General features: G+C 42.5%; 1 protein-coding gene across 1 annotated transcript; it reads left to right on the plus strand.

Annotated features, from left to right (window-relative positions):
- The first annotated feature begins 26912 nt into the window (after nt 1-26912).
- On the plus strand, nt 26913-91380 carry LOC124622791 (myogenesis-regulating glycosidase-like). The gene is made up of 5 exons (XM_047148584.1): nt 26913-26925; nt 50615-50719; nt 74076-74188; nt 74279-75061; nt 91153-91380. The coding sequence occupies exons 1-5, from the start codon at nt 26913-26915 to the stop codon at nt 91378-91380; spliced, it is 1242 nt and encodes a 413-aa protein (XP_047004540.1).
- The last annotated feature ends 52799 nt before the right edge of the window (nt 91381-144179 follow it).

Raw genomic sequence — 144179 nt, forward strand, 5'->3', positions numbered from 1 at the left:
AAATACATGAACTTTTCCACTGAAATGCTCAACCACATGACTACAATAAACATTGAATCGTTTTCTAAACTTTGGGTAAAATATGGATGAAAAAAGTTTGTACGTTTCTGAATGGGAGTTTTTTATTTATTTATTTTGCTTCCTCTTTCCTCTGATATACTTAATGGCTGTATTTTTTTTTATAGAAGTTAGGTTATGTAAGATTTAAAGTAAGCACTATAAGCTATTCTGAGCAAAGGTACTTATAACCAAATACATACGATTCACAGTCATCGTATACTGTGAGCGACCATTGAGTTAAACACTGACGATTCGAAGAGTAATTACTCCTGGCGTCTGACTTGTGGTTGCCCAATCTCCACTGACAACTTGTAGGTGTGTAATTAGGATCAGTGTTCGGGACATGTACGACGGAAATCATGACAAGTCCACCCTGTAGTGCATTAAAACACACTTCGTTTTCCGGCGTCTTGATGAGGAACCCATCAGGAAGGGTAACCGGTATCCTTGGGGGGGGAGGGGATAGAAATCTGTCTTTGGTGTTCTATCATCTTTTATTCCTCCGGTCATAACACATTTACTCTCTTATTGCTTCTCCAGCTGGAGGACCGATTTTATCTTCACTCTTTCCATATTCATATGTTTGTATCGCTGAAACCCTTCTTCCACCCGTGTCACGTACAGCTAATTCCAAACTGTTTTTACAGATAGCGTTGAAAGAGCCAAGGTAACTCACACAGACAGAGCCCAGGAAACTATTTACAATATGGTTATATGCATATGTTAATAACGCAACTGACAGATGAGTAACAGAGTTTGATAACAGTACCCATTAAAGTAGAAGGTTATGTTACTAACTTATAAACGAAAATAAAGCATGGATCATTAACTGTTTCGCCGAGGCCACGGTAGATGGCAGTAACGTTATCAGGCTATCTTCGATAAGACGATCACGAACTGCTTTGCCAAGGCCACGGCAGATGGCATAAATGCTACCTCCGATAACGGCGGTAACTTGTTTTAACAATTGGGGAAAACGTATATCAGCTAAATGTAGTGTGAACTAGTGTGTAAAAGATTAAGGTAGACGTAAGAAAAATGTAACAATTGCTATCCACCAAGAATTTTAGTGCATGGTAAAAGATTTAAGAAGCAACTAAATGAGGGTTCTGTAAACGATAACTTAAAAATGTATCAAATAGAGATTAATAGCTAACGAAGCTATGCTCTTAGTGTTAGTTACGAATTTAAGTTTGAAAATTTGTAGTTAGTATTTTGTGTATATAATTGAAAGGAGAAATATCAAACGGTAGGAAACTTCTTTATTTCTCCGAATATCTGAATTCTTTTTTATTTTTTTCCTTGAATTAAACACAGAATGACTCTTCGAATAATAAAGAAGAAGAAAAAATTTAATCTTGTAGAAAAGGGTAGGTTCGTAAGGAATAGCTATTGTAGACAGTAAGGCCCATATGGAAAAGAACGCTCTGTCACGCATGAAGCAAAAGGGTATATACAGCTGGTGTAGAGAGAAAATCATAGAAAGCGAATAAAAGGAAGAAGACAGGAACATGGTGATTTTTTATTCGAGTAAAGACAGTAGGCTATGGAGAAACTTCCTCATGACACGTTATACAAGTAGAGGTATTGAGCTGTGCACATTCCAAAATTTTAAGATAAGGTGGATCTAATTTTATGCAAGCATTGTGGCCTAAAGATTACACGGGCCCATAAGAATGAATGGTCTAATTTGCTATCATCTGATACCGTAGAGGGAATGGGCTGTACCACATAGTGTGTCTAGTGGAGTGTAGAAGATAGACTGTAAGTATGCTGTTTAGCTTTTCATGTTGGTAACGTCACCTAGCGCTCTGTATGAAAATCACTGGCTGTGCTGTGTGGAGTCTGTGGCTCGTTGGCATTGTTGGTATATTCGCCATTGTAGTGTTGGGCAGTTGGATGTGAACAGCGAATAGTGTTGCGCAGTTGGAGGTGAGCCGCCAGCAGTGGTGGATGTGGGGAAAGAAATGGCAGAATTCTGAGAGCGGACGATCTGGACGTGTGTTAATCAGAAAGAGTAAATTTGTAATAATGGATATCATGAACTGATATATATGACTTTGAAACATTATTAAGGTAAATACATTGCTTGTTCTCTATCAAAATCTTTCATTTACTGACTATGCCTATCAGTAGTTAGTGCCTTCAGTAGTTAGAATCTTTTATTCAGCAGACAGTATTGGCGCACGCTGTATTGCAGCAGTTTGAGTAACGAAGATTTTTGTAAGTCATTCATGAAAGGTATAGGTTATTGTTAGTCAGAGACATTCTTTTGTAGGGGTTTTTGAAAGACAGATTGCGTTGCGCTAAAAATATTGTGTGTCAGTTTAGTGCTGATCAGAATAGGTAAAGAGCGAAATGTCTGAGTACGTTCAATTCTGCTCAGCTGTTTGAAAATCAAATAATGTAAGAGGTTTATCAGCACAGTCATTCATAAATTTTTCTAAGGGGATGTTTCAAGATGAACGCATGGAAACGGATGGTCTAATCCGTGGTCAGCAGAATCCATACAATTAACTATCTGTATTTTTCTCTTTTTGTTGGACGATAGGGAGAGGGACACTCACATCGCAGAAATGATAATATCTGTTAACAGTGTATGGGCAAAGAATAAGCTGTAAGCATAGTTCTCAAGAAGATAGCCACCTGTAATGTGACTGTTAGTCAAACTAATAAAGTATTCTCCTGAAATAGTCTCCTATAATTATTGAAAATGCGTAGCAGGTCTACGATTCTAAGAAAATACAATAAGGCTACCGAAGATTCAAGTGAGGTAAAAGCGGACCACTAGAAGCGTTTCGGAGACAGAATGTCATGAAGTGAAAATTCAGTTACGAGTCACCATCACAAACATTTTTCATTTCACTTCAATTAATGGGAGAACAATTAATAGCAGAGCTACTGCTTGTCAGTAATTTAAAGATGACTTCTTGTGACAAAGCATTGGTGACGAACTTGCAGAGCGCTTGATATGCAGATTAGAAAACTTTCAACAATAATGAAGATTTAAAGATAATGCGCAATATTCATTCAGGATTCATCTCTTCTTTTCTTTGGTAGATTTAGATGTAAGACCAGAAACTCTCTCATGATGCTTAAATGAAGGAATTCAAATAATTGCTTGGTTGTGTAATAACCATTAGAACAATTTGACATACTCTGCTGACAATAGACTCATCTAGTTTTCCAATACGGTACCATATCTGAAAATATACCGCAACACTGCTTGTGCATGCTTTTTTAAGTCATTTTATTCGGTATGCTGTTCGGTCTTTAGAAGTTACGTTAGAGTCACGAAAAGAGTGCATTTACTATTCATTGACTAGGTTCCATTTCATTCTCATAACAGTCATAATTGTGTCTTTCGTTATAGCTTTTTCCCACATCTATTTGTTTTGCTACCACAATTCTCCTAGTAATTCCCAGTATCCGTACTGAAAAAGCATTCGTGTTAAATATTCATACTATAAATCAAAGTTAGTAATATACATTCACTGTACAGACGAATCTTCATAACCTGTATGTCACTTTCTCTGTGTTTGTTATTTTAAGTTAAATGTAGACACGATGTTGCCAACTAATGTGAATACAAGAGCTCTGCATTCATTTTATGAATTACTTAATAAACTCTATTCAACTAATCGACAAACGTTTCTAATCCCCTAAGAAATCTCAACCACGAGCCCATACGAAACAACCAACATACAATATCTCTCCTATTGACATCAGGCGACCGTGTGATGTATCAGCAGTTATAACCGGTTTTCAGTCCCGCTTTCGGTAGTCGTTGTCGTTTATCTAGCCTAGAGGCTAACAGACAGTATCTTGTGCAAAATGAGTGGAGTTCAAATAATTTCCATAAACTTGTAACCCTCCTTTATGAATTAAGTCTAAAGACCTGTTTCAGCATGATGGCCATCATCAGGCGATCTGAAAGTAATGGTTTTATTATATACTATTTTCTAGGGCAGACGGTAGCCTACTTGTCGTATGTTAGATTGACAACCATACATTTATGGAATTATTAACTTACCTACAACTTCGCTGGTTCTTCACATAAGCGTTTTCTTACGTCTTTTAACGTTATTCTATGATGTAGCTTTCATAGGCTATATTTGTTGGAAGTTATAGCCAGAACTTTGTTTGTTGTGTGTGACAATTTTTTGTTTGACGTTTAACCAAGGATGTTATAAGCTTACATCAGAGCAGTTACTTATCGATTTCCCTTAGTTGCCATGTTGTTTATTTTTGTCTGTGAATGTGTGATTGGTTTGGCTTAGCTTATGTCTTTGATTGTTTATCCGTTTCCATGAGCGATGACTTGAATAAAGTTCTCTGTATGTGTTTATGTTTTAGATCTAATTGCTCGTTAAATATTTGTTGTGGATATTTGTGTGCATGTGTGTAGATTTCGACCTCTTTCAGAGTGTTGAGTAAGCAACCTTCAGGTGTTATATGTAACACTTGGATTGCTTTTTCTGCATTGTCTGTGGTACGTTGTTCTATTTGTAAGTGTTGAAAGAAGGTTGGTGGGTTGCGTTCAGTGTTTCTAGTGTGTTCTCTATATCTGATATCAGAGTTTCGGCATATCTGACCTACATAGAACATATAAAAATGTTTACAATGAATTTTGTATATACCTGGATTTGAGTGTATTGGTAATTTAACTTTTCCCATTCTAATTTTTAATTTTTTTAGTGTGTTATACGAGGTGTACATTTTTTTTAAACATTGTGTTTAGTGTGTTCGATATGTTGCCTATATATGTTGTCGGTATATATGTGCATTTCTGTTTGGTTTGTGTCCCTCGCTGAAGTGTTACTTCATTATGTATTTTTTGTTTTAATAATGTGGTATTTTTGTCATATATCTGTTGAACCAATTTTGGGTTATAACCATTCTGTAATGCAACATATTTTAAAATTGCTTCTTGTTCGAGTTGTTTAATGAAAGTGCTCACGTCAGACGATATAGTTATCAATGCTTAATGCTTAATGCTGTTTTTCACTTTCGTGGTAGGTAATTTATAGCAGCGAGTTGCCTTTGTACATAACCTATTACCTGCTGATCTGTCTTGACGCGTATTTGCGACCACGGCCAGCTCATTAGCCCCCCCCCCCCCCCCCCCCACACACACACACACTACTGGCGTGTCGCCAGCGAGCTCGCTAGCTGTCTGTCATACGTGCGCCATGTTCCAAACGATTTCAACCAACATTGCAAACGGCACTCTTTCTGGGAGCTCTGTCATCGAAAATTATCTGCGGTCCTGAGCCAGACTGTGCATGTCAAATTGTTCAAATGGCTTTGAGCACTATGGGACTTAACATCTGAGGTCATCAGTCCCCTAGAACTTAGAACTACTTAAACCTAACTAACCTAAGGAGATCATAGACATCCTGCCCGCGGTTTCGAACCTGCGACCGCAGCAGTCACGCGGTTCCAGACTGAAGCGCCTAGAACCGCTCAGCCACACTGGCCGGCACTATATATGTCAATTTATACCTATAAAAACAGGAGCTGTAATGTACTACAATCGTTTTGGAATGTTTTTCTGGCGAGTTGTAATCTACAGATTAGAAGTTTTTCAGACTTCAGTTAACTACTATCGACATTAAAGAAGTTATTGAAAGTGTTCACAGCTTTCGAACAATCTTCGATCGGTTCATTACAGGTCACAAAATATTTGCACTATGCTGATGATTCCTTTTACCCTGTCTAAATTCTCATTTTGTTCAAAATAGTTTTAAGGTTGTTATGGAAGGAATTAATCTTTCGTTGAAGAAACACGTTGAGATCTAGTCAGAAAAGAAGAGAACGTGGATGAAATTTATTTCAGCAACACGGAGGAAACTTTTGGTTCCTTAAATGAAGAGGATAATGGAGGGTTACATATTTATGAAACTTATTTCAACTTCGCTTATTTTGCAGAAGATACTGTCTCTAGGCTAGATAAACGGTAACGACTACCGAAAACGGGACTAGAGACCAGTTATAACTGCTGATGCATCACACGGCCGCCTAATGTCAATGAGAGACATATTGTATGTTGGTTGTTCCGTATGGGCTCCTGATTGAGATTTATTAATGGATTAAAAGTGTTCGTCGAGTAGCTGAATAGAGTTGATTAAGTAATTCTTACAGTGAATGAAGAGCTCTTGTATTTACATTAGTTTGCAAGAGCGTCTCTACATTTAACTTAAAATAGCTAACACAAAGAAAGAGACTTACAGTGCTTCTTGTAAACTACTATGGGAAACGGTTGTGAAGCTTCGCCTGTGCAAAGAATGTATATTACAAATTTTGAGTTATAATATGAAAAATTAGCTAGAACTGTTGTTCAGCACGGATACTGCGAATTACTAGAAGAATTGTTGTAGCAAAACAAATTAATGTGGGAAAAAGCTGTAACGAAAGACACAAATACGACTGCTATGAGAAGGAAATGAAACTTAGTGAATGGATAGTAAATGCACTCTTTACGCAACCCTAACATACTTCTAAATACCTAACGGGCAACCAAATAAAATGTCATTAGAAAGCATGCACAAGCAGTGTGGCTGTATGTAGTCTGATATGGTACTGCATGGGAAACCTAGATTTCCGATTAATTTATATGTCATTTTCTACTGTGCCTCGTCTATAGATGACACCTGTTGATCTAGGTTGTTTATCTCTTGAAACAATTCATTGAATAATACCATCTTTAATTTCTTCCCCATATATGCAAGTTTGTACGTTAAATCGTTAAAAAGGTCGATTTGTAGACTTTTACATAAATTATGAAACCAATGTGATAGATCGTTCTAAAAACCATCAAACATTGACTTCTGTTCATTTTTAAAATCAGGAAATTTATGAAGTTTTTCGGTTTTTTGTGTAGAAAAATTATTAAATAAATTCTTCCTTACTTTAGTGAGGCCTTTGTACATGTCCTGCAATGAATAAATTCATGTCGCACTGAGTTCTTGTGTACCTACCGTGTCTTGTTCAGTCACATTTAAAAGAACTTCTCGTGACATGGAGAAACTGAGATTTACTGATTGCACACTAGCGAGTCTTCCTCTGGCTTCATGAGAGAAATGCTTCCCGGTGAGATTTGGGTACTTGTCTATTGCGAGTATGATAGCGTCATGAGACATGACATTACCGTTATCAGCATCAGCTGAATTTGTGTGATATTGCCGGCTGTCGTCGATATGATCGACATTTCGGTCTCACTATCATAAGTCGTCACTCCCATTGCGGCAACGTTTTTTGTAGTTGTACACTATTTTCATTACTCTACACATCCTTTACAACTTGTTCCATTTTTTAAATCTTTTTTAACTTATAAATATGAAATAAAACTGAATTTTAATCTTAAAAATAATTGTTTGAATTTTCCCGATCATTACATGATGTATTCTACGACATGTAGCTTAATGCTACTGTTTAAAATCATTATGCCCACATTTCAAAAAATCATAATAATTTTAACCCCCATCTCTATTACTTTAAAAAAAATTGCTTCAAATTTGTGACTGTGTAGTGTAAGATAGTGATACTGCTTTCGATCGATGCGTTACCAAGTGCAGTCGTGGGAGCTGTAAATTTGAGTTTCTTCCTACCTTACAGACGATCTTCTTAAATATTGTTGGTACAATTTCTCTGGTTAACGATATATAATTTATGAGTACTATTTGTGCACTTGGTTTTCTTTTGGCAATATTCCAGTCACGAAACAAAACAAATTAAAAAGAAGAATTAATTCAATAGAATGTCACACAAGATCTTTTATGTCGGCCACTGTGGCCGAGCGGTTCTAGGCCCTTCAGCCTTTGGTTGGTTACGCTTAATTAGTACTTAGTTGTAGGGGACTGATGACCTCAGATGTTAAGTACCCATAGTGCTCGGAGCCATTTGAACCATTTTTGTACATGTTTTATATCACTGAATTACTGCACCTGCCTAATCTTTTGACACCGTCTATGGAACGGTTGCCAGTTCTACTGATTAATTAACAAATTTAAGAATAATAATTGCGATGGAAATTTACTGGTGCCTCATTAGAGGCGAAACAATAGAGAGTTCGGTCGGGAGCGTGTGTCCCATCTAATTTACACAGAGCGATGCACACTCCGGACTGTCAAGCTTATGAATTTTCATATGCGATAATTAGATGATAGTTCGTCGATTACTGAAGTTACTTACCGCCTCTTCTTCTGTGAAGATAATGCTACGGCGTCCAGTTGCTCTGCTTAAATTTGTTGCTTGTGCGAAGTGTTTCAGATACCGGTAACACAGAAAGATAGACCAGGTGAAATAAGCAGTTAGTAACGAAAAACGTATTTCACAGAAATCCACGTCCTCCCTCTATCATGCTCGGGAAAATAAACAAAGTGCAAGATCGGTGAAATATCCGACTGGAGCTATTACAAGCATAAGAATGCTGATGTTCTTCATCTTTTCTCACTAGCTCCACAGGCCTGTGATGATACCGCGTTTTAATCTTTGGTTTAGACCGCTAAAGCTAATGAATGGAAAAAAATTAACAGATAAAAACGTGTACCAATATAGGTAAACAATCATTTGTGGTTCAAGTTTTAGATATGAATTGTAGAAGGCTCTGATTGTTGTAACCCAAGTACCTGCGTACCTAGAAACCTGTGGCTTACCTGGAGCCAAAGGTCATACCATATTTATATTTCTTTATTGCTTGCTTCCAGAATTTGAAGCACATTTGCTTTTTAATTACTGCTGTGTTGTCCTATTCTAGTGCATGTTTTTTCTGTGTTAGCAATGCCGTAAGTAAAGAAATCTAGCAGCAAACAGAGGTTATGAGGCAAGTTCGAAGGAACATATAACACTACACATTAGTTGGTTCAACATTTACCTACAAGAATTGGGTGTATAGGCATACAATATAGATACAGGTATTCTTTGCTGTTATCGATACAGTTAAGTCTAAATAGATAGTACTAGTAGTAGTAGTAGTAGCAGTAGTAGTAGGCTTCTAAGCGACTCGAAGCTCCCCTGCCCATCTCACAGGATTCCTCCAGCTGCTCCTGTCTTGGGCTGCCTCTTGCCAATTATTTATTCCCAATGTTTTGCATATGCAATCAGTTTCATTGTGCCAAGTACTCCTCTTGGTCTTTTGCCATATAGCTTCTCCCTGAATATTTTTGAAACACCATGGTCTTTCTTTCATTCTCATCAGATATCCAGACCTTTACAGTCTTCTAACATTTATTATGTTGACTATCACTGGTTCTTGTGATAGCTCATGGATTTCTATGTTGTGTCTTCTCTTCCAGCATTGTGATTCATTGTCATAATAGGGACCAAAGATTTTTCTATAAACTTTATTCTCAGACACTTGTAAACCGTGGTGTTCTGTTTTCATTATGCTCCATGTTTCGGCCCAATAAATTAGAACCGGTCTGACGACTGTATTATATGACTTTATTTTGGCTTTGCTAGTCAGCATCTTGGACCCTAAGAGATTCTGTATTGCATAATAGGCTCGGTTAGCATTTTACAGTCTCCTTTCTATTTCTACCTGTCGCTGATTTTGTTCATCTGGTCTCAGCAATTTGAACTGTTCAACACGCTCGAATTTGTGTTCACCTACTATTAGATGTGACTGGTTATCACATTGATCTCTACATCTTTGAACTATCATGTATTTAGTTTTCTTGTCTAAGTCTAAACAGGTGGATATGACAAATACAAATCTTCCTTGGAGGTATCTCTATGGTCTCCAGCAGATTCCCAAAGATAGCGTCAATAGCCACGCAGGGAACGAATACTGGAACCTGTATTTGTCAGGCTGGTTGTGTTGATAGCATGTGTAATGAATACAGTAATAACTAGCAATATGGTGCAATTTCTATGGTTCATGTTCTAACGACAATTTGGAAACATGAATTTTTAACATTTAGGTACACTTTTCTTCTAAATGACTTAGGTTAAATTCACAAAAAGTGGCATATATAACACAGCTCTACAAAATAAATTTTTTTTTTCGTTGCCAGTGAAGTTTGAACGAAAATGGGATATTGTTATGATACTCATTCCGAGTATATTTGTACTTTTTCCAAATTGGCTCTGGTTTTTGAGATATAGGTTATTTGTGGAAATGAGAGTTTCATGTGGATAATATCGACTGCAGGGTCCATATATGGTGTAATGTATTTGCTACCTGTTCTTTAATTAGTGATATTGTACTATCCTTATTAAACAATTGTGCTCAGGGAGTGCATCTGTGTGGTTGAGGATTACATCATGCAAACATCACACTGTCAGCATGTGTTCAGTCCTGTTGTGCAGTGCGTGTGTTGAAGATATTGAGGGTTGTGCAGATTTGAATTCGGCGGTACTCGACATTCATTTGTTGGCCGAGGTAATCCCCGCAACAGCCGATAGGTAGCGTTCAGTGTAAACAAGAAAAATGGCGATGGTCGAAAGTCACACACATGTGCAGTGCAGCTTCAAGGAGATAGAACCTTTTCATCGTGACGTAGCAAATAAGAGGTGAGTATTCATTTCACACAAAACAATTAATGATGTTTGTTGGATGTGATTGACATGCAAATACAAGAAAGTTCTGCATAATATGTAGTATTTGTGCAATTTTGTTTTAGGAAAACATGAGTTCTTCACGCCGTCTTTGCGTGAACCATCCAGATGAGTTCTACTACATTTGTGGTGAATACGTTCTTCAAAAGAACAGAAAGAATATCACTCCTTTTGTGAAGGAAGCGTATCTGGCATATTTCGGAATTAAACTTGGAGATCAAGACAAGGCGTGGGCACCCCATAAAGTTTGTAAATGCTGTGTGGAGTGCTTACGGCAGTGGACAAAACGAAAAAGGAAAAGCTTAAACTTCGGAGTGCCCATGGCATGGCGAGAGCAGAAGAACCATACAGATGATTGCTATTTTTGCATTGTTAATGTGAAAGGTTTTAATAGGTTCAAAAAACGAAAGTGGGAATATCCCGATTTGGAGTCAGCAAGAAGACCGGTGGTCGACAGCAACGATGTTCCTGTACCAACCTTCACAACATTACCCACGCTAACATCATCAGATGACGATTTGCACAGCGAGGAATGTACAAGTAGTGGTTCGGAATACGAAGGACGTGAGACACAACCCCAGCAGTTCGACCAGAAGGAGCTCAGTGACTTGATACGAGAACTCAATATTTCAAAGCAAGCATCAGAACTCTTAGCATCCAGGCTTAAGGAAAAGAACTGTCTTCATCCAAGTGTTAAAATAACAACTTACCGGACGAGAGAAGAAAACCTTCTTCCATACTTCAACCAAGAAGAGGTTATAGTGTATTGCAGCAATATACCTGGACTTTTACTTGAATTGGGGCTGCCGGAATATAGACCAGAGGACTGGCATCTCTTCATAGACAGTTCCACTAGAAGTTTAAAATGTGTTCTCCTACACAATGGCAATCGTTACGCATCTATTCCAATTGCCCACTCAACAAAACTTTGTGAAGCATATGCTAACATCAAGAAGGTTCTGCAGAAAATTCAGTATATGCAGCACCAGTGGTTGATTTGTGTTGATTTGAAAATGGTGAACTTCTTGCTTGGACAACAAAGTGGATACACAAAGCACCCATGTTTTATCAGCATGTGGGATAGTAGGGCAAAGCACGAACATTGGAAGCAGAAAACATGGCCTCCAAGGGAACATATGGCTGTTGGTGAAGCAAACATCATTAATGAACCTCTGGTTAGTAGGGACAAGATTGTTCTTCCACCATTACATATTAAGTTAGGACTAATGAAGCAATTCACCAAAGCTTTAGACAGAAATGGTAATTGCTTCACATACATCTGCAATACGTTTCCTGGACTGAGTAGTGAAAAACTTAAGGCAGGAATATTTGATGGTCCTCAAATTCGCAGGCTCATCAACGATACCAATTTTACAAGTGTCATGACTGTCACTGAAGCATCGGCCTGGAACAGTTTTGTCGCTGTTGTAAAATGTTTTTTGGGCAATCATAAAGCTCCCAATTACGAGGAACTGGTCAAAAACATGCTCACTAACTTTCAAAACTTAGGAGCTAACATGAGCATAAAATTGCACTTCCTTCACAGCCACTTGGATCGATTTCGTCGTAATCTAGGTGATTTCAGTGAGGAACAAGGAGAGCGGTTCCATCAAGATGTGAAAGGAATAGAGGAAAGATATAAAGGAAGATGGGACAGGCATATGATGGCAGATTATTGCTGGAATCTGCAACGTGACTGTTCTGAAGAGACCTATAAAAGGAAAGCGTCCAGGAAGCGGTTCGTCATGGACGGAAAATGATATACTTATAGAGAAACTTTTCAATTATGTTTTATACGTGGACAAATGCCTATCAGGTTTTCATAGAAGCTATTTATAAAGATTATTTTCTTTTTTCAATGTAGTTTGTAGCGCTCGAGTTCAGTATTAGCAATTTTTTCTAATTTTTTGAATAAATCATGCATTATCTCAAAAACTAGAGCCAAACTGCATAAATGGTTGCTATATTCGTCCTCAGCACCACTAACCCATCCTAAAGCCACTCAAATATCCTTGGCAAGAAAATGAGTGTTGACCAGTGTAATTAGAATGACCTCCTGTACCTCCCTTATCTACTATTTTCAGAAAATTCTACAATTTCATGAAGATATGTGTGATTATTGGTGAAAATTTCTAAATGTATTTCTTGTAGTAAAATAAATTTTGTGTATTTCCCACAGATTACCTTTGGAAGAGGAAACTGGAGACATGGCATACTACAAAGAATGTTTTCTGTAGCCTGGATGTTTTTTTAAGCTGCGCAATCAGCGGTACCAAAGGTAGTGGTACCTCAGCTAAACAATGTTCTACTTCTTAGCGTTTTACAAATATTGTTGTAAATACCATAATATACGAGATATGTAACTGAGTTTCTCAGAAATGCTTTGGCTAACAACCCTAATTGTGTGTACAAATTTTATGTTACTTCTGCTGTATAGATCAGTCGTACTGCGCGGGGGAGAATGATGTTAGAAATGTAGCCTGTACAATGACAGGTCCCCTCAAGTACAGTAGATAATGTCCTCAACAAATGCAACGGAATCTGAAATTTGCAGGAGAGTATCACACAAAGAAATTCACCAGCGAGCTAGCCACCCAGTATCCAGATGCCAGTAGACTAAATAGAACGTATTGCAAATGATAGTTCACAGTCAGTCGGATAAAAGGTAAGAGATGAAATAATCACTGATCTGTTGCTCGGATCTAAACGCCTGTACAATGACTTGAAAAACATGAAACTACGTAGATTTCAGTCAAGCTGATTACTGCCCACATGAGTGGTCACTGAGAAAATCCCAAACATCAGCCGGGTAGAGGTGTGGTGCACCATCTTGCATGAAGTAAACATTTCATTCTTCGTCGTCCTCACTGATCTATGGTAACAAGCATTATTGTAACATATCCAGGTATACTATCTGGTTGATGACGGATGTGCTTGGACGATCTGATGATTTCACGTGTCTTACCGAGCACTCTGTCCACGGCTCGTGGTCTTGTGGTAGCGTTCTCGCTTCCCGCGTGCGGGGTTCCGGGTTCGATTCCCGGCGGGGGGGATTTTCTCTGCCTCGAGATTGCTGGGCGTTGTGTGTCTTTCATCATAATATCATCCTCATTCACTCCCAAGTCGCCGTAGTGGCGTTCAAGAACTTGTGGAGCGGCGGCCGAACCGCCCCGCGAGGGGTCTACCGGCCACCAATGCTATACGCTCATTATTATTATTATGGAGCACCCTGTTTCTACAAAACATTTATGCCTCTCATAAATTTTAGGCCTGCTACGATGATCTTGAGCGTGTTTGGTACGGAAATTACGCTGAGTTGTTGTCGTCAACTTCGATTCTTCAAACCAGAACAGACATCTAGCACACTTGGGTCCATCTTTAACACAACTGCCACTAGCGCTCCTTACGTTGCGATTCGGCACTAGCGAACTACAAGAGACAAAACTTGATTTATCTCCCTACAAATGGACACTACAATCACGTCTGTAGGTACCGTGAATTAATTTATATGAATTTTTGAAAAGTTGTAAAGTCCTTTTTGAAACACCCTGTTTATCAGCAGCTGTATTTTTTCCATTTTCCAGTTTTGTTAAATGAGAGTCTCCTGATGGTCATAGCAAGGATTTTTTTTCAAATTCTGTGAAATTTTACCTTTATGTAGACAATGTAAAGACCTTCTTAGAAATGATTACCGTTTATGGTTCCTATTTCCGTATTGTTGTGGGTTATGTCAGTTTTCCATCACCTCCATTTAATGTGTAATTCGAGTCTCCTATCTTACAGATATTCTGATCAATGGAATAACTTTCAGTAATATTCTTTAACAGAGCTTTTCCTATTAACAGCATACATTCTAGTGACAACAAAATTGTACTGAACATTTTCTTCATATACTCGAAATATTGTATTTAAATTCATGGTAAGTTTTACAATTCCTGGATACATTTAACCACCTCTTTGGTGTGTCAGTTAACTCACCCCTGGTAAAAGACATTCACAGTTTTTGACAAACCGAGCAAGATACCCTCCACCAGGTCTCTTGTTCACCTTGACACGTTTCTCTTCCAGCAGCAATTCCGAATTGTGAAGAGGCATATAGCCTGGTCAAGCTGTTTCTGTTTCATGCTGGTCAGTTTAGTATTAGTTGAAGTACAGGTTACCAATGTTTCCCAATCATGCAGGTTTTTTAACTTTTAGCTTGCTTGCACATTTCGACTTTTAGTTATTAAACTTCCAGTCTAAGATATTATTGTCATATGATTTCTTTCCACTGCTTGGAGCGCCCATTCTGTCACACATTGCACTCTACTGTGTTCCAGGATACTGAGTAATTGACAATATTTGCGCACTCAGAAACAATAATAAAACATGCATACACACATGGGGTTTTGATTGTAGTACCTTCCCCAGCTGTGTTCAGTTTTTAATAATATGAATCTAACAACATAGATGATAAAAAAATCAAAATGTAACTGAATGGGGCAAAAACATTCAAAAAACTAATAAGAGTGTAGCCAGTCCACGAAGGTCTTCTTTACTGATTAATCAATTGGTAATGATCATAGTGATTTATGTTATCTCGAAAGAACTCATGTATTCAATCACAAGGGACACATGCCACCCGGTTATTAAAAAAATCTGTGTATCTCATTAGTCTAAAGATTTGGAAAATGAGGTAGTACTGAATTGAAATATATGAAATGCATGGTATGTTTCTACATAATTTACATGTGTTCACATATTGTTGCAGTTTTCTAATGTTGTAATTTTTAGTATTATAAACCAAGGCCGCTTGATGTAAAACAGTTTATTTCATGACCAGTTACACAGAAGTGTAAGGAACATTCCAATGTTGCAGTTAGTCACTAGTACTTGGTTAAAAATGACATTTTGTTTAGAAGAAGGATATCGGCAGTACAAAATGACTTTTGTGTGTACCACAGAGGCTAATTAATAATATGATTCTTTATACTCCCCTCAGTTAAGCCTATTTTGCACCAAGAAATTGTTGTCACAATATTTGTGATCGTACTACTTCATTAACATGGAGAAGATAATCTGAAAAATATTCGGTTCATGCAAACTTTGTCAGAAGGTCAAGCTGCTGACGGTTGCTGTTCACGCTCCATTGTTTCCTATGATTTCTTCGAATTTAAAAGAACTTGTTGCAGTCGATTTATTCATTTCAGAACCAAGAACCATTAACGGTTTTTCAGATAACTTTGTTGTGGTAGAACTGATATCAGTGTATGGCACTGACATACTAGTATGTCTGTCATATGTGCATTTGTACTATGTTTTCTAAAAACAGTTTGCCATGTAGAAAATTTCATTTCAGACAATAGTCCACAGTTTCATTCACAACTCTAAAAATAGATATTTCCATGAAATAAAAACAAACCAATTTTCATTTTATTGCATTGTACTGTTTCACACCCATCATGTTGAATTATGAAAGAACTATGGAAATTGTGCCATCTCTCATTACCATTGTTCTTGTGATTCTTACATTCACCAATTTGAGGAGATTGTAGATGAACTTCCTACCGACTCTACTTTCTAACGCCAATATTTGTTCAGGTAGGTGATAATCCGCTAGCTTACTTTTGGGATGTGGCTCCACTGGTTGTTTCTTCAAAACTATGGGGCAGCAGTGTAGTTCGATTGGTTTCGTCCAACATCTGCAGGACTTCTTGGAAACCCAAGAGATTTGATAAGTTTAAGAAAGTAGTGAGGTGTTTCACTCTAATGTAAAAGGTTCTGGTGAAACTTCATAAGTTATAGAGAAAAAGAAATTAACTGAATCACACGTTATTCCTTCCTTATGTGGAACTATATGAGGTAAATTGAGCGCTGTTTCAAAATGCCATGAAATTGGAATCGCTCAGGTTCAAGAGGTTTCAAGGTTTGCACCACAAATGTGAAAGCTTTTCTTGGGTAATGCTTGTGAGTCATATCACAAGTTATTTTGTGATCAGATTTGTGCAAAACTGTATTCATGCATGACTAGTAAGTCTCACTAATTGTTTATGTAATTTCAGATACGTTACTTGATCATACTGATTGTGTTGTGAGTGTTTGAGGACTGCTGAGTGCAGGATAGAAGCCAAAGTATGTGAATATATATGGTAATACAAGGAACAATTACGTTAGTGAATCAACTCATAGATCACTTTGAGGCAAGCACAGCTCAAAGATTAAAGATAACATGTCAATAGGTTTTCATGTCAAGGTAAGAGCTTGAACTCTGCAGAGGTGTGAGAGAGAAGGAGTAGAAGAGATGTGTGTTCAGCTTAAGTGACTGCACTTAATTATTTGAAATATTCCTTTTTGTTTTAATTTTGTATACAGAATATGAGTATACGATATTTCATCAAATGTTTAATAATATTAATTTAATTGTCAAGGTATCATTGAGAAGTAGTGTCTATTTAAGTTGTGTAAACTGTACAGTATTACAATAATCAGGTGGCATATTGGGCATTGGCACCAGCTCTACAAATGGCTGTGAGACCAATAGTGGTTCATAGTGTGGTTAGCATTGACACAGCGAGTATACATAACACCAAAAGCTACAGCACCTGAAAAAGATAGTGGGGTTGTTCGTCGAAATATTACAATAAACTATGAAATGATTTTCCTGAATTTGAACAAAGTCCTTTTGACAAGGTAATGGAGAACATTGTGTCATATTTTAAACACATTTGGGGCAACATGTCCCACTTGGACGTATGATAAAAGAAATATCCAGTTTGTAATGTGATTCTTAGATTGAGACACCATGAAATGGGCTGTATTACAGAGCGATGTGTTTGGTAACTGGAGGGGGTTTGCAGAAGATCTAAGGAGAAATATGGGATTGAACAGGCACAGCATAAACTCTCCAGAGACACTAGCCTATACGAAAGGAAGTCTGGAGCATATAAACGCTTTTTTGAGTGGTGTGTAAATAAGTCAAAACCGTTAGATGAATCAGCTGACGATAGACTTCCCATTATTGTGTTAAGTGATCGCCTGCCCAACTGTACATCGAAAAATTTTGTGATAAGAAAATCGAACTAGGTTAGTCATATTGTTAATAACATAGGACTGTTGGTCAGTCTCAATAGTACAAGAGAAGATACATGGGCTGGAAGAAATAAAAATCATTTTCATAATACAGGAGAAACTGTTAATCAGAACTCTGGGCTAAGAGTCAACCCATGCTACGAAGTAGATAGGATGAAAGGTAATAATGTAATGATACTGGATTGAAGTACAGTAAAACTTCATCACTATACTACAGAGACAATGGTATGTCAAAATCCATGTAATTCACGAAATGAAAGGAAGTCTGGAGCATATAAACGCTTTTTTGAGTGGTATGTAAATAAGTCAAAACCGTTAGATGAATCAACTGATGAAAGACTTCCCATTATTGTGTTAAGTGATCGCCTGCCCAACTGTACATCGAAAAATTTTGTGATAAGAAAATCGAACTAGGTTAGTCATATTGTTAATAACATAGGACTGTTGGTCAGTCTCAATAGTACAAGAGAAGATACATGGGCTGGAAGAAATAAAAATCATTTTCATAATACAGGAGAAACTGTTAAACAGAACTCTGGGCTAAGAGTCAACCCATGCTACGAAGTAGATAGGATGAAAGGTAATAATGTAATGATACTGGATCGTAGTACAGTAAAACTTCATCACTATACTACAGAGACAAGGGTATGTCAAAATCCACGTAATTCACCAAAGAATCAATAATATTCATGTTGATTCTGACAGAGTCGTAGAACAAATTGCTCCAGAAGTTAAACTTCCAGTATGTGAAAATATAAATCTAAGGAAAATCGAATCTTTAGAAGTTGTAGATAAGATCGAATCCAGCAAAATAAATTAATATCATTTTAAATTTATGGAAGAGAGGGAAGAAATTCCATTTTGTGAAACCAATGTGCTACTAGAGCAGAGCAAAATTAATGACTTGGAATCAAATAACGTCAAATAACGATCGTTGTAATTAACCAGCCACCTAGATCAGGAAACTGTAAGTGATATATTAAAACATTTCTATGAGCAGCAGCAAACAATTATATCAGAGGTAGATAAACCACTGTCTAAGATTGAAAATTACCAAGAGGAGGAAATTAATTAACTGACAATAACGAAATAAAGTGTTTAGTTAAGAGACATATTTTAGTACAAGAAAATTACTTCTTTTAAGAAATGGAAAATTTATTCATTTTTATTGTTACTTTAGTCCAATCTAAATCACCGGTGCCTATTCCCTAAATTCAAGAAAAAAGTTATGGTGCTGCTTACCAATGTCGGCGATGAACAAAAATGGGGAATAATTTGGGTATACAACAAGAATAATAGTTTGGTATGGCTCACTGCCCTGGTGCTATTCTTTCACTTTTATTGCACTTCAGCGACTTGCGAGTCCCTAACGTATCGCAGATGTCCAACAGGACGAAAGAACCTGCTGTTTAAGGTGGAATCTGAACCATGGGTTCTCCCATTGTTTAGAACTTAAGGTTAGATTACTGTCAGAATGAAAATTTTCCCTGGCTGTTACAGACAGTCACAAGATGATGTTGGAATATATAAAACTCTTAAAACTCTTCTATATGAGCAACCTGTTGAGCTGAATTGAATTTTTATCTTTGTCTCAACAGTTTTCAATACCTACATAATACTGTAAAACAGTTTTTGTAACAGCCGTCCAGATGATACGTGCTTATAACTAATCAACCTACAAAAAATTAAGATAACTCATGGCTTAGACATATTTCTCTATCAGTGCAATGTGATAAAGATGCGTACGTTTTAAGTGCTCTTAAGTCATCAATGTCATTTTGAACGAGTTTTACTTTATCAAGCCTGATTATCTGGAAAACGTATCATAAGAGGGCTAATATCAGACAGATACTATCACCTTCTTTTAAAATGATCACCAGTTAAGCTGTAGGAATCTTTCGTAGTTGTAATTATTCGTGCCAACTTCAGTCGTTTAAGCCTGGCCCGAGAAATTCTTTTTATGACATATTACTTTTGCCACTGTACTGAGGGTGCTGAAGAGATTCGAAGCCATATGCATTTTCTTGGCACTGAGATTTGGCAATGTTTTTTTGACCTAAATTTGTCAACTCTACAACCGCTTGACGTATGCTTAACGAACGAGATTCGATATAATACAGCTCAAAGAGACACACAGGCTTGTGGTGATGAATGTGAGGTCTGGTTTTAATAGTGGGTTGGAAGCATTATCCACATGTTGCGTGTATCTTGCTGCACATCTTTGTTGAATATATTGTGTTTTAAATATTATTTTATGGTTGATTCCCACTTTTACATTTCTGAACAGCATTACTTACGTCGGTGCTCCTATAAATTCAGACTGAGAAGATGATCAGCTACATGCTATATCTAGCAGCCATGCAGCCATGCTGATATTTCAACTACTGAATTACCATACGTTTTCTGTAATTCATATCTGAATCATTTTCCACATTAGCTAGATACATTTTAGGAATTTAAATTAATACAGAAAAGCAATCATCACATATTTACGTAGTAACCCCATGTTTTTCTTGTTCCCTGTCGCTACCCGGCTGCTTGGAAGTGTCTTTGTCGTCTGCTGGAGTGTCTGTATGTCTTTGGACTTTTGGTAAATTTCTCTGAATATACGGACAGCTTTGCCAACTTTTGTGTGTCTGGGTCAGAGAGACACCGGCAAGCGATGATCCATCACTTTCGTCAAGTTGTCACAGGTATAATATGCATATAGTCTCTGCACAAGTTTCCAATCTGCTTTAGGGACTGTGGGTGAATAGCGAACAGCCCCACTGCAGTAGGAATCGCCGAACAGATAACGTCTGGTTTAATACATAGTGTTGGAATTTTGTGAATGTGTAAATTTCGGCTTAACTGAATCCTTAATTCACTTCTTGGGGATTTCAGCAACTATAGAATAACTTTGGATACCTTGCGTAGGTAGGAATCGAAAACAGCTTTCGGTTTTTTTGGAATTTATAGCAGTGTTATATAACTCTGGGATTGTGGGGCATAATGCCACGTGGATGTATGAGCATGACAAAATTCCTCAAGAAATCGTGTTACTGATCATGAGCATATGGATGATGTTTCGGTAGTCTTATGAATAAAAGGCCACTGTGTAGATTTGCATGAGTTTTCTTTGTGAATGGCTGGTAGCTCCTACTTTTCGAAAGAATTGTTCACAGGACGTGGTTCCTACTCATTGCTTTTAATCGAAATTTTTTATAAATTTGAGAATAATTTTCTGTTAAAGTATTCAACCATCGAGCTAGTCTCTCTCTAAGTTTAGATCTTGTATCCTTTATTAAATTATTGAACACCTTCATTCTCTGTGATAAACAGTCTAAATGTGTACGCCTTTAATGCCTCTTTCCCACGGAATTCCCAATGTGAAATGATCATGCTATTCATTTATGCATTTCAGTCCGTTTTACCAGCAATATTCAGTACCAACACTCCACGATAGAGTATGGTTTTTCTGTTAAATGTACGTTTGTTCCTGTGCTTCCCTATTTAAAGTTTTAATCCTGAAACAAATATACAGTTAAAGACATTCGTAATGTTAAACAAGTCACCAACTCTTTATCCAATTCCGTATCGAGGCTCTCCCACCCCAGCTTAACTCACATTTTTAGAATATTTAAGAGCACTTCCAAAACTGATTCTCATTTATCAAAGTACATCAAACTTTCTTCATCTCCTTTTAAATTGAGACTGATTCAGAAACCTGTTTTTCAAGCAGATGTTCAAGGTAATTAAGTGGTTGGTCAGTTCAGGTGGTGACCCAAGGTACCTTTTGTAATAAAATCCAGATTTCAATTCATGTTCCAATGTACCAGGCTATGTAACAGACTAATTTTCCATTAGCCGTCCTAACCACTTAATTAAGCAGGTACGTTACTCATTGTCTACTGAGATGATTCACAGTCATTTCTCTTTACTGTTTTTCGAAAAGAGTTAATCTGTTGCTAACACAAGTTTTCCCAGAACGTGTAAATTTGTTTCGACAACGTAAAAATGTCGTCATGTTTAACTGAATTCTAAACGGAATTAACCGCCATTCATGAAAGCATTGGAATGGAACTTGCGGCCTTTTTAAACTTCCTACAGTTATAATCACTTTCGGTTATAACTATATTTGACACGAATTAATTATTTTCTGTAGTCAAATCACATTTCCTAGTGGCAGGCAGAGGGTTACATAGTCAAAGTATCTGTTTTCGTCCGTCCTGTTTTCGAACAAATTTGCAGCAGTAAGAGAAAGCTTGCATTCTAGTAATCCACTTTTTTACGAAAGAATGCCCGGAATGTGCCCCATCACGTTTGGGCTTGATATAATTTAGTATTTATTTCAGAAGAATACACTGACGGTATGTTGAAACACTCATCCTGACACTTATCAGTCACAGTTTGTTTGGTAGATATGGCTAACTGCCAAAACGGTAGTGAAAGTAGTGCTTTCTCTTCTTGAAGTGCTATCGTTTGTGCATTTGTTATAGGTAAAACGACCAAATCCTATTTCCACGTTAAGCTTTGGAATTAAACAAACAATTGCTTTTAATAATAAATTCAGTATAGGCTTACACGTCGTAATAAATAGTAAATATTGCTACCGATTACCTGTTTTACCAGAGTAGTAACAGTTCTTAAGACCAGAAGGTTATTGTGAAAAGCGTAAATTCTGTAATATGTCCTCATCTGGACACAATATTTCGGCGGTCCACCTGGCCATCATCTTTAGGTTAGGCAGCAGCATATGCGATGCTTTTCAGCCGAAAGACAGATAACAACTAATAGAAGACATTTAAAAATAACGTAAAGGAGAAAACATGGTGTACATAGACATAAAAAAGGGGGAACATCATGGAAGACAATAGAAAAAAAGGGGTGACTGTAAAATGGAGATAAAAACCGTAAAAAAGTAGCGCACACAAGAAACCACAAACTGGGACAGTTAGAAGAACACAAGGTGCAGTGTGACCAGAGCATAAAAGTATCGATGGTTGGTGTAGCATATAAGGATCACTGACAGTAACATGAAGTACAATGCCAGCACACAGTTAAAATCACACCTATCAACGCACAGGAGAACAGCACTACACATAACACTGACATGGCACACTGACGATGATCAGAACGGAGGATCTGCCAGGTGCAAGGAGGTAAGGGAGAAGGGAAGAAGGGAGGGAGGGGAAGAGAGGGGGGAGATGGGAGGGGGGTGCGCCGAAGAGGGCCAGGTAGAGACGGGCATAGGAGGGAAGGAGGTGGGGATGGGGTGTAGGGTCTCAGGGGGAAGGAGGAAAATTCGCTCTGGAAGAAGGAGGGGAGAGAAAAAGGGGGCCCTGGGGAAGGGGGTAACAAGGCCAGATTATAGTTGGAAGGAAGGGTATATGTCACGGCGAAGTTCATCATCTGGGAGGGGGAGGGGCAGGAAATTGCCCTGATGAAGGTGATGGAGGGTGTGGAGGTGGGGAGAGGGAGGGATACAGTGATAGAGGTGTGGCAACAGGCAGGGGGTGGAAAGGAAGGAGGAAACCAGAGAGTGAAGGGGATCAAGCCTGCAGACAATGTAAAGGATGCAGAGATGTTGGAGGAACAGGAGGAGGTGGGGGAAGGGGATGAGTTCATGCAGGACCTGTGTGGGGGAAGGAAGGCAGTTGTGGAAGGCAAGGTGGAGAGCATGGCGTTCGAGGATTTGGATGGCCTTGTAAAAGCAGGCAGTGCTGGCATAACAGAGGATAGGACGGATGAGGGATTTGTAGGTGTGTTAGATGGTGGAAGGATGCAATCACCATGCCCACCCAGACAGGAGGTGGAGGCGGGAATGAGCTTTCTGCTGGATGGTCTGGAGGTGAGGGGTCCAGATGAGGTGAAGGTCAAGGGTGAGGCCAAGGTATCTCAGGGTGGGGGTGAGCTAGATGGGACAACCATAAAGGGTGAGGTAGATATTATGGAGATGGAAGGAGTGGGTGGTGTGGCCTATGATGATTGCTTGGGTTTTGGAGGGGTTGAGATGGAGGAACCACTGGTTACACCAAGTTTTGAACTGGTTAAGGTGGGTTTGTAGGGTATGTTGGGACCATTGAAGGGTAGGATAGAGAGCCAGGAAGGTGGTGTCATCAGCATACTGGAGAAGGTGGACTGGTGGGGGTGGCTTGGGCATATCAGCTGTATACAAGAGATAAAGGAGAGAGGAGAGGACAGAGCTCTCCTGGACGCCAGGAGTGGGATAAAAGATACGGGTTGGTGTTGTGGAGGGTGACACAGGAAAGATGGCGCGAGAGGAAGGAAGCAACCAGCTGGACAAAATTGACAGGCAGGGTGTAGGTTTGGAGTTTAAAGAGGAGACTGGGACGCCATACACGGTCATAGGCATTTTGGAGGTCGAAGGAAACGAAAATGGCGGAGCAATGGGAGTTAAGCTGAAGGGAGAGAAGGTGAACGAGGTTAAGGAGTTGGTCTTCAGTGGAGAAGGAGGGTCGGAAACCACACTGGGTAAGGGGGAGGAGGTGGTGTTGATTAAGGTGCTGATGGATACTGCAGGAGAGGATGGATTCGAAGACCTTACTGATGATGGAGGTGAGGCAGATGGAACAATAGGAAGAGAAAACGGAAGGGGGTTTGTTGGTTTTGGGGAATAAGAGGATGTGGGAAGTCTTCCACAGGTCAGGGTAGAAGCCAGTAGAGAGGATGACATTATAGAGATGGGCGAGGACAGCCAAGATGGAAAAGGGGCTTTCTCTTAGGTGGCAGTGGGTGACACAGTCGTGACCAGGGGCCATGCTGTGTTTGGACTGGAGGATGAGTTTAATGTCTTGTGCTGAGATGGAGTGGGCAACTGCCCCAATTACTGGAGACTAGGAGCAAGTGGAGCGACCGAGGCATCGGCACGTTCCTTGAAGGTGGGGAAAAGAGAATAATCAAAGTGGGGGTCACTTGGGATGGAGAAGACCTTGGAAAGGTGGGAAGCGAATTGGTTGGCCTTACTGAGGTTGTCAGGAAGGGGGTGGCCGTTATGGAGAAGGGGGGTAGTGGGGAACAGAATGGGAATTAACAAGGTGATGGGAGGTGCACCAGTACTTGGAGGAGTTCATAGGGAGGCTGGTGTTGAGTCATGTGCAGGTCTGGTGCCAGTCCCGTCGTTTCATTGCTGTAATAAGGTTCCATACGTATTGCTGTATTTGCGGGTGGCGTTGGAGTGTATCCCTGTGATGAGTGCACAGGAAGGACGGTAGAAGCAGTGGGATTCACAGAGGAGGAGGACAGCCCACAGAGGGAGAGTGGCACAGTGGGAGAGGATTGGTTTTAGTTGGAACATGGGCCTCCACGGCATTAGTAATTACCTTCTGAAGGAAGGACAAGGCGTGGATGATGTCATCAGGATGGCGATAGGTAAGAGGGTGGCTTTCGAGCTGGGTGGTGATGGATTCCCAGTAGGTATCCCAGTTGGCATGGTGGTAGTCATGGACGACCTTGGGAGGGGGTGCAGGGAGAGGAGTCGAATGGGGGCGGTGAGAAGATGTTATGGTGAGGAGGACAGGGAGGTGATTGCTATCTGTGGGGTCAAGGATGGCAGCGGCAGTACGCCCAAGGAAGTTGGTGGGGGCAATGACAACATTGGGGGTGGTGTCACTGGTAGATCAGGTGTGCTGGGGAAGGGGAACAAGATCACCTTCGATCTAGGAGAGGAACTGATGCCACCACCAGAGGGCAGTAGGAGAGCAGCTAAGGATGTTGAGGTGGGCAGCAATCACATAAGTGGAGAAGTTGTGGTCAATGTGTGAGATGAAGTCATATTGAAGAGGAACAGTGGGGTGGACATAGATGGTGGCACAGGTAATGGAGAGGGAGGGGAATAAGACACTGAGGTAAACGTGTTCTGTGTGGTCATTGAGGAGAGGTTGTGTCCAGATGGGAATATGCTTAAGGTGACTCCACCCTGCGCACGAGGACGTGGAGTGTCAGTGTGGTGGAGGATATTGGGAGAGGTGTGGATAGAATGGTGGGTCTGGAGAAAGTTTTTTTTCTAGAGAAAGGTGTCGACCAGCTGGAGGGAGAGGTTGTGCTTGAGTAGGTATTTGTTGGTGTTCAAAAATGGTTCAAATGCCTCTGAGCACTATGGGGCTTAACTTCTGAGGTCGTCAGTCCCCTAGAACTTAGAACTACTTAAACCTAACTAACCTAAGGACATCACACACGTCCATGCCCGAGGCAGGATTCGAACCTGTGACCATAGCGGTTGCGCGGTTCCAGACTGTAGCGCCAAGAACCGCTCGGCCACACAGGCCGGCATTTGTTGGTGTGGAAGGAGCGAATGTTCAGGAAGAGGATGTGGTACTCGTACTGCGCCATGATGTGAAGAGGGGGGAGGGGGGAAGAGAGGCTTAATCTAGGGAGTCAAGGTGGGTGAAGATGAAGTGCGCTTGGTTGTGGGAGTAAGTGGCAAAGGTGTTCAGGTGGAAAACGGTGGCGAGGGAGATTTGTTGGAAGGTGTGGGGGCACTGAAAACGGTGGAGTACAACAGTAAGGAACCAGATGATTACCTCAGCCATGGGGGGTGGACAGAGGGAAATGTTAGGGTGGACAGGGGGATCAGTGGGATGGACAGGGACTGTACGCTCAGGGGTGGCTGGAGTGGGTTTGGCTTTACACTTGTGGGAGTAGGTGGGATGGGGGCCATTGCAGGTGTTACAGGAAGGAGGAGCAGCAAGATTGGGGCAGTTTTTAAGAATGTGGGAGGCCTTTGAATGGGGACAGGTGGGGGGAGGGGGATTTGCAGTTGGGAGTCAGATGATCATTGTACATGAGGCATCGCTGTTAGTGGTAGGATTGGGGAGGGCATTTGGAGGATTCAACAGGGTGGTGATGGTGGTAAATCAGGGCACCCTGGGTGAGGAGATGGTCAGTGGAGGGGGTGACTCCAAGAAGACCCACATGAGGTAGGTGGGACCAGAGGCATTGTGGATACTGCAGGCAAAGAGGATTTCCAGGTCTGAGTGGGAGTTTAGTTCTGCCAACACCTCATGCTCTGTGATCACTGGGCTGAGCTTGTTGATCACAGCGGTGTAGGTAGGGTGGGGCGACCCGGATGCTGGAGCTGATGAGGAGAGGAAGAGGAGAGGAAGGGTGTCAAAAATGCATGGGGGTCAAATAAAACACCTGGGAGTTTTCGGAGGAGGTCCATGTGAAAGAAGGGGGATGGAGACTTGATAAGGACTGCTTCCCTGTGGGGAATGAGTAGCGAGATGGGAGAACCAGGTAAATACTTTTGTATCTCCATTGTGAGGGTACAGGCATCAAGGAACTTAGGATCGGAATTCGACAGGACAAAGGTGTGGAGGGCACGCACTGGGGTATGGGTGGCTGGAGGAGGGGTGGTTTCCATGGAGACTATGGGAGGACAGGGAGGTGGTGCTGACTTTTTGTGGGAAGTGGTGGGAGCAGAGTCGGTAATGACCCACTTTTGGGTTTTTTTGAGAGACTGTAGGCTAGGAGGAGGGGAGAGGGACGGGTAGGAGATGGAGGTGGCAGGTGGCAGATCCCTGTGGTGTAGTGGAGGTGCTGGGAGAAGCAGATGGTTCAGTGGTGGTGATGGTGACTCAGCACGACATGATGCCTGCAGAGGATGCAGATGACGAAGTGACAGGGTGGGTGAGAGAAGGGAACCTGACCACCTAAGGGGTGGCAGCAGAGGCGGCAACAGAGGCGTATGTGAGGGCGGGGGTAATGGTGGGAGCTGTTGAGGTGTAGAGGCTGGAGGAAGGGTGTAGATGTGGGGGTACACAGCATGGGAGGAGATAGGGGAATGGGTAAATGGGGGAATGGGAGGTGAGGTGTAAGGAGATAGGCCAGGGGCGGCACTCCAGGAAGTGACTGTGGAAGAGGAGGAGAGGGAGGTGTAGATGACAGTGGAGGTGGAGTGCTCATGGTGGACGAACGGCTACGGACGGACAGTAGGTGGTGGCGGCGGCGATGGATGATGGCGGACGGACGGCGACGAACGGACGAACAGACAGCAGGCAGTGGCGTCGACGATGGACGGCGAGCAGACAGGCAGGCAGGAAGACAGATGGACAGACTGCAACAGCAGCAGCAGCAGGCGACAGACAGACAGGCAGTCAGCAAACGTAACAGCAACAGCAACTACCGCTTCGAAGACGTAGATCATACCCTGAGGGTAGCCCAGGCTCTGGAATCTTGTGCTTTCGAAGGAGGGAATCCAACCCTCTAGATGAAATCAACCTCCGTGCGGCAGCTCCTTTATACACTGACCACAGGTCTACTGCGCGTGCGCGAGCGCAGCTGCCCCCTAGCACAAGGCACAACAGTGCACCGGGAAGAAAGCTCACGGAAACGATAAATCAGTATCAAACACTGTTGACTGATTTTGATAACCGGGTCAAAGACGTCTGTTTATTAATTTCAAACAAAACGGGGTTCCAACTCTTACTTAAAGGGTACCCCTAACCTCTGTATATAATATTGTCAGATAGCAGGATTTCAGTGGCTTCTGTCACTACACATTAGTGCGACGCAAAGGGTACCCCCTTGTGTCTCATTGTAAAATATTTAATGTCCTTCAGTATGACAACGTTCCGCCATTGTAAATTTTTCTGTCTGAAATGAAGGCGTGGGACCATAATACTCCACGCATCAATCCTGAACCCCTGCGAAGTAATATCTCTCACTTGCAAGAGCCGCGATCCGGTCCATCAGAGAAGACCAGGATGTAGTAATTCTACTTGCGGACAAGGACAATGCAACGGTTCTTGTTTCACGGGACGATTATGTGTGTAAAAAAGATCTTTTGCTTGCAGACTCGACATACGAAAAATTGAAGAACGATCTAACTGGACGTATAAAAGGCAAGACGCTTTCAATTTTGAAGGAAAGTTCATTATCTGACGACGTTGTTAAAAAACTTCGACCTGGTGCTGTAGTCCCGCCGAGATTATACAGTTTGCCTAAGGTACACAAGCAAGGAGTTCCTCTTCGGCCTATTGTCAGCAGTTTGGACGCTCCTATTTACAACTTAGCCAAGTATTTAGCGTCCATTCTCATGTAGGAAAATGCGAATACAACATATCCAGTTGTCTGGTTTTTATTCACACTGAAGTCTTTGTTTCTCAGTGCCACAGATTTGCTCGTTACTTTTGATGTTGTGTCCCTGTTTACCAGAGTTCCTGTTGAAAATTCTTAGCAGTTAACTGGTGAAAAATTGGACGAAGGAACAACTAAGCTTTGTCGCCATCTGTTGGCGTAAACATACTTTTTTATTTAATGAGGAATACTTTGAACAAACTGACGGAGTGGCTATGGGGTGTCCATTATCCCCCACAGTTGCCAAATTATTTATGGGAGATTTGGAGGACATGGCACTGAAGATGGCGTCCTTAAAACCAACTGTCTACGATACGTTCATGGTATGGCCATATGGGAGGAATGCTCTGGAACGTTTCCTAGATCGTTTTAATTGTCTGCATCCTAATATTAAGTTCATGGTGGAAGTTGAGGAGGATGGAAAACTTCCGTTTTTAGATGTCTTGGTCTACAGGAGGGATGATGGGACATTAGGATATAGTGCTTATCGTAAGCCCACGCATGCGGACTGATATCTTCATGCTGCAAGTTGTCATCCATCGTGCCAACGCAATGGAGTTCTACATACATTGGTAAAAAGAGCTCATGCCATCTCAGATGCAGATAATTTGACAGAACAACTGGTTCAGCCGAAAAGTGTATTCAGGCAGAATAGATATACTGACAGTCAGATCCGTTGTGCTCTACAGATTGGACCTTCGCGGGAACCAACAGAAGAGGAAAGCAAATCGGTACCATTTTTACCTTTTGCGGGAAGCATATCTTTAAAAATAGAAAGAATTTTTAAGAAATTTAATATGAGAAATGTATTCCGTCCACCAGTTTAGACCAGAGCTCTGCTGGGCTCTTTTTGTCGTTTATTGTAATTTTTATACCTATACATATACATAGATAGGCTGGCAGCAGCATCGTACGCTGCTCTTCAGCCTTCGAGTTTACAATGAGAAAAAATATTAAGAAGATACATAATAAATAGATAGACGGGCAAAAAAACAGTAGACACAGGGCATACAAAACATGGAGCCGTTCACACTCGACGAAAATGGCACTGAAACACGTTGGCACGGCCCACAAATACTGATGATTCGATGGCACAGGTGAACGTGGGAGTGTGATGGTGAACACTAACACAAACACGATGGACACACAGAGAAACTGATGGCGATGATCTCCGCGAATGTCCATGTAACATGTGCGAGTCTAGGGACCTGCCAAGAGGGGAAGAGGGGTGAGGGGGAGGGAGAGGGGGGAGCAAAGATGCCAATGGCAGAGGAGATGGGAGGTGGAGTAGAGGGATGGGGGTATGGGAAGCCTGGGGGAGGAGTGGGGAGAAAGGGACGAGGGAGAGAAGGGGGATATAAGGGAGAGAGGGTGCCCAAAGGAACAAACACAGGAAGAGGGAGGGAGGATCAAAGTTGGTAGGAGGGGTAGATGGAGGGGAGGGGGGCATCTTCAGGGTGGGGAAGCTGGCGGAAGCCACCTTGGGAGAGGGTGTGGAGAGTGGAGAGATGGAGAGCAGGTGGGAAGTACAGGCGCAGCAGCGGACGGGGGCAGTAGAGGATGGGAGAGACCAGCGGGTGAGGAGGATCGAGTTTATGGGAGGTGTAGAGGATCTGTATCCGTTCAAGGAAGAGGAGGAGGCGGGGGAAGGGAATTAGGTCATACAGGATCCACGTGGGGAAGGGGACATGGATGCGACAGGTGATGCGAAGAGCATGGCGTTCTAGGATCTGAAGGAATTTGTAAAAGGTAGGGGTGGGCGTAGCAAGGGATAGGGCGAATGAGGGATTTGTAGGTATGGAGGATGGTGGAGGGGTCCAGACCCCAAGTACAGCCGGAAAGGAGCTTGAGGAGACAGGGTCAGGAGCGTGCCTTGGCTTGGATTGTCTGGAGGTGGGGGGTCCAGGAGAGGCGACGGTCGAGGGTGACACCAAGGTACTTAAGGGTGGGGGTGAGGGCGATAGGACGGCCATAGATGGTGATGTAGAAATCGAGGAGACGGAAGGAAGGGGTGGTTTTGCCTACAATGATCGCCTGGGATTTGGAAGGATTGACCTTAAGCAACCACTGGTTGGACCAAGTGGTGAAATGGTCAATATGGGATTGGAGAAGGTGTTGGGAGCGCTGCAGGGTGGGGGCAAGGGCAAGGAAAGCGGTGTCGTCGGCGTACTGGAGAAGGTGGATGGGGGGTGAAGGTGGCGGCATGTCCACCGTATACAAGGGGTACAGAAGAGGGGAGAGGGTGGAACCCTGGGGCACACCAGCGGTGGGGAAAAAGTGTAGGAATCCGTGTTGTGGATGGTGACGTAGAAAGGAATTTGGGAAAGAAAGGAGCCGATCAGACGGACGTAGTTGATAGGAAGGGCGAAGGTTTGGAGCTTGAAGAGGAGACTGGAATGCCACACGGGGTCATAGGCTCGTTCAAGGTCAAGGGAGAGGAAGATAGCGGAACGACGCGAATTAAGCTGTTCAGAGAGGAGATGAGTGAGGTGAAGGAGAAGGTCATCGGAAGAGTAGGACGGCCGAAAGCCACACTGGGTAACGGGAAGGAGGTGGTGCTGGCGGAGATGTTGGTGGATGCGTCTTGTGAGGATGGATTCCAGGACCTTGCTGAAGACCGAGGTAAGGCTGATCGGACGGTAGGAGGAGACAGCGGACGGCGGTTTACCGGGTTTGAGGAACGTCAGGATACGGGAGGTTTTCCACAGGTTGGAGTAGTAGCCGGTGGACAGGACTACATTGTAGAGCCTGGCCAGTGTGGAGAGGAAAGAGGCAGGAGCTTCGCGGAGGTGGCGATAGGTGACACGATCGTGACCAGGTTTTGCCGGGCTCAGTGAAGGATGATTTAGGTTTGAGAAAGCCCGGGATCTACAATATTCCCTGCCATTGCGGGAAAACCTATATTGGAAAACGATTCGTACGGTCCAGGATCGATGCCTGGAACATCACCACCACACGCGTTTATTACAGACAGAAATATTCGCATCGGCGGAACATTGCTTACTGAAGGACATAAAATGTTTTACGATGAGACACAAGTTGTTGTCCCTGCGTCGCGGTATTGGGACTGTGTAGTGAAAGAAGCCACTGAAATCTGGTTGTGCGACAATATTATAAACAGACATAAGGGGTACCCTTTAAGTAAAAGTTGGAACCCTGCTCTATTCCACATTAAGAAACAGCCGTCTTTGATTCAGTCATCAAAAGCTCTAAATATTTGATATTGATTTATAGTTTCCGCGAGCTTTCTTCCTGGTGCGTTGTTGTGCCATGCGCTAGAAGGCAGTTACATTCGCGCAGGCGCTTTAGACCTAATGTTGGTATATAAAGGAGCCGCCGCAGAGTTAGTGCAAATTAATTTGCTCATTTGGAGACGGCGATAATGTAGACAGCCGAAATAATGGGTCCAAATATAGATGTATTCCGGATGGAGACACGACATGAATATCAGAAAATACTACTACGAAGAGGAAACAGCGTAAATATTAGATCAACAGTTCTTTATGAGTGTGAAATTTACGATGTGCTCGGTAATCAAGATCACGCAGTCAGACGCATCACGGCTAACCGAAGCATAACTGTTACGGTGCACACGGTTGCACGACGAGTTTAAATCAGATTTTTTACAATAGGCCCGTGGCAGATACTTTCCTTTATATTTGACAGGAGTAAAGAGGGTGAGGTTCCAAAGGCACATTCGAGACATCAATGTCAACAATTCACTCGACTACACGATTTACGTTGGCCATACTGTTCTTATTTTACTGTCCACTTTACTTTACTTGGTGCATCAAACAACACTTTTCTGAAAGTCGAAGAGGTCGAGCATGATTAGTAAAACCGGAGTGCGGTAGGGTCCAACAGCCGAATCTCTCTCCTCAACACTCGTCCGCCTTGTGCTTATCTCACAAGTCACACTCATCCACCACTTCACCTCAAGTCTGCAATTTTCTTTCCTATTCAGGTATATAACACTGTGACCATCCGGCTGTTTAATTTACTATCCACGTTTTCTGTGACACACGACATACCATCGTCACGCAGTTCTGTGCCCGCCAAAGCGAATCCAGAGGCAATTTTTGGTTTAACTTTCTCTTAACGTGAAGTAACTAATAAATATTAATTGTGTTGCGCTGGAGTTGTTGTAGATGGCTGGAATCCTTGTTGTGGAGGCAACTGATATTGTCGTAATTTAAATGGAAAGGATAGGGTAGGTTTCTTGTAAGATTCCCAATCACGAAACATTGCGTCACTTTCCTGCAGCGAGAGCATGTAATCCTGTTTATAGTGATCCATTCGCTGGGTGGAGTCGTTAACCTGAGCAGTTCTTTTGCAGTTACTGCATAGCAGAAGATCTTATGCCGACAGCAGGTTTGAGCGTCTCCCTTCTTTCTATTTTCGTTGTCATTCGTGAAAATTAAAAATACCACAAGATAAACTTTCATCACGATTACATCCGTGAAACTTCCTGATCGATCAAGAGCGGCATCAGCAAACTACCTTCACATGAAACTAGTCGAGGAAGTCAATACAAGCTCCCCACAAATGTCTCTAATTCAGGAACAATTTACGTGTCAAGAATTGTTAATTTGCTTCAACTCGTCGACAGGATAGGCAATGATTCTCTAACAAAGTGTGACACTGATGTAAAAATTTTTACATCGCTAACAAAAAACATGAAAGATATTTCTTCTAATAACTCAGTACCTGAAAAACTAGCTAGTAACCTAATCAATACCCACCTTCATTTACTTACTATCATTTGGTGGAAACCTCCTGAACTTCTTGATTAAATGGATTGCCATTCTTAAGGATGGGCTAAAAATTAGTGGCGAGGAATAAGTTATCATCAGATACGTTGCTACGCTATGACTTGGACAGTGACCGAGAAATAATTTATACATTTGTATATATCATCGTTTGTTGTCAAAGTGAACACACCACATTGAAAAGTCGTCAATCACTATAACACTCTGCAAATAGATTCTTGGAACCTAAGAAGGAGAGGCCACAACCACAGACGAATTTCAAATAAGTACCGAGCTATGGACCAACGCCTGTTGGAAGTACAGTAGTTTCTAGAACAGGGTTTACGTTATTACTTTTCCGTGCCCTTAAAAGAAGTAGTGATGCAGGATACGTTTCTGTCATTTTGATTCGCTAGAACTCTCAAAAACTGGCAAAATTCTTCTTATAATCATCAGATGTTCGAGAAATCAAAGAACCTGTGATTTCCACCTCGAGCCGAGGTACTCGAAAGCAAATCTTTCGCTTACTGTGGTACTTACCCTACTCGGCTGTATCGCCTGTGAATCAGAGTCACAAATTCTTCAGTTTCTTGAAATCAATTTAATTGGGGTAAGTGACTTATTCCCTTCTTTTCAAGTCTTATAATGATTTCACATGGTGCGAAAAGGATGCTGCATCGTGACATGTGACCTCAATTTTTCTTGGAAACGGAAACGTAGTGACTCAAATCCTTTTACAACATACTTTATGTCACCCTCTCCCCTTTCCGACTACAGCTGTTAAAATTTACTTGACTCACTGATTCAACTCGTGAGTTAACGAGCATTGCGCTCTTGTTTAAATATATGGCCGAAAGAGTCAGCCTACAGCAATTGTGAAACGAACCCTGTCGTCGAGGACCGTGTGCCACAAAGGGCGCAGACTCACTACAAGATGGGTAAATTCACAGGCGTCTATTGCTTATTGAGGCCAGCGCTGTAGTGTGCGAGTGAGACAGACGAAAACCTACGTCATAGGGAAACCCAGTAGAAGGCTTTTGTGGCTGAAGAGATGTAGCAGTGTAAAATATGGCGGACCTAAGATCGGCCATAAAGGGAAACATTTATGAAAACTAATTAATTCTCTAGTAGTGCAGGGAATTAAGCCACAGTAATTTTAATCTGCCATCCTACAATACATAAATTTTCCTGGTGATCCCAATAAACCTTGAATATTGATCATATCTATAATAGCTTAGGATTTACTGTTAAAGTGAAATTAGCAAGTTTTGTAAGAAAGATCTGAATACTAAAGTGTGAACGCTTTCGTCGATCTTAACGAACAATATTTCATATAGAAGAGCATCGATAAAGTGACAAACGTTGTAAGTATCAACTCTGTAACTTTATTTGTTTAAAAGATGTAGTAAAGTTAAATTACCGGTATTTACAGTTAACCACCAGATCACCATTTCCTCCACACAAAACACATTGAACGATAACTGCATGACACCTTATTGAATCATTAGGTAATAGAATATTTGTTATGAAGTTGAGTGCATAATAGTTACTTTTGCTCTATTTATTTATCAGAAAGCACATTGGTGCAAGGCTAATGGCCGTGGCATTCAAAGCTAAGAAGGAAACTGTATTGGTTTTATGCAAAAGAATTTATCGTTTGTCAGGTAATGGAGATTACTGTTACTTTATTTATAACGTGAAAGTGGTAAAGTTTTGATTATTTAAATGTGTTAAAGTTTAAAGTAACGTAGAATAAGCCGTAGCCAATCAGATGGTCGGCTTCAAGAAAGGAAACTGCGCTAGTCAGTTGAGCGATTTTGTTTGTTTTCATTTTCTTCAGTTCCAGAGGGTATTATTTCATGTGTTGTACAGAAAATGAGTGTGAAATCTAATGGGACTTAACTGCTAAGGTCATCAGTCCCTAAGCTTACACACTGCTTAACCTAAATTATCCTAAGGACAAACACACACATCCATGCCCGAGGGAGGACTCGAACCTCCGCCAGGACATGTGTCGTAAATATTGTTTGTCCTAAAAGACTGAACAACGTAAGAATTAAATTCGTCATATGTTACGGTATGATAAAGCCCAGCGCCGTTGGTCAGAGCACAACCATACGAGTCAGTCAACAGAAATGGTTTGCACTTTTCACGTCTACATAAAGAGTGAAAAACATAACGGTGGACTGCTTCCATCCAGTAACAAGCTAATGGATAGAATTGTAGCTCTATAAACTGAAGTTTGACAACCGCCACAGAAAGAAAAGAGATTTGGAAAAACATCGGAGCTTCAAACTACGGGGAGAAGGCGTTCTATTCAGATTGAATTACCAATATACACGGTGCAACAAAATTAAAGCATCACTTTTTCCAACGTCGTTATTGTCTCCCATTTGGCTCAAAGGTGCTACAAACTACTTATGTAGTGGTGCACAAAAGCGCGGGGTCCTGCGTCGTCACCCTCAGGCTCATGGACACTTCAACAGTAAGGTGTCGAAAATGCGAAATAAGTCCAGTGCTCAGAAGTTCATGTGAGCTTTAATCCTGTAAGTGGACATGACGGATGTACCCCTCGACGCTCTGCTTATTCACAGTGGGTTAGACGGACATATCTGTCCGCTGCGTTATGTGGCTAGTAGCTAGTGGGAATGACGAATTACCGGCCTTCCGTTGAAACTGTGATATCAGCAGCTTCGTTCACTATAAGGCAGCTCTTTCAGGTAGCGTTTCGTGGGCTAGTTGTAACATTTTCCACTCAAGCGCGAGACGATAGTACACGTCCTGTGACGCAGCCGCAAAAGCGCGACTTGTTTGTCTGTATTTGCCGCCGCGTTAGTGAGTGATCTTTTGCAATGGCGAAAATAAGTCGTTTATCAGATTCGGAGAAAGTGCAGCTGCTTTTAGAAAGCGACGATAATTTCACTGACAGTTCTGCAAGTTTTCAAGATGTTTTCAGATGTTGAGGCTAGAAACATTTGCGACGAGACACTACTGCAACAGATGGTACATAGATCAATTGTGCGTGCTAGTTCAGTTCGTAATAAATATTTTTTCAGTCTCAGTAGTGGTACAGTTTGGCCTCTAAAACAATGTGACGTGATGAGTTGTTTTATTTGTTTTGTGGAAGACGCTTTGTGCAAAGTAATAGCTGAATAGCTGAACTTATGTACAACAGCTCATAGCTTCTCATCACAATTTTTCACCATCGCAGTTGGCAGGATACTACAAGCCATAAGACAAAAAACACTTATTGGAATGTGCATACTTCAAGGAATTCTCCACAGACCAGAATATAAGATGTACTTTTGAAAGAGAAAAGCAGTTGACACACCTTTCTTCAGAAAACTGATGAGTGAAAAGCGGTTTCATATTTTATTGAAATTCCTCCACTTTGCTGACAGTACCTCGAATGACCCGCTGGGTGTTATCAGCAGAAAACTATTCAAAATTCACCCGATTATGGGGCATCTGTGACGTAAATTCAGATCAGTATACATGCCAGAAAGGAACCTCACCGTTCACGAATCGTTATTGCTTTGGAAAGGACGGCTTGGATGGAGGTAGTTTATTCCATCAAAATGCAGAAAATTCCGAATTACATTTTACGACCTCTGTGAAAACGGCTTCGGTAGATATGGATCTTTGCTTGCAGTGGAAAGGACACTAATTATGGTAGCCACTATCAAGAAGAAACAATAACCTTTTCAATTTTTTGGAGCTTCCAGTTGATCTACTTGATGAAGGTGACTACATTTATCGTGAGAGCTGGTTCACTAGTCCAGATCTGGTAGACAAAATAATCAGCAATTGCACCGCCGTTGTCGGTACAATGCGGCAGGACAGGTAGGGGTTCCCTGACTTCGTAAGAAAAGGAAAAACTGAAGAAAGCAGCGTGCATAATAGAGAACAGAGGAAAACAGATAGTAATGAAATGGAAGGAAAAAAGAGACGTTGTTCCGGCCAGCAGTTTCCATGACGATACATTTTTAAATGTTAACTCGAAGAACGAAATCATTCAAAAGCTACATGTCGTTGATTACAACAAGAATATGGAAGGCGTGGATAGGTACGATTCTCAGTCGCACACCTGTCGGATGTCGAGGCGGAGGCTGAAAAAATATCAACAGGAGCTTTTCCGCCACTTGTTGCACATTGCATGCTGGTGAACAAAGTAGAATGAGCTTTCTTATTAGTCTTGGCGAATAGTTGGCCATCAGCAGGACCTACCTCGAACACTGAACGCAACACGTCTTACAGCCGGGAATTTTCCAGACCTTCTGCAGCCCACAGCGAAAAAAAGACCAACAAGAAGGTATGTGGAATACACAACAAAGATCTTTGCAAAGAGAATTCATGCTGTTGAGCTGTATGCGAAGTTTCATTGTTACAGCACCTTGCTGTAAAACGTGTCTCGCTGAAAACAACTTGTAATATTTCGGAAATAAGTTTTTGTTAACTTCTGCAATATATTTTATTCATTCCCACCTAGTAACAATTTAAACTCGAAAACTGAAACACAAAGGAAAACTTTTATGTGTCACAAAAGTACACAGCACAACCGCGCCAAGGCGTGCTGGCTATTGAGGCCATATTGGTACCAAATTTCATCACAGTTCTGCCCAAAGCTACAGTGGAGGCGTCACACGATAAGGTTGTCACACGCCCATTACCCATCTTTCATCCCTTCTTTTGACTCCTCTGCGACGGAAGTGGAAGCTGTGAAACCCAGACTTAAAATCACGCGGTTTTCCTGTGAGCGGCATAGGGAAACATTTCGGACACATCGGCGCTCAGAATTAACATGAAGAGACCTCAGGGTGTGGCGTAAAATGCGCCGGTGAAACCACCCCTTCCCTTAGGGCATTGATTCCCAAAATTTTGCTGTCATACAGGACAGTTTGCAGTGCGGTGAGAAACAGGACGACATTCTTCACAACGTTCCACACTGCTGCCAACCTCTCGGCGTTCCAACCCTACACTAAGGACATGGTGAAGCTGCAAGCCAACCTAACTTGATATCAGGCCTTTGGAGTCCAGTGTATCAGCTGTTTTTTCTCTGGTATATATGGTAGAAACACTGGGAAGCATTCAAAACCATTCAACGAAATCGTAATCCCAAGAAGCTAAGGCGTTCTATGTTTTTTCAGCGCTTGTGTTTCGTGCCCTCCTGTGCTGTGATCACGGAAGGTGCCACTCATCGATCTCTGTTGGGCACCTTATAAATGTACCTGTCAGAAACCACGCCGATTCAGCCACGTGGCTCCTCTGACACCCGATTGTTAGTCAAAACTATAGTTGCGGTGTGCGTAACTAAAGGCGCTAGAACAGCCGCGAGACTAAATTGATATCGAAGTTTCCAATAGGTACCTTACTAAATGCTCAACAAAAGTGTTGCCGGACTGGTGGGTGATAGAGGGACCCTTTGGCGTTGTACTCAGGCACATAATAATGTAGCGCCCCCCTCCCTCCCTCCTCCCTGTGTTCACGCCACAGGAGAGCGTTGCACAGAAGTGCTGTAAAACCATAAAACACCTTACATGCTTCGAATGAAGTTAAAATTTCATGTAATGGTTTTGAACGGTCCATAGCAATTCTGCCTTGTACACCAGAGCCAAAATTGCGGTCGCCCTACACTTCAAAGGGGACAGATCATGTTCAGTGGGGTTACAGCCCTAGCATATCGTTAGTGTAGGGTTGAATCACTGAGACGACATTTATACATGATCCAAAGCAGCAAAGAATGTTTTCGTTCTTTCAGCGCTTCTGTTTCGCGAAATGTTTGGGAATAACGCCCCAAGGGAAGGGATGGTTACAATACCGCCTTTTAAGTCTCCCGTTGGGGAGTTTTCGTATCGATTCTGGGTGGCTTATCGCTATGTGTCGCCATTCTGACCTTCACCGCAGAGGCAGCAAAAGAACGGGTCAAATGTGGGTGAGAGCGGGTGTGACGACTTTACCATCTTGTGACGCGTCCACAGTGGTGCTGGGCAGCATTGTAGCGAAATTAGGTGCCAATGTGACATCACTAACACACCTTGAAGCTCACATGAACTTCTAAGCAGTGGTCTTTCTTCGCATTTGTCGATCTCTTGCTGTTTGAGGAGTCGCTGAGCCCAAAGGTGACGACTCAGTCCACCACGCTTTTTGCACCATTACAGAAGAAGTTTGTAGGCAGGCATCTTTGAGCCCAATGTCGAACTTAAGCGTAGGACTGAAAGACAGTTACTGAGTTCGAGAAAGTGAGCCCTTAATTTTGTTACGCAGTGTAGACTAATCTGCCAAGGATGCGAAATGTCGTCATACTTAAGATCATTTTTGCTGAAAGAAGCATTCGATACTCAGGAAGTTATTGGTCATCCATTACGAATCTCGTTCTTTACAGTCCACGGATAAGCAAAGAAGCATTCTTAGAACAATAAGAAGTTGGATTAATAGTAACAGGTGGACAAAAGAAAGTGGAGAATACTACAGTGAGCGTTATGGAATTGGCCACCGCAAAATGGGCTAAGGTGAGACTGTCTTTGATTCTTACTAGCATTCTCTTCGACAGAAACTTACCGTAAAGAAACAGGAGAGATGTACACTGGAACGTGTATGTGATAGTTTTATTAACGTAATGAAGTAATATAGAGGATTTTATAGTGCAGGTGATGGAAATTGGCTGATAATGATGATGCTGATGATATTCACTTGCCTTATTTAAGAGTAAATACCTAAATTACACACTCTCACACGCAGATACTTTTCTTAAAACAGAAAAAGGCTTTCCGTTGTACATCCTGTTGTAATCTATTTATTTATGCTGAAGGTACCCTACAAAAGTTCGATGTAACACTATATAATACTCGGTTGTTAGGACAGATGCCACAGTTCTTATCTTAAATTTCTTGCAATGTATTAAACATGTAAGATTTGTGTCTTTGTGGAAGTTAATTATTGTAACACAGATTTGGCTCATTAAAGTGCATTTTGTGAAATCTTATGAGGCTAAACTGCCTGTCGTAAAACACTTATCTGTCGGTTTCTCCAGTCGATCATTAGGAATCATTAGAACACTTCTCATATCGTTTTTTCAAGCAATCCTTAACCATATGTCTTAAGTTTCAGTTTGGTGATTCAAACATCTAAAATATTAAAGAGATTTGAGCGTCATTCTGGATTTTATTAGTTCTATGAACCACATTAATAAAAAAGTCACACCCCATCACAGAGGCCGTGTTAACGTATTTCTAAATACAGAACTTTCCTGTTTATATTTCAGTCTCAGGTTACTCGCATTTTGTTGTAATGGACAGAATCTTGCAGTTTGTACGCTCTCTCACTCAACTAAAATAACTAAATTAGCCTTTGGAATCATTTTATTAGATACACATTCGAATGCTCTAAAGCTGATGATCGAGATAATAGATGTATCAACAGGGAGAATTATGATTAGGTCTCATGACATAAAACTTCTGGCATGACACAACTTAAAGATAAAAATCTACGTCTTTGTCTCAAGAGAATCTTCTCCTGGTGACACTGGAGTGGTCTGATAAGGTTACTCTGCATATGCACGAACGAATACGTGGGACCATTCCTGATGCTGCTCACGCACACTATGAGAATGTCACCAGCTAAGCTCTCACCTTTCCTGTTTACGATATAAGTAAAATTTCACCCCATGTTTCAAGACTAGTGTTTCTGCGTTGTGGAAATTATGTCACGATCTCCGTGAAGTATGTTTCAAATAACTTAAACGGCTAGCTGGGAACATGATCTTACCACTTGCGACAGATAACGGCTTAAATTTTGGAGAAAATTGAGCAATAAATTCAATATTAGACCTAAAATGTCAGTTAAAGGTAGTAACTGGAAATACATTTCCCTTATAAGAACTCCGAAGCTATTAAACTAATAGTGGTCTGTAAAATGCCTCGCCCCCATCAATTTTTACTTCCGACATAACTACAGAACGTAAAGTTCGTGAATGTATTAGGGCAAGATCTCTAAAATCATTTTTAACAACACTCATTTTGCAATCAATTGCATGGAAACCACCTTTTAGTGCACATTTTATCAGATATACAGTACTACTTAAGAAAAAGACTTCAAAGCAAAAACAAAATCAAAAACTGCATAAAAATTATGTTTAGCGAAAATGGAATAGTTATGACTGTTTCATACTGAAGAACGCCTAAATGAAACCATTCTCGGTACACATTTCTCTATTTTCATCAAGGTAATGTCTATGTTTTGAAGTAGCTTGTTTATTAGCTTGACGATTTGACCTGTTTGTAAGTGGAGAGATGTATCCATATTGAAAACTACTTATACACGTAGACGATGTCAAATAAGTTCATTAAGATTCAGTTATCAATAATGTCCTGTAATATTAATTTTTGGAGAAAAATGTTACACCTATAATATTTAAGAAAATCCAAATAGTTGCTTCAAATATTTCTACATGAATCAAATAGCATTGAAACAAGAATAAAGGAGTCCTGGTTATTATCGAAAGGTTTATTTAAAGCTGTCAGGACTGGGGCAACAAAAGATGTTCAACAAACCTTGGTAAGGTACGAGTACGTCGATTCTTTCAAAATCTCTGGATCTGCTCCTTTACAAATGTTGTAATTCAATTACAAAATGTGCTCTACAACAATAATATCTTCCACTCTTCATTCTTGAACAGATATAAAAAATATGCGATCATTTCTCTTTAAAGATTCTGTCGGTTGTCAGTATTAAGTATCAGGCGCTCCTTGTGCGCATCATGCTGACGCGCATTTTGGTTTTCAGTGTCAAGACATTTGTACCAGACGATTAATGTCCAATGGACTCACGAGGTAAAGGCTTCTCTGTTTTATTTGTTATGTCATGAGCTCTCTGAATGGTTTGATGAAGCCTGCCCCGAATTCCTCTCTTACGCTAACCACCTCATCTCAGAAAAGTCCTCAGTTATTTGTTGATTGTGTTCCAGTTTCCGTCTCTTCCTATAGTTTTAATTCTTTGCAGCCTTTATACAACCATGAAAGCAATCCTTTCACGCCATAACACGTGTGCTACCATCCTGTCCGTTATTTTGTCAATGTTTTCTACACGTTCTTGTGGGAAAACTTCTCATTTCTAATATTAACAGTTCACCTAATATTCAACATCCCTGCGTAATCCAACTTCTTAACCCATCTATTCCTCTTCCATTTTCCCAGCAATCATTATTCATTCCAACACAGTGTAGTGCTCCAAACATACATTCATAGCACTTCCTCAACTGGAATAGCCGCTTTGTGGCCATTGCCCCCCCCCCCCCAAATACCCCTCCAAAGATATGAGAAATTCCGCAGGAATGGTCCCCTCTTTCGTACTCCATAGCACGTCTGCCAAAGCTCTATTAAACCCTCAATCTGAGGCTAGAACCCCTGTCTTCCATATCGGCTTCCATTCCATCTTCTATCGCGTAATAGTACTTTCCTATGCGCCGAATCGGTCAACGACCCTTGCTTTTTCTGGTTTTTTTTTCTCTCATTTTTCCCGAAGCCATTTCGCTTTTGCTTTCTTCTAGTTCCTGTTGACTTTATTCGTAAGGGAAAATATATTCCAGCATATTCCTGAACATTTTTGTACTTCTTTCTTTCATCGCTTAATTGTTCTCCGTTATCGGAGATTTCTTCTCAGTTATATTCGCTGTACCTATTCTTTTCTATCGAACTTCTGTAAATGGCAATTTTAGAGATGCCAATTCTTTTTCGTACGTACAGTAATTCTTGTGGTGATATTCTCTCTCATAGTATCTACAGCTTTAGAAAACTTCAGATATACATCAGCTTTTCTGAGTTTGATTATACCAAACGATTCTCTTAAGCTTCAGTCTATTTTCCTTCCGTACTAAATTGCGATGTGAGTCCATGTCTGCTCCTTTACATCCAATATCTGTCTTAATTCCCCTACAACAACATTCCAGTCACCATGAATATTAGAGTATCATCTTCTTTCACATATTAAATACCCACTCAGTACCTTCACACAGGCCGCGCAGGGTAGCCGTGCGGTGTGAGGGGCCTTGCGGTTCGCGGGGCTCTCCCTGCCGGAGGTTCGAGTCCTCTCTCGGGCCTGAGTGTGTGTCATGTCCTTAGCGTAAGTTAGTTTAAGTTAGATTAAGTAGTGTGTAAGCCTCGGGACCGATGATCTCAGCGGTTTGGTCCCTTAGGAACTTACCACAAATTTTCAAAATTTCCTTTACGTTCTCTCTATATCTCTTTATCTTACTCTTGTGATATTAGCATGTTCTATGGTTGTAAGCTTCGCTTCGCTGTCAGTTCTAACGAAAACAAACCTTTCACTATACAAGTCACACTAACTCGCTCTCTATCATAATTTCTTATTCATAGCAACTCCCATTATATCGTGTTGTTACATTACCTTATATTAGTCTGGCCACATAAATTTCTCTTCTTTCCATTTCACTTCACTGACCCCCTTTATATGTAGGCGGAACCATTTCATTTCCCATTTCATGTTTTCTAGACACCCTGTCATGTTAAAGCTCCTAACATTCCATGGTACGACACAAAGAATGTTACCGTTTCGTTGGTTGTTCTGCCTTGAATGCAATGGTTTCCATTACCTTCTCCATCCTCATGCCGTTCGTCGCGCCTGATCCTTCCACCTTTTAGGGGACGTTTCTGACACCAGAGACATCAATATTACCAAATTACCCGCACTTCTGCCCACTCTTCCACCGTCTTTGACGAGGCCGTAGGTAGAAGTATACCTGGTATCTTCGGCTTTCGTGTTTGCGAACGCCATCAGTTACATTATCGTAATCAGTTCATTATAATGTTCTGTTTTGAATTTTCGAACTGGAGTCTGATTCCATTATTCACTCTCGTGCAGATGTCTTTGTTCCTGAATGCATGTGTGGCTGCTGCACGCAGCTGAGTCAAAATTATAAATTTTATAACCAGGTATCCATTGTCTTGGGGTAGTGGCTTTGTCTACTAACCAGAATACCAGTTGATCCTTAGCCAAAAAACTGAAAAGTACTGACATTCAAGCACGCTCAGTTCTACATACTTATAACTTTCAGAGAATGTTAGACAACGTATAACATTTGAATATTTCGTCAGTAAAGCACGGACATCATGAGGGCTATGACAGATGGTAAACATAACAGTTTAATTCGTACGTCACTTTTTTGTTTTTCCAAGAAGCGTTTAGCTGGTTCACACCATTATCTTCAGTTGGACAAATCTGTTGATACATTCCTGTTGTTAGTGTAGAGCAAACACGCATTTCGTAGCAGCAGACAAAATGCAAGTGACTTAATGTTTCCTCTTTTTCTGTCGATAAAGCTGTCTATCTCAGAAAAGACCCTGTTAATGTTAAGAAAAATGCTAAGGATAAAACGTACTTAGAAAGGTCGTATAATCGAAAAGATTCAACATACCACTACTTGCGCATGTGTTCCTCCCTGTACTTAATATCTATAATATTTACATTGTCACCAAACACAAAGACATTTTACATGTCAATGCCTGCTTGAATTGAGTGCAAAAATACCGGTGGGGAAACGCTCCTATCGGAGAACAAAAGTGAGCTTCCAGCTGCCTCATTCTACCTTACTCTGTATCTTCACAAATTTTCCTGAAAATTTTGGAATGCGAACATACCCGCGATTTTTTGTGCTGACATAGAAGGAGACGTTGGAAGTGGGAAAGAGATGGAAAGTAACATATACTGTAAGAGAGTAGACAGTGGTTATGGTACAAAAAAATGGCTCTGAGCACTATGGGACTCAACTGCTGTGGGCATAAGTCCCCTAGAACTTAGAACTACTTAAACCTAACTAACCTAAGGACTTCACACACATCCATGCCCGAGGCAGGATTTGAACCTGCGACCGTAGCGGTCTCCAGACTGTAGCGCCTTTAACCGCTCGGCCACTTCGGCCGGCTCCTCACTTGAATCTGGGTGTTGAAACCCTATAAGTAGGCTTTCGCAGGATAGGTAGAGTATGTCTTCAAGCGTCTGCCACTTAGGGTTTTTCAGGTTCCCATGGGTCACAAATGCCTGTCAGTATTAGTGCTGATCTTCTTTGTATACGTTAAATATCTCCTATTAGACATATTTGATACTGGACCCTCATGCACGAGCAATATTCTGGGATGGGTCGCACGAGTGTGGTGTAGACTGTCTGCGTTTCTATAGTTCAATTTATGTAATTAAAATAGAACAGTGACAAGAAAATTAATGATTGTTTGGGTAGCCACCGGCGTGATTCTCGACGATTATTATTGAGATCGTGTACAGACACATAAAGGACACAAATTACGTTTTCAGTTGTGATTGCAAAACTATGTAATTACCCAAAGGTGAATGAATTCCAACTGAACACGCAACAGATCAATGAATAAAGGAAGAGATCAGAAAGAAACATCACTAGGCGAGTGAGCTCCAATGAGTTATCTCGATAATTAAATGAAACGTGAGTGGTAACGAAAGAAAAATAAATCATTTGAAACGATAATTACATTGCAGAAAATCTTAGATGCCAGAACGTGAAGGGCATATATCAAGTTATAAATACTAATAAATAGGAACTAGGAATGAACTTCTCCTCCCTCTGCATATCGTAGTTCCCGAACTCGGGACTGTACATTGCAAATGCGATGTTATCGTGACTGCCACTGAGGTGGTTGCAGACTGTACTAAAAGCTGCTGAGCTGAGCCGATGTGATGATGATGTGTGGTTTCTGGGGCTTTCAACTGTGTGGTCATCAGTCAAATTTTTACACAATCCAATCCAGCCACATTCACGAATGATGATGAAATAATGATGACAACACAAACAACAAGTTCCCGGCAGAAAAAATCCTCAACCCCGCCGGGAACCGAAACAGGGACTCCATGATCTACAGGTAGCAACGCTAGCCACTATACCACGAGCTGCGGACTGAGCCGATACGGTAAGAGTGCGAATTCTGGATCCCTTGATCCTCCTGATTACTGGCCGCAGATGCGCTTAAATTCGAAGTGAAACGTCGAAGACTGCATACAGAGTCGAAGACAAGAGAAGTACGTAGGAGACAGAGTCAAGAGTAGAATCACCAAGTAGACGTTCGAATCAGAATACCCATTCCAATCGCAATACCGACTTAGAATCTTCTCTCACTTTTTTTAGTAGCCTTCCTTCAGGCCTCGGAAAGGCATCAATCGCGGAAACCGCCTTAGTTCTCTTCCAACCATGGAGCTGGAAGTCCGGTTCATAGCTCCCACCATAAAGGTAAAAAGATGTATCCGCCAATGAGATAAGTGTGTAAGGAAATGGGAAATGAGTGTCTTCCCGTTCCCACATACACTTGTTTTTCGTAAATTCTGGAACATTGGTGAGCTTCACAGTGTCCCCACGGGAAGGGCATAGTTTGGAAATTTGCAGACGCATGACTGGCTATCTATTTTGCTTCAGCAAACATATCTGGAGACAACACACAGCAGGATAACGACAGGTGGGCTGCTGAGGACTCCAACCAAAACTTATTAACGAACAGAGTTGTCGCCCCTTCCACCAGTGGTTTTCTGTTCAGCTATAGACGACACCAGTCTTCCATTCTGCCGCTCATTGGCTCTGTGGAGCCTCCTAGGAGGATAATACCTGAAAGGCTTGCCTGACTCTCCGAGCCTTCTGCTACTGTAGGAGCTGCCTTCTCAGTGACCGGTAGCTCTTCCAAAGCGTGGGAAATTTCCTCTTGTTTACCCCCTAGGGGAAAGGCGTTCCCCTTGTCAAGGCCAGATGCATTTAATGGGAACATCTACTACAAGAATAAAGTATTAGATACAGAGAGGTCGGTAATCAATCTGGCTATTAGCTGCCCTTTATCACTCAATGTAATCGGCGCGCAGTACCTGTGAAAAGTTGACAAGTGAAAACTGAATCGGAAAGTAAAGAAAGCAAGAGGATGTCGTATGCAAATTCAGTATGCAAATATGATAAAATGTGAGGGGAAAGGTCTGAAACAGGCCCCCGTCTCAGAAATAAAAATTAATGTTGAACAGGAAGACCGTGTTGCGCGATAAACATCTAGAAGAGGAGACAGTGGTGGAAGAATAACAGAAAAAAGCGATGCACCTGAGTTATGTGACAGAGAGTAGTGGACTACCTAACTATAAAACTGTGTAATTTAACTGAAAGCTGCGCGGGGTAGCCATTCGTCTGAGGCGCCTTGCAACGGTTCGCGCGGCTCCCTCCCCCCCCCTCCCCTTTCCTCCCCACCCGTCGAAAGTTCGAGTCCTTCCTCGGGCATGGGCGTGGCGTAAGTTAATTTAAGTTAGATTGAGTAGTATCTAAGCATAGGGAGCGATGATCTCAGCAGTTTGGTCCCATAGTAGCTTACCACAAATTTCCTTTTTTTTAATTTAAAAAGGAATCAGAAACAGATAAAAAACGACAAATTGATTGAGATGTTAATGCTAGGCGTGGTTATTGTTAAAAATCTCTTAGGTTTACCTGCCCATGATGGAGTGGACTCCACCACTCGGTGTCAGCGACTACTGCAGCCTTAAAGCTGCGGGCACACTCCAGGTCCTAGGTCGTACTCGAAAAACATGGCTTCCTTCGTCGTGGTAGATGTTCACCCTGTCTTCCTGTTGTTTGGCATTCCTTTTGGCAGATGTTCATACTCTTTTGAGATTGGCGTGCCTCCTACGGCTTTATCCATCGTTGCGGACGCCGTTGATGCACTGTGTTCCCTTCTTCTGCTGGGGGTAAATATTATACAACCTTTGAAATCCAGCCTTTACCGCTGATACTTTTAAGAATCTCACTGGTATGCGCTCCTGGAACACACTACGAACACAAAGAGTTTTGATCCAAATGCCGAGATAGCTTTCTATCTCTCTAGTTTTGTGTCTTGTCATCATACACCATGTTCTTTTCTTCTGTAAAGATTCAGATATGTTCGTTTAGTTATTTACATTAACTCGTAATTATGAAGCATTAATCTCGGCTCTTTATCGAATGCGACTTAGAGCAGCCTTCAGAAACAATGAATGTTAAGACCCTACTGGGGTTTTAATTCATGAAATCGGTCCCGAAACAGAATCACATATACAGAATGAACCACCTAGAACTTGCACCGCAGCTATTGTGGAAATGGGAAGTCCTGTTGACCGGATAGTTAGCCATGCGCTAGTTAGCCAATCAACAGAATGTAATAATTATTTGAAAGTGTATTTTTTGTGCAAACACACACGATTTTAAATGCAGCAGCACACAATAAGGAACAACGCAAGTGCATAAACTAGTTATGTGGATTCTGATCAGTAACGAGACAATTGACCATCACAGGCTGGGTTGAAAATGACCACCGCTGGCTCCAATACATGCTCCCAGTCTGATAAGGAACGACTGCCTCACACGTCCTAGCTATTTCAGAGGAGATGTCCGAGCAAGCTGCAGTAATACGTCGTTGCATATCATCGGATGTAGTTGGTACGTCATTGCAGGCAGCGTCTTCCAGCTTTCCCCACAGAAAAAAGTCTGTAGGTGTCAAAACCGGGGAACAAACCGGCCAGGGCACATGCCCTCTACCTCCAGTCCAACGATTTGCAAACAGTTCGTGTAGACATGCCGCAGTACTTCCTGTACTATGCGCGGGACGGCCATCATGTTAGTACCAGATGTTTCTCCTAATCTGCAGAGAAATATCTTCTATTATCCGTGGAAGGTAGCCCGTAGGAAGCTGCGATACTTCTGCACGTTCTTTTTTCCGTCTATGAGAAAGGGACCTATGAGCTTATGGTTCGCTATTCCACACCACACGTTTAAACCTTTGGAAGCTGACGTACCATCTAACGAAGCCAAATCGTCAACAGACGAACAGTCTATGTTTCGGGGGTTTACCTGGCCATGATTGGTAAACGTGGCTTCGTCACTAAACAAGATACATGTCGTACATCTGGAGTATCCTGTCTTAGCGTCCATGTTCTCATAATTATTTCCACGCAGCTTTTGATGGAGAGAAATGCGATTGGATGGAACCTATGTCGATGGAGAATGTGTAGAACACTTGCCTGACTAGTGCCACTTTCTCGTGCGACTGTGCAGGAGCTAACGAGCGGATCAAATACGACAACAACAACAACAACAACATTGATTTCCCCTATTTTGTCGTCACTTGTTTCCTTAAGTTGCCTAGGTGTTACATTACCACTTTCACGTAACTGCTTGAAGAGGGTGCTAAATAATTACCGATATGATTGACGTCTATTTGGATATCTTGCAGTATACACCGTACAAGAACGTAGTGCATTCTCCCTACACCCTCCATATGCCATGAGCATGTCGGGTTTTTCTGCGTTGGTAACTGCAGTCGTCCATTCACGACTCACGTACTGCTTGGAATTTCACACACTAACTGACTACGAGGTCGCTGTTCACTCAAGGAACACACAAGCACACTGTAAGGCAACCTCACAACATCGTACCTAGCAACTACGCAGGTTGAGTAACACAAATAACTGTCGGCGAGGAAAGTTTTTAAAATACGGTTTTCAGTAAACGACTTGCCCTATAATCCTGCAACGAACACCGCTGATATCCCTATTTACCCTAATATTAGTTAGTTAACGCCAATAGACACTCTTCTATTTAAAGAGGAGTATGTTTGCACAGGAAGTACACTTTCTAAGTAGTATTGGTATCTATTATTGGCTAACAATACAAGCCACTGACAACTAATTCATTCTGTGAAAACCGCATATCGAAAGCACTTTCCATTTCCGCTATATTTTCTATGCAAGTTTTAAGTAATTCACCCTGTATACTTAGGATTGAAAGACAGACCATTTATTAACGATAATTCGTAGTTATAGCTAGATGATACTGCAAAGAAAATGGCACCTATGGAGCCATAAGTTAATCAGTTACAATGGCATTTGTGTTAACTGCTGCAGAGGAACACTGAATCACCTCGAACAATGAGGTTGGTCATAAGCATGATTCCTCAGCAATCGAAGTTCTTTCCTTAGCAAGTTTTTTCGTGATTGGGTAACGTCTGGCAGTCGAACAACACGAAAAGATACTTTGTACCGTTTATAGTTTATGAACTTCTCCGACGCAGGTTCGACGCTGCTCCTGCTGGGATTGCTGGTGTCTTCCGCAGCAGCTAACCTTAGTGCTCGATACGACGAGAACACTGGCCGGATCCTGATACTGTCCAACAAAGGTGAGTGTGCAGAGAGATGTAATGTAGTGTGCTGGTTGCGGCAATTGACGCTAACTCATCCGGCAACAGTTTTTATACAGTAAGTTCATTAAAACAAAACAAATAAAATCTACTTCAAAACTTACGGGATATACTGTTCGATATTTGTGCTACCTTGTTGTTGCCTTCGCACCCAGAACTGGATTTTGTAGCTCTCCACGACAGTCTGCTCAGTCCAAGCCTCTTCATCTCTGAATACCTAGTCCTGACTACATCCACGTGAACCTGCCTTCTGTAGCCAAGTGTTAGTCTCCCTGCATAATATACAGGGTGATTTTTTTCCGCGGAGTACAAACTCTGGGGTTGATCGACGAGAGGATGCGGAACAAAAAAAGGTCTATGAACCTATATACGGAAAGGCATGTTTGCCATGCTAGAGACCACTTATTCAATCATACGTTGTTACAGAGGCTGCGGTCTAATACACGCGCTGTACCATGCAGCTACAGTTACGTATGCATGGTTTCCTTCTAGAGAGTGGTACTGTTCCCCATGCGTCATGCCCTAGCGCTCTCTCCTGCCACAGAAATTGCTAATGTTGTATCCATTTCACTTCTCTTGCTGACTCACCTTGTAGTGGATGTGATAGAATAGTTCCGTGGTCTAATCGAGAGCTTGCCGACATGGTGTTTATTTACGGAAAGGCAAATGGCCGGCCGAAGTGGCCGAGCGGTTTTAGGCGTTCCAGTCTGGGGCCGCGCGACCGCTACGGTCGTAGGTTCGAATCCTGCCTCGGGGATGGATGTGTGTGGTGTCCTTAGGTTAGTTAGGTTTTAGTAGTTCTAAGTTCTAGGGGACTGATAACCTCAGAAGTTAAGTTCCATAGTGCTCAGAACCATTTGAAAGAAAAATGGCAACGGGCGGCGGGCAGCAAGGTTGTATCAGGAACCTATCCCCACCAACAACGAACACAGCATTCAATGTTTGCAACAGTGTTTCACAGTTCGTCTGAGACAAGGTCGTTTCAGGAAACAGAAAATCACAAAGGACGTACCCGAAATGTTCGAACACCAGACTTGAAGAAAAATGTAATTAACATAGTGAAATGTGATCACCGCGTCAGTACCATAATGTAGACGTGCCAGTGCGAGGTAAGCTAGACGATCGTGTTAAACATTCTCCAAGACAATATTTACTACCATTAGCACTTACGGCGTGTGCAAGGTTTACAAACGACAGAGTTTAGACATCGGGAACAATTTTGTCTCTAGTTTCTTCACCAGGAAACCACGATTCCAGGATTTTTGTCATCCATTCTGTTCACAAATGAGGCCACCTTTACGCGGAGTGATATATTCGAGTTTCTTAACAGTCATCTGTGGTATATCATGCAGAACCTCCATGGTACGGTGACAGCAAATCATCAGCATCGATGCAGCCGGAATGTGAGGGCTGAGATAACTTGTGACCATATTTTGGGAACAGCCTTCCAAGTCGCCTAACAGGCCGGAACTATCGGCATTTCTTGTGGGTGGCTTTGCCTCCCTCGCTGGAAGAAGTACCATTCAGTATTCGATGGATTATGTGGCTGCTACGTGATGGTGCTCCAGCCCATTTAGCCTTCAACGTCCAGACGAATCTCAATCGTGTCTTCCCTGATCGATGGTTCGCACTACGGGATCCACTCGCATGACCTCCTCGTTCACCGGATTTTAACTCGTACGATTTCTGGTTATGGGGCCATCTCAAAATTATCGTTTATGCAGAGCCCAATCCAGATGCGGAGACACTGGAGCAGCTTATTGGCGTTGCCTTTGACACTGTTCGGTTGCAACCTCGCCTGTGTGAAAGTGAGAACCTGCTACGGCGAGTACACACATGCTTTGAGGAACATAGAAACCATTTTCAACACGTACTGTAATTATGGCTTCATGGTACAGCACGTATCATACCCCAGTCTCTGCAACAATCTATGATCGAACAAATCGTCCCTATCATGGAAACCAAGCACTTTCGGACATAAGTTCAAAAGACCTTTTTTGCTCCGTATCCTCTCATCGATCAGTCCCTATCGTTTGTGTACGGTGAAAAAAATCACCCTGTATATAGCAGCCCCACTGCCCTACAGCATCAAACTGATAATTTTTGACGTCTCACGATGTGTCAAGTTGTACCAAAGTTTATTTTACATCATATCAATTCATATTTCTTCATCAGTTGTCGGACAGAATGATTCGGGCCTTGTGAAGAGGACAGTTATACTGTTGGCAGACGTCATCCACGTACGGGAATACGTAAAGGTATTCATATAGTTCGCAATATATTCACTCATGTTTCCTTCAATCACTGCGGGGGATCTATAATTGCCTGAGAAGCTTTAATAAAGTCCCATCCGAGAATGACGTCATGACTACACTCCCGTAAGATGATGAATTCTAAGGGCTGTGTACGGCCACTTACACCCACACGAATGGTAAATCTACCTGTACGTTTTACATATTTCCCATTAGCCACCTTCAGCAGTGATGTTTTGTTGCCGACGAATACGGTTTTCTGCAACTGGCGACGGTACTTCTCCCAAATGACTGAATATGATGCTCCAGAGTCCACAAGAGCTTGGGCTGGTCGGCCATCCATGAGGATATCGACGTAGTTTCCTATCATTGTAGTGATCGACGGCGGAGAATTTTTCTATTCGGCGTCCTCCAAGGAAGCTCACACCCTTTCCCACGTTGCAGCGGCTAAGTGATCGGCTGGAGCTTTTAAACTGCGATGGAGACCTTGATCGGCGTGTTGGGGTGCGTCCTCTCCAGCGGCCAGCTTGGGCGTCCTGCACCCACATCTTCTTGTTCATCTTCTTCGTCCCGGAGTTGGCGTCGGCTAAGATCGGTCTGCTGTCATCCGGCACGGACGTCGTCAAATATCTGCCGCCTTTCTCGGCAACAGCGCACCGCATGTCCCGGTCGTCCACAATGGAAACATACTGGTTGGTTATCTTGGATCCTCCAGACGTCACTCTTCCTTGGTGCCCAAACAAGTTCCTCATGCGACATTGTAGGAACGTAACTCCGCCTGGGTCTCGACTTTTTCGCCGTTTTAAAGGGACATGAAGGACGAGAGATTGGGCTCAATGTCTGTTCCACTTCCTCCCTTATGACCTCTTGAAGCGTCTCTGTTTTTTGCTCGCCGTGCAATCCAAGTGCCTTCTGAACTTCCTCTCTCGCTATCTGACGAATACTTGTGAAATCAATTGCTTCCTCCATCACAGACATCTATTCGATGTTTGGAGCCCCTTCAAACTTATTGTGTGTAATTCTTTTTTGATGCATTGTCTCGATATACTGGCACCATTTTATGAAGCCGTCTGCTATCGAAACCTCCTTCAGCAGTAGGGCTTGATACATGTCCTCAGCAACACCCTTCATGAGATGTGCAACCTTATCTTCCTCCTTGATTCTAGGATCCACTATTTTACGCAGCTCCGTCTTGAATGTAGGATGCTGTAGTTTCTCCTGCACTTTGATTTATCTTCAGCCTTGCACTTCTGTCGTTGTGTGTCACCGAAATACTTGCGCAGTTCCTCCTGGGATACTTCCCAGCTTGTGAACTTCTCCTCGTTTTTCTCATACCATTGCTTGGCAGTGCCATCCAAGTAGAAAAATAAGTTAGCCAAACACACGGTGTCATCCCATTTGTTAAATTTGGCTATACGCTCATATACCTTCAGCCACTTGTTTGGATCTTGGCCATCGTCACCAGATAACCCGGAAGAATGTTTCATGTAGTGGCACACAGTTGCTGTCATCGTAACGTTCTCTTCTTTTTCTTCTTCTTCTTCTGTCTCCGAAAGATTGTGATCTGTTGAATATGGTTTCTAGCCACGTAAACGGCGGCTCTGTCGTCGCCTGATAGGAGCCACTGTGTCGTCGAATGTGCGCTATCACATGTTCCAATACCCAGCGCCTCCACCAGAATAATGTCACGTAGAAAAAGGTGTAATTAGATGAATGACGAACACTAACTTCTTTTAACAAAGGTTTATTCAACACTTGCACATACAAGAGCGCGGAGCGAACTGCCTCCGGCCAGAACTCCTACAGTATGCATACAACTACAGAACATTTCAGCACAATGAGTCTCGACATTTGCGGATACTTCTAGAATGTACTCGAACAGAATATAGAAATTAATTCAGTCCTTGTGAGTTTCGAACTCACGGCCCTTCATGCAGCAATTTAGTATCATAACCACTATACCACGGTGCTACGAGATTCTTCTGCGACAAAATAGCAGACTAGTACTGTACTGCAGAATGTGTCTCCATTTCAGTTCTCCATCTGAGTCTGTCGCATCGAAATACACTGAAGTGACAAAAGGCATTGGATAACGATGTGCAAGTATAGAGGTGACGGCACTATTGTGTACACAAGATATGGAAAGACATTGACGAAGCTGTCACTTGTACTCGGGTGATCATGCTAAATGGCTTCCGACGTGATGATGGCTGCACGATGGCAGTTAACAGACTTTGAACGCGGAACTGTAGCTGTAGTTAGACGCTTGGGCATTCAATTTCGGAAGTCGTTAGGGGATTCAATATTCCGACGACCGTAGTGTCAAGAGTGTGTCGAGAATATCACATTTTACGCATTACTTCCCACCACCGACATCGCAGGGGCCGACGGCCTTCACTTAATGATCGACAGCAGCGGCGTTTGCGTGGAGTTGTCAATGCTAACAGACAAGCAATACTGTGTGAAAAAATCGTAGAAATCGACGTCGGACGTGGGACAAATGTATCCGTTAGGACTGTGCGTCGAAACTTGGCGTTGATCGCCTATGGCAGCAGACTACGACGCGAATGTCTTTGCTAACACCATGGCAACGCCTTTCTTGAGTTCGTGACCACATTACATCGTAGACGACTGGAAAACTGTGACCTAGTCGGATGAGACGTAGTCTTCCAGCCGATGGTGTGGTAAAGGGGTAACGCTTTTTATTAGTATTGAAAACATCTATGGTACCGGTTTCGAAACACACCACCACTTACATTTTGGTTAATAATCAGCATTGGCGGCCGAAGACTTCCGGCATTAGAAGTCACCCTCATTCAGCGAACGGCCTTGTCGAAGAGGACTGAGGAGGGCACAGAGGTCCTGGGCCTCTCTTGTCCTTGGGTGGGAAACTGCCCCTAAAGGCGGAAGAATCGCACAAATCCCTAGTAATGTACAGATCAACCGATGCCTGCAGCTGCTTTACCTACGACTGAACCTATGTAACGATTCCACTTCACATCCCTAAAAATCTTTGCACACAGATGTTTGTACGAGTTGATGTATTCTAATTGTATTTGTAGGAGTCTACCTTTTTAGTTTCATGCAGTTCACAGTTTTACGTTTCGGAACACTTAAAGCAAGCTACCAATCTTTACACCACTTTGATATCTTATCGAGGTATCACTGATATTAGTGTATCTCGTTCAAGATAATACTTCGTAATGGATAACTCCATGAACTTTGAAGAGTCTGACGTTGCTATTAACGTTTCCGGAAGGGTTATTAATATGCACCACGAACACCACTGACCCCAGCGATCTTCCCTGGGGAATGCCTCATTTAATTCCTCCACCCGTCGCAAAATTCACTTCATACCCATGACACCAGTATAGATAGAACTGCTGAGTGATCTGCTATATTGTAGCGTGTCGTCTAGCTGTTGCAGTCCACTGGACGGCAGTTGTCGGCCCGCTGCTGTCCACTGAGGATGACGCCACGGCAGCTGAGGTACTGAAGGCCTGCTGCCCCTCCCCCCAAAACCCTACCGGACAAACCTTCCTAACTGCCTGGCCCCGTAGGAGGCCCTTGAAGCTGCTAACGTCATGGCAATAACGCGAAGAGCCCAACTAAGCTCAATGCCGTAGCGTTGCTTTTTGCTGACCAAACGGATTTCCAGTTCTATTGATTATAGACGTACCATTTTACTTATCGTGTTGAAAGGGGCCAGTTTAAAAAAATGGTTGAAATGGCTCTGAGCACTGTAGGACTTAACTTCTGAGGTTATCAGGCCCCTAGAACTTAGAACTACTTAAACCCAGCTAACCTAAGGACATCACAAACATCCATGCCCGAGGCAGGATTCGAACCTGCGACCGTGGCGATAGCGCAGTTCCAGACTGTAGCGCCTAGAACCGCTCGACCACTCCGCCCGGCGGGGCAGTTTAATCTGTTTAGTAAATACACGGAGGTTACAAGGGTCATGGAATAGTGGAGTGCACATATACTGGTGGCGGTGGTATCGGATACTCAAGATATAAATATGCAGTAAATGGTGAAGCTGCCATTTTTTGCCTGCTGGTCCATGTGAAAACGTTTTCGACATGATTATTGCCGAATGACCGGAACTAAGAGACTGTGAGCCTGCAATGATAACTGGAGCTAGACGCATGGAACATTTCACTCCGGAAATCATTTTAGGGAATTTAGTATTCCGAGATCCACAGCGTCAAGAGTATGCCAAGAATACCGAATTTCAAGCATTACTTCCCACCAAGGAAATCGGCAGTGGCCGACGGCCTTCACTTAATGATCTAGAGCTGCGTCGAGTTGTCAGTGTGCAAAAAGGCAAGCAACACTTAGTGAAACAACCACAGATATCAATGTTGGACGTACTACGATACTACGAACGTGTCCGTTAAGACAGATCTTCGAAATCTAGCGTTGATAGGTTATGTCAGCAGACGACAACCGCGAGTGTCTTTGCTTACAGCACGTCGTTGGTTGCAGCGTCTCTCCTGTCCTCGTTGTCATATTGATTGGACCTTACACGACTGGACAGCCATCAGATGAGATCCGATTTCAGTTGGCAATACCTGACGGTAGGACTGAGTGTGGTGCAGACCCCACGAAGCTATGAACTCGTTGTCAACAAGGCACAAAGCAAGCTGCTGGTGGCTCCATAATGGTGTGGGCTATGTTATATGAAATGTACTGTGTCCTCTGGTCAAACTGAAGCGATCATCGACTGGAAATTGTTATGTTCGGCTACTTGCAGACAATCTGCATCCATTCAGGAACTTTGTGTTCCCAAAAAACGATGGAATCTTTATGGATGACAATGCGCCATCTCACGCTGCCTCAATTGTTCGCAACAGCTTTGAAGAACATTCTGGACGATTCGAGCGAATGATTTCGCCAACCAGATCGTCCAACATGAATCTTCTCGGACACTTATGGGGTACAATCAATTAAATCCTGCACAAAATCCTTCACTGGCTACTCTTTCGCAAATATGGAAGCCAATAGAGACAGCAAAATGGCTCCACATTTCTGCACGAGGCTTCCAACTGCTTGATGAGTCGATGGCACATCAACCTGTAGCACTACGTCAGGCAAAAAGAGGTCCGGCACAGCACTAGGTGGTGTACCACGACTTCTGTCTCCTCATTGTCTTAAGAGCACTTTGCGTCTATCATGTGAGCAGTGTCAGGTTCACTGTCATTTTTACCCAGCCACAATCACACTTTATTTACCCATGCATAGCCCACTTCGATTCACTTTTTTCTTCTACGTGTCTCTGTGTGAATGCACGTGTGCGAGAGGATATTTTGAAGTTGGTTACACACGATCGTAGTTTGTAGCACAAGAAGATTGTATTGCCAACCTAACGCGGTACTGGCAAGTAGTAGGTTGCATAGAGTTTGTCGAACATTGACAGGGAAAGAGCTAGGCTAATGCATCTTCAAGAAGTAGTCCGTATTCCGTATCTGGGTGAAGTGGTCTGACGCTGCCTGCCAAGTGTCACTCGGCCGTGGATGCTTGGACTGCTAAGTATTTATGGATGGTTTTTGCTGCTTACTTAGTAAGGACGAAAGGTAATGATTTTACTTTACTTGAGCCTAGAGGATCGCTAACATTTTCTTTCAGCTGTGATTTTAGGTTAGACGTTCCATGGACTTCCTACCATTTGGCATTTCTATCGACACAACTGTTTCATTTAATTTGTTGGTGAAAACTTAAGGTCGTATCTTTGTTTCTGTAGCAGCTTCAAACATTGATTCCTTTCTGTTGCAGTCGGTATAAATGAGGCAAGCTTTGTACTTCGTTTCTATAGTAGCCTCCCATAATCCAGAAAGCTCGGTTGTTGTGATTTACATACTTGTAACTATCCTTTCAATCTATTAATAAACATGTTCAAGAACGGAATTATCCATGACAAGTTTTATTATAGAATATCGATATTTATAAATTGACATACTTTCTGAGCTCTATTAATCACTTGTGGCGATAAGAGTAATAGTGATTCATATTTGTAATCCAATAAATCCTGATTGACTTCTTAATATATCCTAAAACACCTTGAAGCCGCACATCATGCATCACCTCAGTTTACATTCTATCCTGATTCTTTGACAGACGCTGTGCCAAGCAAATTTGATAGTACTGAGAGAAGAGTCAAAGTGCTTAATAACAAGTCAACTTATTCACCAGTCTCGTCCCATTTGCGCATCAGCCTTCTAATTCCTCAAATGTCTGTCAAGCAATCAGTTTTATTCACCAGAGTTATCTACTGCGGCCGCGCGGGATTAGCCGTGCGGTCTAAGGCGCTGCAGTCATGGACTGTGCGGCTGGTCCCGGCGGAGGTTCGAGTCCTCCCGCGGGCATGGGTGTCTATGTTAGTCCTTAGGATAATTTAGGTTCAGTAGTGTGTAAACCTAGGGACTTAGCAGTCCCATAAGATTTCACACACACATTTTTATCCACTGCGTGTAGTAAATATTCAAATTACCGCGATTTAAGGGCTAGTTTTTGTACCTGGACCTTTGTTAATGGTTGATAGGCATGCTGGTCAGTGAAGTTGATGGATATAGGTATGTATGTGGTTCCTAGAGAATCAATAAATGAAGATACAGTCCCTCGATAACCACTATTCACAGACGATTTTAAATGAGATCACATCAAATAATCGATGATCAAAAACAAGTCCGTCCTCCAAATACAAGCCTCTTCCACGTTACATTAAATTTTTCACTAATTTTTGTCCTATAATTTCTGACGACTGATCATTAGTGATTCTAATCAGAATCGTCAGCAAGCCAATCACAACAATAACAGATCAGCTACACACGTCGCCGTCACAAGCAGAAGATGAAGAGACAGACAATACATACAAGTTATGCAGTTTGTAGATGGAAATGAAAATACACACATCAAAAAAAGTTTTTTCACCCCGGTTCCTGGAACTCCTGACAAAGATGTTAACAACCATGCATGAGCTGCTCCTAGTAAACGGTGGAGGTCCGAAAGCCGATCGGTTCCAGTCATTCCACCAGGAAGAAGGTACGCGGCTCGTCTGTAGTTCAACCATTCCTAGACGGTCAATAGCGCGGTTCGATCGCGTCCACATTGATATTTTGTACCAGGAAGGGCTCTCAATAATGGAAGCGTCCAGGCGTCTTGAAGTGAACCAAAGTGATATTCTTCGGACATGGAGGAGATACAGAGAGACAGGAACTGTCGATTACATGCCTCGCTCAGGCCGCCCAAGGGCTACTACTGCAGTGAATGACAGCTACCTACGGATTAAGGCTCGAAGGAACCCTGACAGCAACGCCACCGTGTTGAATAACGTTTTTCGTGCAGACACAGGACGTCGTGTTATGAATCAAACTGTGCGCAATAGGCAGCATGATGCGCAACTTCAGACATCATGGCGAGGTCCATCTTTGCAACCACGACACCTTGCAGCGCGTTTCAGATGGTCCCAGAATCATGCCAAATGGACCGCTCAGTATTGGCATCACGTTCTCTTCACCGATGAGTGTCGCATATGCCTTCTATGCCTTCAACCAGACAATCGTCTGAGACGTGTTTGGAGGCAATCCGGGCAGGCTCAACGCCTTAGTCACACTGTCCAGCGACTGCAGCAAGGTGGAGGTTCCTGCTGATTTGAGGTGGCATTATGTGGGGCCGACGTGCACCGCTGGTAGTCATGGAAGGCGCCGTAATGGCTGTACGATACGTGAATGCCATTTTTTTAAGGTAGTGTAACGACAATTCGCGTCTCCATCGTGCACATCTTGTGAATGACTTCCTTCAGGACAACGACATCGATCGACTTGAGTCGCAAGCATGTTCTCCATACATGAACCCTATCGAACATGCCTGGGATAGATTGAAAAGGGCTGTTTATGGACGACGTGACCCACCAACTACTCTGAGAGATCTACGCCGAATCGCCGTTGAGGTGCCGGACAATCTGGACCAACAGTGCCTTGATGATCTTGTGGATAGAATGCCACGACAAATACAGGCATGCATTAATGCAAATCTACTGGGTATTAGAGGTAGCGGTGTGTACAGTAATCTGGACCACCACCTCTGAAGGTCTCGCTGTGTGGTGGTACAACATACAATGTGTGGTTCTCATGAGCAATATAAGGGGCGGAAATGACGTTTTTGTTTATCTCTATTCCAATTTTCTGATAAAGTTCCGGAACTCTCGGAACCGAGGTGTTGCAAAACTTTTTTTTATGTTTGTATAATAATCATGAGGGGAATAACGCTGTAGCAGGGGAGGAAACAAGTAACAGTGTTATGGGAGAGTGTGGATATGAGGGAGAACATTTCAGCTTGTAATAGCGAGCCGGCCGGTGTTGCCGAGCGGTTCTAGGCGCTACAGTCTGGAGATGCGCGACCGCTACGGTCGCAGGTTCGAATCCTGCCTCGGGCATGGATGTGTGTGTTGTAGTTAGGTTACTTAGGTTTAAGTAGTTCTAAGTTCTAGGGGACTGATGACCTCAGATGTTAAGTCCCATAGTACTCAGAGCCATTTGAACCATTTTTTTGTAATAGCGAATACACTGTTCAAAAATCCCAAGAGGATGAGATATACTATGAAACCACGAGAATACACGGGAAGATTTCAGCTGGTAACCCGTGGTCTAGGGGTAGCGTCTTTGATTCATAATCAAAACGTCTTCGGTCTCGGGTTCGATCCCCGCCACTGCCTAAAATTTGATAAATAATCAGCATTGGCGGCCGAAGACTTCCGGCATAAGAAGTCAGCCTCATTCTGCCAACGGCCTTGTCAAAGAGGGCGGAGGAGCGGATAGAGGTTCAGGGCACTTTCTTGTCCTAGGGGTGGGAAATTGCCCCTTAAGGCGGAAGAATTAGCAATGATCGACATGAGGATGCAGAAGGCAATGGAAACCACTACATTAAAGACACGTAACGTGTATCCACAGCACATGTGGCTTGTATTTGAAGAAGTGTCATGATGATCTCTCCATTGACAAAAGATTCCGGAATAGTCCCCCATTCGGATCTCCGGGAGGGGACTGCCAAGGGGGAGGTTACCATGAGAAAAAGATTGAATAATCAACGAAAGGATAACGTTCTACGAGTCTGGGCGTGGAATGTCAGAAGCTTGAACGTGGTAGGGAAACTAGAAAATCTGAAAAGGGAAATGCAAAGGCTCAATCTAGTTATAGTAGGGGTCAGTGAAGTGAAGTGGAAGGAAGACGGATTTCTGGTCAGATGAGTATCGGGTAATATAAACAGCAGCAGAAAATGGTATAACAGGTGTAGGATTCGTTATGAATAGGAAGTTAGGGCAGAGGGTGTGTTACTGTGAACAGTTCAGTGACCGGGTTGTTCTAATCGGAATCGACAGCAGACCGACAACGATAGTTCAGGTATACATGCCGACGTCGCAAGCTGAAGATGAACAGATAGAGAAAGTGTATGAGGATATTGAAAGGGTAATGCAGTATGAAAAGGGAGACGAAAATCTAATAGTCATGGTCGACTGGAATGCAGTTGTAGGAGAAGGAGTAGAAGAAAAGGTTATAGGAGAATATGGCCTTGGGACAAGGAATGAAAGAGGAGAAAGACTAATTGAGTTCTATAACAAGTTTCAGCTAGTAATAGCGAATACCCTGTTCAAGAATCACAAGAGGAGGAAGTATACTTGGAAAAGGCCGGGGGATACGGGAAGATTTCAATTAGATTACATCATGGTCAGACAGAGATTCCGAAATCAGATACTGGATTGTAAGGCGTACCCAGGAGCAGATATAGACTCAGATCACAATATAGTAGTGATGAAGAGTAGGCTGAAGTTCAAGACATTAGTCAGGAAGAATCAATACGCAAAGAAGTGGGATACGGAAGTACTAAGGAATGACGAGATACGTTTGAAGTTCTCTAACGCTATAGATACAGCAATAAGGAATAGCGCAGTAGGCAGTACAGTTGAAGAGGAATGGACATCTCTAAAAAGGGCCATCACAGAAGTTGGGAAGGAAAACATAGGTACAAAGAAGGTAGCTGCGAAGAAACCATGGGTAACAGAAGAAATACTTTAGTTGATTGATGAAAGGAGGAAGTACAAACATGTTCCGGCAAAATCAGGAATACAGAAATACAAGTCGCTGAGGAATGAAATAAATAGGAAGTGCAGGAAGCTAAGACGAAATGGCTGCAGGAAAAATGTGAAGACATCGAAAAAGATATTATTGTCGGAAGGACACACTCAGCATACAGGAAAGTCAAAACAACCTTTGGTGACATTAAAAGCAACGGTGGTAACATTAAGAGCGCAACGGGAATTTCACAGTTCAATGCAGAGGAGAGAGCAGATAGGTGGAAAGAATACATTGAAAGCCTCTATGAGGGTGAAGATTTGTCTGATGTGATAGAAGAAGAAACAGGAGTCGATTTAGAATAGATAGGGGATCCAGTATTAGGATCGGAATTTAAAAGAGCTTTGGAGGACTTACGGTCATATAAGGCAGAAGGGATAGATAACATTCCATCAGAATTTCTAAAATCATTGGGGGAAGTGGCAACAAAACGACTATTCACGTTGGTGTGCAGAATATATGAGTCTGGCGATATAGCATCTGACTTTCGGAAAAGCATCATCCTCACAATTCCGAAGACGGCTAGAGCTGACAAGTGCGAGAATTATCGCACAATCAGCTTAACAGCTCATGCATCGAAGCTGCTTACAAGAATGATATACAGAAGAATGGAAAAGAAAATTGAGTATGCGCTAGGTGACGATCAGTTTGGTTTTAGGAAAAGTAAAGGGACGAGAGAGGCAATTCTGACGTTACGGCTAATAATGGAAGCTAGGCTAAAGAAAAATCAGGACACTTTCATAGGATTTGTCGACCTGGAAAAAGCGTTCGACAATATAAAATGGTGCAAGCTGTTCGAGATTCTGAAAAAAGTAGGGGTAAGCTATAGGGAGAGACGGGTCATATACAATATGTACAACAACCAAGAGGGAATAATAAGAGTGGACGATCAAGAACGAAGTGCACGTATTAAGAAGGGTGTAAGACAAGGCTGTAGCCTTTCGCCCCTACTCTTCAATCTGTACATCGAAGAAGCAATGATGGAAATAAAAGAAAGGTTCAGGAGTGGAATAAAAATACAAGGTGAAAGGATATCAATGATACGATTCGCTGATGACATTGCTATCCTGAGTGAAAGTGAAGAAGAATTAAATGATCTGCTGAACGGAATGAACAGTCTAATGAGTACACAGTATGGTTTGAGAGTAAATCGGACAAAGACGAAGGTAATGAGAAGTAGTAGAAATGAGAACAGCGAGAAACTTAACATCAGGATTCATGGTCACGAAGTCAATGAAGTTAAGGAATTCTGCTACCTAGGCAGTAAAATGACCAATGACGGACGGAGTAAGGAGGACATCAAAAGCAGACTCGCTATGGCAAAAAAGGCATTTCTGGCCAAGAGAAGTCTACTAATATCAAATACCGGCCTTAATTTGAGGAAGAAATTTCTGAGGATGTACGTCTGGAGTACAGCATTGCATGGTAGTGAAACATGGACTGTGGGAAAACCGGAACAGAAGAGAATCGAAGCATTTGAGATGTGGTGCTATAGACGAATGTTGAAAATTAGGTGGACTGATAAGGTAAGGAATGAGGAGGTTCTACGCAGAATCGGAGAGGAAAGGAATATGTGGAAAGCACTGATAAGGAGAAGGGACAGGATGATAGGACATCTGCTAAGACATGAGAGAATGACTTCTATGGTACTGGAGGGAGCTGTAGAGGGCAAAAACTGTAGAGGAAGACAGAGATTGGAATACGTCAAGTAAATAATTGAGGACGTAGGTTGCAAGTGCTACTCTGAGATGAAGAGGTTAGCACAGGAAAGGAATTCGTGGCGGGCCGCATCAAACCAGTCAGTAGACTGGTGAAAAAAAAAAAAAAAAAAAAAAAAAAAAAAAGAAAAAAAAAAAGAAATAAGCAGAATATTGAGACAGAGATTCATAAATCAGGTATTAGACTCTCAGGCGTACACATTAGTGGGTATAGACTCGGATCCCAGTTTAGTTACGATGAAGAGCAGATTTAAGTTGAAGAGAATAATAGAAAAGTAGCAGTGTGAAAACAAGTGGGGTACCGAAGCGCTGAGGACTGATCTGATTTAAATTTCGCTAAAATAGTGGATGCTGCAATGATGATTATCACAGTAGGCTGTTCAGTTGAAGAGTTATTGACATATGCAAACTGAGTAAGCACGGAAGTTGGACAGACAAATATAACTACAAGAGGGGTGATGGCGCGAAGGAGCATTACTAAATCGGGAAGACTTCAGATACGGATCTGTTAACCAGTCAAAGAACCTGATGGATTCGCTACAGTTGCCATTTGACTGTCCACACTAGAAGTTTTTCCCTGTTAAGTCCATAACTGCTTAAACACTACTTCGCTGTACGCTTCAAATTATAAAATGATTATCAATAATACAGACCTTTTTATTACACTTCATACGAATTGCAATGAATGAATGGTGTTTTCTGTTCAAATGTAAGCTTACATGCTGCAGAAATTTTTGTCCTACAAAGATATTAACTTCATTACATGATCACAAATCTCACATCTCTTCCAAGACTATAAACGAAAAATGAAACAGACATGAAAAAGATATAATGATAATACACTGCTGGCCATTAAAATTGCTACACCATGAAGATGACGTGCTACAGACGCGAAATTTAACCGACAGGATGAAAATGCTGTCATATGCAAATGATTAGCTTTTCAGAGCATTCACACAAGGTTGGCGCCAGTGGCGACACCTACAGCGTGCTGACATGAAGAAAGTTTCCAACCGATTTCTCATACACAAACAGCAGTTAACCGGCGTTGCCTGGTGAAACGTTGTTGTGATGCCTCGTGTTAGGAGGAGAAATGCGTACCATCATGTTTCCGACTTTGATAAAGGTCAGATTGTAGCCTATCGCGATTGCAGTTTATCGTATCGCGACATTGCTGCTCGCGTTGGTCGAGATCCAACGAGTGTTATCAGAATAAGGAATCGGTTGGTTCAGGAGGGTAATACGGAACGCCGTGCTGGATCCCAGCGGCCTCGTATCACTAGCAGTCGAGATGACAGGCATCTTATCCGCATGGCTGTAATGGATCGTGCAGCCACGTCTTGATCCCTGAGTCAACAGATGGGGACGTTTGGAAGACAACAAACATCTGCACGAACAGTTCGACGAGGTTTGCAGCAGCATGGACTATCAGCTCGGAGACCATGGCTGGCTCTACCCTTCATTCGATGCCTGCGAAACCCTACGTTTCAGCAGGATAATGCACGACCGCATGTTGCAGGTCCTGTACGGGCCTTTCTGCATACAGAAAATGTTCGACGGCTGCCCTGGCACATTCTCCAGATCTCTCACCAATTGAAGACGTCTGGTCAATGGTGGCCAAGCAACTGGCTCGTCACAATACGCCAGTCACTACTCGTGATCGTGTTGAACGTGCATGGGCAGCTGTACCTGTACACGTCATCCAAGCTGTGTTTGACTCAATGCCCAGGCCGTTATTACGGCCAGAGGTGGTTGATTGGGTACTGAATTCACAGGATCTATTCACCCAAATTGCTTGAAAATGTAATCACATGTCAGTTCTAGTATAATATATTTGTCCAATGAATACCCGTTTCTCATCTGCATTTCTTTTTTGGTGCAGCTATTTTAATGGCCAGCAGTGTAATAAACAGCAAAACACATCAACAGAAAAAGTCGCAATACAAAAAAAATAATTAAGTGAGTAATCAAACTTCGGGGATACATTTGTCTAGATAATATTTTTAAGCGATTAAAATTACAAGATCACAACTTAAGGGTAAGCGCGAGGAAAGCCATGGCAAATGTGAAATGCTGGTATATTAACAAGCTGTGCAACCACCAGAATGTTGAATGCAAGCATGCAAACGTGCATGCATTGTGTTATAGAGGTGGCGGATATCAGTTTGTGGAATGCAGTTGCATGCCTGTTGTACTTAGTCGGTCAGTATATGTACGATTAGTGCTGTTTCTGGAAGATGCTGGGGTTGTCTTCCGATAATGTCCCCTACGTGCTCGATTGGAGACAGATCTCGTGATTGAGCAGGCAAAGGCAACATATCGACACACTGCACAGCATATGAGGCTACCAAAACGGTGCGTGGGCGAGCGATATCCTGTCGGAAATCACCACCTGGAATGCTGTTCGTGAACAACATATCGAATCACCGTCCTGACGTAAAAATTTTCTGTCAGAGTGTGTTCGATAACAACGAGGGCGCTCCTGCTGTCATATGAAATCACATCCCGTAACTCCATATGTAGGCCCAAGTGTCTAGTAAGCAGACAGGTTTGTTGCAGGGTCTCCACTGGCCCCCTCTCAAACGGCCATCACTGGTCATCTCTGGCACAGAGGCAGAACCAACTGTCGTATGAAAACACGACAGAACTCCGTACTGACCTCCAGTGAGCTCTCGCATGTTAACATTGAAGTCACAAGTAACGGCGGCTTGGGCTCAGTGGAATGCACGCTACAGAGGATCTGGCCCGGGGCTGTCCTTGAAGTAACCGATTTGTAACATTTAATTGTATCACTGTGGTGTCAGCTGCTTCTCAGATTGCTGCTGCAGATGCAGTACAATGAGCCAGAGCCATAAGCCAAACACGATGGCCTTCCCTCTCGTTAGTGTCAAGTAACCGTATGGAGCCCCGTCTTCTTGCGACCGTAGATCCCCGCAACTGCCGCTGGCATCAATCCTGTACAGTGACTGCTACATTCCTGCCAAGTTTCTCTGAAACTTTGCACAAGAAACAGTCAACTTCTCGGCCCTTTTCTAACACGGCGAGCGGTTGTGAATGACGTCTTTCTCGCCTTCAAATCATTACTGACTAACACCAGCTCACCAAGTCTAATCCGAAAGGTAACTAACGCTCATGACAGTTACAGCGTGTGTTTAAAGCATCCTTGTAGTGGTGCTATTAGCACCGGTCTTATGCAACTGGCGTGAAATTTGAATCATCTTTCAAATATAGAAACATGCCTACCAGTGTCCGTTAATGTCCCACAGCTTCTTCTTCGTGTTTCGACCTTCTCTCAGTCAGTGCATAGGAAAATACATGTGAAAAAAATAATAAAATAAAAACTAAAAAGGACACACACACACAGAGCTTACATCAGAACACATACAGTTAAAGAAAAAGCAATGCAGAGCAAAATGTGGAAAGAAACATATAGATATGAACAACACTCAAGACACAGAACCCATAACACAGAACCCATATATGCAGATGATGCCCTACATGTGCAAACTGTGTAATATTTCAGTACACTCGCTGAAGACGGCTTGTAACTACGGCGAAACGCGTCTGGGGCACAAGTTAATAAAATGTTCAAATGTGTGTGAAATCTTATGGGACTTAACTGCTAAGGTCATCAGTCCCTAAGCTTACACACTACTTAACCTGAATTATCCTAGGAACAAACACACACACCCATGCCCGAGGGAGGACTCGAACCTCCGCCGGGACCAGCCGCACAGTCCATGACCGCAGCGCCTTAGACCGGGCACAAGATATATAAAAAATCTTAATGTGCTATATTCAAAAGGCATTTTTATTTTCAACTGCTGCAATTTATGAGTATTTCTTTTTTTATTAAAAAGGGGGGAAGTAGTCTTACGGATCAAGGACTCAAAGTCTCTTCTCACCGTTACTGCCCTCTCAAAACCCAAAGTGGATTCATGAATTTTGAACTAAATTTAAATTTGGATGGTTGGTCACAGTTTCGCAGCAGTTGGCATGCTGAGATAGTCACATAGAGCAGATAGAGGTAGCAGCAGTAGAATGTAAATAAACAGTTTTCATAGTACTCATCTGTTATTGTTCTTCGTTATTGAAAGTTGTAGGGTCACAATCCGTGTACATGCTAGATTCTTAAGTGCAAGTTCATATACTGCTTTAGGCTATGCTTGGCTTCATATTCTTAAATGATATGATCGCTTGTTGAGCTTCTGTTGTCGAATATATAAATTTTTAGTTATTTCGCTACACAGTACAACTAAGTTCAACTTCCAGGCTATCTAAACACATACATAACTTGTACTCCACATTCGTACTAAATTAGAACGAAGATTTACTTCTATCGGCAGGTAGCAAATAAAATTCCATCTTATATGAACGTGTTTACGAAATTCACGTTTGGAACATACATTATTAAAACAATGTACGCCTACTTAGTTATCACAGTCTTTTCAAGAACATAATAATAATAGAAACTAATAAAGTATTTAAATATGTTGACGGTTATACATTTTTGTATAGTTATTTGGTTGTGGATTTCTAGCTTTTGAGTCTTTGATTAACAATAATTCATTGCATATTATTCAAGATCGGTTAGTGCATTTTTCCTCACCATAACCATTTTATTACAAGTACCCCCAAAAATTTCAAAAGCACAAAATGTGAGAAAAATTTTGATACTAAATAATTAAACTGGTTATATCAACAGGTTTTTGAGTATAACAAAATCAGTATTCATAGGTTCTTCATTACATGACATAAAACAAAATTGCATTAGTATCATTCCTTCATTCAAGTGAGGATAAGCACAAACTTTCACCTTACCAAGGTCTTTTCTCAAAAATTTTCAAAATAATTGGCTGTTTACTATCTCTCAAATTATTAGCAAACCTCATATAACATACATGGGATAAGCAATAGATGGTACACGTATCATATATTTCTACTTGTATCTCTATTCTTTGAAATAAAACTACATTCATACATGATATGACATTGGCATACAGTGGAACCTATTTTCCATGAAAATGTCTAAGTATTTTCAAAAACCGAAAAATACTGTGATCAACAAATGTCTGTATCTAACCATTATACAAAAATTATACTCATTTATTTACTAACATTTATATGTCTGACTTTAATTAGTGAAATATTATTGATTGGTAATGCACTGCTGCCAGAAGGGAACACCTTGGTCCATGTGGAGTTGTTTGAAATGCTTTAAAGAAAATATAGCAAAATACTTTGTCACAAAAAAATTTATTTACTTAGTTAGATCCTTTTACTTAGAATACAAATGTTTTTGTAACAGCATTTTGCAATATCTTTCACATTTTCACTAATATCTTTAATTACTTTACAATACCTCACATCAACAGATATACCACTTCAGAAACCAGTGATCATCAGATTTTGGGCCAACTTTTACAAGTGCTAGTTCAACATTTTTTTCACTCATATTGTCCTTGGGATTCTGATTGCTACAAACATTTTTCACTCATTAGTTTTCATGTCACATAATGGGCAATACAATAGCTTATGAAAACTTATTGAAGAACTTTTTTAACACAGATCTTAATATTTTAGATATATAATATGATTTAACAGGAACATAGTCTCCAGCGCTGAACTTAGTTATTTTGACCTTACTATCGTGTCTCTTCTTTCATATCTATCACTCCTTCTTCATGGTTTCTCTCACAATTCCTTCACATTCTTGAGTAGACATGCCAGTACATGGTGCAAAATGTACCAGTTCACAGATAATATTTGCTGGTTTATTATGAAACATGACTTTAACAGCTAAAAATCCTGTGGAACTGTGTTGCAAGCTATTCACTACATCTTCAAATTCACTTATGTGTTCATACCATGTAGGATGCTTGTGGCTACAGTATGTGGAACACAGACAACTAATTTAAAGTATATGTCTCTCTGCTGGATTGAATGAAGGATAACAAACAGAAATTAAAATTTGTTTGTTACCAGATTTTTCTATGAATAACTTCAAATACATTGATACAAATGTGATCCTTTGTCTGAGAGAGTAATTTTAACTTTTCCTACATTTTTGAAGTAATCTTTTCCAATTTTAGCAATGATCTCCTTACTTGTATCTTGTAAGACAGGATATAATTTTATATATTTGAGGGAAACATCAGCCACAGAAAAAAAGTAACAATAAACATTTTTAATTTTTGGCAAATTTCCAAAAGTCCACAGCAGCTAAATTCATAGGCTGGCCAAGTATTATATTTTACATCTCACCTTTACAAGTTCTGTTACTTACCTTCAATCTCTTACACTTGTCACAAGTAGACAGTTCTTTCCTAGCCTTTTTAGCTGTGTTATAGAAATAAACATGTTCTTGCAGTTTTTTTTAATACCAGTGTTTACATAACGCTCATGTAAATATTTAGTCAACTTCCCAGCTTGCTCCTCTGGTCTACATTACTTCCAGTCGTCAGAATCCACATCTGTTATCCAGAAAAGTGTTCCTTTATATACTCTATAATACCTGTCCCATACTTCAAAACCTATTGTTTCCGAAATGACTCGGTACTAACCTCCAGTTTCAATCATGGTATTGGTTCCTTCTAATTTCGTTACAGATCACGCTAATAACATTTTTAACATGTATACCTTTCTTATATACCATTTTAACCCTTTTCCCATTTTGATCCAACTTTTCCTTACTCTTATCCAATAGCACCCTTAACAAAGCATCTATAACAGCATTGTTCGAACCTTTAATATACTTAATTTCGTAATCAAATTGTGGCAAATAAATTCCCCATGTTGTAAATCTACCATGACATAGCAAATGTCCAGTAAATAGCTAAACATTCTTTTCCTGTAACTGTGTAGGATTCCCACATGTTCACAACATTCCACTTGCAAAAGGCATTGTGTTATGTCTGACTTCCCCATTAACTTCTTTTTCCTGAAATAGTTCTGCTCTCAGATCATAGGCACTACTGTTTCTATGCTAACAAAACGGTAGGCTGTAACCTGGTTTGTGTAACAGATTTTGATTATACAATTCTTTCTTAACATTTTCAAAAGCTTCCTGACATTCTTGGGTCAAAACCCTATTAGTATTATTTTTAAGTAAATTGCTTAAACAGAATGCATCCAAGCTCTATCCATTCACAAATTTACAATAAAATCCACACAAATTACGAAAGTACTTCAATTGTTTTCTGCTACATGGTGCTGGAAAATCTGAAACTGCTTTAATTTTATCTGGATCTGCCAAGATTCTTTCCCTAGCAACTACATAATGAAAGAATTTTAGTTCATATGCAGTAAGTTTACGTTTCTAGAGTTTCAGAGTCATTGCTGTTTACCTAAATTTTTCATATACTTGCTTCTACCATTCGAAATGCTCTTCTCAACTTTGTCCTGTTACCAAAATATCGTCTATATAAACTGTTTTCCTTCCAGGTCTTGTCCAAATACCCAATCTAGTACTCTTATAAATTCAGCTAGAAGTGAGTTCTAACCAAAAGGTACTACATTGTATTGGTAACATCTAGCACTGTAAAGAGGAGCAGTATATTTACGAAATTCTGGAACAAAAGGTACATGATGAAATCCAGAAGTTAAATCCTAACGAGACATAATCTGAGTATTTTTAAACGGGTGTAAAAGTTCCTCAATGGTTGCATAGTGGTCCCCCTCCGTGTAAAAAAATTTGTTCAGATGCCTAGAATCCAGAACCATTCTCTCTTTTTGAAAGAGTGACTAATGGGTTGCTATATGGCATGACACTTCTCTCGATGATGTCACACACTTCTTTCTTATGCAACTCTTTCTCAAATGCGGCTCTCTTAGTTACAGGCACACAATATTTGTTTATCAAATATAGTTGGTGTGGTTTTAGATGTAAAGTGCACTGATATCCTTTCACTGTACCTGGAGTGTTACTAACCACATCACTATACTCCCTCAACAAAGATTTTAACACATTTCTGGTTATCAGTTAATCCTTTTGCTTCTGAAAACTTAGTGTCTACACGGTCTTTAAATTCTGCTTCATCTGTATCTAATTGTAGCAAATATTTAACTACAAACCACTGTCTTTTAAAAATTTTGTAATGTTTAATTTAACCTCCTTACAAAATACATTGGAATTTATAAAATTACACAAATACAATTTCCACCAGGTGCACTGGTAACCAACTTGTACTCTCTCCAATCAAAACCTGTGTTTACACTAGCTATCCATGACATTCTGCAGATAGGATCCTCACTATGATCTCGAATTATTAAGCAGACATGTATAAAAGATACTTCCTCAGTTGTGGAAGGTATTAAAGCGTGACTGTCAAACACTTTAACACACTGAAACTTCCTGGCAGATTAAAACTGTGTGCCGTACCGAGACTCGAACTCGGGACCTTTGCCTTTCGTGGGCAAGTGCTCTACCATCTGAGCTACCCAAGCACGACTCATGTCCCGTCCTCACAGCTGTACTTCTGTCAGTATCCTACCTTCCAAACTTTACAGAAGCTCTCCTGCGAACCTTGCAGAACTAGCACTCCTGAAAGAAAGGATACTGCGGAGACACGGCTTAGCCACAGTCGGGGGGATGTTCCCAGAATGAAATTTTCACTCTGCAGCGGAGTGTGGCTGATATGAAACTTCCTGGCAGATTAAAACTGTGTGCCGACACACGGTACTGAACAAGAACAAAGATTTACCTATAAAAATACTACCGAATATCGATCTATTCATGCAAAATAATCTACTGAAACAATGTACACATAACTGTTTATCATTACCTATATTTTTAAGATGTCAACAATAATCTCAGTAGTTGCATATAGTGTTCGTACATATTGATGTTTATGCGTTTTCAAATATCTCTTTGGTAGTGAATTTCTGGATTTTGAGTCTTTAACTTGGGAATCAGTCATTTCATATTATTCTAGATCCGTTTGTGCATTTTATCTCAAAATAACCAGTTTTATTACACTCTTCATCTTCCTCTGATACACCAGTAATACTTTTAACCTGTCTTACGAAAACATTGAGCACTTAGTCAACACCGAAAATAATGAAACCGGTTAATGCAGAAATGCTCCATTTACAGATTTTAACTTGAAGCTGGAATCATTAATTTGTTGTGCCATGTATTTCATGTTTGTCGTATCGCATTTCATACACTTGCGGCTTTCATAAATTCACTTAGATGCTATTCAACCTGTTAAACTGAATGCTCATTTACATGTTTCAGATGGTCATATAGTGGAAGTGGGATACATCATAGGTCACAGTGACAAGAGTTCTCCCAGTCCACGACATGAGAGGCGCAGCAATGAAGAGTACTTCTACTTTGACAATTCTTCAGTATCCCTGCGTCGTTACGACTGAGCGGATCATTGCCTCAGCGCTCAGCAGACGATCAAGTCTTCAACAAAGGCGGTCACACTTTGTCAGAAGCACCTAGGGGCCCACATCTATGGCGGACTCGAGTCAACGTATCAGACATGGCCCACTGAGAGCACCAAGTACGACCACCACCCGTATGTCCCCAACGCAGGTAACCACCAGGCCGTGGTCGTACGCTACTGGCTTTTCTCCGACGGAAGATTCGTCCACATTAAACCAAACGTGCCTCTTTTCATCGACCAGAATACGAATCAGTCCCTAGATGCAATTTGTATTGCTGAGAATAAGGCTCCTTATCCAATTGATCGAAGTGAGATTGTTATGGAGTGGGATCTGTGTTCTTTCGACGACGTGAAACAAGCGCATGTGTACGCAATTGAAAACTATTTGGGCAAACCGACGGAAATTCCGGATGCGGGCATGGCTACTTACCCCATTTGGTCAACGTGGGCGAGGTTCAGAGCATCTGTTAACGACTCGAAGGTGAGGCAGCTCGCCAACGAGGTAATTGCCAACAAATTCTCCAAGAGCCAAATAGAAATAGACGACAACTGGGAGACCTGCTATGGCAGCTTCACTTTCGACAAGACCGCATTCCCCGACATGCGTGGCCTCACGAATGATCTTCACGCACTGGGATTCCGCGTGACTCTGTGGGTACACCCATTTGTTAACTCGAACTGCGAACCCGTTTATTCGGATGCACTAGCCAAAGGTTACTTTGTGAGCAACACCGATGGAAGCACTTTCACTGTGTGGTGGAGAGGATCTGGTGCCATCGTCGACTTCACTAACCCTGAAGCAGCAGCCTGGTGGTCGAATCGTCTCTGGGTGAGTCAACGTGCTTTCAAACATAGTATCAGTAGCAAAGCACTCTACTTCGAAGCTATTCTTCCAGAAATATACTATCACACCCAGCTGTAATGGTAGTTACACTGGTAAGCAAAACGTCACGTGAAAGTCTTCGTTAAGACATCCACGTGATGTGTCACTGCCTTGTAAAAACCGCGATGGACCTTGCACTCTACTCAGAAAGAACGGCTTCACTGTAGTACAGACGGTAACTGAAGGAACTACACAGTGAGACGAACAGAAAGGGCAATATTTTTCAAAGATACTAATAACACTGAAGCCACCGCGAGTTATGATGATCCCTCGTATATTACAATACCATGGAGAGTAATGCATAATCAGCAATGTGATCTGACGCTGGCCACAACGACGGGAAGAAGTTCTTGTGGGAGGACACTCCATTTTCCCACCAGCTATATTGACACTTGCTGTATGGTCGTTGGTTCCAATAAGTCTCCCCATAGGCGCTCGACCGAAGTAGAGGAACAGGCAGTCCATTCGCTGAATGTTGTCTCGTTCCAGGAGCTGCTTCACAAGCATAAAAATGGAGTCATGGCCGAATGCATCGCTGAAAAGAGGCATATGGGGGAGTTGTACCACGTCACAATAGCGTTGGCCGGTGTGTGACAGATGTTAAAAGATTTGGCGGTGAGTACACCCAAGTAACATTATGCCTCCCTGCACCAGAACGCTTACGTTATCAAAACGATTGTGTTCGACGAAGTTCCTGGGTACATTACATGTTCCCATCTCACACCGTGTGAGGTTAGATCGAGAATCACTGATCAGATTGAATCTGCTATTATGAGGGAAAAGACCGCCTCCTCTCCTTCCGAGAGCAGTGACGTCGTTCGGAATGCTCCCCATGCACGTGAAACAATCCTATACCGAACTCTTGGGCTACACTCGTCACATTTAGTCCTTCTTCCAATTGCGTGGTGATTCTTCGCGTGTGAACTCATTCACAGGTTGTCTCTGGGTCATGTCGTAAAGAAGAACACCACCACAGTGCACCGTAACTGCTAGCTGATTGACGCAGACCGTATTTTTCCGTTCCTACAACTGCCTCTTGTTCTTGGGCCAATCTTATTTGGATATATACGAGGGTTACCAAGAAAGTAATGCACTGCATATTTTTTTCTCAGGCGCAAACAATTCCAGGAATGCGAAACTTTACGTATGTATTATTTGAAGTTCTCCTGAGTCAGAGCGCCAAGTTTCCATCACTTCCGACGGATAGCGTAGCGGCGGGACAGTTTCAAAATGGCGTCTGTAGGTGATGTATGTTATAAACAATGCACCGTCTTTGAATGCCTAAATGCAGAGAAAGAAACTGTGGGGAACATTCACAAACGCTTGTGAAATGTCCATGGAGCATTTGCTGTCGACAGAAGTACAGTCAGTAGCTGGGCACGGAGGGTGAGGTCATCAGACGGCGGTTCGGCGGGGCTCCACGATTTGCAGCAGTCGGAGAGGCCATCCACGGCTGTCACACCTGACACACCTGGCCTGCCCCCTCGGACTTCCACTTCTTTGGGCAGTAAAGGATGCCATCGTGGAAGACATTTTGAGGACGATGAGGAGGTGATTCACACAGTGAAGCACTGGCTCCGCCACCAGGACAAGTATTGGTACCGACAGGGCATACACGCCCTTGTTACGGGCTGGTGGAACGCCATAGAACGGGATGGAGATTACGTGGGAGAATAGGGTGTCTAGATAAAGCAATTCTTTTGTGTGTGTAATTCTCATTATGTTCAATAAAGAACCGCTGAAGAAAAAAACGGTGCATTACTTTCTGGGCAACCCTTGTAGTCACATAGTCACTCTGGCTTGACGCCGTGTGATGTCCAACTTTCTGTACACGACTGAGAGACTTCTGGCAGTATACTACCGCACTTTCATATCTTTCCACTGAGTTGTTAATATATTATCCAACACGTCCCTAGCTTTTGCTGTGGAGTGTTGTTGGACTTACCTTGTAGACGTACCGGGAATGGTGAGTCGTCGTATGATCCAAATTACCTCACTAGATAGCCTTACAAAATTAAAATAGGTGTATTAATCGTTCGGAATTTGACATTCTTACGTTATGTATTCTGTAATTTTCGACAAAGAATGGAATCTTACCTAAAACTGAGGATAACTTGGTGTGCTGCATGGAGAGGCTATGTCACAAGAAACTATAACAATCGCCATATCAAGAACGATTTGTACATAAAACAGACACTATCAAAGGAGCCGAATTGACAAGAAACTATAAATTCACATCAAGAACGAATTATCCATGAAATCAACACATTAAACACTGTCCATAGTACTCATAACTTGAAAAATAAGCGTACAAGTTAGGATAAGTACAATAGAAGCTACGAATATTTCATAAGCCTTCATATCTACTTACATGTTTATAACTGTGTTCTGTTCGGTGACTTGTGTAGAGGAATTTCTCAAAGAAATGCAACTTTTCTTTTGCGTAAACATATTATTAAGTATGCCATACTTAACACTTTTAGAATTGATTGTCACTTTTGTGTACAAAATAAATTATTTCTGGATAATGATGAGACATTTCATATGATTAGTAATCATTACTTAACTCACTAATCTTATGCTTACCACGCTCGCTGTATTTGTTACACGGAGATGAATTTTAAGCGACAAGTCCCATGAGCGTATTCTCTTGTACCTGCAAACAAAATTTATTGGGTTCAAATGGCTCTAAGCACAATGGGACTCAACTGCTGAGGTCATCAGTCCCCTAGAACTTAGAACTACCTAAACCTAACTATCCTAAGGACATCACACACATCCGTGCCCGATGCAGGATTCGAACCTGCGACCGCAGCGGTCGCGGGGTTCCAGACTATAGCGCCTAGAACCGGTCAGCCACTCTTGCCGGCCCAAATTTATTCTCCATCTGCGTACATTCTCTGCAGATCACCATGATGCCCAAGGCGGAAGGTACTGAGCGCGCTCCCATGTTATGGAGCTCGGGAAGGCTGACTGCTTGTATGCCTCTGTGTCTGCTGTGTTTAGTCTAACCTAGAAACTTCCTGTCAGATTAAAACTGTGTGCCGAATCAGGATTCGAAACTGAACTTTGCGGTGGTTTTCTTATCCTCCAAGCTCATGTTCCACAGTTACACATCTTCCGTCTACCAGTTGCCCTAGGGAAGCTTGAATGCTTCGAGATGAAGACACCGACTCAGGAAGAAGCTACGCAAAACTGGGCTTTAATATAAATCCCTGTAATTGTTACGATTCTCTTAATCGTTAACAAGCTCTAAGCAGTATCAATGAAATCTGAGTAATCCGAAGGAGTCGAGGTGAAAAATTCGTTAAGTATGACAGTACGTGAAAAATTCACCAAGTCACAATTTCAATCCGTCTTTAAGAGACACGTTAGAATTTCAAAACGGGTATTTAATAAGGTCCCGTGTGGAGTTGCTAGTCTCCCATCGGGCGCCTCCCCAGGTGGCGGATAGGGGAATGCCCACCAGATATGGAGGGTACTGGGGAAATAAACTACCCGGGGTGGACCAAAACTAGCAACTACTGCCTTGTAGTCTAGGTGTTGGATTACCAAAGGCTAAAGGAAGAAAACCTTGAGCAAAAATTACCTGGTCCTCCAGGTTGGAGGTTAATGCGATGGGCCAACTCCCCATTCATTGGAAAAACCTCACTGGTTAAAAAGCCTATAAGATTACGGCAGGACGGATATAATAGGAGACGAAAAAGGCTAAGAAAACGGACTGTCTTAATTGGTGTACGGAGTATACAAGGATTACAAAATAAAGTAGGAGAAATGATTAAAGAAATGGAGGCTAGAAATCAAGATATTATTATACTCCCAGAAACTAAGAAAAAAGGACGAGGTATTGAACGAATAGGATCATATACACATTTCTATAGAGGTGTCCCAAAAAATCAAAGAGCAAAACGGGGGATATCGATATTGATGAAAAACAAATTCAAAAGAATTGTCACAAACTGGGAACCTATTGATGAAAATCTGATTAAAATTAATATTGATATTCATGGATACAAAATTACTATTATAGGAGTATATGGAATAAGCGAAGATGAACAAATTTGTAAAAAGGATGATTTCTATAATAATTTAAATGGAATCATAGAGGATATCGGGAAAACCAGGGAGATTATTATTGCAGGGGATTTTAACAGTAGAACTGGAAGTAAAATTGGAAATAAAATTATAGGACCATTTGGAGAAAATGTTATAAATGATAATGGTAATAGACTTATTGATATCTGTGAATAAAATTCATTGAAAATATTAAATGGCTTTTATCAACATAAAGAAATACATAAATACACATGGCATAAAGATAGATTGAATGAAAAATCAATAATAGACTATATTATAATTAAACAGCAAACGAGGATAAAAATACATGACATAAGAGTATATAGAGGGGTAACTCTTAGCGATCATTATTTGGTAAATTCCAAATTTTTATTCCCCTTCAGAGGAAAAAGCACTGAAGAAAATCGAAATTGTCCTATAGAAAATATACAAACAGAAATCAAAATTCCTAAATATAATGTGAATAGTTTTGAGAATGAAAGCACAATATTTTTATATCAAAAGAGATTAGATGAAAAACTGGTAGAAACAGAGTTTGATAATACAGAAGATCAATATCATTATATTGTAAATAAACTACATGAAGCCGCCAAGGAAGCTTTAGGAGAAACAGAAGAAACATGTACAAACCATCCTTTATACTACTAGAATGAAGAAATTAAAAAGGAAGTGAAATTAAAGAAAGAAAAATATTTAAAATGGCTAAATACCAGAAATCTTCAAGATAAAATATAGCTTCATGCACAACAAGCGAAAATCCGGAAAGAGGTTGCAGAAGCAAAAAACAAAGTCTGGGAACAGTCATGTCAAAAAATTGAATCCTATATTGGTGGTAAAAGAAACACAGAAGCATGGAAAACTATAAAAAATTTAAGAAGGAATTCTAAAGAAACAACACATATTAAATATATTACTCATGACTCTTGGGAAAAATATTTTAAAAGTTTATTAACAGAAAACAGGGAAGAATACTTGGGAAACCCTGAATATAATGAAATGATAGATCTACAAGCAGAGAATTACATCCGTTTGGAAATAGAGACAGTAAAAACTGCAATAAAATCTTTAAAGAATGGAAGGGTTACAGGCATTGGAGGTATTCCTGCAGAATTATTAAAATTAGGAACAAAGAAATTAATGGAATTGTTAAGAAACCTTTTCGAAAGATGTTTAAATGGGGAAGATGTCCCAAATGATTTGAAAGTAGGATATATTTCAGTGATACTTAAAAAGGAGCGAAAGATGAGTGTAAAAATTATAGGGGAATAACAGTGACCAATACCTTCAGTAGATTATATGGAAGAATTATTAAATATTTGTTAGAACAAGAATACAAAGAAAAGGAGACTGAAGAACAAGCAGGTTTTAGAGCTGGAAGATCAACAATTGATCATATCTTTTGCCTACAACAAATTATTGAAAAAAAAATGGTTCGGGCACAACCTATACATTTAGTATTCATAGATATAGAAAAAGCCTATGATAGTGTGCCTTTATCCAGTTTATGGAAAGCTTTAATATCAATAGGAATAAATCCAAGAATAATTAAAGCAATTCAAAATTTATATAAAAATTCTATTTCAAAAATAAAAATTGGTAAATATCTATCACATGGATTCCAAGTCACAAAAGAATTACGTCAAGGATGTAGCATCTCACCTACATTGTATAAAATATATACAGAAGTAACTTTACAGAATTGGAAGAAAAAATGTCACGCTATGGGAATACCAATAAATGATAGAACAATATACTCGTTACAATTTGCAGATGACCAACTGATTATAGCCCAAGACTGTGAGGACATAGAGTATATGACCAGAAAATTGATTCAAGAATATAAAAAATCAGGTCTAAATGTAAACATGAATAAAACAAAGTACATGGTAATTGGTGGAGTGAATAGAGACTTAATATTAGAAGAAGGGATGGGAACAATAACAGCTACTGAGGAATATAAATATTTAGGTGTGAAAATTACAAATGATGGGAAACAGGACAAAGAAATTAGATCAAGAATAAATTCTGGAAAGACGACAATCTCTTTATTGAATGGAATTCTCTGGGACAAACACATAACAACTGATAACAAAATAAGGATTTTTAAAACAGTAGTTAGGAGCATTATTACATATGGTTCAGAAGTGTGGACAACAAAATGGCAACTGAAATCAAAATTATTAGCCACAGAAATGGATTTCTGAAGACGTTCAGCAAGAATATCAAGACGAGAAAGAATAAGAAATGAAGTAATCAGAGACAAGATGAAATGTAAAAATTCAATTATTGATTTCATCGAGCACAAACAACTTAAATGGTATGGACACATCAGACGAATGGAACAGGAAAGGCTACCAAAATGCATAATCGACTGGGTACCAATTGGAAGAAGAAAAAGGGGACGACCACCTCATACATGGGTACACGGAGTTCAGTCAGCAATGAGGAAGAACAGCATTCCTGAAGATTTATGGACAAATAGAGAAGAGTGGAGAACAATAATTAGTGACTTACTGTAATCTAGAATAGATGCTGGAAAAATGTACTCACATTGTAAATCCAGAATAATAATAATTTAATATGGTGGTCAATCGGTCAGTAATCTTTTAATTGTTTAGAATCTATCACCTTTGGTACCAACACCAACAGCCGACCGTTGTGGCCGAGCGGTTCTAGGTGCTTCAGTCTGGAATCGCGCGACCGCTACGGTCGCAGGTTCGAATCCTACCTCGGGCATGGATGTGTGTCATGTCCTTAGGTTAGTTAGGCTTAAGTAGTTCAAAGTTCTAGGGGACTGATGACCTCAGATGTTAAGTCCCATAGTGCTCAGAGCCATTTGAACCATTGTTTACACCAATACCAACAGTCCTGGGGCAAAACTGCGGGGGGGATAAAATTTTTGTAACTGTTTCGTTGAGAATTTCTGTGCTTCCGGAGCCGACACCATCCATCCATCAAAGGATGAGAGTCTAGGGAAATCTATTCCTGTTGCCTTGTTTTCAGGTGCTGCGTGGATTGTTAAACGCATTTCTGCGGAAGTAAAACGTTCTAATAGGCCCTCGTTTTGAGCCTGCCTTACCTCACTGAGCATGTAAGGTGGAATGGTATCCTCGTAATTATAACAGGATTTCGGTAGCGCATAATATTTGGTAAAATGATATCCTACGTGTTGCTTTGTGGTCACCTGTGCATCTTAATACATATTTTGTTCATCAATTAGACGTTTAATTAACTTCTGCTCGATTTTCTTCTGTATTCCACATAATAGGAGAAGTAAGTTCCGAAGGAACATCATAATTGTTGGTTGCTCAGATTAGTCTGTCATACAAGAATTGTCGAGTTAAGGATATGTTTTTTTTTTCTCTAACCCGTTTTATTTTAACAAAGCTTTGTTGCAAGGCTTCATGGTTCGCGTTTAAATCTCTGACATACATGAAATGTAATTCGATAGTTGATTTATCCCACTTCGCTTTTTCCTTGGCGCACTATTTCGCTTTATTTATGGTTTAACGTATTCGCACGGCTCTGATAGCGTGTCTGCTTGGAGCTCCATTGGTTCCATAATTCTAAAATAGCCTGTTTCACTAATTGGTCTTTCAAAAGGCAGATGTTCAAGTGCCGCGCACCACGTCCTCTAAAGGCTGTTTGGCAGGGAAGGTTGATCCTAATATGGTAATCACAGTAATTGAAAAACCTTCTGTTCACAATTTCGTGCCGGTTACAGTGAACATCAGAGCTTTGACAGTACGTTCTATCTAATCTCTTCGCGGTGATGTTCGCTAAAAAAGCGTAGGTCGTGACATTGGGGCGCAGTGTTATCTAGGCGTCTACCAACTCTACTCCACTTGTCAAAGTTTGCAGTTCCTCACAATTATTATAGTTTGTGGCCTGGTCTTCCCCCCGTGGTACACAGTAGATGTCTCCGCCTACGGCCATTGTGTAATGAGAGCTTCCTAAAATAATTACTAAGTCCTCGGTAAATAAGTAGCTTCTGCGTGCTCTGCTATTTGTTCCCGATGGCACATAAAGGTGGACAAGAAACGTATTGTGCAATTGCAATGCTGCGCTCCTTCCGATGTCCACAGCAGTCTTTATCGCATGCAGAATATCTTCTTTGAACAAAATTACAGTGCCACAAGAACCGTCAACTGCCTCAAAATTACTTATTCACTTTATTTCACACTGAATGACTTCTTGGAGTGGAATAATACCTGTGTCTGCAGCGAAAAGATAATCTTTTAACGGCCGGATATTAAGAGCCGATTAAACGCTGATTATATTGAGAGTTGTAATGTTATAACATTGCATAGGTAGTCTTTTCGTAACTAATTGCCAAATGTTATTTAATGAACACCAATATCGTCGGACCACGGAATCCTTTTGACCGTAGTCTGCACCTCCCGTGGATTCGACGGCTCCTGTCTGCAATGTCATAACAATGCCACTGTCTTCCGGTTCATATTTGCCACCTTCCTCTACAGACGCTGCATTTCCTATGTCTTCAATTTTTTTTAGAATTTCTCTAATTCGATTCAGTTTCTGTTCTAACACCTGGATCTCTTGCTCCGTCTGTATCATCGTCGTTTTCTTAAGTCTAAAGTTTCTGAAGCTTTTGGGGTGTGTCCGCTTCTGTCTGCGGAATCTGTGCTCCTCCATTGAACTGTTTGAATCGTCGTGGTTTTCGTGCCTATTATTTCTTTTACGATGATCCACTGCCGGCACTGCTTTGGGTGTGCAGTTTCTACGGTCTCCTGTTCCAGGCCTCCTATGTGCAGCGCCACGGAAGTGCTTCAGGATGCCTCGGTTGGACTCACTAGGAGTGGCTCTCAACGGTGCACCGTTTGGTCTATAGGTCGTAGTGTGTGTCGTTTTTATCGTGCCGGAAATCGAGATCCTGTGATGTCTCGTGCCTGTATCCCCGTCTAAGTGTTGTGGCATTTTGTTTCCCGTAAGTTTCGTCAGTTCACTCCCTACGTATTCGCTAGATATGGACTGACATTTTGCAATTTCCTGACCATAATAATGTAACCAAATACGTACGTCCGCGACTTTCAGCAGTCGGATGCTTAATGAAAAAGAAAACTTCAAAGCATATTTTCGCACTGGTTGCTCCATTGTGGAAACAATAAATGCATTCGGTCTCCTCCCTGAGCTATCCTAGGCGGACTGACTAGCAACTCTCACTGCTTTTCTTCCCCCATACGGTTTCGTATCAACACCGGTTTCACTGCAGAATGAAAAATTCATTCTAGAAACTGTAACTCATATTCCACTGAGCCACGTCTACGCAATACGCTTTCATCCAGAAGTGCTTATCCCGCAAGGCATGCAGGCGAACTTTCTGCGTAGTTTGGGAGGTAGGAGGTAAAGTACTGTCGGAAGTGAGGCAGTGATGGTTAGTCGTGATCCGTGACTGCGTGCTTGGACAACTGAGACGGCAGAGTACTTATCGGCAAAAGGCAAAGGTTCCAGTTTCGAGCGCCAGCCTGGTACACAGGTTTAATCTGACAGGAAGTTCCATATGAGCGAACACTCCATTCTAGACTAGTCTTGTTCTCACGATCGCAACGGTAGCGATACACAGTCACCTCAAGAACCTTTCTGCATTCTTCATTTCAGACTGCTTGTTGAAACCTTGTAAGCTCTCGTCCATGGGGTAACTGGTATCTGTCTTCAATGATCTACCAATTCGGTTCTCATATATTTTCATGATGCTCTCCTGTGAGTTAGGTGAACCCGTAACCATTCCTGACGTCGTTCTTTCTATGTGCTCAGTACCCCTCATTAATCCTATTTGGTGTGGGTCTTACACATTTACAGTTCATGGTAATGAACTGAAGACAGCACTGATAAATTTAGAAACACAGGGGTATACAGATTACAATGTGGCGGGTGTGAAGGCTTTTATGTGACGCAAACAGGGAGATCGTTTTTTACGTGCTTTCGTGAGCACACGAGTGCCCACAATGAGTCCGCTTTGGGTGACCGTCTGCGGGGCTCGAACCATAAAATTACTGATACGCAACAAGGTATGAAAATCTTGCATGAAGCCCCTAAAGGAAGCAAACTCAACGTTTTGGAAAACATCGAAATTTACAAAAACAGAAAGAGTTTTCCAAGCAAGTTGTTGAACGACCAATTAGAATCGGCGGACCATAATTTCTTTGACATATTTGATGCGGTGCTCTAGTGATCGTATGTGGCCTCTTCACACACTATGATGGCTGTTGTGTATCTGTTATGCTCGGAAAACCACCTATAGAGTACTGCTAATGCCATATATGGGTCGCGTTTTTTGCAGGGCGTAGCCTGCTATGTTATGGTAAATGCTTGTTTGAGGTCTGCCGTGTAATTGGTCAGCCTCGCTGTAAATCTTTGCTTGATGATTACCATTGCCCGCCAAATGTGTATTCGTCACGTTTCCATATTCTACAGATATATTTGTGTATGGCCGGCCAGAATGGGCGTTTCTTGGTATCGTAGTAATGTGTTTCCCATTACTCCCCATGCGGTGAGTTGAACGGACGGAACGAGTTCCATGCCGGTGGGAGCGCACGTGGAGTTTTTGAGCACCTTGGTGCGCATGTGTGTTTTTCCCCCCTGTTCCCGTGCCCCCTCGGTTTGTTCTGATCTTCCTTAATTTTGTGTGCCTATGCAGGTTTTCATAGTCGGTCCGTACTACGTTCATAATGAGTTCATAGATGGTGAGAGCCTTGTATAACACGTTAGCACTTTTTTAGCCTTTACAATACCTAAGACCGTAGTTCCCAGACAGGTAAAGCACACCAAAAAGGTTTTAATCACTCGTCACATTGTATCTATGTCGTGTTATGAACGACTTACTATGTGTAAATTCCTGACTTCCATATATGAATAAGGGTCAATTATAATATGTAGTTTTGTATGGCGCTAATATGTATAGTGCCTTTGCTTCAGATGTTTTTACTCTGTAAATGACGATTATGTGTGGTATGTATAGTATGCATAGCATATACAGGGTGTTACAAAAAGGTACGGCCAAACTTTCAGAATCCATTCCTCACACACAAATAAAGAAAAGATGTTATGTGGACATGAGTCCGGAAACGCTTAATTTCCATGTTAGAGCTCATTTTAGTTTCGTCAGTATGTACCGCCAGTTGGCCCAATTGAAGGAAGGTAATGTTGACTTCGGTGCTTGTGTTGACATGCGACTCATTGCTCTACAGTATTAGCATGAAGCACATCAGTACGTAGCATCAACAGGTTAGTGTTAATCACGAACGTGGTTTTGCGGTCAGTGCAATGTTTACAAATGCGGAGTTGGCAGATGCCCATTTGATGTATGGATTAGCACGGGGCAATAGCCGTGGCGCGGTGCGTTTGTGTCGAGACAGATTTCCAGAACGAAGGTGTCCCGACAGGAAGACGTTCGAAGCAACTGACCGGCGTCTTAGGGAGCACGGAACATTCCAGCCTATGACTCGCGACTGGGGAAGACCTAGAACGACGAGGACACCTGCAATGGGCGAGGCAATTCTTCGTGCAGTTGACGATAACCCTAATGACAGCGTCAGAGAAGTTGCTGCTGTACACGGTAACGTTGACCACGTCACTGTATGGAGAGTGCTACTGGAGAACCAGTTGTTTCCGTACCATGTACAGCGTGTGCAGGCACTATCAGCAGCTGACTGGCCTCCACGGGTACACTTCTGCTAATGGTTCATCCAACAATGTGTCAATCCTGATTTCAGTGCAAATGTTCTCTTTACGGATGAGGCTTCATTCCAACGTGATCAAATTGTAAATTTTCACAATCAAAATGTGTGGGGTGACGACAATCCGCACGCAATTGTGCAATCACGTCATCAACACAGATTTTCTGTGGACGTTTGGGCAAGCATTGTTGGTGATGTCTTGATTGGGCCCCATGTTCTTCCACCTACGCTCAATGGAGCACGTTATCATGATTTCATACGGGATACTCTACCTGTGCTGCTAGAACATGTGCCTTTACAAGTACGACACAACATGTGGTTCATGCACGATGGAGCTCCTGCACATTTCAGTCGAAGTGTTCGTACGCTTCTCAACAACAGATTAGGTGACCGATGGATTGGTAGAGGCGGACGAATTCCATGGCCTCCACGCTCTCCTGACCTCAACCCTCTTGACTTTCATTTATGGGGGCATTTGAAAGCTCTTGTCTACGCAACCTCGATACCAAATGTAGAGACTGTTAGTGCTCGTATTGTGGACGGCTGTGATACAATACGCCATTCTCCAGGGCTGCATCAGCGCATCAGGGATTCCATGCGACGGAGGGTGGATGCATGTATCCTCGCTAACGGAGGACATTTTGAACATTTCCCGTAACAAAGTGTTTGAAGTCACGCTGGTACGTTCTGTTGCTGTGTGTTTCCATTCCATGACTAATGTGATTTGAAGAGAAGTAATAAAATGAGCTCTAATATGGAAAGTAAGCGTTTCCGGACACATGTCCACATAACATATTTTCTTTCTTTGTGTGTGAGGAATATTTCCTGGAAGTTTGGCCGTACCTTTTTGTAACACCCTATGTAATATGTACAGTAAGTGTATCTGAAAGTGTTCTTTGCGTGGGTATTTGATTAGCAGTAATAGTAAAGTTGTATTGTTTTATTAATGAGTGGTTATACCATGGGACTGTGTGTGCACTGCTTGGACAACGCTATCTAGTGGCCGGTTGGGAATCACTAGAATCGCAGCCGGTAAACCGGCGCGGAATAGGGCAGTGTGAGGCCGACCCGGCCATGTACCCGCAGTTTTATCTTGTGACTTCGGTTTTACATATCTGAAGTAAAGTAATGACCATGAGAGTATTTTTTTTAATTTTTTTCTGACAATGATTTTGTATCAGCTGGTCTGCCTCATGTCTCGTTATATCCAAATGGTTTATAAATGTTAAGCTACATTCAGGTATGTGGTACTGTACTGATAGTAATGTATATAATGTAACTCATGTAAGCCCTCCCTCAAACCTGTGATGTTATATCTTCACAGATCCAGTGATGGCACCTTTAGTGTGTTGAAACTGGGTATCCAGTAAATAGTATTTAAGCGATCTTAGCTTTTGAATTATTTCTACTCTTGAATAAATCATCCAGTTTTCTTATATTATAATCATTTGTTTGTGCGTACATGTACACCAGATCTACCTATTTACGTCCCATTCGAATAAATCCTTCGTGGTGCGTCGTGTAGTTATTTTCTTTTCTTGTGAGCGTATATAAATTTACGATTCCTTCTCTTTTCACTTGGGAAATGCTAAATTAAATCTAATTATGGATTCTAAATTTGGAAAACAGGAAAGTTATTATATACATATACACATAAACATATACACTACTAGCTAAACATAGAGTAGTTCAGTTGACTACTACCTCTGCTGACTGTAAAAAGATTGAAATAACACTTGATGAAATAAAAGAAATTGTACAGATAATTAAGCTAGACGAAAAGTTAATTCTGATATGGGACAGGATTCGACAGTAGGAAAAGGAAGAAAAGAAAAATTTTTGGATGATATGACTGAAGAGAAAGTTTGAAAGGAGAAGCTGCGTGGGATAAATTTCCACACACCCTTATTTAATCACGGCAAACAAGAATCATGAAAGTAGTTTGTACAAATGGAAAAGACCTGGAGACATCGGAAGGTCTCAGATAGATTATATAATGGTAAAACAAACACTTGATAACTACATTTAAAACTGCAATACCTCTCCAGGGACAAATGTGAACTCTAGTCATATCTTGCTGGTTCTGTACCGCGAATTAAAGTATAGAAATAGCAGTGAGACAGAATTAAGAAGAGGAGACGCTGATGAAGTGAAAGAACAATTGCGTGTTGAGAATTTCTCGTGACTACACAGGAGAAAAGTGTACTAATGAAGACAACTGGGTAGCTTTGAGCGATGAAACAGTGAATTCAGAAGGCGACAAATAGGTAAAAAGACAAGACCAAGGAGAAATTCTTGTATATTACACGCGGCGATAGCAGTGATAAAATACAGAGAGCGGAACTTGCACAGATACCAGACTGAAGTTATAAGAGTCGAAGGAAACTTTGCGGTAAGTTTCATTTGCTTCTAAGGTTATATGAAGTAGCCATATTTTTATTTTGAGGACAATTTTGTAGCGACAACCATTAGCCGTGAGTCATAAGAATGAAGCGGAACGGCTACACTTTAAGCTTACATGATGACTAATGATATTGTTTTAGTACCAACTCTTAGAAACCAAGTTCTGCAGATATGTCAGGTGAATCGATCAAATTATATATCTTGCTTAGCATGATAACCTTGTTCGACCAAGTATCGTCCCTTACATCCGGCGTATTAATAGTATTTATTTTGCATTTTTGCTTCTTGTAGGCTAGTAAATAAAATCTTTTGGTTGGTCGGTAGTGACACATCATAGACAGTGAGCTATGACAGTCCAATAGGGTGGCGTCAGCCCAACGCATCAGTTTGAACAAATCGAGAGTACCAAGAATGGGTTTCTACTGTAGAACTTCTGGAAGGATATACGTAAGGTAAACGCATTGAAAATAGGCTTGAAAAACCGATGTTTATCAGATTGTATTACATTTAAAAACAGTACAACGATATGAGCTTTTTATTAACACGCCGTGAACTGCAAAATGCACAGAACTTAATATACAAGCTGTTGATCAACGAAAGCTAGTATTTACAGTAGATGATAAACTTGTCGTTATAAAGTGAAACGCAATAAGAAAGAAGTTTCCTTATGCGGGAGGGATACTGACATTTTTCCAAGTATTAAGAGAGTGCCTATAGCTAAAAAGAAGTCGAATACTTTGCGAGTGTGATCATCCCTTAATTTACATCGACGTTCGACAGTTAAATGTCGTGGTTTACAAATGAAATAAACGTCTTGCCTACTATTATCCGTTTATTATGTTCATTTCACTTGCAATTTGAAGTACTTCTTGTTTATTTCAGGAAGGCTGACTTCCAGATTGCATGTGTTTGTTATTTGTAAGAGCAGTATTTGCACCAGTGTTCACGGTGGCTGAGTGCGCAGCTTATTATTTCAGTTTAAAGCTGACCTATGAGGAGCATTTCCTTCATGTTCATCCGTTAACACGTTTTAGCTTAAGGAAATTCCCAAGGCAAGCACAACAACATATTGCTAGCAAGTAATCACTACCAGTACGTCTGTAAAGTCGAATACTATCCGTTCGCACTTTCGGAGTTGTGCTCAGATACAAACAGGGTAGAATTACGTTCGAAATCCATGAAAAAATACAGGTGCCAAAATTTGGAATTAACGTATAGAATAATACAGCAAGCCCAAATAGGACTGTAAGATATTAGACGATATTTCTAGCGACAGGAATTCTCCGAATACTAAGCAGAATTTCGGTATTAAATGAGACGTTTCTTGGTATGTTTGTATTTCTCACAATACGTTTAGAATCTGGATATTAGCTTTTGTTAATAAGAGACTTGAATTCTAAGTTGAGTTCATTCATGGTATTACGGCTCACAGCAAAAGAAAATACAGTTTTAAATGTAATCTAATCTGGTAAATATCGGTTTTGTAAGCAAACTCTCTGATTCCTTTACCTTACTCATCTCATGCATTTACCATACCTACCTCCTCCAAGAAATTCTACGATGTTGAGTCATTCATCGTGCTCTCGATGTGTTCAACTTGAAGATGACTAAGCTTGGTTTCTAGAAAACTCTAAATGTCGCAAAACGCAAGACATTTCTCTTTTCTTCTCATGCACTCATGCGTGTATACGTCTGTACTAACTTATCTTCTGAATGTCAGGTCATGTTTTTTATTTTTTCTATCATGCACCCATACACATACACAAAATTTTTGTTGTCTACATTATTTTTTTACTTTACACAGACTAAGCTGCCGTTTTCTTCGTATGCACAGACATTAAATTGCCAGCTTACTTTCAGGCACTCCTCAATGAGACTGGGATCGACTCGCTCAAGTTCGGCGCCGGCGAGACGAACCTGCTGCCGCAGCTGCCCGTACTCGAGCCCGCCGAACTGAACCCCGTCGTCTTCACCGACCAGTACACGAGTACCGCCTCCCAGTTCGGGCCGCTGGTCGAGATGCGCGCCAGTGTCCAGAGCCAGCGGCTGCCCCACTTCTTCCGCATGGTCGACCTGGACAGCAACTGAAGCGGCCAGAACGGTCTCCAGGCGATGATATCCAAACTTCTACAGATGAACATTGTCAGTCACCCTTTCGTGTTGCCGGACATGGTGGGTGGGAACGGCTACCACGGCGAGAGTCCATCCAGTGACCTGTTCATTCGCTGGCTTCAGACCAACGTCTTCATGCCAGTGGTGCAGTATTCCCTCGCGCCATGGAACTTCGACAACGAGGTGCGTTAGAATCTCATGTATATGGCGCTGTTTCCTTACACATGTGCACACTAAATATTTATTTCCTGGTCAATAAATTAGAGTCCAGTTGCAGAGTCACTGGCATCGGGTGATGTGTACATACAGTTAAGCGGATTGATATGGAAATCAAATTTCATTTGAACCCTTTATCGCTATAAATACGTACATAACAAACAATAGCATGGTGAAGAGTAGGACGGGTTTGAGTACTGTGAGAGATAGGTAAGCTAGGCAGGATAGAAAACTGGTCCGAATAGAGCATGGATGTCGCCCAGTGGCCTCCGATGGAGCAGCACTAATAGGTCATACAGAGGTAATTAAATGGTTTAATGATTCTATGATTTCGATCCCTGAACTATTTCCCAATTGCATCTATAGCCCCGGCGTCTAGAGTGTCGAGACGAACGTAAGATATGCTCCGATTACGGGCATCTGCTATCCTATCAACCAAGTTCGCGACTCCTTCCCAACAACTGACTACCTTTTTGTGACCACAGTAGTAATATCACTGAGTACTGCCGTAATATGCATACGGATGATTGGCCGTCTCGTCTCCAGACAGAGTGTGGGGAGCGCTCAATACACACAGTGAATTATAAAAGCAATGGGAGGCCCTTCTCTTAATGAATGGATAATGGTAAATTTGAAAATGACAGTCACGTGTTTTAATGTGGTTAAATCCTGGCGAAATAGTATTACTCTGTAGATCTCTCTTTCCCTACGAAATTTTGACTCATTTGGTGTATGGAAGACGTAAATGTGATCTCTGTGTGGTCATTAGATGTTTCTAAGGGCTTTACATTCTGTCCGACAAGCAGTGTTTGATAATAAGCGATACGACAGGAACGATCATTCGAAGCGAGAACGTCTGGTACATATGGACTTTAACATGTATTCCTCAAGAGCTATCAGCACTTCTTCATTTTTCGATAATGTGAAACAGATCTCTTCTACTGCAAGTTCCTCGTTTCCCATATTTTGGGAGCAGATAGTATAACGTTCTACGAGTCGGGGCGTGGAATGTCAGAAGCTTGAACGTGGTAGGGAAACTAGAAAATCTGAAAAGGGAAATGCAAAGGCTCAATCTAGATATAGTGGGGGTCAGTGAAGTGAAGTGGAAGGAAGACAAGGATTTCTGGTCAGATGAGTATCGGGTAATATCAACAGCAGCAGAAAATGGTATAACAGGTGTAGGATTTGTTATGAGTAGGAAGGTAGGGTAGAGGGTGTATTACTGTGAACAGTTCAGTGACCGGGTTGTTCTAATCAGTATCGACAGCAGACCAACACCGACAACGATAGTTCAGGTATACATGCTGACGTCGCAAGCTGAAGATGAACAGACAGAGAAAGTGTATGAGGATATTGAAAGGGTAATGCAGTATGTAAAGGGAGACGAAAATCTAATAGTCATGGCGACTGGAATGCAGTTGTAGGGGAAGGAGTAGAAGAAAAAGTTACAGGAGAATATGGGCTTGCGACAAGGAATGAAAGAGGAGAAAGACTAATTGAGTTCTGTAATAGCGAATACCCTGTTCAACAATCACAAGAGGAAGAGGTATACTTGGAAAAGGCCGGGAGATACGGGAAGATTTCAATTAGATTACATCATGGTCAGACAGAGATTCCGAAATCAGATACTGGATTGTAAGGCGTACCCAGGAGCAGATATAGACGCAGACCACAATATAGAAGTGATGAAGAATAGGCTGAAGTTCAAGCCATTAGTCAGGAAGAATCAATACGCAAAGAAGTGGGATACGGAAGTACTAAGGAATGACGAGATACGTTTGAAGTTCTTTAACGCTATAGATACAGCAATAAGGAATAGCGCAGTAGGCAGTACAGTTGAAGAGGAATGGACATCTCTAAAAAGGGCCATCACAGAAGTTGGGAAGGAAAACATAGGTACAAAGAAGGTAGCTGCGAAGAAACCATGGGTAACAGAAGAAATACTTCAGTTGATTGATGACAGGAGGAAGTACAAACATGTCCCGCCAAAATCAGGAATACAGAAATACAAGTCGCTGAGGAATGAAATAAATAGGAAGTGCAGGGAAGCTAGGACGAAATGGCTGCAGGAAAAATGTAAAGACATCGAAAAAGATATGATTGTCGGAAGGAGAGACTCAGCATACAGGAAAGTCAAAACAAACTTTGGTGACATTAAAAGCAACGGTGGTAACATTAAGAGTGCAACGGGAATTCCACTGTTAAATGCAGAGGAGAGAGCAGAGAGCAGATAGGTGGAAAGAATACATTGAAAGCCTCTATGAGGGTGAAGATTTGTCTGATGTGATAGAAGAAGAAACAGGAGTCGATTTAGAAGAGATAGGGGATCCAGTATTAGAATCGGAATTTAAAAGAGCTTTGGAGGACTTACGGTCAAATAAGGCAGAAGGGATAGATGAAAGTCCATCAGAATTTCTAAAATCATTGGGGGAAGTGGCAACAAAACGACTATTCACGTTGGTGTGTAGAATATATGAGTCTGGTGACATACCATCTGACTTTCGGATGAGCATCATCCACACAATTCCGAAGACGGCTAGAGCTGACAAGTGCGAGAATTATCGCACAATCAGCTTAACAGCTCATGCATCGAAGCTGCTTACAAGAATAATATGCAGAAGAATGGAAAAGAAAATTGAGAATGCGCGAGGTGACGGTCAGTTTGGCTTTTCGGAAAAGTAAAGGGACGAGAGAGGCAATTCTGACGTTACGGCTAATAATGGAAGCAAGGCTAAAGAAAAATCAGGACACTTTCATAGGATTTGTCGACCTGGAAAAAGCGTTCGACAATATAAAATGGTGCAAGCTGTTCGAGTTTCTGAAAAAAAGTAGGGGTAAGCTATAGGGAGAGACGGGTCGTATACAATATGTACAACAACCAAGAAGGAATAATAAGAGTGGACGATCAAGAACGAAGTGCACGTATTCAGAGGGGTGTAAGACAAGGATGTAGCCTTTCGCCCCTACTCTTCAATCTGTACATCGAGGAAGCAATGATAGAAATAAAAGTAAGATTCAGGAGTGGAATTAAAATACGAGGCGAAAGGATATCAATGATACGATTCGCTGATGACATTGCTATCCTGAGTGAAAGTGAAGAAGAATTAAATGATCTGCTAAACGGAATGAACAGTCTAATGAGTACACAGTATGGTTTGAGAGTAAATCGGAGAATGACGAAGGTAATGAGAAGTAGTAGAAATGAGAACAGCGAGAAACTTAACATCAGGATTGATGGTCACGAAGTCATTGAAGTTAAGGAATTCTGCTACCTAGGCAGTAAAATAACCAATGACGGACGGAGCAAGGAGAACATCAAAAGCAGACTCGCTATGGCAAAAAAGGCATTTCTGGCCAAGAGAAGTCTACTAATATCAAATACCGGCCTTAATTTGAGGAAGAAATTTCTGAGGATGTACGTGTGGAGTACAGCATTGTATGGTAGCGAAACATGGACTGTGGGAAAACCGGAACAGAAGAGAATCGAAGCACTTGAGATGTCGTGCTATAGACGAATGTTGAAAATTAGGTGGACTGATAAGGTAAGGAATGAGGAGGCTCTACGCAGAATCGGAGAGGAGAGGAATATGTGGAAAACACTGATAAGGAGAAGGGACAGACATGAGGGAATGACTTCCATGGTACTAGAGGGAGCTGTAGAGGGCAAAAACTGTAGAGGAAGACAGAGATTGGAACACGTCAAGCAAATAATTGAGGACGTAGGTTGCAAGTGCTACTCTGAGATGAAAAGGTTAGCACAGGAAAGGAATTTGTGGCGTATCGCATCAAACCAGCCAGTAGACTGATGACAAAAAAAAAATTATAGACCTAAATAAGGAAAAACTGTCCAGTATACATGGGGCTATGAGCATTTGTATCACTGTAGCCAAGATGAACAAGTGATCATAGTTCTTAAACTATGCACCACTTTAGTGCTCATGCTTACTGGATTACAGTTTTTGTGCTGCATACCGCTACGTCTCAAAAAATGGAAATCTAAATGCTTGCAGTAGAAAAGAGAATTTTTTCGCAGTATTGATGATGAAGAAGTGCTCCTCGCTCTTGACGTATACAGTACATAGCTTACATTTACCAGATATTTTGCTTCGAATGATTGTTCCAGTCATATCCCTGCATACTGACCATTCCTCGTGGGACAATCTGTATTGAGGATATCTATGTTTACTGGTTTTTACACTGGCGTGAAGGTCATTAGAGGTGCTACCTGTGATGTTTCAGTGCATTCTGACGCCGATACCGTAATACTTCATTTAACCTTTCAACATCACAATGATAAACCATATACAGAGTGAAAAGTATTTAAACCGACAAACTCTGGGAGGTTGTAGGGAATATCAAAATAAACATTTTCTCTTGTGTCATTTTTTTCCTATGAGCAGTATTTAAACCCGTAGAGGAAGATTTCTCTGGCGGAAATTAATTAAACCAACAAACACTTTTCCATTTTTTTATGACCAAGAGACAACGCATTAACACAACCTAATTTCAATTACAGTAGATTTTCAAATATGCCTCCATTGACACGTAAACAAAGGTTACACAGTCGTATCATGTTCTGTCTGACATGGGCAAAAACCCCAGGTGTATCCTGAATTGTTCCTGCTGCTGCTACTATCCGGGCAACCACATCCTCTTCTGATGCAACAGGAGTTGCGAAGACAAGGTTGCGCATCTCTCCCCACACAGTAAAGTCCAGAAGGGACATATCTGGGGATCGAGTAGGCCATGATAGAGGACCACCTCTGCCAAACGTGGGTTTCTGGGAATCGTCGGTCCAGGAATACACGCACACGACGACTGAAATGTGCCGGCGCCCCGTCATGTTGGAACCACATGCGTTTTCTTGTAGGTAGCGGGACGTCTTCCAGCATTTCTGGCAATGCTCTGGCGAGAAAATTGTAATAGTGCCTGCCATTTAATGGCCTAGGTAGTAGACACGGCCCAGTTAAACAGTCCCCAACAACACAGACCCACACATTAACGAAGAACCAAACTTGATGAGCGATAGTAACTGTGGCATGTGGGTTATCCTCACTCCAAACATGCGAATTGTGCATGTTGAAGACTCCATCGCGCCCGAACGTTGCTCCATCGGTAAACAACACAGAGGATGGAAATATAGGATGCATTTCACACTGTTCCAGGTACCACTGCGAAAAAATGTGCTCTGGGTGCATAATCAACTGGTTCCAGGTTGTGGACACGCTGTAAGTGAAATGGACGTAACAGTTGCTCTCGAAGGTCTGTTCTTACATTCGTCTCATTCGTCCCCATGTTACGTGCGATTGAACGAGTGCTGATTAAAGTATCCCGCTCCACATGCTGCAAGACAGCTTCCTCAAATTGCAGCGTTCTTACCGTGCGACGGCGTCCCTGTCCAGGTAATCTGCTAAATGACCCGGTCTCACGCAGACGTTGGTACACAGCAGCAAAGGTCGTATGATGCAGGACACGGCGATTAGGATATTGTTGTTGATAAACCTGCTGTGCAGTTCGTCCGTTATGGTGCACTACGTAGTACGCACCAACCATATCAGTGTACTCACTCCAGGTGCATCGTTCCAATAGTAAACAGATACAATGCACTTCTACACTGGTGGACAGCAGTTGCCTGCAACTGAAGAGCGTAATACGCCCTCTGACAACTGAAGATCGTAATACGGCCTCTAACAACTGAAGAGCGTAATACGGCCTTCACCGATTTAAATAATCCTCATAGGAAAAAATGACATTAGAGAAAAATATTTGTTTTGATGTCCCCTACAACCTCCCAGAGTTTGTCGGTTTCAATACTTTTCACCCTATAGAGATCTCATCGTAGACCAGCACCATCTCCCACTTGAATTAAACATAGCGTGATCAGAAGACACTTTGACGACTTTGATGCTGCTCTAATACAACCCTATTTTTAATTTCGAATAAACTTTTTAGGAGGTGCGACAAATCAGCATTTCTGCCACTTATTTTCTTGTCAACAGCAGTTTCCCTTGGGCCAACACTCCTTTCTTTCATTGAGAATGTAGCCCCTTCTCTTCTTGCATACATTGTTTTCAGTTGTTTCTTTTCTGCTGTCGTGAAAGTTGTCTTCTCCATTGCTTATTTAAAAAGTATTTTATTTCTCATTTTGCCCGTTTCTACTCCTACATTTTCGACATCTCTTCCTACTTTTTTCAGCCATGTGACTTCGCATTGGCAATTGTTCAGCAATTCTAAGATTTTTTAGTTATTCTGTTCATATCGAACCTGTATATGTGTCCACGCAATTTTAATTTATTTATTCTCATTACATTTGCTAACTTTTCAGCTTTCAGGTAGACAGGTTGTAACTAAATTCGCTTTACAAAATTCTGGGACTTGTAGTGGGGCCCAAGACGGTTAAGTTTAGCATAGGAATTCATGTCTGGAAACGTACCTTTTTCTCTCTACATTCAAAATACCACAACACACGTTGCTCTCTGACTCCAGCCTACTTTCATGTTGCCCACTTACAAGTAGGTATCGATGTGACGAACACTGTTGTGAACACAGATACGGCACCTCTGTAACACGTTCTGGTACACAAAATTACCAGTCCCTGGACTTACAGCATTTGGCGCAGCCACAATCTGCACCGTTAAGTCTTCCTTAGATACAACAGGGGTCTCAGCACCAAGGATTTTTTGTGACCGGAAGGTAGGGTCTAACGGGTTCAAGTCGCGAGAACATGCAGGCCAAGAAATCGGGCCAGCACATCCTATCTGCTGTTGCCCAAATAGTTTCACGTGAAAAATTAGATGGTACGACATCGTGCCACACGTTCTGATGCACATTCAACATCAAACCTTCCAAGAGACCATGCAGTATGCTGTCAAGGAATCGCACGTCCATCCAGGAACCGATAACAAATTTATACATCCCATTGGGAAGGGACAACGGGAGGATGGAAGTGCAGCATGCACGTTTTCATCAGCCCACACTTGACTGCTGTGGGATTTCAGAACACCATCTCTGGTGAAATTGGCTTCTACAATAAATGGTCAAATATGTGTGAAATCTTATGGGACTTAACTGCTAAGCTCATCAGTCCCTAAGCTTACACACTACTTAACCTAAATTATCCTAAGGACAAACACACACACCCATGCCCGAGGGAGGACTCGAACCTCCGCCGGGACCAGCCGCGCAGGCCATGACTGCAGCGCCTCAGACCGCTCGGCTAATCCCGCATAGCAACTTGGCTTCATCCTTGAAAAGGATCAACCTTGGATAATCTGTCTTGTCCACACAACGGTGTTAGAACCACCTGCAGAAATGGGTTCGTAACGAAACGTACCGTGACTGAATTGCCCTTGCCTTCTGGAGGTAGTACATACGTAACTGCTGCTCATGCAGAACACGAAGTACATTTTAGTGATCGACATTCAGTCTCCTTGTTACGTTTCTGGTACTCGTCATCGCTTCCTCTTCAACTGCTTGGGATACAGACTATTCAAGTTCGGATGTGTGGCGCCACCGTGGAGCACCACAGTCGGTCCTCCTAGAGATGCATGTACCCATCTCTGAGGCCCGCTGGTACACCCTAGCAAAGAGGGTGTGCGAAAGTGTCTGATGTGGAAAGCGCTCCGTATACAATTAACGAGCAGGCCTTCTACTGCGCCGAGCTTCGCCTCACAATAACATCATCTAGGCGTATTCCGCAAACGCGTTGTTCACCATGATCAACAGCAACACGCCAAAGATGAAATTTACGTACAGCTGACATTTCGTACTGTAGTGAATGCTTATTATTGTACAGGACAATATGAACGAAGATCACAAGCGCAAGAGCAGGTAGAAAGCTCTCCGACCAGATCACAAACTTAACTAAATGGCATGTAAACGAACATGTAGTGGGAATTGTACATGAGATGATAAGTGAATGACGTACATAATACCTTACTCAGCGTCGCTGGAACTGCGGGAGATTTCAAAGTGTGTTGTGGTGTTTTCCTTATAGCGGGAAATCGGTACATTCCCATCGCAGACATGAGTTCCTGGGCTAAACTTAACCATCTTGGTCCCCACTACAAATGCTCAATGTCTGTGATCGATATTCAGTTACACCCTGCAGTTCTCTATTACGTCATAATCTGCTGCTATTGGGCCCTAGTATTTGCCTTACGATTTTTCTTTCAGCTTGTTTCTAATTTTTCGAGCGCTCCTCAGCTAGTTCAAGAGCTTCCACTCGATTGTGTATTTCTGGCCTGATCATTGTCCCACAGTATTTCAACTTTGTGTTCCAGGATAAAGATTCCTTTGGTGTGTATATAACTTGCTGCTTGAAAAGCCGTCTCCATTTTATATTCTATAGTATCTACTGCTGCCTTATCCTTCATGTTGTATGACATCCATTCTCCAAACAGTCTGCTTTAAATATTGTGATTTTACATAAATTAAGCTTTTGAGGTTCATTACTGACATTTGTCATGAACTGCTACATACTTATAATCCTACTGTTGCTTTTGATGTAATTCTGTGATTTGTTGTGCAATTTCAAGTGAATCTCTAGTAAGTACCATTTCATCTGCAAATGCTTAACATTCAACAGTGATCTACTCTGGCTTTCTTCCTAGTTGTATACTTTTGGCATTTATGTTCTTTCTCCATTCCTTACTCACTTTCTCCAATTACTACGTAACCATCCTACCGATGGTGCTGATACGATTCGACTGGGTAGGATGTTTACCGTCGCTTATCGTGTACTAATGTTTCTGCAAGCTACCAGCTGTAGTACTGCTTTACAAAACTCGTGTGCTCCACGAAATTACAGGCCCCTGCGAGTTACAGTTGGGGTATTAATAAATTTTTACCTGGTGGGTTTAACTTACCGACAAAAATCTGAAGGCAACAGATAACGCAATCTTTATAACAACTTCAAAAGGATCCTATGCAGGGCTTATTTGGGAGCATACAGCTTTTAATTATTTTTATTTGTTGAGCCAGCATGCGACTGAGGTAGGAACTAATTTGTGGGGATTTGCCTGTCATCTCTTAGGGACCTTTTATCAATCCTATTTTCCAATTTCTAGGGAGGTTTGGATATTTTAGGTCTCTCCTATTCTGTAAGTTATTAATGATAAAGGGAGGAAATAATTAGTAGAGGATTTAAGTTAATTGATACTTATTGACTACCTACAGCATTTGAACTATTAGCCGTGTATCTATTGGAATAGGTACTGCCCATTCTTATGCAACATCAGGGGCTCTCATATTATACATCATGACAAATGGTCCCTCTAGTCAACAGGATTTACTTTCACCACATAATTATGGAAAGGGAGAGGGAAGCGCAGACCTGGTTTCAGTGGAATTTTATGCAGGCACACAATTAAACCTAAACCCATGCCTCCTATTGATACTACGTTTAATTACAATAGGTCACGCAGAACACGTTCAGCAAAAGACACTACAAGTCAGGGTGGAAGAGCATCTGCCTAAATATTTCAAATTTCACTAAAACGTGCCCCGAAGAATGGTAGCAAGTGGTCCACTTGACTATGACTGCCAATATGGTTTACTAGTGCGTTCCGAAACACCACGTTAGCCGGCCGGGGTGGCCGAGCGGTTCTAGGCGCTACAGTCTGGAACCGCGCGACCGCTAGACACAGAATTATGGAAGCACTCTAATGACGATAGGCGACTGATGACCTCGTAAGTTAAGTCCGATAGTGCTCAGAGCCATTTGAACCATTTTTGGAACACCACGTTACTGAGCTGGGGGCGCAAGAACATTTACTATAATATGGCGGGAAAATTTTGCATTTCCAGAGTGTCCGGACCCCCTTTATTGCCTAAATAAAATTACGCACGATCTAGCTGCCGTGAAGTGAAACTGAATAGTGATATGATTTTCAGTCATACTACGAATACGATTTACACATTTTCGATAGTCATCGAGACGAACCATAGATTTAAATTTTCGATATATCGATAGCACTGTTAGCTATTTTAGCCAAAACCAACTACTGCATATTGTTGCCCTTATTCGAGCTCAGTTGTGTTGTTAATCATGCACTGATTAATAAAACGACAAATGAGATCAAGCAGCTGATGTAGTTGAATTCAATGTAAGTGCTGATGTTTATTGCTTTTGTTTTATGCGCTGTTGTGATAGTTTCTAATTAGAAGTAAGCTTTTGAAAAGAACGATTAGTAAAACCAATATTGATTCGTCTCTAGGGTTATGGTATCTGAAAGATACATATGCGCTACTATAATACGCTAAGTACCTGTCTACAGCACTTTAATGATAGCACTGAAGTCCTTATTTGAGAACGTAGAAGTTTTGGATTGCAATAATTCAATATTTCACAAGGCAGTGGAGCGGTAAACATAACTACAGATAACATTAAATTAAAAGTAGTGCATAAAAATACTCTAGGATTTTCTTGCGTGCCCTAAAAGTCCCGTTGATGGCAAAAATATCGTCCAAAAGGTGGTAGTTGCATTTCTTCAAAACATTTGCTCGAAATTCTGTCATTAGAAGCCCAAATGGCAAAATTTAGCCAAATCTGATCACCTGGGCATTACTCATTTACGAAAACCAGTTCCGATATCTGTCGACGGGGAAGGATTTGTGGACAGCGGAAGGGTTATGGTTATGTGGTGACTGCGCATTCAGTAGAGCGTTCATTTCTAAGACTTTTTCAATGGGCTGCTTGAATACGTCCGATCCGGCTACACCCTCCATTCCCACTCTGCCCCCCCCCCCCCCCTTCCGGCAACCTTCTTTCATAATCTATTTACGCACTTTTAACATTACAATATTTTTTCATATGTTGTATGAAAATCGTTAAACTGTAATGTTTTTAGATTGTTGAAACAATTATACTAAAATACAATTCGTTGCTTTTGTGACAGTACTTACCTTGAATTGGGGTAACAGTTATTTATTTCTCGGGCAGACAATAATTAGTTTTAATGTTGTTTTGCATAAGGTTTCGAGAATATGCGCAGTTCAGCAACATTTACATTGGAAGGCTGCTAGCATTCGACATTTTGTACTTTGTACCTGTACATAAAGATGATTCACTTCTGGAACTGCGATTTACCATGTCTGAAAGTTCCACTGCAAGAAAGATGTTCTACTGTGAATGTCTTATTCGTAATATCCTTTTACCAGTGATCACTTAAGAAAACTGTGGTATTTTAAAAAATGGAAGATACATTAAAACAATTTGAGATTGAATTGAGGAACTTGGGATGCTTTGAACTGCTGAAGAAATTGGTTTCAGATATGTCAGAAATTTAGATACAAGATTGTGGTAGGAGAAAGACAGCAATCGTCAAAAGAGATCTGAACCATTCACCATCATAAGTCATTCAATCCAACATTGAGATTTTTCTGCTCCACGATAGTGAAACTTATGAAGACTGAGCTGTGTTTTGTTAGCCAAGAGCAAAGAGGCAAAAGAGTACATCATATATATATATATATATATATATATATATATATATATATATATATATATTGTTGTTGTTGTGGTCTTCAGTCCTGAGACTGGTTTGATGCAGCTCTCCATGCTACTCTATCCTGTGCAAGCTTTTTCATCTCCCAGTACCTACTGCAACCTACATCCTTCTGAATCTGCTTAGTGTATTCATCTCTTGGTCTCCCTCTACGATTTTTACCCTCCACGCTACCCTCCAATGCTAAATTTGTGATCCCTTGATGCCTCAAAACATGTCCTACCAACCGATCCCTTCTTCTAGTCAAGTTGTGCCACAAACTTCTCTTCTCCCCAATCCTATTCAGTACCTCCTCATTAGTTACGTGATGTACCCACCTTATCTTCAGCATTCTTCTGTAGCACCACATTTCGAAAGCTTCTATTCTCTTCTTGTCCAAACTATTTATCGTCCATGTTTCACTTCCATACATGGCTACACTCCATACAAATACTTTCAGAAAAGATTTCCTGACACTTAAGTCTATACTCGATGTTAACAAATTTCTCTTCTTCAGAAACGATTTCCTTTCCATTGCCAGTATAAATTTATATCCTCTCTACTTCGACCATCATCAGTTATTTTACTCCCTAAATAGCAAAACTCCTTCACTACTTTAAGTGTCTCATTTCCTAATCTAATCCCCTCAGCATCACCCGATTTAATTTGACTACATTCCATTATCCTCGTTTTGCTTTTGTTGATGTTCATCTTATATCCTCCTTTCAAGACACTGTCCATTCCGTTCAACTGCTCTTCCAAGTCCTTTGCTGTCTCTGACAGAATTACAATGTCATCGGCGAACCTCAAAGTTTTTACTTCTTCTCCATGAATTTAATACCTACTCCGAATTTTTGTTTTGTTTCCTTTACTGCTTGCTCAATATACAGATTGAATAACATCGGGGAGAGGCTACAACCCTGTCTCACTCCTTTCCCAACCACTGCTTCCCTTTCATGCCCCTCGACTCTTATAACTGCCATCTGGTTTCTGTACAAATTGTAAATGGCATTTTGCTCCTTGTATTTTACCCCTGCCACCTTCAGAATTTGAAAGAGAGTATTCCAGTTAACGTTGTCAAAAGCTTTCTCTAAGTCTACAAATGCTAGAAACGTAGGTTTGCCTTTTCTTAATCTTTCTTCTAAGATAAGTCGTAAGGTTAGTATTGCCTCACGTGTTCCAACATTTCTACGGAATCCAAACTGATCTTCCCCGAGGTCCGATTCTACCAGTTTTTCCATTCGTCTGTAAAGAATTCGCGTTAGTATTTTGCATCTGTCTCTTATTAAACTGATAGTTCGGTAATTTTCACATCTGTCAACACCTGCTTTCTTTGGGATTGGAATTATTATATTCTTCTTGAAGTCTGTGGGTATTTCGCCTGTCTAATACATCTTGCTTACCAGATGGTAGAGTTTTGTCATGACTGGCTCTCCCAAGGTCATTAGTAGTTCTAATGGAATGTTGTCTACTCCCGGGGTCTTGTTTCGACTCAGGTCTTTCAGTGCTCTGTCAAACTCTTCACGCAGTATCTTATCTCCCATTTCATCTTCATCTACATCCTCTTTCATTTCCATGATATTGTCCTCAAGTACATCGCCCTTGTATAAACCCTCTATATACTCCTTCCACCTTTCTGCCTTCCCTTCTTTGCTTAGAGCTGGGTTGCCATCTGAGCTCTTGATATTCATACAAGTGGTTCTCTTCTCTCCAAAGGTCTCTCTAATTTTCCTGTAGGCAGTATCTATCTTACCCCTAGTGAGACAAGCCTCTACATGCTTACATTTGTCCTCTAGCCATCCCTGCTTAGCCATTTTGCACTTCCTGTCGATCTTATTTTTGAGACGTTTGTATTCCTTTTTGCCTGCTTCATTTACTGCATTTTTATATTTTCTCCTTTCATCAATTAAATTAAATATTTCTTCTGTTACCCAAGGATTTCTATTAGCCCTCGTTTTTTTACCTACTTGATCCTCTGCTGCCTTCACTACTTCATCCCTCAGAGCTACCCATTCTTCTTCTACTGTATTTCTTTCCCCCATCCCTGTCAATTGTTCCCTTATGCTCTCCCTGAAACTCTCTAGAACCTCTGGTTCTTTCAGTTTATCCAGGTCCAATCTCCTTAAATTCCCACCTTTTTGCGGTTTCTTCAGTTTCAATCTGCAGTTCATAACCAATAGATTGTGGTCAGAATCCACATCTGCCCCTGGAAATGTCTTACAATTTAAAACCTGGTTCCTAAATCTCTGTCTTACCATTATATAATCTATCTGATACCTTTTAGTATCTCCAGGATTTTTCCAGGTATACAACCTTCTTTTATGATTCTTGAACCAAGTGTTAGCTATGATTAAGTTATGCTCTGTGCAAAATTCTACAAGGCGGCTTCCTCTTTCATTTCTTCCCCCCAATCCATATTCACCTACTATGTTTCCTTCTCCCCTTTTCCCACTGACGAATTCCAGTCACCCATGACTATTAAATTTTCGTCTACCTTCACTACCTGAATAATTTCTTTTATCTCGTCATACATTTCATCAATTTCATCATCATCTGCAGAGCTAGTTGGCATATAAACTTGCACTACTGTAGTAGGCATGGGCTTTGTGTCTATCTTGGCCACAATAATGCGTTCACTATGCTGTTTGTAGTAGCTAACCCGCACTCCTATTTTTTTATTCATTATTAAACCTACTCCTGCATTACCCCTATTTGATTTTGTATTTATAACCCTGTAATCACCTGACCAAAAGTCTTGTTCCTCCTGCCACCGAACTTCACTAATTCCCACTATATCTAACTTTAACCTATCGATTTCCCTTTTTAAATTTTCTAACCTACCTGCCCGATTAAGGGATCTGACATTCCACGCTCCGATCCGTAGAATGCCACTTTTCTTTTGATGTGTTGGTAAATGTGCCAACACCTTGTAGATATAGGAGGCCGAAATGCACGCTATCTAACGCAGACGGGCGTGAATTCTGGAGCAGGATAAGTAGTGAATTCTAATAAGAAAAGTATGCAGCTCCTCGAATACTTAACTTTTATTTATCCTTGTTGGTTTACAACATTCTTGATGAGACATTTTATACTATGTAAGGCTAATGGCGCCTTGCTAGGTCGTAGCCATGGACTTAGTTGAAGGCTATTCTGTCTCTCGGCAAATGAGAGAAAGCTTCGTAAGTGTAGTCGCTAGCAAAGTCGTAGTACAACTGGGTGAGTGCTAGTCCGTATCTCGAGACCTGCCTTGTGGTGGCGCTCGGTCTGCGATCACACAGTGGCGACACGCGGGGCCGACATGTACTAAATGGACCGCGGCCGATTTAAGCTACCACCTAGCAAGTGTGGTGTCTGGCGGTGACACCACATTCCTCCCCCGCAAATCGGCGAACGGTCGTGTTATAAGGCTTCCGCCCGCCGTGGGGAGGACCCCATGTTGACGTATGCGATGAGGTGGGGAGCCTAACAACAGGCGAGGCTGTGCCACCCGCACCCGGTCATTCGGTCCGAGGGGAGCTAGGAAACGCCTGAAAACCTAGTCCAGGGTGCACGTCAACATGCGGTGTATGCGCCCGTAAAGAGACAGGAGGGGCCGAAGGGTCGACCTCCATTGCGTCGGTGTATCCGACGCGCGATGACGTCATGTGGTCCGGAGCGGGCAAGAGTTCCATGGCGGAGGACAGCTGGTCACGGGAAGCGATCGGCGGCGCGTGACCCAGGGAGGCGCTTGGCGGCTGCAGCGAAGCGTCGAATGCGGGCGGCGCCGGCGGGAGAACAGGCGGCGGCGGCGGCGGCTGCTGCGGCGGCTGCGGCGGCGCGTCGCCATGGGGCAAAATGGATAGCATCGTCGGTAACACCTGGGGATGAGGCGAGCCAGTAGATGGGTCCCCAGGGCGCTGACCGGACGGCACCGTCGCTGAAAGCAGACGGGGAGCGGCAGAACCCGTGCGACGGCAGAGGCGCAGCTGATTGAGATGCCGACGCACCTCACCAGAGGCCCCCAAAACCAAATACATCGCGCGACCGAGGCAGCGAAGAATGCGCCCTGCGAGCCAACGCCGTGAACCCCGATAGTTGCGATAAAATACAACGTCGCCTTGAGCAAAAGCAGGAGTCTGCCGCTGCACAGGAACCTGATGCGGCGGATGCAGCAAAGACATCAAGGTTCGATGAGGACGACCGTGGAGCAACTCAGCCGGCGAGCGACCATCTCGGGGCTGAGAGCGGTACGATGACAAAAAGAGCAACAACGCGTCCTCCCGAGAATGCGACTCTTTCAACTTCAACATCTGTGACGTGAAAGTCCGGACCAATCGTTCAGCGGCACCGTTTGACTGAGGCGAAAACGGCGCTGATGTCAGATGTTGAATACCATTGGCCTGGCAGAATGACTGAAATTCGGCGGACATGAATTGTGGGCCATTATCGGAAACAATAGTCTGCGGAAAACCTTCAATGCAAAAGATAGCAGACAACGCTTGGATGGTGGCGGAGGACGTCGTGGAAGACATCCGGACAACAAAAGGAAAATTACTGAAGGCATCTACCAGAACTAACCATCGAGCATTCCAGAATGGACCACCAAAATCGATGTGCAAGCGTTGCCAAGGGGAAGCGGCTTTTGGCCATGCAAAGACTTTCCGCGGCGGTGCAGATTGTTGTTCGGCACACGCCATGCAAGAAGAACACATATTCGTAATCGCAGCATCGATTCCGAACCAAGTACAGTGCTGACGAGCAAGTTGTTTCATTCGCACTATAGCCCAATGTCCTTGGTGAAGAAGCCGTAAGACAGAGGACTGTAACGAACGTGGGACCACGACTCTGGACTGATCATTATCAGAACGCAACAACAAAACACCACGTCGAACAAAAAGTCTCTCCTTGTGAGCAAAACATCTGCGAACCAACGGATCCTCGATCCGAGACTTCGACCAAGGTCATTGCGTAGCAACAAAACGCAAAACGGTAGCAAGGACAGGGTCAGCAGCTGTGGCTGTAGCTACACGACGAAAATCAATCGGAAACGATTCGACCACTTCATCGGTTTCCGCATCAATGAACATGCAAGCAAGGTCGGAAGAATCGAATGCTTTATCCTCAGCAACAGGCAAACGGGACAACGCATCGGCGTTTCCGTGCTTAGCAGTGGACCGATACAAGATATCGTAGCGGTACTGCGAGAGGAAAATAGACCAGCGAATGAATTTCTGCGCTGTACGCGGAGGTACATGCTTGTTCGGATGAAAAAGCGACGTCAAAGGTTTGTGGTCTGTGATGATAGTAAAGTGACGACCATACAAGAAATCATGGAACTTTGTAACACCAAAGACGAGAGCCAAAGCTTCTTTCTTTATCTGTGAGTAATTTATTTGCGCAGACGGGAGCAATTTTGACGCAAAGGCGATAGGGTGATCATGCGATCCAACTTTGTGCGCAAGCACAGCACCGATCCCGAAATCCGATGCATCTACCATCAACAAAAGGGGTTTCTGGGGATCGAATGGCGTAAGGCAAGTATTAGAAAGCAACGCCGATTTCAACTGGCGAACAGCGCGTTCGCATTCCGTCGTCCAGAGAAACGGAACACCTGTACGGCGTAAGCGATGAAGCGGAGCTGAAATGGAAGAGGCATTGCGCAGAAAGCGATGATAATAGGTAATTTTACCCAACACACTCTGTAGCTGCTTCACATTTTGTGGTGAAGGCAATTCTTGTATGGCACGGAGGTGCTCTGGACTCGGATGTATGCCCCAGGTATGGTACGTCACGAGCAAAATACACACATTTGTCCTTCCGCAAGCGAAAACCATGTTGGCGCAATACCTGAAATAATGTTCGTAGGTGTGCTAAATGCTCGTCGGCTGTCTTTCCGGGGATCACAATATCGTCCAGATAGTTCGCAGCAGTAGGGACCGACGCACAAACAGTTGGTAAATATTGCTGAAACAAGGCAGGGGCGGATGCACACCCGAATGGCAGTCTTTTGAATCGGTACAAACCAAGATGCGTGTTAACCACCAAGACGCACTGGGATTTGCAAGTACGCATCTGCTAGGTCCAACTTGGAAAAGTATTTACCCGGGCACAGTTTATCAAAAAGATCTTCCGGGCGGGGTAAGGGAAAAGTTGCAGTCACTAGTTGTGGATTCACTGTTGCCTTGAAGTCCACACAAAGTCTCAGTTTTCCGGAAGGTTTTGGCAAAATTACTAAGGGTGAGGCCCAGAGAGAAGCTTGCACACGTTCAATTACACCCTGTGGTTCTAGATCGTTTAATGTTCTTGCGACCTCATCACGCAATGCGTGAGGAACATTGCGCGCTCTGAAAAATTTTGGTTGCGCGTTGACTTTCAGTTCCAAATGTGCTTCATAGTCCTTAGCGCAACCTAAGCCCGGTGCAAAAATGTCTGAAAATTCTTCACACAGACGAGAAACACTGTCTGAAGGTACAGTCTGATTCACTGATAGGACCTGATTTACTATAGACATGTTAAACAACTGAAATAAATCTAAACCAAATAAGTTCACTGCAGTAGAAGAACTAAGAACGTAAAATGACACAAGTTTTGTTTGTCCCTTGTATGTTGCAAGAAGAGTGCACTGTCCTAACACAGGAATAAGCTGTCCTGAATAACTTTTTAACTGAACATTTGCGGCACGCAACGGAGGTTTGCCCAGTTGTTTGTACGTGTCGTGATTGAGCAATGAAACAGCAGCTCCGGTATCGAGCTGGAATGGAATGACCTTGCCATTAAAGTCCAAATCTACAAAAAGTTTATTGTCCTGCTGACGACAAGAGCGACTGTTTTGTGCAATTTTAACAGACACTGGTACAGAATCACTTGCTAATTGACGTGATTTCCGGCGACGTCGGCGCACACTTTTTGTGGGACGAACACAGTCACTGTTAGAGAAAGTGGCACTGGGCGGAGTGGAATTAACTACATGAATGTCCATGGGCGAAGGTCCACGAGCCTGAGTATTCTTGGTTTGATTCCGGCGCGAAGCAAAGGGCCTGGAATGATTAAGAGTGTCTGATCTGAGCTTTTTCTGGCAAACACTTTGAACATGTCCTTTCTTATTACAGAAAAAGCAAATAGCTTGGCGTGACGGGCAATTTTCACGCGAATGTCTAGTAGCACACTGCGGGCATGATTTCACTGCATTTGTGTGCTGGCGTGGCACACCTGGTTTAGAGCGTGGCGGCAGCTGGGTAGGTGTGCGCGAGGGCAGTTGACCGGGCCGCGCAGCGCGCCCGGCAGGCCGGTTAATGTTACACACGGCTGGCGAAGTTGCAAATGAGTCCTGAGCACAGTCAAGTGTGTCTTGCCTATCCAATATGTCTATCACTTGTTGAAGGGAGGGATTAACTAGTTTCAAAATCTGCTCCCGTATGCGAACATCAGAAACGTTCTGTGCTATTGCATCATGTACCATTGTATCTGAATAAGGAAGGCCACAGTCACATTCAAACGCACAATCCCTTGTAAGGCCTTGCAATGTTGCAACCCACTCCCGATTAGTTTGACCGGCCGTACGTTTTGTACGAAAGAACGTATACCTTTTTGCAACTACATTAACTGTTTCCTTGCAATAGGTGTCCAATGCCGACAAAATTTCGTCGTAGGACAGAGTCGCTACGTCGCGTCGGGGAAACAATTTCACTATCACACGGTACGTTTGCACGCCGACACAAGACAATAAGTGAGGCTGCCGCTCGTTACCTTGAATTCTGTAGGCGGCGAGATGAAATCCAAACTGGCGTGACCATTCCGTCCAGGATTCCAGTCTGCTTGAAAATTACGGAATGGCGATGCAACTGCATGTTGTGGCGGCGGGAGCGATGTAGCGGCGGCGGCCGCATCGTGTTTGAATGGCACGTTGACCCTGGACGAGCTGTCCAAGGGCATACAATAACGCCTGCGTCTGCTGATTCTGCAAGCGATAAAATTCGGACAGTACATCTGGCGAAGCCATGACACAAGTAAATGTAAGCAATTAGAAAGAACAACACCCTATCCCATCCTCGTCGCCAATGATGTGTTGGTAAATGTGCCAACACCTTGTAGATATAGGAGGCCGAAATGCACGCTATCTAACGCAGACGGGCGTGAATTCTGGAACAGGATAAGTAGTGAATTCTAATAAGAAGAGTATGCAGCTCCTCGAATACTTAACTTTTATTTATCCTTGTTGGTTTACAACATTCTTGATGAGACATTTTATACTATGTAAGGCTAATGGCGCCTTGCTAGGTCGTAGCCATGGACTTAGCTGAAGGCTATTCTAACTGTCTCTCGGCAAATGAGAGAAAGCTTCGTAAGTGTAGTCGCTAGCAAAGTCGTAGTACAACTGGGTGAGTGCTAGTCCGTATCTCGAGACCTGCCTTGTGGTGGCACTCGGTCTACGATCACACAGTGGCGACACGCGGGTCCGACATGTACTAAATGGACCGCGGCCGCTTTAAGCTACCACCTAGCAAGTGTGGTGTCTGGCGGTGACACCACATATTTCTCCTGATAACGACGTCCTCTTGAGTAGTCCCCGCCCGGAGATCCGAATGGGGGACTATTTTACCTCCGGAATATTTTACCCAAGAGGACGCCATCATCATTTAATCATACAGTAAAGCTGCATGTCCTCAGGAAAAATTACGGCTGTAGTTTCCCCTTGCTTTCAGCTGTTCGCAGTACCAGCACAGCAAGGCCGTTTTGGTTAATGTTACAAGGCCAGATCAGTCAATCATCCAGACTGTTGCCCCTGCAACTACTGAAAAGGCTGCTGCCTCTCTTCAGGAACCACGTGTTTGTCTGGCCTCTCAACAGATACCCCTCCGTTGTGGTTGCACCTACGGTACGGCCATCTGTATCACTGAGGCACGCAAGCCTCCCCACCAACGGCAAGGTCCATGGTTCATGGGAAGGATATATATATATATATATATATGTTTATTGCTTGTGTGTTTGTGTATGTGTGTTGAGATACTGTATCTGTTGCACTTATTTAACAAAGCTTTTCTTGCTTATCTTTATATACCAAAGACTAGTTGTATAATGGCGTCCCGAAAGCAAATTATGTACGAAAAATTACAAAAAATTATAAATTTGTTTTCAGAATCAAGAAAATCATGAGCCTTTTTAAGGTCCTCTTTAGCAAATCAGACCCCTCCCCCTCCCCACCCCCCTACCCTGCTTTTGACAAAATCCTGGCTACGTTCAAGGGCACATGGAGCTTCTCTCCAGTCTATGATTTGCTCTGTCATGTTGTCATTGAAAATCGTTAGGAATGAGTACTTAGTAATTGACAACAATATTTGCTTACATCAATACCAGTTCATAAGAAACTCCAAATGAAAGCTCTTGCATTACTGAGCAATACTATCTTGATTGTTCAGTAATGTAGGGTGGTTAGATTAATTTAGGTTGTTTTAAGACAAGGCTTTTGATGACGTTGATTAGAATACATTCTTTGAAATTCTGAAGTATCAGGTATAAATCGCTGGATGAGAATTGTTAACTACAACTTGTGCAGGAACCAGAGTGCATTTACAGCAATCCACGGACATAGGAGGTAGGCAGCAGTGGGAGCAACGTACGGTCGCATGCTGTCCCCCACGTTAATCAACCTGTACATAAAGCAAGCCGTACACTAAGGGCCAACTTGAAAAACGCAATTAATGTTCGAATAGAATGAACAAGAACCTTAAGGTATGCCAATATCCTTATTAGGGGTGTCAAAGGGTTGGGAGGTCTGTCCAGCATCATAGATAGCGATTGCAAAGAGGCTACAAGATTAACACTTATAACAGTAAACCAAGGGTAATGGTGTGTTGTGGAAAAAAGTGGAGGGTCCTCTGTGGGGCCCAGGAAGTGTTTTGATACTCGCTCTGAAAAGTAACAGACGGTGACAGAAATAAAGAGGATATAAAAGATACTCATATTGTTGCACCAAGAAATAGTTTGATAATGACGGTAAATGGGGGAGGGGGGGGGAGGAGTTGTAGAGGGATACGAAAGTTAGCAAATAGAAAAAGAGTTCAAGTAAGTGAAGGTTCCAGCAGTTATACAGAGATGAAGATACCTGTGCAAGAGAGTCCGTCATGGAAAGCTGCATCAAACCAGTCTCTTGACAGTGTGATGGTTGTACAACTTTAGCTGTCTGTTTGTTACCATCTACAAGGTAAATGGAACGCGAGTGTTACCATCCCTTCATTGTGTTGCTATTGTTTTGTTCAGGTATAGGGTTTTCTTTAACAATGTGTAACTGTTAATCTGTTTCCCTCTTCTAGATACAATATTACGAGACATTATTGCCCCGCATTCCATTGACTGGTGTGTTTATGGTCCAGTTCCGCTTTAAGCGTTTCATTACCTGTGATCAAGCTGTTTCCTGCAACGCCTTGGATACTATGCTGTGCGATGTACTACTAAAACGGTTTACTGTTACAGCCTTTACTACCGAGATACCTCAGATGCTTCTAAAGCCCAAAAGATCAGCGTCAACTATTCTACCTGTCCGGGTTTGCAATTTCTACAGATACAGGAGCCTCTCCTCGCATGAAGAGACTTACTTCCAACTTGATTCCGTTGTCAGGAATCATTTTCCACAGATAAAAGTACGATTCACAGTTGCAGTGGAGGTCAACCTCCGACGGGGGGAGCCGCACGGAACGTGACAAGACGCCAAGACCTCACGGCTACCTCGCGCTGCCTTACCCACCAAGTCCAAAAAGTTTCGATACTAGATTAACAAAATAAACACAATTTAATATGGTGATTGTACTGCTTCAGGTATTCCACATAGTCTGTTCCCACTTGGGTACAACGCACAGAACATTAATATGCAATATGTAACTGTCAGAAATTTGCTTCTGCTAGATTGTCCAACTCGTGCGTCGCATTGCCTCGAAAACAGTCTTCAAACCGTTGACCCAAATGTGAACAACCGCAGTTTGTCGTCTTGTGATTGGTAACACAAAATCTCGTGATGATTTTTTCCAGAAGAGAATCGTCAGCGTTTTGCATTTGAGTTAAATTGCGGCCGGTGTCCACGCATTGCTTTGTTTGTTGGGGAATCAAGATTGGCGGGACAAACGTTACACATACTTTTCTCTTCTTGAAAACATTATACACAAAGTCTTGAAAATTTGGTTTAGAGATGTTGCTGCACTGCAGTTTGTAACACAGAACGCTGACATACTACGGTCGCAAGTCCACTACTTAACACTGCCTGCTCACAGCTCACTAATCAAATGCATGGCTGCTGTTTACAGTTGTCAGTTCACGTCGCCACCATAGTTACTACATTGTGGTCGCTTATACGCCAGAAATAAAAGGAGTCTGGAAACTCTTCCGAAGGAAGGTGTATGCCGTGTAAGTGGTTCTTCCATATTAAATCACGCTCGGCAGAAGCTTATAAGTACACTACTGGCCGTTAAAGTTGCTACACCAAGAGGAAAAGCATATGATAAACGGGTATTCATTGTACAGATATATTATACTAGAACTGACATGTGATTACATTTTTAAGCACTTTGGGTGCATATATCCTGAGAAATCAGTACCCAGAACAACCACCTCCGGCCGTAATAACGCCCTTGACACGACTGGGCATTGAGTCAAACAGAGCCTGGGTGGCGTGTACACGTACAGCTGCCCATGCAGCTTCAACACGATACCACAGTTCATCAAGAGTAGTGACTGGCGTATTGTGACGAGTCAGTTGCTCGGCCACCACTGACCAGACGTTTTCAATTGGTGAGAGATCTGGAGAATGTGCTAGCCAGGGCAGCAGTTGAACATTTTCTGTATCCAGAAAGGCCCGTACAGGACCTGCAACATGCGGTCGTCCATTATCCCGCTGAAATGTAGCGTTTCGCAGGAATCGAATGAAGGGTAGAGCCACGGGTCGTAACCCATCTGAAATGTAACGTCCACTGTTCAAAGTTCCGTCAATGCGAACAAGAGGTGGCCGAGACGTGTAACCAATGGTACCCATACCATCACGTCGGGTGATACGCCAGTATAGTGATGACGAATATACGCTTCCAATGTGCGTTCACCGCGATGTCTCCTAACACGGATGCGACCATCACGATGCTGTAAAAAGAATAAGGATTCATCCAAAAAATGAAGTTTTGCCATTCGTGCACCCCAAAACAAAAAAAACAATGGTTCAAATGGCTCTGAGCACTATGGGACTTAACATCTGAGGTCATCAGTCCCCCAGACCTTAGCACTACTTAAACCTAACTAACCTAAGGACATCACACTCATCCATGCCCCAGGCAGGATTCGAATCTGCGATCGTAGCGGTCGCGCGGTTCCAGACTGAAGCGCCTAGAACCGTTCGGCCACAACGGCCTGCTCGTGCACGCAGATTCGTCGTTGGCTACACCATCGCAGGCGCTCCTGTCGGTGATTCAGTGTCAAGGGTAACCGCAGACATGGTCTCCGAGCTGATAGTCCATGCTGCTGCAAACGTCGCTGAACTGTTCGTGCAGATGTTTGTTGTCTTGCAAACGTCCCCATCTGTTGACTCAGGGATCGAGACGCGGCTGCACGATCCGTTACAGCCATGCGGATAAGATAGCTGTCATCTCGACTACTAGTGATACGAGGCCGTTGGGATCCAGCACAGCGTTTCATATTACCCTCCTGAACTCACCAATTCCATATTCTGCTAACAGTCATTGGATCTTGACCAACGCGAGCAGCAATGTCGCGATACGATAAACCGCAATCGCGATAGGCTACAATCCGACGTTTATCAAAGTCGGAAACGCATGGTACGCATTTCTCCCCATTACACGAGGCATCACAACAAAGTTTCACCAGGCAACGCCGGTCAACTGCTGTTTGTGTATAAGAAATCGGTTGGAAACTTTCCTCGTGTCAGCACGTTGTAGGTGTCGCCACTGGCGCCAACCTTGTGTGAATGCTCTGAAAGCTAATCATTTGCATATCACAGCATTTTCTTCCTGTCGGTTAAATTTCTCATCTGTAGCACGTCATCTTCGTGGTGTAACAATTTTAATGTCCAGTAGTGTAAATGAAGCCGTGAATGACTCCGCATGATACTTAGACTATATCAGATCCTTTTTCATCACTTTACCCGCATTGATCACATTTGTTCGTGATTAGGGCGAACTGCCAAACTCTGTACCAGGTACTGACACTCTATTTATTTCGTAAGATTTTTACTAGGTCTTTCTGCACATAACTGCCTCTAACGTTATACGCCAAGTCATTTGTATACATCTCTCGTAAACAGTAGTACGGCTGTGTGGAGGCACTCCATATACTATCTTCGCTTACCCTTTAACAACGGTTCGCTGTGTTCAGTTTGCTACGTAGTTTTCAATCCTTTCGCACGTATGTCCATACATTTCGCATTCGCATATATTGATTAGTAGGCGACATCGCAGAATTGTATTTATAGATTCTGGGAGAAAAGAGATACTCCAAACACCTTTAGCCACCTATCTACAGCCGTCTCGACTGCACGACCGCTGCTTGCAGAATCCATGTAGATTTCTACAGCGAAGTTGTTCCGTCCCCAATTAAGCCATCATAGTCAATACATTGATCAAAAACGGTTGGCGTCGTCATCGCGAATTACATATTTTTTCATGGGTAACTTTTTTTACACTACTCTTTTGACGACAAGTAACCATTAAACACGCAGCTGCCTGGAAGTGGATGTAAAACCTGCTTTGTCATTGCAGTTCGACAGAGAGACCTCTCTATCTTCACTCGTGAACGACGGAACACGCCTTGTTCACACTGGCATTCAGTAAGTATGCTTCGAATGGTTAATGGTAACTGGAAGTCTAGACCGTTAACACATCCTCACTTTAAGAGGAGAACGGGTGTCAACGAGGGAAGAAGGTTGCTCTACATCTACGTCTGCAAATGTAGCAAGCCATATCAATTCCACTCACGAAGGGAGCGAGAGGAAAACGACCGTCTACATACCTCCAAACGAGCCCTAATTTATCTTGTCTTCGCGGTCCTCATTCAAAATGTACGCTGGATGTAGGAGAATTTTCTGCACTCATCTGAAAATGCCGGTTCTCTAAATTTTCTCAATAGTGTTCCGTCAGAAGTACTTCTTCCCTACAGCCATTCCAGTTTGAGTTTAAGTAGCATCTCCATAATTCTCGTTGGATGATCGAATCTACCGGTAATGAATCTAGTAGCACGCCTCTCAATTGTTTCGATATCTCACATTAATCCGACTTGGTCGGGATTCCAAATGCTGGAGCAGTACTCAAGAATGGGTCGCACTAGTGTTCTATATGTGGTCTGTATTGCTTTCCTAGGGCTCTCCCAATAAACAGAAGTTCACCATTCGCGTTTCCCACTAAAATCAACACATGCCCGCTCCATTTCATTCTGCTTCGCTACATTACGCCCTGCTGTGTCAAGCAGCATACTACTAATGCTGTGTTCGAACATGACAGGATAGTTTTTTGTACTTGCGTGCATTTGCTTATATTTTTCTACCTTTAGAGCTAACTGCCATTTGTTACACTAACTGGAAACTTTATCTGTCATCCTATAACCTCCTGCAGTCACTCAACAATGACACCTTTCCGTACACCACAGCTTCGTCAACCAACAGCCACAGACTGCTGCTCCCCTGTTCGTCACAAAATTTATGTAAAAAAGAGAATAAGAGCAGTCCTGTCAATCTTCCCTACGGCACTCCAGACGATGTCCTTGACTCTGATGAACACTCACCGTCTAGGAAAACATAACTGGTTCTGTTACCTAAGTCTTCAATCAAAAATACCGCGTAAGCAAGAAAACACGAATTTTACAGGAGACACAAAAAAACTGTCTAAAATAACTGATACGTTTCATGATGTTGTTGTTGTTGTGGTCTTCAGTCCAGAGGCTGGTTTGATGCAGCTCTCCATGCTCTTCTATCCTGTGCAAGCTTCTTCATCTCCCAGTACCTACTGCAACCTACATCCTACTGAATCTGCTTAGTGTATTCATCTCTTAGTCTCCCTCTACGGTTTTTACCCTCCACGCTGCCCTCCAGTACTAAATTTGTGATCCCTTGATGCCTCAGAATATGCCCTACCAACGGATCCCTCCTTTTAGTCAAGTTGTGCCACAAATTTCTCTTCTCTCCAATCCTATTCAATACCCCCTCATTAGTTATATGATCTACCCATCTAATCTTCAGCATTCTTCTGTAGCACCACATTTCGAAAGCTTCTATCCTCTTCTTGTCTGGACTATTTATCGTCCACGTTTCACTTCCATACATGGCTACACTCCATACAAATACTTTCAGAAACGACATCCTGACACTTAAATCTATACTTGATGTTTACAAATTTCTCTTCTTCAGAAACGCTTTCCTTGCCATTGCCAGTCTACATTATACATCCTCCCTACTTCGACCATCATCAGTTATTTTACCCCCCTAATAGCAAAACTCATTTACTACTTTAAGCGTCTCATTTCCTAATCTAATTCCCGCAGCATCACCCGACTTAATTCGACTACATTCCATTATCCTCGTTTTGCTTCTATTGATGTTCATCTTATGTCCCCCTTTGAAGACACTGTCCATTCCGTTCAGCTGCTCTTCCAGGTCCTGTGCTGAATCGGACAGAATTACAATGTCATCGGCGACCCTCAAAGTTTTTATCTCTTCTCCATGAAATTTAATTCCTACTCCCAATTTTTGTTTTGTTTCCTTTACTGCTTGCTCAGTATACAGATGAATAAAATCGGGGATAGGCTACAACCCTGTTTCACTCCCTTCCCAGCCACTGCTTTCCTTTCATGTCCATCGACTCTTATAACTGTCAACTGGTTTCTGTACAAATTGTAAATAGCCTTCCGCTCCCTGTATTTTACCCCTGCCACCTTCAGAATTTGAAAGAGAGTATGCCAGTCAACATTGTCAAAAGCTTTCTCTAAGTCTACAAATGCTATAAACGTAGGTTTGCCTTTCCTTAACCTATTTTCTAAGATAAGTCGTAGGATCAGTATTGCCTCACGTGTTCCTCCAACAAGGACCTAAATTTGAATTGTTGCACTACAATGATCTTCCGAGTCGTAACAAAAAGTGAAACAAAGGAAATATTCTTCAGGAAGTTTGATTACGGCAGATAAGCGGAATTGTCTCGGTATTTATGTGTCAGGAATGTTATTTGCGCGGTATTGGTTTGTCAGCCTTCTGTAAGACTTACTGTTTTTGCGGTGTTTTTGGTGCTGAAAAAAAAGATACAACATCGTTTCGAAAAGATTTTACTGAACGAGTTCTTGGAAAAACTTCAAATATACACGCGGTTCACATAGGGTTTGTTGAAATCTCGTTTCCAGCTTTTATGTCGTCTCGTTGTCTCTGTGGACCTGTGCCACGGGGAGCAAGGAGAGGATGTTGGTTGGTAGCCGGTATCCTCGTTCTATAGCACAAACTGCACACAATTATTAACTGGGTTCTTTATTACATAAGCAAAGAGCAACTTAACTTAGGCTTCCATGTGCTGTGGACAGTCCACTTTAGCCTCACTGCTGATGAAGTACGAAGTCCCCTACGAACACTATTGTGTTCGCTATGTGCTGCCTGATTCTAAGCTAGATGTTGTGTCTGCGGCTCCGTTTCGGTGACACGCTGGAGCTCACACGGCGTACAGACTCGAACTATCTGGACCTCCGGTCCACCGAGGCGATCCTGAATACCGGCGGCCGAGAGGGCATTGGCGAGTTTGTCGTTGGCGTCTATCGATCTTCTTGTGGCTATGCTACTGTCTATAGACTTGTTCAAGAAAAGACTGTCGAACAAAGAACAACATCGCACTGCCACTCCTGAAATAGCAACGTCCAATATGATGATCATTCATAAGGAATGTCGTCAAAATAGCAATGAGAAACGGTTTTATATTGTTGAAAGTGATCCAATTTAGTTTACTTGATTTTCAGTCTTTCTTTGTATACAGAATGTATGGTAGAGCACTTGCCCGCGAAAGGCAAAGGTCCTGAGTTCGAGTCTCTTTCCGGCACACGGTTTTAATCTGCCAGGAAGTTTCATAACTTTTATTGTATAGTTTGGGGAAGCAAATTTCTCCAGAAATTTTTCCTGGACTTGTTCGTACTGTTTGCCACACTTCGTCGAAAGTGCACTTGTAGTAAATAAAACAGTTTGGACGATACTGCATCGCCCTCAGGTCCATAACTATTGGCTCACACTTTGCAGCTCTTCCAAGGTAACCGAGCCATACAACCATAAATTTTTCACTTCACAGTTAGTGAAACAGGGGAAATCTAGGTAACAAACTTCGTAAGATCCTGGCTTTCTTCTCGCCTATTTAGATATCAAGGCATACAAGCTACAAAGTGTAACATCACCTCCATTGATCTTCCACTCGATGGAACTGTGAACTGAATCACATTCCATCTGAGTATGGCTTTTCGCCAAAAAAATTTGCGTGTTGAGTACTCCTGAATCAATTGCTAATCTTAAGAGAGCGTTTGATAATCACCACATTTCTGTTCTGATATGTGCAGACGCCAGAAAAGAAAATGACTGTCACAGGGATTTCCTCAATCGTTTTGGACAGTGTGTGCACGATACGTAAGGCAAAACATGAAGCAATCAGTTCAACTTGCGTTTAATCGAAGCAGTAATACACTGCATCATGACTTTTCAAATTATACAGTGTGAAGCTATGGGCAGAGAATTTTGTTTTATAGTAAACTCGACTTGCCTCTAATAGTGGTGCTGCATTCACGGCGTCTACGTCCGTGGTGTAGAGTGTGCACAGCTTGCGCTGGCCATCTTTCTTATCGGGATCTTTCTGCAACCTTGCCTGCTCTTTCCTTCGTATGCCTCCATTCAAGTTTCCGAGCCTGTAACTACAAGACGCACAGGTTTCTCTTGGGAGAAAATAAGCTGTTACCCTCTTCGAAAACCAAGTAAAATGTGGCGCGACTAAATGGTGAAACCTGTTCCTTACTACAGTTTTGGGCGTAGAGTCCGCACAAGTGTTGTTTGCCTTGTGCGAAAGGCTCAAGTTACAGCTTCGAGGAGGAGTTCTTGGAGTAACGCGATGGCAGTTTCGGAAGACAGTCCAGGAATTCTGTTACGAAGTTTTTCTCATGTTTCTTCTTCATTTGTTTTATTCGGGAACGTGACGATTTGGAATCGGGGCTCATGCAGTGTGTGCAGTTTTCGAGCCAATATCTCACTGTCCATTCTTTAATGCCAATTTAGAATTTTTTTTTCATTCTTGATGCTTTTCACTACCATTTCTCAGTTAATAAATCAGCTTGCCTTTTCTCCTGGATTCACCAGTGATCTTCCCTGGACATTTGGTTGTGATTATGTCCACAAGATTGATTACGGAAATCTTCCCCTGATCCCATGACATCGTTTTCCAGAAAGTGGTAAAAATTGCGTGCCTGTCAGCAGAAAAAAATTGTTGGTCCTTCCTCTGAACGGATTTCTGACACATCTTTGGAAGTAGACTTCGGACCTAATTTTCTTGCCTCTCTTGGACTATTATGAGTAATTTTGCAACTTCGACTTGTTTTACATCCAAAAAACGCTTTTCCGCACATTCACAGAGTTTCTTTTGCGTCTTTCTTCCAATCTTCAGGGCAGGCTTTAGATTTCCTTTTTCTGTCACTGCTTAGGTCACCCTAAAATTCTTGGCATCCACTTACAACATCCTTGCTTCTACCATCTTCCGATAAGTTCCTGAATTGTCTACTAAAAAATGAACACTGTCGTGTAGCAGTAAAAGTGAAGAAGCACTGTCGTCTGCAGTGGCAACTGTGATTGCTGTATCATTCTGAGCAGTCTTGGATGCAGTCAGCGAAGTTTCTAGACAAGAAATGTTTGAAAAATGAACTTAAGGCTGCCACATTTGAATTGCAGTTTCAAGATAACGAACGGTTACAATATCATTAATAACACCAATAGTCACAAAAAAATTACCTGTGTCATTAGATGGCCCAGGAAAAGCGACTGAGAACACCATATACAGAATTAAATCTTCTTCTGTTCGTTTGACTTCACTGCTGCTAGTGTTCTCGGCTGTTGTTCGTTCTGGATTTACATGAGAACCTATACTCAAGTTGGTGTTTAAAAAGGAATAAAGGGCACAGTAAGTGAAGTGTGGCGTTACAGTAAAACAGCTTTGTTACTACTATATTTTAGAGTTTTAGCGGGCCGCTGTTAATGCGAGGTAAATGACATAAAAATTCCTTACCACTGTTGCTCTCAAGTCGGGGTGCACTCAGCCTCGTGATGCCAATTGAGGAGCTACTCGACCGAATAGTAGCGGCTTCGGCCAAGAATACCATCACAATGGTCGGGAGAGATGTGTGCTGACCCCACGCCCCTCCTATCCGCATCGTCCACGGAGGATGACACGGCGGTCGGATGGTCCCGGTAGGTCACTCGTGGCCTGAAGACGAAGAGTACTGTTGCTCTCAATAACGATTCTCCACTTTCATATTCTAAGTTCAGCTGAGAAACAATATCTTCCTCACTGAAGACATGTAAAACGCTGTCCATTTTCAGGATCTGAAACTAGAAACAAGAAACCACTTTCGAACACTGGAATATACGTAGTAAGCAATAACAATGCGGTATGGCTGCGCACGCTTTTGCATTTACGCGGGATTGTTTGCTACATCCAAAACAATCTAGCTACTCAGTATTTCATTATTTTGCACTTACGCGGTATTTCCATTCATGATTCGATGTGTCATATACGCTGCATTGTTTTAGTTCACTTTATTTGCAGATAATTAAAAAAACGGCACTCTGCCTGTAAGAGTAGGTGTGCAAATACTATAAGGTGTCAGTTACGACATATGGGAACGTATTCCATATGCTGGGAGTTTCGTTATCAGTTTGCAGTGGAGCACCGTGTCAAACGCTTTCTGGAAACCTCGGAATATGGAATCTGCCTGCAGCTCTTCACCCGTGGTTTGCAGGATATAGTGTGAGGAAGAGCCAGAGTATCACACGAATGATGCTTTCTGAATGCTTACTGATTTGTGGACAGAAAATTTTCTCCTTCAAGTTAATTTATTATATCCGAAGTTGAAAGTAAGTGCAACAATCCAGCAGCAGCAGATGCTAGGAATATTCGATAGTAATTTTGGTGATCCGTTCTTTTACCATTTTATAGACAGGTGTCACCTGCGTAGTTTTTTTTCCCGCTTGGGTCTTGGCGCTGGGCGAGAGACACGCGATAAATGCAACCTAATGCCCGACATGCCAAAAAGAACAGATAACATCTTCGTACAGATAAGGCTAACCGGGAATGATATTCTTCAGTGCCGTTGCGCTCGCATTGCCCGAACTCTTACGGGAATTGGTAGATTGACTGCCGGGAGTAATGAGTATAGTGGGCAAGGGAACTACAAATGTAGTGTGTGGACAGGAAGTTGGGAATGTGGGTCTCACGGGGAGCGTGCCAGAGAAAAGTCTCTGTATTCGCCGTATGCCCTGTGTCCTCGGTGACTCCTGCGGATGCCGGCACGGTAGCTCAGCGTGTTCTCTCAGGGGGTTAGCTACTCTCTGTAATAAAAAACTGAGAGAATGGATCAACGAAGAATGAAAAAAGAATACAGATACAGCATCTGCCATGTAAGCAGGGGGTTCCGGGTACGAGACCCGGTCGGTGCACAAATTTTCCACTGTCCTCGTTGATATTTATCAACGCCTGTAAGCAGCTAAAGGTCTAGATTTCATTGTAATTTCGTTACAGCTCTTTGGTCGACAGCTGAAACACTGTCTAGAAATGATTCAACCATTTATTTCTGTGCCATATTTTTTTATATTCTTGTTTGTGTAATGTTTATCTGTCAGTTTTTACAAACAAGGTTCGTCACGGTACACTTGCATAAGTTTTTCGATGTGACCATTTTTGTTATACATGTAGCAACTAAAACTTGCTGTAGCCTGAAAATCAGACATATATCAATGATGTAAGTGATGAATTTTGAGTATCACCTACATTTCTCTTGTTGCCATGTTAAAATTAGCTTCCTTTTTCAGAACAAGACAGAGTTTACTCACTGTAACCTCGCTAATATAGTAGTGAAGTCGCAAATGCGACAGAATCTTGAAGAAGTGGCTTACTACACGAGGAACTGGTGACAAACCAGGTCAAAACAATGCTAAAATCTACATTCTCGGAATAAATATAAACGTGTCATTTCTTCCATTATCTTGCTGCAAGAACACACTAATCCTCATTTCACCATCTACCGATGACTCCTAAAATGTTACAGTATTCCACTGTAAAGAGTCTGCAGTAACTCGTGTATCGTAGTAGATAAGAAAATTCCGCTTGTCTTCCATATGAAAAAAAAAGAAACTCGTCTTTGTGTGCTGTCATTTGCCGAAACCTCATTTTGATATCACAAACCGTTTCTGAGCTATAAGGGGTACTACGAGTATTTCATTCCAGCTTTATTGTAGCCACGTGCATCACACACATTGATGCATAACATCACTTTTCTCGAGAACGGTGACAGATAGACACCTCCTCCCAAACCAAAAGAAAATTTCAGTATGTTAGCTAAATTTCATACGCAGCAATATATGGGCCAATATACATCAAACACAAATTCAAAGCGACCACTATTTTTCATTGCGAGATTTTCGAATTTTACGCAGTGTGTTACGTGCGAAATATCACAAAAACTGCGATCACTAGCGAAATTATAGCTACTTCATGAAGCTGATATATAAAGCTATAACTGATGTGAAAAATAAAATTTTTTAGCGAATAGTTTCTTTAAAATCGTTTGAGAAAACTTCTGGTGTATCCGTCGTGAAGGGGCCGTTCTGCCAGAGTACTATTGGTTCGCCAGAAACTGACGGAATTGGCTGAACGAGCCCTTTGCAGAACGTTCTGGAGGTTGTGTCGCCACCAACGCAGCTGCGGGGACTGCAGGTATTCAAGAATCTGCCTCAAATATCCAGGCCCCGCCGAGCAAATCCACTCGCGGTTATCCAGCTAAATTATTACAACGCGCGATGCACTTACTGGCAGTCGGTATACACCTCCAGACCACATCTTCTGCATCAACAACGTAAAAGCGCTGTAGTGCGTCACGTGCGTACTGTGTTTGATTTCCAAGGAACTGTCGAAGATCACCTTCAGCTAACAATATTACTTTACAGTTCTACGTCCTGAAAAGTGTCAAGGCCTTAGATGTGTGGAATGCGGCAAAAATTCAAAATTCAAAATCAGTTTTACAGCACTTGTATTCAACTCTTTTACGCGCAGTGTTGTTGTTCTTGTGGCCTTCAGTCATGAGGCTGGTTTGATGCAGCTGTCAATGCTACTCTATCCTGTGCAAGCTTCTTCATCTCCCAGTACCTACTGCAACCTACATCCTTCTGAATCTGTTTCGTGTATTCATCTCTTGGCCTCCCTCTACGATTTTTACCCTCCGCGCTGCCCTCCAATGCGAAATTTGTGATCCCCTGATGCCTCAGAACATGTCCTACCAACCGGTCCCTTCTTATAGTCAAATTGTGCCACAAACTTCTCTTCTCCCCAATTCTATTCAATACCTCCTCATTAGTTATGTGATCTACCCATCTAATCTTCAGCATTCTTCTGTAGCACCACATTTCGAAAGCTTCTATTGTCTAAACTAGTTATCGTCCATGTTTCACTTCCATACATTGCTACACTCCATACAAATACTTTCAGAAAAGATTTCCTGACACTTAAGTCTATACTCGATGTTAACAAATTTCTCTTCTTCTGAAGCGCTTTCCTTGCCATTGCCAGTCTACATTTTATATCCTCTCTACTTCGACCATCATCAGTTATTTTGCTTCCCAAATAGCAAAACTCCCTTACTACTTTAAGTGTCTCATTTCCTAATCTAATTCCCTGAGCATCACTCGACTTAATTCGACTACATTCCATCACCCTCGTTTTGCTTTTGTTGATGTTCATCTTATATCCAACTTTCAAGACACTGTCCATTCCGTTCAACTGCTCTTCCAAGTCCTTTGCTGTCTCTGACAGAATTACAATGTCATCGGCGAACCTCAAAGTTTTTATTTCTACTCCAGGGATTTTAGTACCTACTCCGAATTTTTCAATTTTTTCCTTTACTGCTTGCTCAATATACAGATTTAATAAAATCGGGGAGAGGCTACTACCCTGTCTCACACCCTTCCCAAACACAGCTAACCTTTCATGCCCCTTGACTCTTATAACAGCCATCTGGTTTCTGTACAAATTGTAAATATCCTTTCGCTCCCTGTATTTTACCCCTGCTACCTTTAGAATTTGAAAGAGAGTATTCGAGTCAACATTTTCAAATGCTTTCTCTAAGTCTAAGAATGCTAGAAACGTAGGTTTGCCTTTCCTTAATCTATTTTCTAAGATAAGTCGTAAGGTCGGTATTGCCTCACGTGTTCCAACTTTTCTACGGAATCCAAACTGATCTTCCCCGAGGTCGGCTTCTACCAGTTTTTCCATTCGTCTGTAAAGAATTCGCGTTAGTATTTTGCAGCTGTGACTTATTAAACCGATAGTTCGGTCATTTTCACATCTGTCAACACCTGCTTTCTTTGGGATTGGAATTATTATATTCTTCTTGAAATCTGAGGGTATTTCGCCTGTCTAATACATCTTGCTCACCAGATGGTAGAGTTTTGACAGGTCTGCCTCACCCAAGGCCTTCAGTAGTTCTATTGGAATGTTGTCTACTCCTAGGGCCTTGTTTCGACTCAGGTCTTTCAGTGCTCTGTCAAACACTTCACGCAGTATCGTATCTCCCATTTCATCTTCATCTACATCCTCTTCCATTTCCATAATATTGTCCTTAAGAACATCGCCCTTGTATAGACCCTTTCTGCTTTGCCACTTTTGCTTAGAACTGGGTTTCCATCTGAGCTCTTGATATTCATACAAGTGGCTTTCTTTTCTGCAAAGGTCTCTTTAATTTTCCTGTAGGCAATATCTATCTAGCCCCTAGTGAGATAAGCCTCTACATCCTTACATTTGTCCGCTAGCCACCCCTGCTTAGCCCTTTTGCACTTCCTGTCGACCTCATTTTTGAGACGTTTGTATTCCTTTTTGCCTGCTTCATTTACGGCATTTTTGTATTTTCTCCTTTCATCAGTTAAATTCAATACTTCTTCTGTTACCCAAGGATTTCTACCAGCCCTCGTCTTGTTACCTACTTGATCGTCTGCTGCCTTCACTACTTCATCCCTCAAAGCTACCCATTCTTCTTCTACTGTATTTCTTCCCCCATTCCGGTCAATTGTTCCCTTATGCTCTCCCTGAAACTCTCTAGATCCTCTGGTTCTTTCAGTTTATCCAGGTTCCATCTCCTTAAATTCCCACTTTTTTTCAGTTTCTTCCGTTTTAATCTACAGTTCATAACCAATAGATTGTGGTCAGAGTCCACATCTGCCCCTGGAAATGTCTTACAATTTAAAACCTGCTTCCTAAATCTCTGTCTTACCATTATATAATCTATCTGATACCTTCTAGTATCTCCAGGATTCTTCCATGTATTAATTTAAAAACTGTACAAATTTAAAAACTTATTTACCACTGGGTCAGTCGTTTTTCGGTCAGTAATTCGAAGGCTATGTTTTATCTCCAAGCTATTGTTCTGCCATACAGTCATCAGTTCGGCAATGAGTTCGTCTCTGAGGACGAAACCGCACGAGCAATCGTCGCCCGTTTCGCTGACACGTTCCTCCAAGCCGCAGATATCAACCGAATGGAATGGCCTGTGTTGAGAATCCAACTGACCTCTCTTAGAACCATATGAACTCACTGTGGGCCATTTGCATGAAGCCCACTAACACTTTATGACCTCAGGGGGATCGCCGTCCAGCGATGGGGTTGATTCGAGCATCGAATTCTCGGCCACGTTGTGGACAGCACGCCCAGGACATTTCAAGCACTCCACAATGCAAATGCTGGAGCAAAACTGTATTCAGTACTACCCAGCAGCAGAGCCTGATTTCATAGGAAAGCGAAGATGTTCGTTTTGAACGGACGGTCTTTTTTTCTCTTACTTATGTTTTTATTCTACCCAGAGCTATATTTCAACTACGTATAGGTTATTATTGCATTCTCTGCTTCCCTTGAATCAAAGCTGACACATATTCTCAGTTCATGTCCAATAATTCTGTGATATATAGACGTCGCTATTGTCGCTATTGTGATCCTTCCTGTGGGCCGAAAGGGCCTCCGCCTTCCTGCAGTTATGTGTCATGGTGCATTGTCCCGGGAACAACACTATGCCCAGGGTGGAAGAAAAGCCAATTCTTCTTCATTTTCACACCTTCAGGTCCTCTGACCTTTCCTCTCTCCTGAAATTTTGCCTGTTTTTCAAATCTATGCCCACTTATATTTCTACGTATGAAACGCCCACTAAACCCGCTGTGCAGAACAGGTGATTAGGACAGTGGAAAGGGCCAGATAAGATGTCGGTCAGGTTCACTCAAAATTGTAATTTATTGTAACTCAATAACACTTTTAAACCAAAACAGCACATAGCCGAGCCTTTGCCAGCCGGAGTGGCCGAGCGGTTCTAGGCACTACAGTCTGGAACCGCGCGACCGTTACGGTCGCAGGTTTGAATCCTGCCTCGGGCATGGATGTGTGTGATGTCCTTAGATTACTTAGGTTTAAGTAATTCTAAGTTCTAGGGGACTGATGACCTCAGAAGTTACGTCCCATAGTCCTCAGAGCCATTTGAACCATTTTTTGAGCCGAACCTTTAGAAATACGAGTTTCAAAAAGGCAATTATTTCACTGGTGAAGGCCTCCAAACAACAAATCTTAAAGCAACAAGATAAATCTCAAGTGGTAGAAACATGCATTTAAAATTTCAAATGAAATAATTAACTTATACAACACAGCGAGGCTGAGAGCCTGAAGTCAAGGGTGAATAGACAATCATAAACAAGATGCAATACAAACGGCAGCAGGCCCACAGTAAAATTTTCAAGATTTTAAAATATATTACACAACCTTTCAAAGACAGAAGGCTGAATTTTTTTTTTTTTTTTTTTTTTTTTTTTTTTTAGTAAGGATTTAAGTGGCGAAGGACCACAATTGATTTTCCAAAATTTAAAAATACACAAAATCCAGTGAAAGCAAATTTTTTTTAAAATTATTGGCTATGATAAATGATAAACAATCAAACACCGGTGAGAAGGACAGTAAGGGAAACGGCACTCAGAAGACTCAAGGGAGATCAATCTGCCCTCGTGAGACAGGTGGTGCTACACTTTATCCGTCGGTACCCAACCAGGGGACAGCCACGGACCGACCGACAAAACGACTTGCTTGCCACCGATCGGTATATGATAACTCAAACACCAAAAGCTACGAACGTGATTATGCACAATGAAATATGTATTAAGCAGTCAAAACTACACACCACGTTGGACAATGACAACAGGTGAGGAAAGGACGCTGCCTGAAATTACGTTAGTGGCCACGGCAGGTAACCGGAACACTAACGGCCACAAGGCAGAAAATTTCGCTGGCACACTTGAATTTGAAATACGGTAATATAGTTAACTTCACCCAAAAGGAACACTGCCTGAATTTACGTCAGTGGCCAGGGCAGGTAACCAAAACACTAACGGCCACAAGGCACAAAATTCCAGTGGTGCACTTGAACTGTAGTCAACCAATATAGTTAATTGCACCGAATGGCTGCTAAATTTCAGCGATAGAAACACTTGGTGTTGCTCACAGGAAAACCTTCCCAACAGCGAACCACCGAAACGAACCACACAACATGAATGGACGTGGCTTGGGTAGTTGAAACCACTCCTCAACTTTGACGTCCTGGGTCGGTGAACCACGAAGCTCGTAGCGGTCAGACAGCTCCACACACGCTCCGACACTGTGCAGGGACCGCCAGCGGACCCAGCCGACTGCATCGAGTGCAGATATCTTCCCTGGCTCGCAACAACCGACCGACTGCCGTCAGAGTGCCGAGAACATCTAAAATAGTGGTCAGTGCACATAGAGCCAACTACACACACAAGCTGACAAACACTTGCACGAAGACCTCAACGATACCCAACAGTAACTAAACACGCACGAAGACAAATCGGGAGTCGATGCACACACACACACACACACACACACACACACACACACACACACACACACACACACACACACGACTCATGAACGATCGGCGAGCAAAAACACGTCGTCCGGTAGGAGGACCGACCGACGATCCACCGAGACCATGGCATGGCTCAAGTGATGCGTGGTGGCAATGGACGGGCGAGCCATGCCGACGCAGACCTCACTGCTGCTCCAACCCTACTGCACTAGTGCTGCATTGCAACTCCCCGACTGGCAGGTCCGGACTGTGCTCAAGACACGTTCCAACTGACTGGCAGACCCGAACTCGCGATCCGAACTCGCAACCCGAACTCGCTTACGACAGACAACGACCGGGAAGTAATAGCAGTCGAGAAAGATACTATGAGAGGGGATATATCGATACGCGCGTCTAGCAAAGCAGCAACTCAGTGACAGTAATAATTTAATTAAGGTAGTGAGGTGGAAGTACGTTAAAAACAGAGTGTAAACTACATGATGGGGGGAACACGAGCCACGCACGGCTCAAAGTCTACGGTCGAACGTAGGAAATATGGCGGGATTTACTTCGTTGAAACAGTTCCCACAGACAGTTAAGTGGTGCCACCTTTATTTTGTTAAGTTTCGTTCCATTTCCATCGTGAGCAAAGAGCATTTGGGCAGACCATTTTGTTCCAGTTTCTGACTTTGCCTAGTATCAAAACCGTTTTGACTGTTTCACAACTCAGCAGGTCGGATCTAGCTTCTGAACTCTCTGAACTTTGTGCTTAGCTTCCCTTGCTGTCTATAGCTACCATTGCACACTGACATCACGCATTAGCAGTTTTGCGTCGCTTGCAGATTTGCACATTTTTCAGCTGTTGCAAAGTTTATGTTCATAATCAAGGCCTCATAAAAGTGTCACAGCTGAAGGGCAATATGCTGTTCTGTATCCTCACTCTGAATTGATTTCCAGAGTTCCTGCTGGGCGAGGACCTGCTAGTGGCACCGGTGCTCTACCACGACTCGGTTATGCGCGACATCTACCTGCCGAAGGGCAGCTGGAGGGACGAGGCCGACCCGGAGCACCCCACCATAGACCGTCCCACCTGGATCCGCAAATACCCTGCGCCTCGCAACACTCTTCCGTACTTTACCAGAGTCAGCTCTTCCTAAACCTCATCGAATACATGTATATGTAATCATTATGGATAAAACGTAGTGTTCACTGATACGGCAGTACCACTGCAAATGTAGTCACTGGTAACCGCAAATTACATCCGTTCAGTGACGTCGTCTTTTTCTCTTATTTATAGACCTTCCTCAGCCTCCGCATTTCTGTTGTCCTGCTATGATATCCTTTGCTACCATTTCACTTCATAATTTCAGTGCTTTGTTCTTCTGTCAACATAAACTCCTCCACAAACTCCGAGGGAAATAACGCTTCCACTGTAAGCTGTGGAGAAAATATTAATTCAACACATGTCCACAATGTTACTCAACATAGCCTCAAGTCTGACACTGAATAATTTCTATTTTATAATAAAACATGACTACTGCTGTTCATCTAATAAGAATTTTACAGAAATTTTAAGCACATAATGCATGTATTTAATTTTCAGGTGGGTTACTTGATGTACAGGAGAAGGTAAGAATTAGCTATAAGATCCATTTGAAATCTTTTCACTCCATTTAGGACAAAATACTCCCACAGTTCAGTCACACATATAATACGTCAATTACGCTGGGTTATAGCGCGTGGCAGAAATGTAAGCGCAGCTACTCACACAGGTCCAGTGTGGGCTGTAATCATCCAAACGTGGTAAGATATACTAGTGCGTTAATGCGGAAGCGATTTAAACTGGGCAAAATTAGCTCCAATTTTTGGCAACAGGGTCAAATGTGGCTCAATGCACTGTTTGTATGACGATGTGACATCCATGCCTTCATTAGACAAGCGATAACGGTGAACAGTAAAATCAATAGTATACCTTTCTCACGTGTTTGACCTTTCTACCCACGTCCCGTTCGTAACCCATTACAGTTGGAAACATTTCTACGCGTCTTTCTTGCCTTCATAGCTCCAGATTCCCAAGTGGCGGACAAAACTGGTACTGTTTTTCTTCTTTTTTCCATCGTAAATCTATTCCGCATTAATGCGTTAGTACATCTACCAAGTTTCACTGCATAAAACTCTCTCTAAATTTCACAAGCTGCGACATCGTCGCGAAAAATCAGTGACCCGTATATGTAATAAGTTTCCTTTCATTTTCGTCTATGGTCACAATCTTTTCTGTTTAACAGATAACCGGTTTCGGTCTTTAATGACCATCATCAGTGCATTAGGACTTTGTTTTTATGAGACAGATCTGACGATGGTCATTAAAGACGGAAACCTGTAATCTGTTAAACAGAAAAGTTGTGACCATAGACGCAAATTAAAGGAAACTTATCTCTCTAAATTGTTTTCGGTCTTTCTGTTCCATTTCCTCCTCTCTCTCTCTTCTCTCTCTCTCTCTCTCTCTCTCTCTCCCTCTCTCTCTCTACTCCCTCTGCCCCCCACCCCCCTTCGCGCCCCCGCCGCCCCGCATCGCCAACTCACTTCCACTCGCACTGCAGTGCATGGCCACGTGAGTGGCAGTAGCAGCTAGTACTGATGTGAATAAGGGGATGACAAACATTCTTGTAATAGGTATAAATATCTCGCACTAAGTATATTTTACTATCTCTACAGATCTGTAGATGGTTGTGCAGGCCGAAACCGTTTAGGAAATATTTGACGAGCAACCGTGACGACAAACTGTTATTTACAGTCTTTGATGAAGGAATTAACCACATATGTGGCTATAAATCAAAGAAACGTGTGTACATACGGTGTAAATTAATCGCTAAGTGAGGAATACATCCATTACTACACTGTGTGATCAAAAGTATCTGGACACGTGGCTGAAAATGACTCATAAGTTTGTGGGGCCCTCCATAGGTAATGCTGGAATTCAGTGTGGTGTTGGCCCACTCTTAGCCTTGATGACAGCCTCCACTCTCGCAGGCTTACGTTCAATAAGGCGCTGGAAGGTTTCTTGGGGAATGGCAGCCCATTCTTCACGGAGTGCTGCACTGAGGAGAGGTATCGATCTCTGTCGCTGTCACGAAGTCGGCGTCCCAAAACATCTCAAATGTGTTCTGTAGGATTCAGGTCAGGATCTGCGCAGGCCAGTCCGTTACAGGGATTTTATTGTCGTGTAACCACTCCGCCACAGGCCGTACTTTATGAACAGGTGATCGATCGTGTTGTAAGATGCAATCGCCATTCCCGCATTGCTGTTCAACAGTGGGACGTACGAAGGTGCTTAAAACATCAACTTACATCTGTGCTGTGATAGTGCCATGCAAAACAACAAGTGCTGCAAGCGCCCTCCACGAGAAACACGACCACACCATAAAACCACCGCCTCCGAATCTTACTGTTGGCACTACACAAGCTGGAAGATGACGTTCACCGGGCATTCACCATACGTACACCCTGCCATCGGATCGCCACATTATGTACCGTGATTCGTCACTCCACACAACGGTTTCCACCTCCCACCTAACTATCATAGTACTTGCAGTGGATCCAGATGGAGTTTGGAAATCCTGTGTGATGGTCTGGACAGATGTCTGTCAATTACACATTACGATCCTCTTCAACTGTCGGCTGTATCTGTCAGTCAACAGACGAGGCCGTGCTGTACGCTTTTGTGCTGTACGTGACCCTTCACATTTCCACTTCACTATCACATTGGACCTAGGGACGTTTAGGACTGTGGAAATCTCTCATACAGACGTATGAGACAAGTGACACCCAACCACCCGACCACGTTCAAAGTCCGTGAATTCCACCGAGCTCCCCATTCTGCACTCCCACGATGTCTAATGACTACTGAGATCGCTGATATGGAGCACCTGGCAGTAGGTGGCAGCACAATGTGGTTAATATGAAAAACGTATGTTTTTGGGGGTGTTCAAATGACTCTGGGCACTATGGGACTTAACTTCTAAGGTCATCAGTGCCGTAGAACTTAGAACTACTTAAACCTAACTAAACTAAGTACATCACACATATCCATGCCCGAGGCAGGATTCGAACCTGCGACCGTAGCGGTCGCGAGGCTCCAGACTGTATCGCCTAGAACCGCTCGGCTTTTTGGGGTGTCCGGACGCTTTTGACCACATAGTGTATTTGCAGGTTGATGCACGAGGATATGCAAATATTTTAATATGTTATTCTACAAGTAAAACTAAAGAAAAAAGTTCACATAAACATGCGTCCCCCAATGTTTAGTTACGGAGTTAAAAAGATTTTGCCTGAAATTTAGCAACTTCACTAATATGAAGCCATCGCAAAACTATACGAGTTTCAAGTAAAGCATGATTTACTTTTTTGTTGTTGTTATTGATGAATGTAATAAAACTTGTCCCAGACGTGTATCAGCAGTAGTTTTCCAGAACATTCAGAGAAGCAAAGATTATTATACAAGTAAATTTGTTTACTTTCCATTAATAAAAGCACATTATCTTACACATTCATATAGCTTCCGTTAACGTTATTACCATCATTTTTGCAAAATTAAATTCTCTACAACTTCTGTTGAAAACTTTGTGCAATTGTCTGGAACTTAAAAGCAAATGGGGCCAAGAAGTTAATAAGTTAAAAAAGTTACGAAATTACATCTTTGCTTTTCCGGATGTTTTAGAAAACTACTACAGATACACATCTGGGACATGTTTCATTAGATTCACCAGACCAATAACAACAAAATAAATGGAAATCGTGCTTTAGTTTAACCTCGTACAGTTTTGCGATGGCTTCGTATTATCGAAGTTGCTAAATTTGAGGCAACATCTTTTATTAGCCGTAACTCCGTAACTTACACATGCACGGACCTATGTTTATATAAACTTTCTTCTTTAGTTTTCCTTGCAGAATAACATATTAAAATATTTGCATATCTTCTTGAATAATCGTGTATACACTGAGGTTACAAGTCATTGGATATCGATATGCACTTATATAGGTGGTGGTAGTATCGCGTACACAAGAGGTATAAAGGGTAGTGCATTGGCGGCTGCGTCATTTGCATTCAGATGATTCGCGTGAAATAATATCCGACGTTATTATGGCCGCAGCAGCAAAACTGCATGAAATAACCGCAGAAATCAATGTGAGACGTACGACGAACGTATCCCTTGGAACAGTGCGGCGAAACCTGGCGTTAATGAGGCACGGCAGCAGACGACGGTCGCGAGCGCCCTTGCTAGCAGCACGACGTCGCCTGCAGCGGCTCTCCTGGGATCGTGGCGATAGTGGTTGGACCGTAGACGACTGTGAGACTGTCACCTGGTCAGATGAGTCCCGCTCTCGTTTGGTAAGACCTGATGGCAGGATTCGGGTGTGGCGCAGACCTCACCGAGCCATGGACCGAAGTTGTCAACGATGTACTGTGCAAGCCAGTGGTGGCTCCACAATGGTGTGTGCTGTGCTGTGTTTACTCGGAGTGGACTGGTTCCTGGTTATGTTCGGCTACTAGGATACCATTTGCAGCCATTCATGGACTGCATTTCTTCAAACTACAATGGATTTTTTTATGGATGACAGTCCTCCGTATCACTGCGCTACAATTATTTACGACTGGTTTGAAGAACATTCTAGACAGTTCTAGTGAATGGTTTGACCAGCCAGATAGCCTGACATGAATCTCATCAAACATTTATGGAACATAATGGTGAGGTGAGTTTGTACACAAAAGTCTGCACTGCCAATCCCTTCGAAACAATGGATGATTATAGAGTCAGCATGGCCCAATATTTCTGCAGGAGACTTCCAACGAATTGTTGGGTCCACGCTGCGGCGAGTTTCCGCACTACGCCGGGCAAATGGGATCCGACACGATATTAGGAGGTATGCCATAACTTCTGTCACCTTTATGTGTGTGGTAACTGTGGTGTCACGCCAGACACCACAGTTGCTAGGTGGTAGCCTTTAAATCGGCCGCGGTCCGTTAGTATACGCCGGACCCGCGTGTCACCATTATCAGTGATTGCAGACCGAGCGCCGCAACACGGCAGGTCTAGAGAGCTTCCTAGCACTCGCCCCAGTTGTACAGCCGACTTTGCTAGCGATGATTCACTGACAAAATACACTGTCATTTGCCGAGACGATAGTTAGCATAGCCTTCAGCTACGTCATTTGCTACGACCTAGCAAGGCGCCATTATCAGTTGCTATTGATCTTGTTAATCATGTACCGTCAGACCGACGTTCACCATTAATGGATTAAAGTTAATTATTCCTCCAGCTACGTCCGTTATTCTACATTATAATGTCCCTTTCCTGTTCCAGACCTCACGCCAGCCTGCGTGAGCCAAACGCGTGCCTTTCGGCTTCCTCTAATATTCCTGGGTTGGCTCTCCTGCCAATCCACAACATTTGGCGACGAGGCCAAACCGCGTTCTTATCGATATTTCCCTGATTTACTTGTGTAATGGCTTCGCCACAATCTCCAGATGTACTGTCCGAATTTTATCGCTTACAGAATCAGCAGACTGTGCCTTCACACAGTGTTTCTCGTCTATGTGAAGAATTTGCAGACAATTTTGCACCGGGCCTTGGTTGCGCTAAGAACTATAAAGCACAGTTGGAACTGAAAGTCAACGCGCAACCGAAATTTTTCCGAGTGCGCAATGTTCCCCACGCATTGCGTGATGAGGTCGCAAAAATATTACACGATTTGGAATCACAAGGTGTGATTGAACGTGTGAAGGCTTCTCTCTGGGTATCACCCTTAGTAATTTTACCAAAACCTTCCGGAAAATTGAGACTTTGTGTGGACTTCAAGGCCACAGTGAATCCACAACTAGTGATTACAACTTTTCCTTTACCCCGCCCGGAAGATCTTTTTGACAAACTGTGCCCGGGTAAATATTTTTCGAAGTTGGACCTAGCAGATGCGTACTTGCAAATACCGGTGGACGAAGAATCCCAGCGCGTTTTGGTGGTTAACACGCATCTTGGTTTGTATCGATTCAAACGACTGCCATTCGGGTGTGCATCCGCCCCTGCATTGTTTCAGCAATATCTACAAACTGTTTGTGCGTCGGTCCCTACTGCAGCAAACTATCTGGACGATATTGTGATCTCCGGAAAGACGGAAGAACAACATTTAGCCAATCTCAGAACATTATTTCAGGTCTTGCGACAAAATGGTCTTCGCTTGTGGAAGGACAAATGTGTGTTTTTTGCTCGGGACTTGCCCTACCTGGGACATGTACTCAATGCCCAAGGCATACATCCCAGTCCCGAGCACCTCCGTGCCATACAAGACTTGCCTTCGCCGCAGAATTCGAAGCAGCTACAGAGTGTGCTGGGAAAAACCAACTATTACCATAAATATGTGCGCCACGCCTCTTCCATTTCAGCTTCGCTTCATCGCTTACGCCGTAAAGGTGTTCCATTCGTCTGGACGACGGAATGCGAACGCACATTTCGCCAGTTGAAATCGGCGTTGCTTTCCAATACTTGTCTTACGCCATTCGATCCCCAGAAACCCCTTTTGTTGATGGTGGATGCATCGGATTTCGGGATCGGTGCTGTGCTTGCGCACAAAGATGGATCGCACGATCGCCCTATTGCCTTTGCGTCCAAATTTCTCTCATCTGCGCAAAGAAATTATTCACAGATCGAGAAAGAAGCATTGGCTCTCGTATTTGGTGTTACAAAGTTTCATGATTTCTTGTGTGGTCGTCACTTTACCATAATCACAGAGCACAAACCTTTGACATCGCTTTTTCATCCGAACAAGCCTGTACCTCCACGTACAGCGCAGAAATTCATTCGCTGGTCTATTTTCCTCTCGCAGTACCGCTACGATATCTTGTATCGGTCCACTGCCAAGCACGGAAACGCCGATGCGTTGTCCCGTTTGCCTGTTGCTGAGGATAGAGCATTCGATTCCTCCGAACTTGCTTGCATGTTCATTGATTCGGAAACCGATGACTTGGTCGAATCGTTTCCGATTGATTTTCGTCGTGTAGCTACAGCAACAGCTGCTGACCCTGTCCTTGCTACCGTTCTGCGTTTTGTTGCTACGCAAAGGTCCCTGTCAAAGTCACGGATCAGGGATCCGTTGGTTCGCCGATTTTTTGCTCACCAGGAGAGACTTTTCGTTCGACGTGGTGTTTTGCTGCTGCGTTCTGATAATGATCAGTCCAGGGTCGCGGTTCCACGTTCGATACAGTCCTCTGTCTTACAGCTTCTTCACCAAGGACATTGGGGTATCGTGCGAACGAAACAACTTGCTCGTCAGCATTGTACTTGGTTCGGAATCGATGCCGCGATTACGAATATGTGCTCGTCTTGCATGGTGTGTGCCGAACAACAATCAGCACCACCGCGGAAATTCTTTGCATGGCCACAAGCCACTTCCCCTTGGCAACGCTTACACATCGATTTTGCTGGTCCATTCTAGAATGCTCGATGGTTGGTTGTCGTAGATTCATTCAGTAATTTTCCTTTTGTTGTCCGGATGTCTTCCACGACGTCATCTGCCACCATCCAAACGTTATCCGCTATCTTTTGCACTGAAGGTCTTCCACAGACTATTTCTTCCGACAATGGCCCACAATTCATGTCCGCAGAATTTCAGTCATTCTGCAAGGCCAATGGTATTCAACATCTGACGTCCGCGATGTTTTCGCCACAGTCAAACGGTGCCGCTGAACGATTGGTCAGGACTTTCAAGTCACAGATGTTGAAGTTTAAAGAGTCGCGTTCTCGGGAGGACGCGTTATTGCTCTTCTTGTCCTCGTATCGCTCTCAGCCCCGAGATGGTCGCTCGCCGGCTGAGTTGCACCACGGTCGTCATTATCGAACCTTGATGTCTTTGCTACATCCGTCGCATCAGGTTCCTGTGCAGCGGCAGACACCTGCTTTTGCTCCAGGCGACGTTATCTACTATCGTCACTACCGAGGTTCACGGCGTTGGCTCGAAGGGCGCATTCTTCGCTGCCTCGGACGGGCTACGTATTTGGTTTTGGGGGCCTCTGGTGAGGTGCGCCGGCGCATGGGATCTGCCGCTCGCCGTCTGCTTTCAGCGACGGTGCCGTCCGGTCAGCGCCCTGGGGACCCATCTACTGGCTCGCTTCAGCCCCAGGTGTTACCGACGCTGCCTTCCATTTTGCCCCATGGCGACGCGCCGCCGCCGCCGCCGCCTGTTCTCCCGCCGGCGGCGCCCGCAGTGGACGCGTCGCTGCAACCGCCGGGCGCCTCCCTGGGTCACACGCCGCCGATCGCTTCCCGTGCCCGGATGTCCTCCGACATGGAACTCTTGCCCGCTCCGGACCATATGTCGTCTTCGCCCGTCGGGTGCCCCGGCCCGATGGAGGTCGACCCTTCGGCCCCTCCTGTCTCTCTGCGGGCGCATACACCGCATGTTGGCGTGCACCCTGGAGCAGGTTTTCAGACGTTTCCTAGCTCCCCGCGGACCGAATGGCAGGGTGCGGGTGGCACAGCCTCGCCTGTTGTTAGGCTCCCCACCTCGTCGCATACGTCAACATGGGGTCCTCCCAACGGCGGGCGGAAGCCTTATAACACAACCGCACACCGATTTGCGGGGGAGGTATGTGGTGTCACCGCCAGACACCACACTTGCTGGGTGGTAGCCTTTAAATCGGCCGCGGTCCGTTAGTATACGTCGGACCCGCGTGTCGCCACTATCAGTGATTGCAGACCGAGCGCCGCCACACGGCAGGTCTAGAGAGACGTTCTAGCACTCGCCCCAGTTCTACAGCCGACTTTGCTAGCGATGGTTCACTGACAAAATACGCTGTCTTCTTTTTCATGGCTATAGTGTACATATTTGTTTCGCAAGAATTCCAACATTTTTTGGAAACTTTATTCTCCATATTTCTCTCATTATAGGGAACTCCATCATACAGCCATCTTTGTAAAAGAGATATAAGTGAACTTCGATTTCACTAGTCAGAATGTTACTTCAGGCATGAAGCAGACAACGCGCCTTGTGCGTACTATTCAGTGTGACAACGTGCCTCTGAGCGTCATTCCAAGCTCAGGTCATCTGCACATTGCCACTCTACGGCAAGAGGGGATGTCAGCAGGGGAAATTGCCCACCGAATACTTGGGCACCACAGTGAACGTTCATTTGCTGTCTTGAAACATAAAAAAATTAATAAGTGAGTCGTGATGGTCATCTCAGATCAATAACACACGCTTAACTAGAAACCATAGTTCGTTGAAATGGCGAGAACAGCGCAACAGAAATGCGCTCTGTCGATATGGAAGCTCTTGGGAGTGAGTCGTGATGGTCATCTCAGATCAATAACACACGCTTAACTAGAAACCATAGTTCGTTGAAATGGCGAGAACAGCGCAACAGAAATGCGCTCTGTCGATATGGAAGCTCTTGGGAGGGCTGAGTCGGCACAGGTAGCCTGCAATCGCCTCCTCTCGATATGTCTTCCCCACGCCTCATTACGAACTCCACTACGTGGCCTCAACGTTGCTAATGCCGCTCACTAGGCAAATGCACTGATCCCTACGCCCTGGAAGAGCGGCTCTGAACAACTGCTCGGACTACCCTAGCACGCCTCCCTCCTAGATCCAAAGTCCCATTCACGCCTCAGTCCACTCCAAGCTGACCAAGTTGCGCAATTCGCCTGAAGCGCAAATGGGACTTTGGATCGAGCAGGGAGGCGTGTTCGGGTAGTCCATGGAGTTATGCAAAGCAGCTCTAATGCAAAACAGTGATTAGCGCATCTGAGCAAGAGACCTGGGTTCGAATCGTGCCGTTGCTACAAATTATCACTTGGCGCTTAACTCTGTACATATACATCATAGACTTGAAGGGGCCTCTGAGACCATATACGCACATCAAAAAAAGGTTTTGCATAATCTCGGTTCCGAGAGTTCCGGAACCTGTACAGAAAATTGGAATAGATATCGACATAAACGTCATTTCCGCCCTTTTTATTGCTCATGAAAGCCACACATTGCATGTTGTACCGCCATATAGTAAGACCTTCAGACGTGGTGGTCCAGATTGCTGTACACACAGGTACATCCTAATACCCAGTACCACGTCCTCTTGCATTGATGCATGCCTGTATTTGTCGTGGCATACTACGCACAAGATCATCAAGGTACTGCTGGTCCAGATTGTCCCACACCTCAAAGGCGATTCGGCTTAGCTCACTCAGACTGGTTGGTGGGTCATGTCGTCCACAAACAGTCCTTTTCAATCTGTCCCAGGCATGTTCGATAGGATTTACGTCTGGAGAACATGCTGGCCACCCTATTCGAGTGATGTTGTTATCCTGAAGGATTTCACAAGATGTGCACGGTGGGGACGTCAATTGTCGTACTTGAAGACGAATGCCTCGCCAATATGCTGCCGATATCGTTGCACTATCGGTCGGAGGATGGCATTCACGTATCGAATAGCCGTTACAGCGCCTTCCATGACGACCAGCGGCGTATTTCAGCCCCACATAATGCCACCCAAAACAGCAGAGAAACTCCACCCTGCTGCACTCGCTGTAAAGTGTGTCTAAGGCGTTCAGCTTGACCGGGTTGCCTCCAAACACGTCTCCGAGGATGTCTGATTGAAGGCATATGCGACACTCATCGGTGAAGAAAACGTGATGCCAATCCTGAGCGGTCCATTCGGCATGTTGCTGGGCCCATCTGTACCGCACTGCATGGTGTCGTGGTTGCAAAGATGGACCTTGCCATGGACGTCGGGAGTGAAGCTGCGCTTCATGCAGCCTATTCTGCACAGTTTGAGTCGTAATACGACGTCCCGTGGCTGCACAAAAGCATTATTCAGCATGGTGGCTTTGCTGTCAGGGTTCCTCCGAGCCAAAATCCGTAGGTAGTGGTACTACTGCAGTAGTAGCCCTTGGGCGGGCTGTGCGAGGCATGTCATCGACAGTTCCAGTCTCTCTGTATTTCCTCCATGTCCGAGCAACATCGCTTTGATTCACTCCGAGACGCCTGAACACTTCCATTGTTGAGAGCCCTTCCTGGCACAAAGTAGCAATGCGGACGCGATCGAACCTCGTTATTGACCGTCTAGGCATGGCTGAACTACAGACAACACGAGCCGTGTGTCTCCTTTCTAGTGGAATGACTGGAACGGATCGTCTGTCGGATCCTCTCCGTCTAATTGGCGCTCCTCATGCGTGGTTGTTTACATCTTTGGGCGGGTTTAGTGACATCTCCGAACAGTCAGAGCGACTTTGTCTGTGATACAATATCCACAGTCAACGTCTGTCTTCAGGAGTTCTGGAAACCGAGCTGATGCAAAACATTTTTGCTGTGTGTAGTTTCATTTACCTAATGTATAAGGAGCGTTCTACACAGAAAGTCCACGTATACTTAAGCGTCCCCTCGACGGCTGATAATATTGACAATATTTCCTGGATGTGCAGTAATACTGACAGTTGACTAATCGGGTTGAAAGGTTGCGCAATAATACTGACAACATCAAAAACTTTGAAAATATACTGCAATTCCTGGAAATCTTGTACCGTCTATAGGCAGTATTGACAATATCCTTGACAGTTTATCGTTTGCTACACAGAACAAAGACGTAAAGTTAGGTTACGTGTGCTGTCGTTGCATGGAAAATGAGTTCAGAACACGACGAAAGATCGTTATTATTATTATGAATGCATCGGAATGTATAAATCACTGCCCGCATTCTAGTATGTTAGAACATAAGAGTACAAAAAGAAAAGTGTTAGGAAAGTATCCTATTGATCAGAAAATTTAGTGAAAGCCCACAAGGAAGACGTTTCTAAAAAATGTAATTAATTTAAAGATAACGAATAAAAGTATACACAGATATTTATCTCCGTCTCCGTGTATACGTTAATACCACATTACGCAAACTTTACACACATAGTGAAAAGTCTGTAGTACCTTAGAGGTGGTAAGCTGAGAGAAGCTCCTGCAGTGAAAGCCACTGAACTTTTAGAATAACAATATATTAGTAAACTAATTTACAAACAATTACCACTGAGCAACAGTTATTTTAAAAACTTTCCAAAAAGTGATATTTATTATGTCTACCCAACTGTAGTAATTACTTTTGTTAAAATTGACTTCTATCGAATAATAAATGAACTTACGGGTACTAGCAAACAAAGATTTTTTTACACGAGCTAAGAACTACGAACACTACGCCAATGGACCAACTAAATTTTGCTAAAAAAGTATACTGAATATTACACACTTTAAAATATTAGAGTATTAAAATATTAAAATTTTCCTCAGCATGCAATTAATGGGCACTAGCCCACAACAGCAATTATTGTTTCTTGAAAAGAATGTATTAAAGTTTCAACGATCTTACAGGAAGTAGTTCACTGGAACAGTTGCCTTCAAAGAATGAAACGATGTAGACACCCCGTGCAAACTGTGTGAGCATTAACGGTGTATAGCCGGCCGAAGTGGCCGTGCGGTTAAAGGCGCTGCAGTCTGGAACCGCAAGACCGCTACGGTCGCAGGTTCGAATCCTGCCTCGGGCGTGGATGTTTGTGATGTCCTTAGGTTAGTTAGGTTTAACTAGTTCTAAGTTCTAGGGGACTAATGACCTCAGCAGTTGAGTCCCATAGTGCTCAGAGCCATTTGAACCATTAACGGTGTATGACAACAGCCTGGGGCTGTTACTACCAAACCACTAACCGTTTTATACAGTCCTTATCAAGTAAGTTAACCACTACTAACAGATAGTAGCACGTATTCTCTAACTAGAGACACAGATTCAAACGCATTTACGGTCGCTAACACCTGATGACAACTAACACCAAGTAGAAATAGTTAGTGCTAGCCATTCAAATGAAATTGTTCAAATGCATTAACGTACACCAACACACGCTGGAATTTACTCTCAGAACAGACGTAGTTTTATACTGGTTA

This window comes from Schistocerca americana, chromosome 7 (assembly GCF_021461395.2).
Source record: "Schistocerca americana isolate TAMUIC-IGC-003095 chromosome 7, iqSchAmer2.1, whole genome shotgun sequence".
Lineage (NCBI taxonomy): Eukaryota > Metazoa > Arthropoda > Insecta > Orthoptera > Acrididae > Schistocerca > Schistocerca americana.

Bases quoted from the DNA above. Each gene is read 5' to 3' on its own strand.
- LOC124622791 (XM_047148584.1), top strand. The intron at 50,720-74,075 runs GTGAGTGTGCAG...TACATGTTTCAG, and splicing joins CCTGATACTGTCCAACAAAG to ATGGTCATATAGTGGAAGTG. The intron at 74,189-74,278 runs GTATCCCTGCGT...ACACTTTGTCAG, and splicing joins TCTACTTTGACAATTCTTCA to AAGCACCTAGGGGCCCACAT.